The sequence below is a fragment of the Dipteris shenzhenensis genome, chromosome 9 (genome assembly GCF_047967505.1).
Source record: "Dipteris shenzhenensis isolate YYH24624 ecotype China chromosome 9, Dip_SZ_1.0, whole genome shotgun sequence".
In the NCBI taxonomy this organism is placed as follows: Eukaryota; Viridiplantae; Streptophyta; class Polypodiopsida; order Gleicheniales; family Dipteridaceae; genus Dipteris; species Dipteris shenzhenensis.
Genome location: NC_141604.1, coordinates 4,790,982 through 4,935,160, shown reverse-complemented (window position 1 = coordinate 4,935,160; position 144,179 = coordinate 4,790,982). Strand labels below are relative to the sequence as shown.

The window sequence follows — 144,179 nt, the reverse complement described above, 5'->3', positions numbered from 1 at the left end:
TGATACTGCACATCCTATTGTGCAGATTGGTAAAATTCCTTCGTCTATGCAGGATGGGAAAAAGAAATACCTGTCTGATGTATTTCATGTCCCGAACATCACCAAGAACCTGGTTTCTATTGGTCAAATGGTTGAGCAGGGCTTGCAGGTTAGATTTAATCCTCATGGATGCTTTGTTGAGGATATGAAAAATAACGGTCGCTTGATAGCAAAAGGAAAGAAGAAGGGCAAGATATTTATGTTGGATGCAGACATGCCTGAATTGAGTGCAGCAATGTTTGCACATTGGACCGGTGTAGTTGCAGATATAGATATCTGGCATAAACGCATTGGTCATGTTAATATACAGTGACTTAAATCAATGCAAGCCCAAAATATTGTTGCAGAGGATTGCCTAAATTCAAGGTTGTAGAAATGCATAAGGTTTGTGAAGCCTGTCAATTTGGAAAACAGGCAAGGAAACCATTTCCTAGGCATGTTCAAGAGAGTAAAAAGCCATTGGAGTTAATCCACTCTGATGTGTGGACTACTAAAGCTGCATCTATTGGAGGCTGTCACTATTTTGTCACTTTTTTAGATGACTTCAGCAGAAAAGTTTGGGTGTATTTTATGAAAAAGAAAAGTGAAGTGTTTGGGCACTTCAAAGCTTTTAAAGCTATGGTTGAAAAAGAAATAGGCCTGCAAATAAAATGCCTAAGGTCAGATGGAGGGGGAGAGTACCTCTCAAATGAGTTTGCAAGGTTCCTGCAAGAGCATGGCATAAAGCAGCAATATTCATGCAGTCATATCCCACAGCAAAATGGACTTGCAGAAAGGAAAAACAGGCATATTAGAGAGGTATCTTGGGCCATGCTAAATGAAAAAGATCTACAAGATTATTATTGGGATGAAGCAGTTGCTACAGCAGTTTACATAATGAACATGACTCCCACTGCAGCAATACATGGCATGACGCCAGAGAAGATGTATACTGGTAGGAAACCAGACATTTCTCATTTGAAAATTTTTGGTTGCATTGCCTATGTTCATGTGCTAGATGAGTTGAGGTCCAAGTTGGATCCAAAAGCTGAGCTGATAAACTTGGGTTTTGCAATACTAGTTTATAGTAGAGTTTGGTGTTCTTTACTCCAAAATTTGTAAGCATGCTTATCATGTAGTTGTATCAATGGAGTGATTGTAGATATAGGGTTTGATTGATCCAATAGCACACTATTGATAGTCTTTTTTTAACTTAAACATATTGTCACATTGTTTTAAAGTTTGATTCCAGCGTAGGTAAAAAAACCAAAGGATATTCCAAAGATCAAATTAAATCTTTTGAGAATGTCAACAATCAATGTAGGTGATGTTGAAGAGTTCTCTAGTAATTTTTGTAGTATGTCAATTGTCAACATTGGTTCTTTTGATATTGTTGTAAAGATGTGCCATGGGGTGGGATTAGTTCTACAAGTACAAACAATATTCTCAAATAATGTACTTAACAGTTGCTCATAAGTTAGTGTTGGGAAGAATTGTAGCACGCACAAGAGCACATTTGTGTTAAGAGGATTAAAATCAACAAAATTGTAGTTTCTCACCAAGTGCTTCTTTTGTAGAAGTTCTTCTATCTCCATATTGTTATCTATCAAGTGCAAATTGAGAACTATGTACATGATTTAACAAGCGAGCAAAGAATAATTGGACATGAGAGATGTAGAATTCTTAAGAAACTATTTTGCATCAAAAGATAGTCTTTTATGCATTAGGTTCAAATGCTATTACAAATCCAAGCTATTAATTGTGAAGCTTCCACTAGGTTTGCAAGTCTTAAGCTTACTACGAGCCATCATGAGATTGTCTTCATACATTTGAAGGAAAGGCACATTTAAAGACTATTCACTATGTCCACATATGGATCTTTGATGTGTACTGCGACTTGTTTGCCATTGCGCTGGATGAAATCTCCTATTAAATTGGTGACTTGAACAATACTCGAGGGCAACTGACAGGAATAGAAAAAGGGTCGATGTGGGTCCCTGCTTATACGAAAGCCTCTGCGTGACTCATAAATGTGTTCGACAAGATTAGCATTCACATTGGTGAAGTACAATATTTCAAATACCTGCAGTTGTGAAAAAGTTTTATGTGAGAATTTTCGTCGCTTCCAACACATTGGCACAAGCGTGATACTTGGCTTGTGAAAGCCAAGTCATCCTTGATCGAACCATTAGGCACGTCCATCAAAATGATGAAGTCAAAGACACAAATTGTATTCTTTGCTTTCAAGAATGAAACATTCTTTAGGATGTACATAACCACACCTTCATCATTAAATTCTTGGACTAGTTGAGTCAACGTCAGTTTCCTCTCATTGACAAATGAAAGCTACAAACAAATGTAACATTTGTGTAAGTGAAGCACACAACATTTTCAAGATGTCAACTAAACGAGGCAATAATAGCTAAAACTTACTACAGCTCTGACTTCATCTTGTGGTCCATCTGCAACAATAACTTGGTCTGCCATTTCCTTCTCGTTTGCCACTTTGATGACTACAATTGCAATAGTTTTCATGACATTTGATATGCTTAACTTGCCAAAGTTTACCATCTCACCCAACACACATATGTGCAAAGCGAATGGTCGGGCAATAAACGAAGATTTCCTTCAAAGGGTTCTCCTCTAATGATACATGTATTTGCATTAACAAGTAGAGAATTTTGAAGTTCCACCTTCTGTTGGTCCTTTTATCACAACACTAGCTCCTTCAACTCTATAAAACTCCCTAATTTGCAAGAAACCAACAAATTGGTGAATGAAGGTGGAAGGAATGAGCAATGTCATTGTGTGAGAGCAAAATCTATTAGTGAAGTCTCCTTTCAAGAAAGTATGATACTTTGGATTTGTTAATTTGTAAGTATCGTACTTGTAAATCAATTTTCCCTAAAAAACAAACCTTTGTGGAGTACAATTAGATAGGGATGGGACGTTGTGGAGTGATCATGCAAATGCTTAGCATGGATAGGCACATTGTGAGAATTCACTTCGTCATTTTCTTCCTTGCAAATCAATTGTTTGCTTGCTGCAAATGAAAAATGTTCAAAAACAATGAAATTAATTAATCAACTGAGGATACTTAGAAAACATTACAATGGTAACTATACTAATATTGCAACATATTTGTCTTTTACTGTTGACTTTATTTTGAAATATTAATTACCAATTGTTGTAACTAAAATTATCCACATTGCATGTGCCTAGAATATTATCTTATGCATTATTTAAACTTTAACTAAAACAATTCTAAAGTAGAGCATGCTCTTGATTTTTTATTTGGTCACAAAACTTACAACAACATATTCAATGTTTTGCAAACTTGTCAACAAGACAATATTGCCAAAACAATACATAAGAAGATCCAACTCCAATGTGATCTATAGTCAATCAATCACAATAACATTCTTCGGTTGTGTCTTTAAAGTAGACGGCTTTTTTTCTTCGTACTTTCGGTGTTTAGAACAACTTTTACATTGCACTTCAGAGGTTATGGTGGATTTAAAGCGCACACACTTCGGGTTCTCGCGAATGAGCCTCTTCAATGGGATACAAATGACGAAAGAAGATAATCAAAAACCATTTCATGCAAATTAATCCATAATAGACAAAGTAAATCTATTACCTTGAGCATAGGCTTCTTGCTCCACTTCTTGGAAATAATTTTTCAAGGAGCGCCGTGGGGTTTTCTTGATTGGCGAATTTTTTAGAAGATTCTCTTTAGGGGGTCCACTTGGATTGCCAACCAACAATGGACTTGACCTTGGACTCGGTGGAGAGGAGCTTTTCTCAACGTACAAACAAGTGGACAAAGGTCCAACAACTACACAATTTTTAAAAGGAAAAAAAGTTAAAAAGTAGTGAAACTGAATGCTCTATTTGCTAAGAATTTGCTAAGCAATGTCTAATCAAATTAAATAATCTAACCTTACCCTAAATGATCATTGGAAAAGCAAAGGTTAAAGAAGGTTACGAAAAGTAAAATTTTAAGAACGTTTACGAAGGTTAGGAGACTTTTGCAAATCGTTTACGAAGGTTACGAGACATTACGAAGTTTTGCAAATCTGTGCGACAAACAAAGACAAACTGTGTGTGGCATGAAGACCAAAGATAGTCCGAACCATTCAATCTTGGGACAAGACTAGGAGAGCAAAGGTGGTAGAACCAGAGAGAGCAGAGCCAAAGAAAGCACAGACAAAGAGAGAGAGTAGAGGTGGCAACGAATTTTGGTAAAGGAGAGTGGAAACGACTCCAGTGAAATAAATCCAACAACAACGAGGTCTCTTTTCTGAACGTGCATTCATTCCGATTGTCATTAAATATTCCTCTCTTTCCTCTTCCATTTCTCTCTCTCTCTCTCTCACGTTGGGAACTTGGAAGGCCCATTGAATACTATTCACATTGTTCTTGGAACACTAGCTTCTTTTTTCAATAAGCTTCTTATAAGATATTTGGATTGTTGGTGACAAGATAAAATTTATTGATGAGTCACTATTTGATAAGCGATGAGTGATAATTCTTGCTAGAGAATACGCACAAGGAAAATGACTGTTTGTTGGTCGTGAGCTTTACTCTCCATTTCCTCTCGCTCTTTTTCTCTATAAAGACGAAGCTTTCCCTGAATTTCTTACGATTCCCTCAGCTCTAGTCTGTTAACTCTCTCAGCTCATTTCTTCGAACATGGTGCCCCCCATTGCCATCGTCGCTGGGGTTGCCGTGGCTACAGCCGTCGTAGCCCCCTATGCTGTTCCTGCCGTGGTACATGCGGTAGGTTTTGGTTCCGGAGGAATCACCGCAGGTTCATGGGCTGCAGGGTTCATGAGTAGCTACGGTGGAGCTGTTGGTGCTGGTAGTATGTGCGCTACGTTGCAAAGCATTGGTGCCGCAGGGATAGCGAAAGCTACTGCCGCTTATGCGAGTGGCGCTGTGTTTGCTGCGGGTGTGGCTGCACGTGCAGCAATGCGTTGATGAGTTTGATCAGACCAAACAGCATAAAGCCCTTCAGCGTTTCTGTCAAGTTATGAACATGGGCTTGGATCACATGGCCTCTGCGGGGTTCTGCTTTTAGAGGACAGATGGTTTTGGAATAATGGATCTTCCGTAAGGTTTCAAGCTTTGTGCTAAAACTGCCTGGTGAACCTGGTCAATCTGTTTTAGTTAGTGTCTTAGCCCTTTGTGCACGTTTGGCTGCTCGCAGTGCGAACTCTTATTGTATCTTCAATTCATATACTGGATATATATATTGAGTCTAATCACTTTTAGTTTATATTAATTGAGGCTAATCACTTTTAGTTTATATTAGTTTTGGCTTTGAGTTTCAGATATATTAATCCTAGATGATGGTTATAGGTTTTAAATTTTTATACAGTTGTGCACTCTTGTTTTGTTTACTACTCCTAGTTTCTTTTGGGGGTTAATTCAGTAAGTAGGGCATTTTTATACAGTTGTGCACACTCTTGTTTAATTTTTATACAGTTGTGCACTCTTGTTTTGTTTACTACTCCTAGTTTCTTTTGGGGGTTAATTTAGTAAGTAGGGCATTTTTATACAGTTGTGCACACTCTTGTTTTGTTTACTACTCCTAGTTTCTTTTGGGGGTTAATTTAGTAAGTAGGGCCTTAACACATGGGTACAAAGTTGTGTTTGAATAAGTTCACATGTTTGCTTAGCGGACTATCGGAGAGATAACCAAGACCTTTGGATATGTCCTCGGAGCTTTCGCACTACATATAGGAGTCTCTTGAGAGCTCTAAGAGCGCTTCTGAGTATTTGAGATCATTTAAAGCCTAGCTAGCACTCATCAAGGGCCTTAGCGAGCCCTTTGCTTCAGCCCATGGCGGCTTGTATGAGCTATTCTATTGATTGTAGTCTCTTGAGAGCTCTAAGAGTGTGCTTCTGAGTTTTTGAGATCATTTAAAGCCTAGCTAGCACTCATCAAGGGCCTTAGCGAGCCCTTTGCTTCAGCCCATTGTAGTCTCTTGAGAGCTCTAAGAGTGTGCTTCTGAGTTTTTGAGATCATTTAAAGCCTAGCTAGCACTCATCAAGGGCCTTAGCGAGCCCTTTGCTTCAGCCCATTGTAGTCTCTTGAGAGCTCTAAGAGTGTGCTTCTGAGTTTTTGAGATCATTTAAAGCCTAGCTAGCACTCATCAAGGGCCTTAGCGAGCCCTTTGCTTCAGCCCATGGCAGCTTGTATGAGCTATTCTGCCCTTTGCTTCAGCCCATGGCGGCTTGTATGAGCTATTCTATTGATTGTAGTCTCTTGAGAGCTCTAAGAGTGTGCTTCTGAGTTTTTGAGATCATTTAAAGCCTAGCTAGCACTCATCAAGGGCCTTAGCGAGCCCTTTGCTTCAGCTTATGGCAGCTTTTATTAGCTATTCTATTGATTGTACTTTCTCTCGTAGGCTCGTGAAGCCTCCCAAAGATGTTAATATAACTTTCTTTCTTTCTTTCTATCTATCTCTTCTTGATGTGGAGCTCAAGGTGTCGAGTAGATTTGCTCTAGATGTGAATAATTTGGTGAGTAGATTTGCTCTGGATGTGAATAATTTGGACATTGACTCCAATTCATCATGCTATGATCCTAGGTACAATTTGTATTAGTTTCAAGTTTGTATCTCGGATATGATTGTGTTATTTAATTTTAGGGTTTAGTTTTGGATACATAAATCTAGATAACGAGTCTATGTCTAATATTTTTTTAGTAATTTTAGGGTTTAGTTTTGGATATAGAAATCTAGATAACGAGTCTGTCTAATATATTTCAATCCTTTGATTTAGAAATAGTTGTTTGAAGTTCTTTGAAGTTTTGGAGCTGGAACCTCCAAACAGTACGTAGAAAGCGCTACGGTGGGACCCCCATCAAGGTCCAGGGGACCGGGCTTGATCTTGATGGATTTCGTTATGCTATTTTGTGTGTGTTATGGGAGTTACGCACATTCGATAGCCAGTTCATTGCTCGCAAAACTTGAATAGTATCGCTCCGTAGCCACCTTTATACTATGGGGAAGTTTCGATAGCAATAATTTTCTAGAAGTGTCTTGTTCTAATACAAGGCTCTCTAATACAAGGCTCCCTAGCCATACATGTGTCCAGGCAATCGACACTTTCTTTTTCTTAGAAGGGAGAGCGCTACGGTGGGACCCCCATCAAGGTCCAGGGGACCGGGCTTGATCTTGATGGATTTCGTTATGCTATTTTGTGTGTGTTATGGGAGTTACGCACATTCGATAGCCAGTTCATTGCTCGCAAAACTTGAATAGTATCGCTCCGTAGCCACCTTTATACTATGGGGAAGTTTCGATAGCAATAATTTTCTAGAAGTGTCTTGTTCTAATACAAGGCTCTCTAATACAAGGCTCCCTAGCCATACATGTGTCCAGGCAATCGACACTTTCTTTTTCTTAGAAGGGAGTCCCTCATATTCTCATAGCCCTTTATAGAAATCTAGATAACGAGTCTATGTCTAATATATTTTTAGTAGTAATTTTAGGGTTTAGTTTTGGATATAGAAATCTAGATAACGAGTCTTGTCTAATATATTTTTAATAGTAATTTTAGGGTTTAGTTTTGGATATAGAAATCTAGATAACGAGTCTTGTCTAATATATTTCAATCCTTTGATTTAGAAATAGTTGTTTTATTTCAATCCTTTGATTTAGAAATAGTTGTTTAGTTGTTTGAAGTTCTTTGAAGCTTTGGACGTACTTTTTGAATTTCATCAACATTTTCTTAAGATATGGCGTACTCCAAAGTTATAATTATCAAGTTCTGCAAATTAGAAATAGTTGTTTAGTTGTTTGAAGTTCTTTGAAGCTTCGGACGTACTTTTTGAATTTCATCAACATTTTCTTAACATTTTCTTAAGATATGGCGTACTCCAAAGTTATTATCAAGTTCTTTTTGCAGTATATGTGGTCCTTAGACATCCTTAAACGAGATCATGATCCTTAGTTCAAGGACTTGGGTCATTCTAGTTTTATGGTAATACCCATTTCAAGTTTCAAAATAGTTCACCTTGCAAACTAGGTTATGGATAATTCCTAGGATTATGGGTGCCTATGAATTACTCTAAATTTAAAATATATAATATTTTGAGTTGAGATGATATGGGTTCACTTGATTTAGATTCTACAACTATGATTCTGGCCAAGTAACTTGGGTCCTTGGTTTCTTGTTCCAGGTCTAAGGAAGTTTATGTTTTTAGATTCAGGGTTGTTGATTTTGGGTTTTCTTGTTGTAGCTTCTAGGCTTGCATGTTTTGGAGTTAAATGTCCAGGTTGGCTTGCATGTTTTGGAGTTAAATTGGAGTTAAATGTCCAGGTTGGCTTGCATGTTTTGGAGTTAAATGTCCAAGGTTAAATGTCAAGTTTTGGGTATCAAGATCTAGATATTGTAGCCTCTAGGCTTGCATGTTTTGGAGTTAAATGTCCAGGTTTTGGGTATCAAGATCTAATATCTAGAATCTTAATATTGAATTCCATGTTCATTTCTTGTTAGAATTTGAAAGGTCCATAGTTTGGGCTCCAAATTATTATTTTCGTGTTCATTATTCTTGATGAATATTATTGGAGATGTTGCCTTTAATGCCTTTAATGGTTGGTAGTTGGCCTTGAATAACTATAATAATTAAAGGAGAAGGACAACTAATTATAATAATTAAAGGAGAGAGGCATCGCTATCTTTACGGGTTTTAATAATTAAAAAGGGATTTTAATAAAAGTAAGAGCCATATAAGAGGATAGAACATCTAGATGCTATCAAGAACTAAGTAGCTACCAATCTAGCTCATCCATCAATTATACACTATGAAAGCAAGGAGTGGAGATGCATTAAAGTAGTGAGAACATGATGGAGGGACAGTGGACCTTTCAAATTCCATGTTCATTTCTTGTTAGAATTTGAAAGGTCCATAGTTTGGGCTCCAAATTATTATTTTTGTGTCCATTATTCTCGATGAATATTATTGGAGATGTTGCCTTTAATGCCTTTAATGGTTGGCAGTTGGCCTTGAATAACTATAATAATTAAAGGAGAAGGACAACTAATTATAATAATTAAAGGAGAGAGTTATCGCTATCTTTAGGGGTTTTAATAATTAAAAAGGGGTTTTAATAAAAGTAAGGAGCCATATAAGAGGATAGAACGTCTAGATGCTATCAAGAACTAAGTAGCTACCAATCTAGCTCATCCATCAATTATACACTACGAAAGTAAGGAGTGGAGATGCATTAAAGTAGTGAGAACAGGATGGAGGGACAGTGTCCCTCATATGCAACAGGAGAGAGGCATCGCTATCTTTAGGGGTTTTAATAATTAAAAAGGGGTTTTAATAAAAGTAAGGAGCCATATAAGAGGATAGAACGTCTAGATGCTATCAAGAACTAAGTAGCTACCAATCTAGCTCATCCATCAATTATACACTACGAAAGTAAGGAGTGGAGATGCATTAAAGTAGTGAGAACAGGATGGAGGGACAGTGTCCCTCATGCAACAGAGGCCCATTATGGTGGAAGATTTGGCTCATATTTTGCAACTTTATCTTTCTCTACCATAGTTAAATGATTGTTTGATCTATGAAACACTTGAGGAGGATGAATTGCTATCTAGGAAAAGGAGAAACTAGAACAAAGCTATTGGAAAGGGTAGCCCATTTTGCTTGTCCATACAATAAGACTTTGTTTGATCTATGAAACACTTGAGGAGGATGAATTGCTATCTAGGAAAAGGAGAAACTAGAACAAAGCCCTTGGAAAGGGTAGCCCATTTTGCTTGTCCATACAATAAGACTTGCATACACTTGTGGAAGTCCCTATACCACATTTGTCCTTCAAAGATACAAGACTTTTGAAGCTTGATCTATGAAACACTTGAGGAGGATGAATTGCTATCTAGGAAAAGGAGAAACTAGAACAAAGCCCTTGGAAAGGGTAGCCCATTTTGCTTGTCCATACAACAAGACTTGCATACACCTGTGGAAGTCCCTATACCACATTTGTCCTTCAAAGATACAAGACTTTTGAAGCTAATATATCCAATGTGGCCGTTCACAATGTGGCCGTTCACCCAAGTGGGGTTAGCCCATTTTGCTTGTCCATACAATAAGACTTGCATACACATGTGGAAGTCCCTATACCACATTTGTCCTTCAAAGATACAAGACTTTTGAAGCTAACATATCCATTTCTCTTATATGTCACAATGTATTCAAGCTGGCACCTTGACTTTGGCTTGAACATATTGTTGATTTTGATGCCTTAAGTAATCATGGAGTTGGGACTCTTTAGTTTCCTAACTATACATCCAAACTTTTAAGCCAGGACCTCTCATTCCAATTGGATTATTTGTTTGTCAACTCTTGAAGCTGATAGGGCAGAGGGGAGTTTTCAAACTTATAGGTGGAGGCTAAGGTCTGTTTTTTATTTTGAGTGTGATCATGTCCCATAAACTCTTGGGCTGAAAGAGTTGACTATCTTGAACTTCCATTTTCCATAATTGTTAACATCTTACTTGCTATTGTGGTATATCAAAATGACCTAATCATGAGATCTATCCATAATGATCAAGCTATGTGCACAAGATCAAAACTTAGATATAATATATAGCAGCAAAATGCCGGTGATAGCCAAAGGCTTTACAAGTTTGATATGTTAAAGTGCAAGAACCAATGAACCAATGTCAACATACTTAAGTACTCTGACTTTATAATAGTGGCATGTGAGTGCAACTATGTGCAAATGTACTTTAGTTTCCTAACTATACATCCAAACTTTTAAGCTAGGACCTCTCATTCCAATTGGATTATTTGTTTGTCAACTCTTGAAGCTAATAGGGGAGAGGGGAGTTTTCAAACTTATGGGTGGAGGCTAAGGTCTCTTTTTTATTTGAGTGTGATCATGTCCCATAAACTCTTGGGCTGAAAGAGTTGACTATCTTGAACTTCCATTTTCCATAATTGTTAACATCTTACTTGCTATTGTGGTATAGCAAAATGACCTAATCATGAGATCTATCCATAATCATCAAGCTATGTGCACAAGATCAAAACTTAGATATAATATATAGCAGCAGCAAAGTGCCGCTGATAGCCAAAGGCTTTACAAATTTGATATGTTAAAAGTGCAAGAACCAATTAACCAATGTCAACATACTTAAGTACTGACTTTATAATAGTGGCATGTGAGTGCAACTATGTAAATGTACTCAAGTCACTAATCCAATCACCAAATGAATCACAAAGTGTAACTACTTCATGTTAACCCTATAGCAATAAGGGCCAGAAGTGCAATCTAGCACAACAACGAATGAGAGCATTGTGTGTGTAGCTTCGCTTGTAATATCTTGAGCTTGAAATATTGTATGATGAATCTTAAAGGATGAGGATAGCCAAAATCCTCTCTAGAAAAGATCCAATCATATTGCAAAATCAAGATCTAGAGAGAAATACGAAATCTAGAGAGAGAGAGAGACTAAATCCTGAGAGAAAGACCAAAAGCCTACACTTTTGAGGTCCTCCCACTTTATGTAGAGACTCAAAAGGTCCCCTCACTTTGTGTAGAGACCCAAAATTTCCCTCCCAAAAGTGGAGGGACTCTTGTCCAAAGAGTCTCCTACAAAAAATGTCCCACCACAGAGGTACCTAAAGATTGTGTAGAGACCAACATGTATAAACCTCTCTCAATCTGACTCTTTGGGGTTAAGTATTCAAGATCACTATTGTGTTCATGTGATTGATCTACATTTTATCCATGCTCTCTTACACTATCGTGTTCTAGCATGCCCTTTGTGAAAAGAGTGGGAGAGAAGAAAGGAGTCTCACTTGTAGCTTTCTCACATACACAATGGGGGAATATACACAAAGGTGGAGGCTGAAAACAATTTTCCTCTTCTTAGTTGTGAAAGCCAAAAGAACTCTAATTACAAAAGAATAGGTGAACCCTATATGTGGGTCTCAAACCAAACTCAGCTCACTATTGTGTTCATGTGATTGATCTACATTTTATCCATGCTCTCTTACACTATCGTGTTCTAGCATGCCCTTTGTGAAGAGAGTGGGAGAGAAGGAAGGAGTCTCACTTGCAGCTTTCTCACATACACAATGGGGGAATATACACAAAGGCGGAGGCTGAAAACAGTTTTCCTCTTCTTAGTTGTGAAAGCCAAAAGAACTCTAACTACAAAAGAATAGGTGAACCCTATATGTGGGTCTCAAACCAAACTCAGCTAACTAAGGTGGCATACTAACTGAGCCACTAACTGGAGTACATAAAGAGTACATAAAGACTGGAGTACATAAAGATAGCTGTCATCTATGTGCACAAGATCAAAACTTAGATATAATATATAGCAGCAGCAAAGTGCCGCTGATAGCCAAAGGCTTTACAAGTTTGATATGTTAAAAGTGCAAGAACCAATGAACCAATGTCAACATACTTAAGTACTGACTTTATAATAGTGGCATGTGAGTGAAACTATGCAAATGTACTCAAGTCACTAATCCAATCACCAAATGAATCACAAAGTGTAACTACTTCATGTTAACCCTATAGCAATAAGGGCTAGAAGTGTAGTTTAGCACAACAACGAATGAGAGCATTGTGTGTGTAGCTCCGCTTGTAATATCTTGAGCTTGAAATATTGTATGATGAATCTTAAAGGATGAGGATAGCCAAAATCCTCTCTAGAAAAGATCCAATCATATTGCAAAATCAAGATCTAGAGAAAAAAACGAAATCTAGAGAGAGAGAGACTAAATCTAGAGAGAAAGACCAAAAGCCTACACTTTTGAGGTCCTCCCACTTTATGTAGAGACTCAAAAGGTCTCCTCACTTTGTGTAGAGACCCAAAAGTTCCCTCCCAAAAGTGGAGGGACTCTTGTCCAAAGAGTCTCCTACAAAAAATGTCCCACCACAGAGGTACCTAAAGATTGTGTAGAGACCAACATGTATAAACCTCTCTCAATCCGACTCTTCGGGGTTAAGTGTTCAAGATCACTATTGTGTTCATGTGATTGATCTACATTTTATCCATGCTCTCTTACACTATCGTGTTCTAGCATGCCCTTTGTGAAGAGAGTGGGAGAGAAGAAAGGAGTCTCACTTGTAGCTTTCTCACATACACAATGGGGGAATATACACAAAGGTGGAGGCTGAAAACAGTTTTCCTCTTCTTAGTTGTGAAAGCCAAAAGAACTCTAATTACAAAAGAATAGGTGAACCCTATATGTGGGTCTCAAACCAAACTCAGCTCACTATTGTGTTCATGTGATTGATCTACATTTTATCCATGCTCTCTTACACTATCGTGTTCTAGCATGCCCTTTGTGAAGAGAGTGGGAGAGAAGGAAGGAGTCTCACTTGCAGCTTTCTCACATACACAATGGGGGAATATACACAAAGGTGGAGGCTGAAAACAGTTTTCCTCTTCTTAGTTATGAAAGCCAAAAGAACTCTAATTACAAAAGAATAGATGAACCCTATATGTGGGTCTCAAACCAAACTCAGCTAACTAAGGTGGCATACTAACTGAGCCACTAACTGGAGTACATAAAGACTGGAGTACATAAAGATAGCTGTCATTCAGGTATTATTCATAGGCGTTATACCAACCATATATGTAGCTAACAAGTCGATGACATAAATGCACAATGGTCACCTTGGCATATCACGAGTGGAGCTCGATATCTCAACACTCCCCCTCGAGCTCAATCCCAATTCCTGCATACCAAGCAGGTCTTTGAACTTGTGCAGCTTCTCTGCAGCCAGTGCCTTCGTGAATATGTTAGCTACCTGATTCTCTGTGCTGACATAAACTAGATCAATAAAACCTACTAGAACCTTCTCCCACGCATAGTGATAATGCACCTCAATGTGCTTTGTTCTAGCATGATAGACTGGGTTATTTGCCAAGTGTATACTGCTCATGTTGTCACAATAAATGACAACTGGCCCATCTGATGCATAGCATAAAGTAGCTTATGCAACCAAGCTATCTCACATGCAGCCATTGCTGCACCCTTGTACTCAGCCTCTGTGCTTGACAAGGCAACTGTAGGCTGTTTCTTGCTGCTCCAAGTGATTGTAGCACTCCCAAGAGAGAACACATATCCACTGGTAGATCGTCTATTAGAAATACTATTGAGAGTTCATGCTCAACATCATGTGATCATGTGTGCATAGCACCATCACGTGATCATATGTGCATAGCAATAACCTTATAGAGTGCTATAAAGAAAAGGGTTAGATCCCCTAACCCTAACCCTAAAAGGGTTTGTATATATTCTATTTTTTTAACTAAATCTAGTGTAAAGTTAGTCATTTGTGGTGTGCTCTCTAGCTATGCCCTCTCTCCTCATCTCCACTCTTCTCCTCTCCCCTCTTCATATTTTGTCATGGTATCAGAGCTCCCTTGCCTTCCGCTAAGGCATTGTGATTCTTGAGAGTGTGAGAGTGATTGAGAGAAATTGAGTGTTCTTTCACTTCCATTGAGTGATAGAGAAATTTTCGTCCATAAAAGATTTTCGTTAATCTCCTTCCATTTGATTCATTGTTTCATTGAGAGATTCATTGTTTGTGAGAGATTTGAGAGAGTGATCTTCTTTGAGAGACTTAGTGAGTTCTTTGAGAGCTTCTTGCGAGAGAGGGAGAGTTCCTGAAATTTCTCGAAAATCTATCTTTAAGAGCCTCTTGGGAGTGTAAGTGAGAGAAGTGAGATCTGTAGCTACTCAGCCAGCTCTAGCTCCCTAGCTCAAGCATAATGAGCTACCAAGGGCCAAGGTAACAAATCTACAGATCCTCAACTACTCAAGGGCTCGGCTCTATCTAAGGCGTTCCAATCCAAGAAAGTGACTTGAACCTCACACAGATCTAGCAGCCCTGCAGCAGCTTCAGTGCAACAACACCAAGTCTTCATCAACGACATCTGAGGGGATGCATCTATAGCTGCAGCAAAGCCTTCGAGGCTCTAGTGAATGACCTAAACTCTTGCAAAATGAAGCTCTGACGACAACTTCTTTGATGACTTTCTAGCTAGACACAATGACCTTGAGGCTCACGAATGACCAACTCGGTAGCCCCTCTATGCATGGGCCATCCAACGAGTCTCCTAGCCTCCAAACGTCATTCAACCTCCATCAGCCTGCTACAAAATGCCCAAGCACAACGGAATAGCCAGCAAATGGCCAAGCCTCTAAGGCTCACAGCCACCATGAGACAATAGCCGACATGGACTCAACAATGACTGCTTTGATGCCTTCCTAGACTCTGAGCAACTGAAACTGCACACCTCACGGCACCTCTTATAACCAGCTTTGCTCCAACCGGCTCTCTAATGCTCAGCGCCTCCTAGACGGGAGGTCAAGTCTTACAAGCTCTTCACTATACCAGCACCGATGCCATCTCGGATGAGCATAGCCTTCTAGACCGTCTCTTCATGGATCAGCTCTATCATAGTGCTCCACTGCCTTGCACATGGCTCCAAGCGTGAGCCAAGAGCTTCTATCTCCCGCTCTATGATTAGCACCTAGCACCAACCGGATAGCACGATGGAATTCAAGTCGGTCGATGAAATCAACAGATTCCGTTGGATATCTCAAAGCTTCTGGTCGCCCTCCTAGTGCCACATGGTAGAGAGGGAGGATATCCCTTATCCTCAACCTCACCACACACTGAGGTGTGGTCATCATCTTATCCACACTACCATGTCATCACCCACGTCACCTGTGCCACATCAGCACAGACACATCATTAGGCCATGTCATCAACCATGTCATCAACCATGTCAGTAGTCCATGTCATCCTACCACGTCAGCACTACCACATCACCTTGCTGACATCATCTGTGCCACCTCAGCTGTCCAGTCAGCACTGACCTCTGCAGGCACACACAGTGCTTCACAGTCACTGCATGTGACCACTTCTGCCACCTCAACACAGGGCTTCACATGCACACCTCTTGCTAGGCACAGTGCCACATCATCACTGCATGTGATCCACAGTGACACATCATCATTGAGGACATTTGCACTCCTTTTTCCCCTCCACCTCGATCAAGTCATATCTCTTGATATAGGAAGAATTTGAGGGTGCTCTAAAAAGGAAAGTCGCTCGTTTTTTTGTGCTCTACGCACTCGTCACATCATGTGCACATTTAGATGCAAGTTACCCTCACGTTTGGGCCTCGCTGAAAAACCACTTCTTTCACGCACATTTGCCTCTACATTGACGCATCTGACCCAGCACTTAAAAAGAACAAAAGAAAAGGAATTATTTGATGTTCTTTCATCGATCGACGGTTGGTATAGATCTAGATCAAAGTAGACTAGATCGCCATAGAGGGGACGCTTTGAATTTCCCCAAGTTGCCAATCTAAGCCATGCTCGAAAGTACGCTCACATACGGTCTCACATCATTACATTACCTGAAACCTTACATTCATCAGTCCAGTGAGCAGACTCCAGAGTTCAGAGGCATTGCAGATTGATTCAGTGGGTAGATAGCATTTTATTTCACACACACATGCCACCATTGTAAAGCCTTTTCGGCTATCTCATAGCATCGTGCACATCATTTCAGCCTTGTAAAGCCTCTTGGCTATTCCCAGCATCATTGCCACCAGCCTCGTAATACAGATTAGATTTTATATACTACAGTTCTATCTTCATCGACACTTCAAATATTTCACTTGGCATATTCAGTGTATTTGTAGTTGATTCATACAGATATCTTCACGACACTTTTGAGTGCATTTCTTGCACCATGCCGACTAGCAACCTCAATCTGGAGGCATCTGTTAAGTTAGACAACTCCAATTATGGTACATGGAAATACCGAATGGAGACCATTCTTGTACTTCAGGACAAATGGGAGTATGTCAAAGGGTCTACACCTAGACCATTGGACAATCCAACCACAAGTAGCTCTACTCCATCTATTGTCACAGCACCAGCAACGAGATCTACATCTACACAAATAGTTTCTGCACCAGTAGCAGATCCTGCCATTGCCCGAGCTCAGGCAGAATGGGATAAGAAAGACAAGTATGCCTATCACCTAATCAAGCAGAATTGCAAGATGTCATGCTAGGATAGCTCAACACAGTCAAGACATCAAAAGAAGCATGGGATATGTTCGTAGCTCTCTACGAGTCCAAGAACACATCCAGGATTCTCACCTTGAGAAACTAGATCAATGAGAGTTTCCGCAACAGTAGTGAAACCGGTCATGCTTATGTACTTTGCATAAAAGACTACAACAATCAACTTGCAGCAACAGGAGAGACTATGGACCTCGCAGAAATGGTTCAAGTAATCTTGAATGGACTAGGAGAGGGATACGAGAATCCAGTCTAGAGTATTGCCATCCAATGGCAAATTTCGACACTGGAATAACTTCAGTCAGTCCTACTTGGTGAAGAACTCAGGACTCAGACTGATACAGTGTACCTACTCAGAGTCAGTCCATACGCTCACATATGGTTTCACATCATTACATTACCTGAAACCTTATGTTCATCAGTCCAGTGAGCAGACTTCAGAGTTCAGAGGCATTGCAGATTGATTCAGTGGGTAGATAGCATTTTATTTCACACACACATGCCACCATTGTAAAGCCTATTCGGCTATCTCACGGCATCGTGCACATCATTTCAGCCTTGTAAAGCCTCTTGGCTATTCCCAGCATCATTGCCACTAGCCTTGTAATACAGATTAGATTTTATATACTGCAGTTCTATCTTCACCGACACTTCGAATATTTCACTTGGCATATTCAGTGTATTTGTAGTTGATTCATACAGATATCTTCATGACACTTTTGAGTACATTTCTTGCACCATGTCAAGTAGAAACCTCAATCTGGAGGCATCTGCTAAGTTAGACAACTCCAATTACGGTACATGGAAATACCGAATGGAGACCATTCTTGTACTTCAGGACAAATGGGAGTATGTCAAAGGGTCTACACCTAGACCATTGGACAATCCAACCACAAGTAGCTCTACTCCATCTATTGTCACAGCACCAGCAACGGGATCTACATCTACACAAATAGTTTCTGCACCAGTAGCAGATCCTGCCATTGCCCGAGCTCAGGCAGAATGGGATAAGAAAGACAAGTATGCCTATCACCTGATCAAGCAGAATTGCAAGATGTCATGCTACGACAGCTCAACACAATCAAAACATCAAAAGAAGCATGAGATATGTTCGCAGCTCTCTATGAGTCCAAGAACACATCCAGAATTCTCACCCTGAGAAACCAGATCAATGAGAGTTTCCGCAACAGTAGTGAAACCGGTCATGCTTATGTACTTTGCATAAAAGACTACAACAATCAACTTGCAGCAGCAGGAGAGACTATGGACCTCATAGAAATGGTTCAAGTAATCTTGAATGGACTAGGAGAGGGATACGAGAATCTCGTCTAGAGTATTGCCATCCAACAGCAAATTTCGACACTGGAATAACTTCAGTCAGTCCTACTTGGTGAAAAACTCAGGACTTAGGCCATCAAGCACGTAAAGGTCATTCTAACGATCAGGCATTCATAGCTTCAGACAGAGGCAGAGACAGGCAAAGGCAGAGGTAGATCATATAAAAAAAGTGGTCATCATCAGCAACAAAATCAAAATCAACATCAACATTAGAATCAGTAAAGAGGAAATCATTCCAACTGAGGAAGATTTCAAGGACGAGGGAATGCATATCCACCAATGTGTCAAACATTCAATGCAACTACTGTCACAAGTTTGGACACTATGAAAGAGATTGCCACAAGAAGCAGTACGACCAAGGTGATCAATCCAGTAGTAATCGAGGGAATTCCTGAGGCAGAGGAAATCATCATGGTGGACATTCTAGTCACAGTCATTTTGCAAATGAACATGGAAATATGTTTCTTGCAAGTGAGGAATTGCATCAGACTGATACAGTGTACCTAGACACTGATTTCAATCCCAAAGAGGATTACAGCTATCAAGTCAACCAAGTGGAACAAGATCCTTGGTACATCGACAGTGGTGCATCATCTCACATGACAAATCATCAGGAATGGTTCACAGAGATGAAACCATTAGAAGGTCAGAGAAATATCATCTAGACAGTAGATAATACACCGAATCCAGTTCAACACCAACCCAATCAACACTAGTGTATCCATGCAACTGAATCTGAACCCCAGTCTCATAAAATAGTCCATACTGCAATGTGGACTTCACATACCTTAGTATGCATCTAGCCGCATCCAAATGCGGTTTCCTTGGAGCCTGCATAAACTGACCTACCAACCCAACAGCATAGCTCAAATCTGGCCTGGTAATAGTCATATAAATCAAACTTCCTACTATGCGTTTGTACATAGTAGGGTCTTCCAGAAGCTCACCTACATCTGTGCTCAACTTCACATTTTGTTTCAAAGGAACTGAAATAGGCTTACAGCCTGTCATCCCATATTTGGACAGCATGTCCAATCCATAATGCCTTTGTAAGAGCCATATCCCACTTGTGGATCTAATCACATCAATGCCCAAGAAGTAATGCAGCTCTCCCAAATCCGTCATCTCAAACTTCTGCTTCAATAGCATTTTCACATGAAGGATATCTTCATCATTATCACCTGTGATGATCAAATCATAAACATAAATGACAAGCAGCATAATGCCTTTCTTTGTTTTTCTCACATAAAGTGAGAAATCTGCCTTGGAAATCTAAAAGCCAATAGGGACAAGATACTATCCTATCTTGTCAGACCATGCTCTCGGTGTTTGCTTCAAGCCATACAAGGCTTTCTTCAACCTGCAAACAAACTCAGGATGAACAACATGAATATAACCTGGTGGCTACTCCATAAAGACCTCTTCTTGCAAATCACCATGCAAGAAAGCATTCTTTACATCCATCTGATGTAAAGACCATCCCTTTGATGCAGCCATAGCAATGACTGCTCTTACGATTTCCATCCTTGTAACCGGATTGAATGTTTCTTCATAATCAATGCCATATGTCTGTGCATACCCCTTGACAACTAATCTTGCCTTCTATTTGTTCACAAAACCATCTGCATTGTGCTTCACCTTATAAACCCACTTGCAGCCAATTGCATTCTCATCTTTAGGCAAAGGCACCATTTCCCATGTAGCATTTGCTTCCAAGGCATCCATTTATTCATCCATGGCTTTCTCCCATTTTTCTTTTCCCATGGCTTGCTCAAAAGAAGTGGGTTTTGGTTCATGTATCACTTTGACCATATAGGCATAGTGAATGGCTGTAAATCCATCATATTCCAGCCTATCCACAGGATACCTAGCTCTGGTAGACCTACGCAAAATAGGCTCACTACCAAGTGCTCTCAAAACATCCCTTGTCTTCCTTACTCCAGGTGTAACAATAGAAGGAATACCCAACTCATCATCAAGGCTCTGTTCTGAGCCACTAGATTCACCATCTACATAAAAGTGACTTGCATTCACATCAACCATGGGTTGATCTACTTTCTCTTTTCCTTTTCGTGATACTTGCATACCACTATCTGCATTGCTTTGAGGAGATCCTCCTAATCTCAATCTGCCTGTCCATGGCAAAGTATGTGAACCACTGCTAGAGGACACTACAGGTCCACTAATATTTTGTGATTGTTGCTGTGAATTTTGTATAGCATTACCATTTTGTGCATCTACATCATCAATTATATTTACTGGTTTATACCAGCTGCTCATCTCATAAAAAATAACCTCTCTGCTCACTGTAAACTTAGAGCAGAAGGGTTATAGCATCTATACCCTTTCTGCTGCAGAGAATAACCAATAAAGATGCACTTCTCATCTTTTGGATCCAACTTGGATCTCAACTCATCTGGCACATGAACATAGGAAATGCAACAAAAAACTTTCAAATGAGAAATATCTGGTTTCCTACCAGTATACCTCTCCTCTAGCGTCATGCCATGTATTGCTGCAATGGGAGTCCTGTTCATTATGTAGACTACTGTAGCAACTGCTTCAGCCCAATAATAATCTAGTAGGTCTTTTTTGTTGAGCATAGCACGAGATACCTCTCCAATATGCCTGCTTTTCCTTTCTGCAAGTCCCTTTTGCTGTGGGGTATGACTGCATGAATATTGCTACTTTATGCCATGCTCCTACAGGAAACTTGCAAACTCATTTGAGAGGTACTCTCCCCCTCCATCTGACCTTAGAAATTTTATTTGCAAGCCTGTTTCTTTTTCAACCATAGCTTTAAAAGCTTTGGAATGCCCAAACACTTCACTTTTCTTTTTCATAAAATACACCCAAACTTTTCTGCTATAGCCATCAATGAAAGTGACAAAATAATGATAGCCTCCAATAGATGCAAGTTTAGTAGTCCACACATTAGAGTGGATTAATTGGCCTCTTACTCTATTGAACATGTCTAGGAAATGGTTTCCTTGCTTGTTTTCCAAATTGACAGGCTTCACATACCTTATGCATTTCTGCAACCTTGAACTTAGGCAATCCTGCAACAATATTTTGGGCCTACATTAATTTAAGTCACTGTACATTAACATGACCAATGCGTTTATGCCAGATATCAATATGTGCAACTACACCGGTCCCATGTGCAAACATTGTTGCACTCAATTCAGGCATGTCTGCATCCAACGTAAACATCCTGCCCTTCTTCTTCCCTTTTGGTATCAAGCGACCTTTATTTTTCATATCCTCAACAAAGCATCCATGAGGATTAAATCTGACCTTTAAGCCTTGCTCAACCATTTGACCAATAGAAACTAGGTTCCTGGTGATATTTGAGACATGAAATACAACAGACAAGTATTTCTTTTTCCCATCCTCCATAGACAAAGGAATTTTACTAATCTGCACAATAGGATGTGCAGTATCATCACCAAACTCCACAAATCTTGGTCTTTTCATTTTCCTTGCATCTTGCATCCATTCTGCATGACATGTCATGTGGTTTGATGCACCTGAGTCAACATACCACACATCATTGCTTTCTTTTGCACTTGTCACAGAATTGATCATGTGCTGCACCATAAACAGATTCTCATTTCTGTCATCACCCTGTCTACTAGAGGATGCATAATTGCCTTGCTACAATTTTCCAATCATGATGTCATTCTACTTTTTATAGCAGTCTTTAACCATATGACCCATTTTACCATAGGAGTGGCATTCAACATTGTTGTTTGCATTTTGGCCTCTCTGCCATCCACCACGACCTCTTTGGCTTCCCCTGCCTCTAAAGTTACCACGTCCTCCTCCATAGGATTGGTTTTCTTGAATTTGCTGCATATTCTGATTTTTGCCATGGCCTCCAAATCAGCCTTCTCTACCTCTGCCTCTACCTCTTCCAGCATTTGAGTAGAAGACAGCTTCTTTTGACGCTCCTCCGGAAGAAGATGCACCACCATTCTCCACTTCTCAGAAATTAGAAGAGCAATCAACTCCTCAAAATCTAAAAAATTCTCACAGACGGCAATGGATGTCCGAAATTGTGCATAATTTTTTCCTAGACCATTCAAGGTCACAGAAACTAAATCATCATCTTCCACTGGCGACCCAATAGAAGCAAGTGCATCTGCAATCTTCTTCACCTTCATATGGTAGTCATTGATGCTCATAATTTCTCTCTGTACATTATGCAACTCCTGCTTCAGCTGCATTTTCCTAGCTTGCGTATATGTGCTATACATTTTTGTCAAAGTATCCCATGCCTCCTTCGGTGTGGTTGCATCCTAAATATGCACAATCATATAATCTGAAATAATGATAGACAACCAGTACATAACTTTTATGGCTCTCTTATGCCAGCCTTTCAATGCTTGCAACTCTTGCTGATTGGGAACATTAGGAATAACTGGTTCTTGTTCAGTTCCAGTAATGAACTCCCAATAGCCTTTTTCCTTAAGGAAATTCATCATTCTAAACTTCCATGCTTGCAAGTTGTTCTTGTCAAGCTTTTCAGTGACAATCTACGAAAGAGCATTAAGTAGATGCCATTATAGAACACTGCAAAATATTCTCACTGCAAAAAAAACACAACTTTTGCCTCACAAGGGCAAATCTGTAAAACTAACGCGAGTGATTTGACCACACAGTCACTTCTTAGTGACGATTATGCATCAACAGGGAATAAGAATGATTCTGTCACTCCCAATATCTCTGCGCACAGACATATACTGTCCTTTCGCCACACCGCAAAGGGCGTCCCAATCTGAGACAGTGCACTCTTGCACTTTTTAGTTGTGCTACCTGTAGAGATTCGCTCCCAAACTCGAAAAAAAAGGAAAACAACACTGATCCTCTTACTAGGACACCGCAAACTTGGTTTGCTTTCTTGAGCTCCTTACCACGAACCGAGCTCTGATACCATGTGAAGAGAGTGGGAGAGAAGGAAGGAGTTGTTGCCACGGTGACTGTTGTGCATTTATGTCACCAACTTGTTAGCTACAGATGCGGTTGGTACACTGCCCATGAATAATAGCTAGATGACAGCTATCTGTATGTACTCTAGTTAGTGGCTCAGTTAGTATGCCACTTGGGTTAGCTGAGTTTGGTTCGAGACCCACATATAGGGTTCCTCTATTTCTTTTGTACTTAGAGAGTTCTTTTGGCTTTCACAACTAAGAACAGGAAAACTGTTTTCAGCCTCCACCTTTGTGTTATTCCCCCATTGTGTATGTGAGACTCCTTACTTCTCTCCCACTCTCTTCACATGGTATCAGAGCGCTCGGTTCGTGGTAAGGAGCTCAAGGAAGCAAACCAAGTTCATGGTGTCTTGGTAAGAGGATCAGTGTTGCTTTCCTTTTTCGAGTTTGGGAGCAAATCTCGGCAGATAGCACATTATTTTTTTGATTCGAGGCCATTTCGAGGCCCGTTTTGGTGGTAGTAGTTTTCCGCAGGCACTCAGAATAGTGCCTTGTTTTTGTTGTGCGACCACTGTTCCGCACGTCAATGAAAAGTTGCCATAGAAATTACATCGTATGCCTATGCATAGAGATATTGGGAGTGACTGAATCATTTTTATTGCATGTTGATGGAAAATCATCCCTAGGAAGTGACTGTGTGGTCAAATACCACTTTCGTCAGTTTTGTAGATTTGCCCTTGTGAGGCAAAAGTATTTTTGCAGTGTTTTGTAATGGCGTTTGATGCTCTTTCACAAATAGTCACTGAAAAGCTTGACAAGAACAACTTCCAAGCATGGAAGTTTAGAATGACGAATTTCCTTAAGGGAAAAGGCTATTGGGAGTTCATTACTAGAGCTGAACAAGAACCAGTTATTCCTAATGTTCCCAATCAACAGGAGTTGCAGGCATTTAAAGGCTAGCATGAGAGAGCCAAAAAAGTTATGTATTGGATGTCTATCAGTATTTCAGATTCTATGATTGTGCATATTTAGGATGCAAGCATGCCGAAGGAGGTGTGGGATACTTTGACAAAAATGTATAGCACAAATACGCAAGCCAAGAAAATGTAGCTCAAGCAGGAGTTGCATAATGTGTAGAGAGAAACTATGAGCATCAATGACTACCACATGAAGGTGAAGAAGATTGTAGATGCACTTGCTTCCATTGGGTCGCTAGTGGAAGATGATGATTGAGTTTCTGTGACCTTGAATGGTCTAGGATAAGATTATGCAAAATTCTAGACATCCATTGCCGTCCGTGAAAAATTTCCTGATTTTGAGGAGTTGATTGCTCTTCTAATTTTTGAAGAGCAGAGAAATGGTGGTGCATCTTCTTCAGGAGGAAATTCAAAAGAAACTAGAGGTAGAGGTAGAGGCAGAGGTAGAGTAGGCCCCGATCTAGAGGCCCTAGTAGAAATCAGAATATGCAGCAAATTCAAGAAAACCAGTCCTATGGAGGAGGACGTGGTAACCTTAGAGGCAAGGGGAGCCAAAGAGGTCATGGTGGATGGCAGAGAGGCCAAAATGCAAACAACAATGTTGAATGCTACTACTATGGTAAAATGGGTCATATGGCTAAAGACTGCTATAAAAAGCAGAATGACATCATGATTGGAAAATTGCAGCAAGGCAATTATGCATCGTCTAATAGACAGGGTGATGACAGAAATGAGCATTTGTTTATGGTGCAGCACATGACCAATTCTATGACAAGTGCAGAAGAAAGCAAGGATGTGTGGTATGTTGACTTAGGTGCGTCAAACCACATGACAGCTCATGCAGAATGCATGCAGGGATGCAAGGAAAATGGAAAGACCAAGATGCTTTGTTGAGGATATGAAAAATAAAAATCGCTTGATAGCAAAAGGGAAGAAGAAGGGCAGGATGTTTACGTTGGATGCAGACATGCCTGAATTGAGTGCAACAATGTTTGCACATGGGACCGGTGTAGTTGCAGATATTGATATCTGGAATAAACGCATTGGTCATGTTAATGTACAGTGACTTAAATTAATGCAGGCCCAAAATATTGTTGCAAGATTGTCTAAGTTCAAGGATGCAGAAATGCATAAGGTATGTGAAACTTGTCAATTTTGAAAACAGGCAAGGAAACCATTTCCTAGACATGTTCAAGAGAGTAAGAGGCCATTGGAATTAATCCACTCTGATGTGTCGACTACTAAAGCTGCATCTATTGGAGGCTGCCATTATTTTGTCACTTTTATTAATAACTACATCAGAAAAGTTTGGGTGTATTTTATGAAAAAGAAAAGTGAAGTGGTTGGCCATTCCAAAGCTTTTAAAGCTATGGTTGAAAAAGAAACAGGCTTGCAAATAAAATACCTAAGGTCAGATGGAGGGGGAGAGTACCTCTCACATGAGTTTGCAAGGTTCCTGCAGGAGCATGGCATAAAACAGCAATATTCATGCAGTCATACCCCATAGCAAAGTGGACTTGCAGAAAGGAAAAATAGGCATATTGGAGAGGTATCTCATGCCATGCTCAACAAAAAAGACCTGCCAGATTATTATTGGGCTGAAGCAATTGCTACAACAGTCTACATAATGAATAGGACTCCCATTGCAGCAATACATGGCATGATGCTAGAGGAGAGGTATACTGGTAGGAAACCGGATATTTCTCATTTGAAAGTTTTTGGTTGCATTGCCTATGTTCATGTGCGAGATGAGTTGAGATCCAAGTTGGATCCAAAAGCTGAGACGTGCATCTTTATTGGTTATTCTCTATAGCAAAAAGGGTATAGATGCTATAACCATTCTACTCGTAAGTTTATAGTAAGTGGAGATGTTGTTTTTTATGAGATGAGAAGCTGGTATAAACTAATAAATGTGATTGATGATGTAGATGCAGAAAATGGTAATGATGCATAGAATTGACAATAGCAATCACAAAATATTAGTGGACCTGTAGTGTCCTATAGCAGTGGTTCACATACTTTGCCCTAGATAGGCAGATTGAGATCAGCAGGATCTCCTCAAAGCAATGCAGACAGTGGTATGCAAGTATCGCAAAAAGGAAAAGAGAAAGTAGATCAGCCCATGTTTGATGTGAATGCAGGTCACTCTTATGTGGATGGTGAACCCAGTGGCTCAGAACAGAGCCTTGATGATTAGTTGGGTATTCCTTTTGTTATTACACCTAGAGTAAGGAAGACAAGGGATGTTTTGAGAGCATCTATTAGTGAGCCTATTTTGCATAGGTCTACCAGAGTAAAGTATCCTGTGGATAGGTTGAAATATGATGGATTTATAGCCATTCACTATGCCTATATGGTCAAAGTGATACATGAACCATAACCCAGTTCTTTTGAGTAAGCCATGGGAAAAGAAAAATGGGAGAAGGCCATGGATGAAGAAATGGATGCCTTGGAAGCAAATGCTACATGGGAATTGGTGCCTTTGCCTAAAGACAAGAATGCAATTGGCTGCAAGTGGGTTTATAAGGTGAAGCATAATGCAAATGGTCCTGTGAATAGATACAAGGCGTGATTAGTTGTTAGGGGGTATGCACAGACATATGGCATTGATTATGAAGAAACATTGAGTCCAGTTGCAAGGATGGCAACCGTAAGAGCATTCATTGCTATGGCTGCATCAAAGGGATGGCCTTTACATCAGATGGATGTAAAGAATGCTTTCTTGCATGGTGATTTGCAAGAAGAGGTCGATATGGAGCAGCCACTAGGTCATGTTCATGTTGTTCATCCTGAGTTTGTTTGTAGGTTGAAGAAAGCCTTGTATGGCTTGAAGCAAGCACCTAGAGCATGGTCTAACAAGATAGGACAGTATCTTGTCACTATTGGCTTTTAGATTTCCAAGGCATATTTCTCACTTTATGTGAGAAAAACAGAGAAAGGAATTATGCTGCTTGTGATTTATGTTGATGATTTGATCATCACAGGTGATAATGATGAAGATATCCTTCATGTGAAAATGCTATTGAAGCAAAAGTTTGAGAGGAAGGATTTGGGAGAGCTGCGTTACTTCTTGGGCATTGAGGTGATTAGATCCACAAGTGGGATATGGCTCTTACAGAGGTTGTATGGATTGGACATGCTATCCAAATATGGGATGACAGGCTGTAAGCCTATTTCAGCTCCTTTGGAGCAGAATGTGAAGTTGAGTGCAGATGCAAGTGAGCTTTTAGAAGACCCTACTATGTATAAACACGTAGTAGGAAGTTTGATTTATATGACTATTACCAGGCCAGATTTGAGCTATGCTATTGGGTTGGTAGGTCAGTTTACGCAGGCTCCAAGGAAATCGCATTTGGATGCGGCTAGATGCATACTGATGTATGTGAAGTCCACATTGTAGTATGGACTATTTTATGAGACTGGGGTTCAGATACAATTGCATGGATACAGTGATGTTGATTGGGCTGGTAGTATTTCTGATAGAGGATCTACCATTGGATATGTGTTCTCTTTTGGGAGTGCTACAGTCACTTGGAGCAGCAAGAAATAGTCTACAATTGCCTTGTCGAGCACAGAGGCTGAGTACAGGGGTGTAGCAATGGCTGCATGTGAGGTAGCTTGGTTGCCTAAGCTACTTTATGATATCCATCAGTCTACAGATGGGCCAGTTGTCATTTATTGTGACAACATGAGGAGTATACACTTGGCAAATACTTTAAGGTCGGACAACAAGTCATAGGTTCCAATGCCTTGTCCTAAAGGAAAGTCTGGCTGGCTAGTTCTCCTTCTAGATGCCTTCTTTTTCTTACTACGATGTTCCTCGTCCTAATGTTTCTCATCTACTTCTTCCTTGATTTCTTCTTTTTCTTTTGTTTTACCACGCCTTAGTTTAGCCATCATTACCTCTCTTTCCTCATCCTTTAAAGAAGCTTCTAACAAGGATACTTGTTTTTCTTCTTTCTTTCTCAATCTAGGACACTCGGGGCGATAGTGGCCATTTTCATTACATTCATAGCAAGTGACCCCACTCTTATCTCGAGGCCTATCCTCACTCTTTGGTGCTCTAGGTTGTCATGCATTAACCAAATGCAATTTCAAATCAACAAACTCTACCATCAATTGGGAGATATTATGATCTAACTCAAAGGACTTTGGTACCTGAGGAGTTCCCATTACCTCCATATTAGAAGTTAAAGCTATTGAAGACACAAAAGAGGATTCGATCTGTAGAGAAGCTTCTTTCTTGGTCGCAATGTGAAGTGCCTCCATGTATGTTGTTGGATGTTTACTCATTACTTTCGAGCGAAGACGAGGCTCCAAAGCCATAACAAATTTGCTCATCTTTAAGTGTTCCATCCCTATGAGACTTTGAGGGGCCGATGATGCAGATGTCATAGCTCGCAAAGCTACCCTTCCATACTTTGTCCATAAAGTTTCATATCGGATTGCCAACGTAGAGACCATCTCACCCTCTCCTTGATAGAACCGGTCCAACTGCAACATCAAAGCATTTGGCAACTGCACTATCCCAAATCTCTGCTTCATTGTAGCCACCACTTGGTCCCAGTCCTCGTTGGTAGAGTCTAGTAAGGCCTCATGCCAACTCAAGGCTGCACCTTCAAGAAAATCAGGAAAGATCATTCATGGACCATCTAGAAAGCTGGCATCCTCGAACATAATCTTAAAGATAAGACTCCGGGTCTTCCCCTTGGGTCCCTTGAAACACTAGAATCTTCACCATGATGAAACACAAAAAGGAAACACCAAGATCCAAATAATATCCCAAACAAGATCCAAACAAATCCCACAGAGCCTTATACCAAGACCAACTTATTATTCAAAACCACTTGTTGAGAACCCTCCACAATGTGATCCTCAACAAAATCTTCAAAAATAAGTGACCCCAACCAGCACCATGATAACATTGTGTATACATGCATTCAAGAATCACCCTGGTCACAATTGGAAGTGCACATAACAGCTTCAAGATATTGTACTCTTCATCATTTGCATAGCAAAAGAAGTTGAAAGCATTGAGAATCACCACTCCATTGTTATAGTCAAAAACCACCCAAAGACTCAACTCTTCTTCACACCAAGCTGCCAGTGCATGAAACAATCCCCAATCTATCATTGTGTCTACTATCGGCATTGTCTATTCACCAACATATTCAAAGTGAAAACATAAAGGATATGATCATGATGACCGTGCGAATAGCTTGAGCATCACCTTCACAATCTTCTAGTTCTCTTAAACGGGCTACATTCTCTTCTAATGGAGTTCTACTAGGCATTTTCTTTATCACATCAGAAAACACATGCCTATACTAGGCATAACATGCAACCGAGACCGTTTAGTAAGGTGGGATGAATCGAATATCAAACATACCCGGTGTCTCCACCAAAAGATGTGACATGAAGTTGGGGGTAATAAACTTCATGCACCTCTTCACTTCCTACTGCTTTCGAAGTGAGTGATAGAGATATTTATCACTAGGAAAAGGACATTAAAAAGAAGCTTTTATACCAAGAGACTACATCATACTTTCCTCCCTTAGATGCGAATGAAGATGCTAACATCACAAAAAATGTTGTACTCAAGCATAGGGAGAAGGAAAGGATCAGCAGAGGCCATAATCTCAACAAGCCGGTCTGTGCAAAAGAGAAGAGCGATATGTTGATGAAAGAAGATCTTGCAGCTCAACATGACATGAATTGATATATATCTAGGAGTTTGAAGGGGCTGATTGGATCATATGGGTAGGTTCCGAGGAAACATTTCACCTTCTTCATAGATACCTTTACAATCAGCTCAAAACATTCTGCAAACTGTCATTAGACACAGAGGCCTATAAGTTTCAGTAGACACATGATATCAAATACGCAAACACATATAGAGATGCTCCTTGAGATGGGCTTCCTCCTATAGGTTTTGCAATACTTGGTCCTCTTGGAACATTCACTACATCAGATCTAGAGCCTTGGACTTACAAAAGCTAAAATGTTCCTCTTCTTCTACCCTTTCTGGCTCCCTGAACGCCTTTTGTCCCTCGGTGGTTAGTTAGGTGGGCTTGTCCAACCCTCTGCTTGCCTTGAGTCTATGCTTGAACTTTTCTTGGTAGTCCCGTACCAAGTTTTGAGCCTCTATTACATATTGTTTTTCTAGGACTAGGTCTGGATAGGTTTGCTTATATGGAGGTGGAGCTGCAAGGCCTTGGGTGTGCACTGTCTTGTTTACATCTAGGCATGGAGGTACACCCGAGTCATCTTGGGTGGAAGTAACTTTAGAGGTAAAGGAGGTGGTGAGGGTGGCTATCTCCTCATGAAAATAGTCTTGAATGAGCACCTGGTTGGCCCCATCACCTACCCGTATGGCTTTCTTGGATCGAGTTTGCAAGGGTTGAGAAACCTCAAGGCTTTGCGACAAGGGCCATTTATCCTTCCTTGCATGTTTCTTCATTGCCCTACCTATGGCTTTGGCCTGCATCCTGTGATGACTTTCAAGGGTACCATGGCACCTAGCCTTGTTCGATATTGAGCAAGTTAAGGCTAGTGCTCTTAGGCGGGGTGATTGGGGTTTCTGGTCTTCTCATAGTCTTCTCAAGGGACAATCTTTGAATAGATGCTTGATTCCGCACCCCACACACAAGGGTGTAGGGCCTGTGGTGGGGGGAGAAACTGGAGTAAGATCCCTATAGGGGCAGTCCTTTAATAAATGCAGCCCCTAGCACCTGAAGCATGACACCAGAGGGTTCAAAGTACCCTTCTAGGGGAAACTCTCTCACCCTATGCGGGCCCAGGCAGGTATAGCATTAGTTCGGGGGCCTTTGAGCAACAAAGTTTGTCTCTGGCCCTTGCAGCGATTAAGGGGGCAGTCTAGAATTGGGACTTGTTGATCATCTTGCAAGAGGTATTGACTTAGGGTGCCACTTCCTTCCTCATAAGGGTAGAAGTCGAGGTGTCCATGTTTCAAATCTGTCTCCTCCCAATCATTGGGCACTTCCTCTACCAATACTTGATTGACGAGAACTATACGGGGTAGGGGAGGTTGAGGACCCAGTATGGGAAGCGGTAACAGAGCGTGTTGTGCTATGTACTAGTTTGGATTAGCCAAAGGGACACCTTGTGCATTTTTAGGATTAGGCAGAGTCGTCAGGGTTAATGGGAGTCTCACTTGATACATAGGTTGGGGCAAGAACCTTGGAAATTGGCATTGGGAGGTATCATGGTTCCCCCATCTATGATAGTGTGCACAGTAGAGGGTTGGCCTTTCCCTAAGGCAGTGACACTCATTGGAGGGATGATTGCCATTACATACCCTGCACCACACGTTCTCTCCATGGAAACAAGTGGGGTTTGCTTGGATCCTCCTTGGAGGTCCATGACCTTAACTGTTGGCCCAGCTGATTCAGCAAATTTGAGTCCAACTCACTCATATCCAAGCCCTTGGGCTCGTTGTTCTCCTTCTTGGTCATTTTCGCATTGGAAGACCTGACCGATGGTGATACTTTTGATAGGCTTGGGGTTTTTGAGTTAGCCTTGTCCATCATATTATCACTTATATGGATAGCTACCTTACTGCATAGTTCAAAGGATGCAAGATTCATAACCATCAGGTGGTCATGCAGCTTCGGGTCTACCATGTCATCTAGACTGAGACCAAATGCATTAGCCATTTCTAGATCTCCATCAAGAGCTCCAAAGGCTTCACATATCTGTGCGAATCGCTCCATGTGGGATGACAGATATCCTTCCCAAAGAATTTGGTCATCAATTTGGAGATGGATATGGGTCAACTCCTTGAGGCATTTGTGATCCCTGCTGGAAACACTAGTATAGGGAGGGGTGGTGTGGCCCCCCTTCCTAGAGCATTCACCAGGATGCGCATCGCCTCATCTGATAGCACCATTGGGGATGCAAGTGGAGGTGGTGCCATTGTGGACCTAATGAGACATTAGGGTGGCCTTAAGCCTGGCCTTGGTGGTGGCATCCGTTAAGTCCCTAGTACCTGCATTGGGGCGGACTCACCAAGGCCTCCATTGATTGGAGAAAAAACTACAAGTGGGAATGGTCAGACTCCTAGAGGGGTTGGGTCTCGAGGCATTGGCATGAGGGTTCCTTGCATTGGGCGATTGGGTGGAACTTGTGGTGCCACATAGCTGACGAAGGTCGGTGGCATCGGGAGGATTGGGAGTTCATAAGATGCCCCTCCTTGGGAGCCTCTTGCATCTCCTTGGCTAGGGCCTTATCCCATAAATTCCCTCATCCAGGGGTCTTCATCCTCTATGCCTTCCCATTGAGGGTGCCTTGTAAAAGTTGTGACCCAGTCTATCATGCTAGAACAAAGCACATTGAGGTGCATTATCACTATGTGTGGGAGAAGGTTCTAGTAGGTTTTATTGATCTAGTTTATGAGAGTGCTCTCAACAGAAGCGAGAACGGAAGAGGAGAGAGAGAAACAGAGAGCCAGACAAGTTTTGGTGGGTGCAAAACACCCTAATCTTCTTTTTCATTCATTTATATATGTGTTTGAGTATTGTACATAACCGGGGTAAAGGCACAGTGACCTTTAACCCCCACAATAACCTCCCACTTAAAGGACAATGTGCCTTTAAGGGAGAACAACCAGTGAGTATACTATCCAATGCCCATTAATACACGACAATACTCAAACCACTGACTAGGTAGACTCTTCGTCAGCATATCTGCAGGGTTATCATCTGTATGAACCTTGACAAGCTCTATGCGCTTGTCCTCAAGTACCTCCCTGCTGAAATGGTACGTGACCTCAATGTGTTTGGTCTTTGCATGAAAGATCGGATTCCATGCTAGCTGAATAGCACTCATGGAATCACTATGCAATGTCGGTACACCTGTATGAATCCCCAAATCTCCCACTAGCTGATCAAGCCATATAGCCTCCTTGCAACCCTCTGTGGCTGCAACATACTCAGCCTCTGTGGTAGACAAAGTAACGCACTTCTGTGCATGAGACATCCACAACACTGCACCACCTGCAAAGGTGAACACATAACCAAAAGTGGATCTCCTACTATCCACATGACCCTCTGTGGCTGCAACATACTCAGCCTCTGTGGTAGACAAAGCAACGCACTTCTGTGCATGAGACATCCACAACACTGCACCACCTGCAAAGATGAACACATAACCAGAAGTGGATCTCCTACTATCTACATGCCTTGCATAGTCTGAATCTGTGTACCCAAGTACATGCATGTCTCCTCTACCAAAGCAGATTCACATGTCCTTGGTACCCTTCACATGTAGTACCTCATGATGCACTTAACTGCCTCCCAATGCCTCTTTCCTAGATTAGCCATATACCGGCTAACAACTCCCACTGCAAATGCAATGTCTGGTCTAGTAGCTATCATAGCATACATAAGACTCCCAACTGTTGATGCATAAGGAACCTTGGCCATCATGGCCCTTTCCTCATCTGATTTGGGACTATCTGTATGACTTAGTTTCACATATGGAGGCAATGGAGTACTCACTGCCTTCCCCCCCTCCATATTGAAACGCTGCAATACTTTTGTAACATACTCTTTTTGTGAAAGCTAAAGGAGTTTCCTACTCCGATCACGCGTGATGCGCATACCAAGAATATGACCTGCAAGTCCCAAATCCTTCATATCAAAGGCCTCATGTGGCTTTAATGCATCTAGCTCATAAGTATTCTTGCTAGCCAATAGCATATCATCCACATATAGTGCCAAGATTATCAAGCTATTATCCTTAGCCCTTTTCGTGTAGAGGCAGTGATCAATTTTACTCCTTAAAAAACCCTGGGACCGAATGAAAGCATCAAACTTCTGATACCATTCTCTAGGCGCTTGCTTAAGACCATAGAGACTCTTCTTCAGCTTGCAAACTAAATGCTCTTTGCCCTTTTCTTCAAAGCCTTTCGGCTGCACCATGTAAATTTCCTCATGCAAATACCCATGCAAGAAAGCTATCTTGACATCCATCTGCATATGCTCCATATCCTCTGATACCACTAGACCAAGCACGCATCTAAGTGTGGTCATCTTCACAACCGGAGAGAATATCTCATCAAAGTCCACAACCTTCTCTTGCTTGAACCCTTTAGTGACCAAACGGGCCTTGTACCTAGGCACATCATCACCTGTGACCTTCATTTTGTAGACCCATTTACATGGCAATGCTTTCTTTCCATGTGGCAAAGAAACCAAGTCCCAAGTCTTATTCTTCATAAGTGAACTCATCTCTGATTGCATAGCATACTCCCACTTGCATTGATCCTCGTGCATCATAGCCTCTCTGTAGCAAGAAGGCTCCTCGCAATCAGTAAGCATCACATAGTCTACCCCTGGAACAAACCTATCAGGTGGCCTAGACACTCTAGATGATCTTCTCAAGGGCATTTCAGCTTGCTGTCCCACCTGCATATCAGCCACATTTGGCTCATCATTTCCACCAATAAATGATCCATCATCTACCCTTGATTGTATACTTGTGGGAGTAAGAAATCATAGTCCTACGGTAATGACCACTACTAAAAATAGAACTTGAGATGCCTCAAAACATGGGCGCCATTGCATAATTAGACTCAACAAGAAAATTTGCAAATATCTCTCTTCTGTCGGAACTCCAAAATCCCAACCGATGAGTGAGAAATGGGAGTCAACACTTATCCACTACCATGTGGCATAAATCTAAGGTTTCAAAACCTTAGAATGAAAAATGCATAATAGAGAGACGAAATCGAATACACAGAGATCTATAACTCTGAAAATCCTCCACCGAATCGTGTAAGAACTGACAGCTAGGGGTTTTTGGGCGTCCGAAACGCAATGGGACAGACAGTTTTGTAAACCGTGGTCTCAATCAGTGAGTCCAACACACGGACTGAAAAACGTTTTTGGAAATAGAGCTGTTTGTAAACTCCACCAGAGTGCGAATGATGAGCAACATAGAAGTTTTAGGACCTCCTGAGTCCACTGGAACTGACAGATCTGCAAATGGTTGCTCCAAACTTGAGTTCCAACACCCGGGCAGAAAAACGCAAAAACTGACACAGTGATCAGAAATCCAATGAAATGATACCAAATTCAAGAATGAAGGTGTTTCCAAGCTCCTGAAGTGAAGTGGACACCAAAATCAAGCAATAGTTGCCTCTACAAGTTAATACAGAGTCTCTGTCATCGAACGAAATAGGAAAAAGCTCAAAAAATGACTTTTTCTTTGAAAACACTTAATAGGCTCTCAAAACCACTTCGCAAAACCAAAGTGACTTTTCCAAAGGTTCCTCCAAGGTCTCTACACACTCGGATGCAAGTAAAGTCACCCACAAAGCTTCCCACAAAGCTTCTCCTTCCTCCCACAAAGCTGCTGAGCTTCAAGCATTCATGCACGCTCAGCTAGATCACCTGGGCTCTGATACCAGTTGAGAGTGCTCTCAACGGAAGCAAGAACGGAAGAGGGAGAGAGAGAAACAGAGAGCCACACAAGTTTTGGTGGGTGCAGAACACCCTAATCTTCTTTTTCATTCATTTATATATGTGTTTGAGTATTGTACATAACCGAGGTAAAGGCACAGTGACCTTTAACCCCCACAATAGTTTATATTAGCACAGAGGATTAGGTAGCTGACATATTCATGAAGGCATTGGGTGCAGAGAAGCGGTGCAAGTTCAGAGACCTGCTTGGTGTGCAAGAATTGAGATTGAGCTCACGAGGGAGTGTTGAGATATCGAGCTACACTTGTGATATGGCAGGGTGACCGTTGTGCATTTATGTCACCGACTTGTTATAGCTGCAGATGCGGTTGGTACGCCACCCATGAATAATAGCTAGATGACAGCTATCTTTATGTACTCTAGTTAGTGGCTCAGTTAGTATGCCACCTAGGTTAGTTGAGTTTGGTTTGAGACCCACATATAGGGTTCATCTATTCGTTTTGTACTTACAGAGTTCTTTTGGCTTTCACAACTAAGAAGAGGAAAAGTGTTTTCAGCCTCCACCTTTGTGTGTATTCCCCTTGTGTATGTGAGAAAGTTGCAAGTGAGACTCCTTACTTATCTCCCACTCTCTTCACAGGAGCAGCTTTCTCACATACACAATGGGGGAATATACACAAAGGTGGAGGCTGAAAATAGTTTTCCTCTTCTTAGTTGTGAAAACCAAAAGAACTCTAAGTACAAAAGAATAGGTGAACCCTATGTGGGTCTCAAACCAAACTCAGCTAAGTTCTAAGTTGGCATACTAACCGAGCCACTAACTGCAGTACATAAAGATAGTTGTCATCCAGCTATTATTCATGGGCGGTGTACCAACCACATCTGCAGCTAACAAGTCGGTGACACAAATGCACAACAGTCACCCTGGCATATCACGAGTGGAGCTCGATATCTCAACACCCTTACCCTTGTACTCCCTCCTCCCTTCTTCCTCTCTCCTCATCCTTCTCCTCCCTCCTCCTCCTCCCTCCTCCTCCTCCCTCCTCCCTTCTTTCTCCCTCTTTGTCCTTCTCCTCCTCCTCCTCCTCCTCGTCCTCCTCCTCTTCCTCTTCCTCCTTCCTCCCTCCTCCCTCGTCCTCCATTGTCCCTCCTCCTAAACCCTTACCCCTTGAATACACTCTCCACTCCTCAACCTTAGACTCCTCCTAAACCTTGAAACCCTCTCCGAACCTTGGAACTCCTAGATAGCTCTCCCAACCCTATCCCCTTTTGGAACCCTACAATCCCTTTCTAAACCCTTAAACTCCTGTGGATACTAGAGCCTCCATCAATCATTGTGATCAAGCCCTCTTTCTCACCCATGCACGCATGAGATTTGCTTTCGATGCTTTAGCCTACACCTCTCATTGGAATACGACTTGAGGAGCTATGCTACAGTTGTCAACACCTATGCTACAATGAGCAACAACATGACTGTAGGTGATCAATACCCTCACCGGGGAGAACTAGTGACAACATTTTGGTGCCCTTGCTAGGAAGTTTAGTGCCTGAAGCAAAAGTGGAGCACGTGTTTGCATGTGTGAAAAAGAGCCCCCTTCAAAAAACTATTCAAGACACATCCCTCAAGGGAAAGGAAAGAAAAAATGGTTCCAAGTGGTGCCTCAACTCCTATGCAGTGAGCCTTCAGAACAAGCACATCACCGATGCTATCTGTAATAAAGTCTACAAACTGAGGTCAAAAGCTCTTGGTGGTAATAACAATGACAACACAGAAGGATTAGTGCAAAACCAAGTTGCAGCAGCGTGCAATCTGCCTTGTGCCCAGCGCATGGAACCGCCACCGCGCAACTACGCGGATCACATCACATGTAAACGAAAAAGGGGAGGGCGATCCGCAAAGTCAAAGTACATTGCCAAAGTATAAGATAAACCAAAGTTTCCATGCTCCTGCTGCGGGTGCCTCTAACCTTCAAATCAAAATTAAGGAAAACAGCAACAAAAAAAAAACAAATGAAATAAGCAATGTTCTTTGCTGAAGCTTTCTATTATTCCATATATCGTTATTCCGTCGCTTGTCTCTTTCCATGCTCTGACGTCGTTATCTACTAGTCTACATTCTGACTCACGACTGCTCTCGACAAGTGTTTTGATACATTTGGGTTAACGTAAGTGAACAACGTTAAGAATGGAAGCCCCGTCCCTTGAATGGAAGCCCCGTCCCTTGACTGGCCCAAGCATATCTAGAGTGTTAAAGCCCTTGCTAAAAGCAAGCCATTACATACAGCCCAAGTCCGAGGAACCCTCTTTTGTGGCTTCCATGATGATCATATGCTTGAGACACCATGCAACGACTACAATTATAAAACCTTTGTGTTTTCCTACCCAAGCCCTTGCTCCTCTCTTCACCCCGAGTAGTGAGCAAAGACTTTATAGGCATATCTAAAAAATTAAATCTTTTCTCCATCCTTGACCAAATGGACCTGGCAGCTTCTTTGATTCTCTTCGTGAAGGTTTTAGCCGATGGGGTGGCATGGAGGGCCCCACCTTCCACACTACCAATGACTTCATGATGATCTTCCTGTGGGTCAGGAGGAATTTATTATGGTTGGAATCGGTAATATCTTGATCACCATGCAAGATGATCTGTGGAGTGTCTGGGACTTGAGGAGAACTTGAGAGACCAATCTGGCTGAATCCAACACCAATATTTACTTATCATGACTGTGAAGGCTATTCAGCAAATTAAAACTTTGAGCTACCCATCAACAAATTGTGAATGCTCTTACACATCATCCTAGATGAAAGAATATTTAAAAAATAACTTTGAATTTGGATATGAGAATAAACACACCCTACCTATTAAATTTAAAATAGTGTATAAAATTACCCATGCTATAAATATATTTCTGTAAGTCTCGAGAATTAAAATAGCCCTCATTTTGAACTCTCATAGTATATATACATTTCCTAGATGGACCCCCCGAGTTCTTTGCATTGTGATAAATTTCTAAACATATAAATGCATAGAAGTACATGATGAAATTAAAGTTAGATTTTCACACACATACACACAACTAAATATAAATGCATAGAAGCACATGATAAAATTAAAGTTAGATTTTCACACACACACACACACAACTACATATGTGACTTATTGCATATTCACTACTCTAGCTCTATTCATTAATTTAGTTGAATTTTTACCTACTTTTTGCGATCATAAACTGTGACTAAAGAAATACTTAAAATATCTAACAAGACACCTTCTACGAGGCCATGATAGAAAATTTCATTCTATAATTTTGTGTCATTTTAATCATTTGATTATTCTTGCTAAGGATCTACTTGTTGTTTCTGTTTACCTATGTATGTAGGGTCCTTCCATGTTCTTATTGAAGATAGAAGCATGAAGAGATATATCCCTACTATATGACTTGATGAGGGGTAGACATATTGCTAATGATGGGCCTACCATAGGCTTAAGTTAGCCGAATGTACGCTGGATATAAGGGCACAAGTCTTCTTGATTACACAAGTCTTCTTTTGGTGCTTAATTCTATAGATCTAGCCAAAATTTTAAATTGTATATATAATATGTTGGCAAAAGTTTCCAAATATATTTATTTATTATATAAAGCTTTGGCGAATTTTCATGGACTTTATTTATAATTTTATAATCTTAAAGGCTAAACCTAGCTCTTTTTTTTATTTTGGTTTCAAATTGTGGCGAATATACTAAGCTTTTATTTTTATAAAAGCATATAAACTTTCACAAGCCATATAAAACTTTCGCTTATCAACAAAACTAATGCGAAAAAATCATCCATGATTTCATGTGAACAAGAGCTCCATCAACAACAAAGAAAATCTTGGTGAAGGAAACACTCCATCAACAAATGAAGAATCAAACTTTGTGGTAGAAGACAAGGACAATGCCTTTTGAGCACTTTATCTTTTGAATTTTATTTATCATCACTTGGTCATGTAGTTAATTTTGAGGTTCTCTGCCTGGATTAGTACTCCAAAAAGAATGTTATGGTTTTTTTATAGTCCATATAGTCTTTGTAAATCATCTCTGGTCACTGTATGATGTAGGCCATGTGATGTGTGTTTGCTCGCATGGTACCTCTTGGAGAAATGAGAAACTAGGTCCACACAAAGGCCTATGATTAATCCTTGTACATGCAAGAGAGAGAACCATTTGGGGGGGTCTATCCCATTTCTGTAAACCTTGACCCTTGGGCACCTTTGTCAGCATGAGATCCTAGACATAGATTTATCCTTGACCACCATGAGATGGCATGAGAAACTATGAGACTAGATATATCCTTAACATTGCAAGAGGCAAACCCTTGAGGGGGGGTATGTTGGGATATGTGTGATCAAGGGCTTGCTAGGTGCATGTGTGCATCCACTACCAGTCATATGGTTGTGTGTGTGTGTAGAAGAGGCATAGTTAGTGCCATAGACCATGACATAGGTGATGATGTAATACGAAGGCCCCCAAATGGAGTGGTGCCTATGATTGTGGAGTTCCTATGATTTAGGAGCTACCTCCTTTGATGTAGGAGAGGTGCCATTGATTTAGGCCACCCTCTCTCCATTTCTATAAAAGAGGGACTTCCCTCTCACAATGAATAGAACACCCATTGCTATATCTCATGTGTTCTCACTCACCTCCATGATGAAGCTCTCCTCTCTCCCCAATTTCCAACATGTACACCATTTTGTCATCCCTAACACTCCTCAATTTGTGCCCCCATGTGGGCCCCTTTTCGCACTAATTCACTCATAAGTTTTTGTGACCTCTGATTGATGATTCGTCTACACTGGCACGTTCCCACACTCACGTGGGACAATCCTAGGCACATTCTTAACATGATGGTCCCTACTACACTAATGCATCTTTAACCCCCCTAACATTTTTGCCCCTTCTTTGGGGGCTCGTATCTTGGTAGTTTGAAGGCCAAATCGCACTCGGTCTGAATGAAAATTTCATGCATGCAAAGACTTATATCAAACAAAAATTATCAAGACTTTTTACTATTGTTTTTGAGTCTCGAGAGTCGACATTATGTACACACTGATTTCGACCCATCTATTGCATATGTTTTACCATTTTTGAGCTACAAAGGTCGAAATCAATTGCAGATTTCAAAGTCAAATGCACTCACTTGAAAGATACAATTAAGCATTGCGTATGCACTTCAGATTTGGATGATGACTAGCACCTCCATAATTTCACAAACTTTCTTCTGCCCTCGACACTCTCCAAAAATTCAGCCTCTCACCATCGACAAGTAGCATGGAGGACCTAAGGGTTGAAGAAGAAATCGATAATGATGATTTGCATCCCATAGATTACTTTGGTCAACGACGCAACCACAACAACAAAAACAATGGCAGAAGACACTTTGGCAAATTGGAAATGCCAAAGTATAATGGATGAGGGTATCCCGCCAGATTCCTTCAACTCTTTGACGTGGCATGTTGTGCTGGGGGTGATCAATCAAAATGAAGCCAAACCTGCCTGGTTTCTGATGGCCCTAACTGATGATGCCTTGGAATGGTACCTCGACCTTCTTGTAGAAGAAAGAGCCACATGGGCACTGCTATATCCAAGTAGTCTAGAAGAAGGTTCTAAACAGAAAGGCTGCAAGATGTCCCCGCATTGCCACTAGGAAATATAGCAATTCACAAGAAATAACAAGTTAGAACAGACTTAGGAAGAATGAAAAGATTAATAGCAAAGTGTGTTCCCTATCTGAATGCGACAAGTACCTCATAGCATGGTTTATCTCTAGACTCAAAAAATCCATTCGCAAGTCAGTAGCTATGCACATAATGCTCATGAAGCTGCAATGGACATTGAGGATGGTATGGCCGATTCTGACAACAATAGTGATGACTATAAATCAAGTCATCGCGACAAGAAATACTTGAAGAAGGGAAGCACTTCCGACAAGGATTGCACCACCGAGGATAGAGTGGAAGCCATGGCCCTAAGAGTAAAAGATGAAATAACGCAGGCCATCAAGCAAAATTTGCGAGTCTCTCAGCCGCCGCAGTAGCCATGGAGAGAGAATATTTGGTGCCCACACTGTATGGCCAACCATATAGCCAATGAATGCCCAATCTTGAGGAACCAACTAAACCCACTAGAAGTGGATCAACCCCCTGTTGAGATATCGAGCTCCACTCGTGATATGCCAGGGTGACTGTTGTGAATTTATGTCACCGACTTATTAGCTTCAGATGCGGTTGGTACACCGCCCATGAATAATAGCTAGATGACAGCTATCCTTATCTACTCTAGTTCGTGGCTCAGTTAGTATGCCACCTTAGTTAGTTGAGTTTGGTTTGAGACCCACATATAGGGTTCTTCTATTTCTTTGTACTTGAGTTCTTTTGTCTTTCACAACTAAGAAGAGGAAAACTGTTTTCAGCCTCCACCTGTGTGTGTATTCCCCCATTGTGTATGTGAGAAAGCCACAAGTGAGACTCCTTCCCTCTCTCCCACTATCTTCACATGGTATCAGAGCCTTGTTCATGCTAAGGTGCTCAAGAAAGCAAACCAAGTTCGTGGTGTCCTGGTAAGAGGACTAGTGTTGCTTTCCTATTTCGAGTTTGGGAGCAAATCTCTGCAGGTAGCACAGCCAGAAGTGCAAGAGTGCACTGTCTCAGATTGAGATGCCCTTCGCGGTGTGGCGAGAGGGCCACACCATTTGGCTGATTCAAGGCCATTTTGGGGCCCATTTTGAAGGCGGAAGTTCTTCACAGGCACTCAGAAAAAGGCCTTGTTTTTGCTGTGCGATCACTGCTCGGCTAGTCGGTGAAAAGTTGCCGCAAAAATTGCATCGTATGCCTGTGTGTAGAGATATTGGGAGTTGCAGAATCATGCTTGTTGCATGTTGATGCAAAATCGTCACTAGGAAGTGACTGTATGGTCAAATACCACTTTCGTCAGTTTTGCAGATATGCCCGTGTGAGGCAAAAGCTGTGTTTTTCGCAGTGACAGAATATTTGCAGTGTTCTGTAATGGCGTCTAATTCTCTTTCACAGATTGTCACAGAAAAGCTTGACAAGAACAACTTCTAGGCATGGAAGTTTAGAATGACGAATTTCCTTATGGGAAAAGGCTATTGGGAGTTCATTACAAGAAATGAAGAAAAACCAGTTCTTCCTAATGTTCCCAATCAACAGGAAATGCAGGCATTTAAAGGATGGCATGAGCGAGCCAGAAAAGTTATGTACTGGCTATCTATCAGTATTTCGGATTCTATGATTGTGCATATTCAGGATGCAAGTATGCCAAAGGAGGCATGGGATACTTTGGCAAAAATGTACAGCACAAATATACAAGCCAAGAAAATGCAGCTCAAACAGGAGTTGCACAATGTGCAGAGAGAAAATTTGAGCATAAATGACTACCACATGAATGTGAAGAAAATTGCAGATGCACTTACTTCCATTGGGTCGCCAGTGGAAGATGATGATCTAGTTTCTGTGACCTTGAATGGTCTAGGAAAGGATTGTGCACAGTTCCGGACATCCATTGCCGTCCGTGAAAAATTTCCTGATTTTGAAGAGTTGTTTGCTCTTCTAATTTCTGAAGAGCAGAGAAATGGGTGTGCATCTTCTTCAGGAGGAACTTTAAAAGAAACTGTCTTCTAGTCAAATGCTGGAAGAGGTAGAGGCAGAGGTAGAGGAGGCCGATCTGCAGGCCGTGGTAGAAATCAGAATAAGCAGCAAACTCAAGAAAACCAGTCCTATGGAGGAGGACGTGGTTACTCTAGAGGCAGGGGGAGCCAAAGAGGCCGTGGTGGATGGCAGAGAGGCCAAAATGCAAACAACAATGTTGAATGCTACTACTGTGGTAAAATGGGTCATATGGCAAAGGACTGCTACAAAAAGCAGAATGACATTATGAATGGAAAATTGCGGCAAGGTAATTATGCATCTTCTAGTAGACAGGGTGATGACAGAAATGAGCATCTATTTATGGTGCAGCACATGACCAATTCTGTGACAAGTGCAGAAGAATGAAATGATGTGTGGTATGTTGACTCAGGTGCATCAAACCACATGACAGGTCATGCAGAATGGATGCAGGATGCAACAAAAACTAGGATTTGTGGAGACTGGTGATGATACTGCACATCCTATTGTGCAGATTGATAAAATTCCTTTGTCTATGCAGGATGGGAAAAAGAAATACCTGTCTGATGTATTTCATGTCCCGAACATCACCAAGAACCTGGTTTCTATTGGTCAAATGGTTGAGCAGGGCTTGCAGGTCAGATTTAATCCTCATGGATGCTTTGTTGAGGATATGAAAAATAATGGTCACTTGATAGCAAAAGGAAAGAAGAAGGGTAGGATGTTTACGTTGGATGCGGACATGCCTGAATTGAGTGCAGCAATGTTTGCACATGGGACCGGTGTAGTTGCAGATATTGATATTTGGCATAAACGCATTGGTCATGTTAATATACAGCAACTTAAATCAATGCAAGCCCAAAATATTGTTGCAAGATTGCCTAAATTCAAGGTTGCAGAAATGCATAAGGTTTGTGAAGCCTGTCAATTTGGAAAACAGGTAAGGAAACCATTTCCTAGGCATGTTCAAGAGAGTAAAAAGCCATTGGAATTAATCCACTCTGATGTGTGGACTACTAAAGCTACATCTATTGGAGGCTGTCACTATTTTGTCACTTTTATTGATGACTTTAGCAAAAAAGTTTGGGTGTATTTTATGAAAAAGAAAAGTTAAGTGTTTGGGCACTTCAAAGCTTTTAAAGCTATGGTTGAAAAAGAAACAGGCCTACAAATAAAATGCCTAAGGTCAGATGGAGGGGGAGAGTACCTCTCAAATGAGTTTGCAAGGTTCCTGCAGGAGCATGGCATAAAGCAGCAATATTCATGCAGTCATACCCCACAGCAAAATGGACTTGCAGAAAGGAAAAACAGGCATATTGGAGAGGTATCTCGGGCCATGCTAAATGAGAAAGATCTACCAGATTATTATTGGGCTGAAGCAGTTGCTATAGCAGTTTACATAATGAACAGGACTCCCACTGCAGCAATACATGGCATGACGCCAGAGGAGATGTATACTGGTAGGAAACCAGACATTTCTCATTTGAAAATTTTTGGTTGCATTGCCTATGTTCATGTGCCAGATGAGTTGAGGTCCAAGTTGGATCCAAAAGCTGAGAAGTGCGTCTTTATTGGTTATTCTCTGTAGTAGAAAGGGTATAGATGCTATAACCCTTCTACTCGTAAGTTTACAGTGAGCAGAGATGTTGTTTTTTATGAGATGAGCAGCTGGTATAAACCAGTAAATGTGATGATTGATGTAGATGCACAAAATGGTAATACTGCACAGAATTCACAGCAGCAATCAAAAAATATCAGTGGACCTGCAGTGTCCTCTAGCAGTGGTTCACATTCTTCACCATGGACAGGCAGATTGAGATCAGGAGATTCTCCTCAAAGCAATGCAGATAGTGGCATGCAAGTATCACAAAAAGGAAAAGAGAAGGTAGATCAGCCCATGTTTGATGTGAATGCAAGTCACTCTTATGTGGATGGTGAATCCAGTGGCTCAGAACAGAGCATTGATGATGAGTTGGGTATTCCTTCTATTGTTACACCTAGAGTAAGGAAGACCAGGGATGTTTTGAGAGCACCTGGAAGTGAGCCTATTTTGCGCAGGTCTACCAGAGCTAGGTATCCTATGGATAGGCTGAAATATGATGGATTTATAGCCATTCACTATGCCTATATGTTCAAAGTGATACAGGAACCAGAACCCACTTCTTTTGAGCAAGCCATGGGAAATGAAAAATGGGAGAAAGCCATGGATGAAGAAATGGATGCCTTGGAAGCGAATGCTACATGGGAATTGGTGCCTTTGCCTAAAAACAAGAATGCAATTGGCTGTAAGTGGTTTATAAGATCAAGCACAATGCAGATGGTTCTATGAATAGATACAAGGCAAGATTAGTTGTCAAGGGGTATGCACAGACATATGGCATTGATTATGAAGAAACATTCAATCCGGTTGCAAGGATGGCAACTATAAGAGCAGTCATTGCCATGGCTGCATCAAAGGGATGGTCTTTACATCAGATGGATGTAAAGAATGCCTTCTTGCATGGTGATTTGCAAGAAGAGGTCTTTATGGAGCAGCCTACAGGTTATGTTCATGCTATTCATCCTGAGTTTGTTTGCAGGTTGAAGAAAGCCTTGTATGGCTTGAAGCAAGCACCTAGAGCATGGTCTGACAAGATAGGACAATATCTTGTCACTATTGGCTTTCAGATTTCCAAGGCAGATTTCTCACTCTATGTGAGAAAAACAGAGAAAGGGATTATGCTGCTTGTCATTTATGTTGATGATTTGATCATCACAGGTGATAGTGATGAAGATATCCTTCATGTGAAAATGCTATTGAAGCTGAAGTTTGAGATGAAGGATTTGGGAGAGCTACGTTATTTCTTGGGCATTGAGGTGATTAGATCACCAAGTGGGATACAGCTCTTGCAGAGGCAGTATGGATTGGACATGGTATCCAAATATGGGATGACAGGCTATAAGCCTATTTCAGTTCCTTTGGAGCAGAATGTGAAGCTGAGCACAGATGCAGGTGAGCTTCTGGAAGACCCTACTATGTATAGACGCATAGTAGGAAGTTTGATTTATATGACTATTACCAGGCCAAATTTAAGCTATGTTATTGGATTGGTAAGTCAGTTTATGCAGGCTCCAAGGAAATCGCATTTGGATGCAGCTAGATGCATACTCAGGTATGTGAAGTCCACATTGCAGTATGGACTATTTTATGAGGCTGGGGTTCATATACAGTTGCATGGATACACTGTGATGCTGATTGGGCTGGTAGTACTTCTGATAGATGATCTACCAGTGGATATGTGCTCTCTTTTGGGAGTGCTACAATCACCTAGAGCAGCAAGAAATAGCCTACAGTTGCCTTGTCAAGCACAGAGGCTGAGTACAGGGGTGCAACAATGGCTGCATGTGAGGTAGCTTGGTTGCATAAGCTACTTTATGATATGCATCAGTCTATAGATGGGCCAGTTGTCATTTATTGTGACAACATGAGCAATATACACTTGGCAAATAACCCAGTCTATCATGCTAGAACAAAGCACATTGAGATGCATTATCACTATGTGCGGGAGAAGGTTTTACTAGGTCTTATTGATCTAGTTTATGTCAGCATAGAAGATCAGGTAGCTGACATATTCACGAAGGCATTGGGTGCAGAGAAGCTGCGCAAGTTCAGAGACCTACTTGGTGTGCAAGAATTGGGATTGAGCTCGAGGGGGAGTGTTGAGATATCGAACTCCACTCGTGATATGCCAGGGTGACTGTTGTGAATTTATGTCACCGACTTATTAGCTGCAGATGCGGTTGGTACATTGCCCATGAATAATACCTGGATGACAGCTATCCTTATCTACTCTAGTTCGTGGCTTAGTTAGTATGCCACCTTAGTTAGTTGAGTTTGGTTTGAGACCCACATATAGGGTTCTTCTATTTCTTTGTACTTGAGTTCTTTTGGCTTTCACAACTAAGAAGAGGAAAAGTGTTTTCAGCCTCCACCTGTGTGTGTATTCCCCCATTATGTATGTGGGAAAGCCGCAAGTGAGACTCCTTCCCTCTCTCCCACTATCTTCACACCCCCATGATTATGGTGTTCCATTTGCAATGTTGCAGGGCATGATGTAATACATGCTTCTATAATATGAGGGTAGCACAATCCTGGCCCCAACAGTGCCAATAGCCACCAATCCCAGTATACAGGCAACCAGCACTAGCACCTATTACAAAAATGCCACGTCTCAACCCCCTTCTGGTGAGGACACAAATGCCCCAACTATTGAGGAATCCCAATCCTCCTCAATATCCTTGAGCTCCCAATCTTGCTCTAGTAGTTTTGGTGCAACAGCAAGATCTAGAACCTCACTATGAGTATGAAACAAAATACCCTATGTACGACATGGATGGTGCCAAAGGACTTATTCCAGTGTATGCTAATCAAGTAAGGACCACCACATATCAAACATCCATCAAGTGTTTTGGTTGTGGAGAAAACTATGGCATAGTGGAATGCCCACACAAGAGTAACCCCATTACATTCCAACCTATGTGCAAGGATGCAGACTTGGGCATGCCTACATGGACTGCCCACTAAGAGTAAAGACTCAACCAACCAAGGAAGTAGAACCTGATGTACCCCTGGAAATGATATGTGAAGAGTCACACTATGGCAACACAATGTGGGCTATCACAACAAGTCTTAATCATAACAAGACAACAAAAAGAAGTGGCACTGGAAAAACTCCTTTCCACTCAAAAAGCAAAGATCCCTCTAGCAAAACAAGCCACACCAATCCCACTATGGGGTCTACTATATATAAGGTTAACTCTATGTTGTATCTTCAATTTAGTTACTGGATATATATATATTTTGAGTCTGATCACTTTTAGTTTATATTAGCTTTGGGTTTAAGTTTTGGATGTACAAATTCTAGATGATGGTTGTAGGTTTTACATTTTTTGACTATGTGATATATTAGTTTTGGGTTTGAGTTTTCGATGTACAAATTCTAGATGATGGTTATAGGTTTTGAATTTTTTGTCTCCATGATCCAAAACAAGGTGTTCTAGGTTCCAAATGTAGCAACCTTTTTGAATTTTGTTGAGATTTGCTCTGGATGTGAAGATTCTAGACATTGACTCCAATTTATCATGTTATGATCCTAGGTACAATTTGTATTAGTTTTAAGTTCGTATCCTGGATATGTTTGTGTCATTTTTAGTAGTAGTTTTAGGGTTTAGTTTTGGATACAGAATTCTAGATAACGAGTGTACGTCTTTAATATTTCAGTCCTATGATTTAGAAACAGTTGTTCCAAGTTTTGGATGTTCTTTTTGAATTTCATCGACATTTGCTCCAGATATGGCTTACTCCAAAGTTATAATTATCAAGTTTTTTTTGGGGTATATGTGGTCATTAAATGAGATCATGATCCTCAGTTCAATGACTTGGGTCATTCCAGTTTTGTGGTAATACCCATTCCAAGTTCCAACATAGTTCACCTTGCAATCTAGGTTATGGATACTTCCAAGGATTATGGGTGCCTATGAATTACTCTAGATTCAAAATATATAACATTTTGAGTCGAGATGATCTGGGTTCAGTTGATTTAGATTCTACAACTATAGCCAAGTAACTTGGGTCCTTGGTTTCTTGTTCTAGGTCCAAGGAAGTTGTTCATGTTTCTAGATTCAGGGTTGTTGATTTTGGGTTTTCTTGTTGTAGCTTCTAGGCTTGCATGTTTTGGAGTTAAATGTCCAAGGTTTTGGGTATCAAGATCTGATATCTAGAATCTTGGTATTGAATTCCATGTTCATTTATTGTTAGAATTTGAAAGGTCCATAGTTTGGGCTCCAAGTTATTATTTCCATGTCCATTATTCTCGATGAATATTATTGGACATGTTTCCTTTAATGGTTGGCTGTTGACCTTGAATAATTATAATAATTAAAGGACAAAAGCATGGCTACCTTTAGGGGTTTTAATAAAAGTAAGGAGCCATATAAGAGGATAGAATGGCTAGATGCTATCAAGGACTAATTAGCTACCAATCTAGGCCATCCATCAATTATATACATTATGAAAGTAAGGAGTAGCGATGAATTAAAGTAGTGAGAATAGGATGGAGGGACAGGGTCCCTCATATGCAACAGAGGCCCATTATGGTGGAGACTTGGCTCATATTTTGCATCTTTATCTTTGTCTACCATAGTTCAATGATTGTTCGATCTATGAAACACTCGAGGAGGATCAACCTTTGATCCATTTAACCATTGGGGAAAGGATATCAATGAAAAATGATTGCAAATTGGTATGTAGGAAAAGGAGAAACTAGAACAAAGATGTTGGAAAGGGTAGCCCATTTTGCTGCCCATACAATAAGACTTACATACACCTCTAGAAGTCCCTGTACCACATTTGTCCTCTTCAAAGATACAAGACTTTTGAAGTTAACATATTCATTTCTCTTATGTCACAATGTAATCAAGCCAGCACCTTGACTTTGGATTGAACATATTGTTGATTTTGATCCCTTAAGTAATCATGGAAGTGAGACTCTTTAGTTTCCTAACTATACATCATCCAAACTTGCTGAGGACAAAATCCATGTCACACCCGAACACCTATCCAATTTAAAAAAGGTCTAGTGCCATTGTGGGGACATAGAATGCATCTCTTATTCTCTATCTATGGCACTTGCATCACTATGCAAGGGTATGTTCTTGATCTCCCTTTAGTTTTGTGAGGTGTATCATCACCCATCAAAATGCTTACTCTAGGATTCTATTAAGACAAAGGTAAAAAATCATTACCTCTTCAAAGTATGTGGCTTCTTACACTCGATTCAAACCATAATCTATCTTCATCCTTGTGACTTTGAGTCACTAGCTTCCTAGAAAGAGCATAGTGTGAGATGAGGAGCTCTCCTCATCAAGGCATTGTGTTAACTATCTGTATGGATTGCATTAACATTGATGAGATTTTCTAGATCACCAAGACTGACCACTTGCTACATGTCTTTTCTTTTTCTTTCATATTTAGTGTTTTATGGATTGGGATGCCACAATAGTCATAGTTTCCTATCCTCTTATGGGAGTATAGATCAACTTCCTCCTGCTCCAAAGTTTCGTCTACTTCTAGGATTCCATACCCCCCAAGCTAATTGGAAGGACCATGGTTTTGATTATGATGTCCATATGAATATTGAGACTATCTACGTGGCTACCTCACCTATCTATGCAAAAGCATTTCTGATATGACTTGGAAGGAGCGACGTGCATCTCTTATGACTTTTGTAGTCACAAACTATTCATATTCCTTTGCTAGTTTATTGATGGGAACTGAGATTCTTTGCTCTGCATCTAATCAAACCTAATTTACCTTTGTACCAAGTAGTCTAGACTTGATTCAATTAGTAGCATGGGAGTGTTGTTCAGATAATTTTCCAGTAAGATAACCTTGGACATGTTGTTGGCATTAAAATGGATCTCAAGGCCTTCCATGCAACCATGACTAATTTTTGGACATAAAGGATGAGCTAGGAGCTCTCATTCCAATTGCATTATTTGTTTGTCAACTCTTGAAGTTGATAGGGGTGAGGGTAGTTTTCAAACTTATAGGTGGAGGCTGAGGTCTCTTTTTTATTTTACTGTGATCATGTCCCATAAACTTTTTGGCTAAAAGAGTTGACTATCTTGAACTTCCATTTTCCATAATTGTTATAATCTCACTTGCTATTATGGTATATAAAAATGACCTAATCATGAAATCTATCCATAATGATCAAGCTCTGTGCACAAGATAAAAAATTAGATATAAGATATAGCAGAAAAGTGTCAGTGATAGCCAAAGGCTTTACAAGTTTGATATGATAAAGTGTAAGAACCAATGCCAACATAGTTAAGTACTGACTTTATAATAGTGGCATGTGAGTGCAAGTATGTGAAAATGTACTCAATTTACTGATCCAATCACCAAATGAATCACAAAGTGTAGCTACCTCATGTTAACCCTATGGCAATAAGGGCTAGAAGTGCAATCTAGGACAACAAGGAATGGCAATAAGGTCTCTCAATGGAATGAAGCTCCTACTGTTTGGGGTTTAGTGTTCAAGCTCACTATTGTGTTCATGTGATTGATCTCCATTGCTTCCATGCTCTCTTACACTATCATGTTCTAGCATGCCCTTACCCTTGCACTCCCTACACTTGTACTCCCTCCTCATCCTCCCTCCTCCTCCTCCTTCCTCCATCTTCCTCCCTCCTCCCTCCTTCCTCCCTCCTCCTCCTCTTTCCTCCCTCCTCCCTCCTTCCTCCCTCCTCGTCCCTCCTCCTCCTTCTCCCTCCTCCTCTCTCCTCCTCCTCCTCCTCCTCCCTCCTCCTCCCTTGTCCCTCCTCCTCACAACCCTTACCCCTTGAATCTATGAAGGAGGCTAGCTCTCCACTCCTCAACCCTGGACTCCTCCTTAACCCTGCAACCCTCTCTGAACACTGGACTCCTAGATAGCTCTCTCAACCTTGTCCCCTTTTCAAACCCTGCAATCCCCTTCTAAACCCTTGAACTCTTGTGGATGCGAGAGCCTCCATCAATCATTGTGATCAAGCCCTCTTTCTCACCACACGTGCATGAGATCTACTTTCCATGCTTTAGCCTAACACCTCTCACCAAAATATGACTCGAGGACCTATGCTACACTTGTGAACACCTAAGCTACAATGAGCAATGGCGCGACTCTAGGTGACCAACAACCTTGAAACCTGCACTAGGAGAACTACTGACAACATTCTGGTGCCATTGCTGGGGAGGCTAGCGCCTGAAGCAAAAGTAGAGCACGTGTTTGCATACATGAAAAAGAACCCCCTTCGAAAAACGATTCAAGACACATCTGTCAAATAAAGGAAGTGAAAAAATGCTTCCAAGCGGTGCAAAAGGATAATGTTGCTTTACATAATCACATTAATATAGTAAACACCCAAAATTAACCTTTAATCCTTCCACATCTTATAAAAGCAACACCAATACCCCCTCACTTCTTTCCCCACACTTTTCCAAGCCACTTCCATCTCCAAATTCCATTAAGCCTCCATATTTTCCGTCTACCTTTATTTTTTGTCCTCCAAATTCTGTCCACCATTTCCACTACCACCACCACCACTTTTTTTGTCAAACCCTTGTTGTCTCTATGCCAACATGAACTTAGGTAGTACAGAATGTGTGTGTAGAGTAGCGGCAAAGCTCCGCTTGTACTTGCATAAGGCTACGAATAACCTCTCTCAGGAATCCTCAACATGCAAGTTCTACTTGCGATTCCTACATATGAGTTCTACATGAAACTCCTACATGCAATCCCGACATGCATGTTCTACTTGCAACTTCTACTTGCAACTTCTACTTGCAACTCCTACATGCAACCCCTACATGTGATTCCTACATGCATGTTCTACATGCGAGTTCTACATGCAACTCCTACATGCAACATGCAACATGCAAGTTCTACATGCAACTCCTACATGCAACTTCTATATGCAAGTTCTACATGTAGAGAGAGAATGTCTTACAATTCCTACATACAGAGAGAGAAGCTCTCCAACTTGTATAAATACCCCATAATGGAATGAAGCCCGCACTCTTTGGGGCATTGTGTTGAGTTCTACTTTGGTATTCCAGGCAATTTTCTCAAGTGTCCATGCTTCCTTGCACTCCACGTCCAAAAGCATGTTCTAACCTTGCAACTCCTCCTCCCCTCTCCTCCAACCTTGCAACCCATCCTCTCCCTCTCCTCCTCCCTCCACCTCCTCCCTTCTCCTCCTCCTCCCTTCTCCTCCTCCTCCCTTCTCATCCTCCCTCATCCTCCTCCTCCTCCCTCCTCCTCCCTTCTCCTCCTCCTCCTCCTCCTCCCTCCTCCTCCTCCCTCCTCTCTCTTCCTTCCCCCATGCCCTTGCACCTTCTTCCTCTCCCACTCCTATGCTCCCCCTTAACCCTTAGTTCCTCAACCCTTAACCTCCATGATCTACAAGAGACGAGTTCTCCACCATGTACTCTACCTTGAACCTTGGATCCTCCCTCTAACCCTTGAACCTCTTCTAAACTCTGGAACCTCTCTTTAAACCTTGGAACCTCCTTCTAACCCTTGAACCTCTTTTAAACCCTGGAACCTCTTTCTAAACCTTGGAACCTCCTTCTAAACCCTGAACTTCCCTTTAACCCTTAAACTCCTCCTAAACCCCTCAACCCCTAATGAAGGCGAAAGCCTTCATTACCTCAACCATGATGATGCACGTTCCTTTCACACATGCATGCACTATGTTTGCTTACTACATTTAAGCCTACGTCTCTCACTGGATTATGACTCGAGGTCCTAAGCTACATGTATACTACAAACGACAACCCCCGATATATCTGTAGGTGACAAAAAACCTCGGAACCTTGCATACTAAGAAAACCCTGCTCTTCTTTTGGAAACCGTGGGAAAGAGCCAACATTTGGTGCCATTGCCAGGGAGACTCTCAAGAAATGAGTAAACATACGCAGGTATGTGTAACAAAACAAACTACTACAAATTTTCATAAACATAACACTCAAGGGCAAGGAGATTAAAATTTTTTCCAACTCTAGCCAAACATATCAACCGCAAGCATCAACCCTGGGTTACTACCTTAAGAAATTTTCTTTATTTCGTAAAAAGAAGTCACTTGATAAACAAATCAGGCTAGGTAGTGGATATAAATGCGTAGTGCTTGTAATTTTGATCATTTCACCTTTTTGCAGAAGAGCAAACCGAGCTAACCATGAAAAGTTATGACTTGGGAAGAGTTTAGGGTTTAACCCTAAACCTACAGCCATTTCCTATAAAAACCCACTCCACCCCCTCATTCTTCATCTTTCACATCTTTCCTCCATCCTCTTCCCCATTCCGAGCCCTACGTAAGACACTCCTCCCTTTCCATCAACCACCACCCTACTCCCATCCTCACATGGTGAGCTACTTTGAGCCCATCTCGCAACGATAACCTAGCCATCCACCCACCGTCCATTCATCCTCAACAATCCCGTTACATCGAGAAAGACTTTGAGAGTGTTCAGGTGACCATCTCTTCCTCCTTTTGTATCTTCATCAAAGTTTTTTGTCCGTCAAGTTTTTTTTTTACCCCTCCCCCTCCACCATTCCCCCCTCACCCCACCCACCCCCTCCACCCCTCCCCTGTTGAGATATCGAGTTCCACTCGTGATATGCAAGGGTCACTGTTGTGCATTTATGTCACCGACTTGTTAGCTATAGATGTGATTGGTACACCACCCATGAATAATAGCTGGAGGATAGCTATCTTTATGTACTCTAGTTAGTGGCTCAGTTAGTATGCCACCTTAGTTAGCTGAGTTTGGTTTGAGACCCACATATAGGGTTCACCTATTCCTTTTGTACTAAGAGAGTTATTTTGGCTTTCACAACTAAGAAGAGGAAAACGGTTTTTAGCCTCCACCTTTGTGTGTATTCCCCCATTGTGTATGTGGGAAAGCTACAAGTGAGCTCCTTACTTCTCTCCCACTCTCTTCACATGGTATCAGAGCTCGGTTCATGGTAAGGAGCTCAAGAAAGCAAACCAAGTTCGCGGTGTCTTGGTAAGAAGATCAATGTTGCTTTCCTTTTTCGAGTTTGGAAGAAATCTCTATAGGTAGCACAGCCGAAAAGTGTAAGTCTAGTGCACTGTGTCAGATTGGGACACCCTTTGCAGTGCAGCGAGAGGGCAATATATGCTGCAGGGCCTGTTTTAGTGGCAAAAGTTTTTTGCAGGAACTCAAAAAAAGTGCCATGTTTTTGCTATGCAACCACTGTTCTATAGGTCAGTGAAAAGTTGCCGCAGAAATTGCATCGTATCCTATGCGCAGAGATATTGGGAGTGGCAGAATCATTCTTATTGCATGTTGATGCAAAATCGTCACTATGAAGTGATTGTGTGGTCAAATACCACTTTCGTCAGTTTTGTAAATTTGCCCTTGTGAGGCAAAAGTTGTGTCCTTTGCAGTGACAAAATATTTTTACAGTGTTCTGTAATGGCATCTGATGCTCTTTCACAGATAGTCACTAAATCTTGAGATATTGAGCTCCACTCGTGATATGCCAGGGTGACCGTTGTGCATTTATGTCACCGACTTGTTAGCTGTAGATGCGGTTGGTACACCGCCCATGAATAATGGCTGGATGATAGCTATCTTTATGTACTCTAGTTAGTGGCTCGGTTAGTATGCCACCTTAGTTAGCTAAGTTTGGTTTCAGACCCACATATAGGGTTCACCTATTCCTTTTGTACTTAGAGAGAGTTCTTTTGGCTTTCACAACTAAGAAGAGAAAAACTATTTTCAGCCTCCACCTTTGTGTGTATTCCCCCATTGTGTATGTGAGAAAGCCACAAGTCAGACTCCTTACTTCTCTATCTCTCTCTTCACATGGTATCAAAGCTCGGTTCATGGTAAGGAGCTCAAGAAAGCAAACCAAGTTTGCGGTGTCTTGGTAAGAGGATCAGTGTTGCTTTCCTTTTTCGAGTTTGGGACCAAATCTCTACAGGTAGCACAGCTAAAAAGTGCAAGAGTGCACTATCTCAGATTGGGATGCCCTTTGCGGTGTGGCAAGAGGGCAGTATATGCTACGGGCCATTTTGGGTCCCATTTTGGTGGCGGAAATTTTCCACAGGCACTCAGAAAAGTGCCCTATTTTTACTGTGCAACCACTGTTCTGTAGGTTGGTGAAAAGTTGCCGCACAAAGGGCATCGTATGCCTGTGCGTAGAGATATTGGGAGTGACAGAATCATTCTTATTGCTTGTTGATGCAAAATGGTCACTAGGAAGTGATTGTTTGGTCAAATACCACTTTTGTCAGTTTTGCAGATTTGCCCTTGTGAGGCAGAAGTTGTGTTTTTATAGTGACAGAATATTTTTGCAGTGTTCTGTAATGGCATCTGATGTTGTTTCACAGATAGTCACTGAACAGCTTGACAAGAACAACTTCCAATCATGGAAGTTTAGAATGACGAATTTCCTTAATGGAAAAGGCTATTGGGAGTTCATTACTAGAGCTAAATAAGAACCAGTTATTCCTAATGTTCCCAATCAACAGGAGTTGCAGGCATTTAAAGGCTGGCATGAGAGAGCCAGAAAAGTTATGCACTGGCTGTCTATCAGTATTTCAAATTCTATGATTGTGCATATTCAGGATGCAACCACGCCGAAGGAGGCATGGGATACTTAGACAAAAATGTATAGCACAAATACGCAAGCTAGGAAAATGCAACACATGCAGGAGTTGCATAATGTGCAAAGAGAAAATATGAGCATCAATGACTACCACATGAAGGTGAAGAAGATTACAGATGCACTTGCTTCCATTGGCTTGCCAGTGGAAGATGATGATTGACTCTCTGTGACCTTGAATGGTCTAGGAAAGGATTATGCACAATTCTGGACATCCATTGCCGTCTGTGAAAAATTTCTTGATTTTGAGGAGTTGATTGCTCTTCTAATTTCTAAGAGCAGACAAATGGTGGTGCATCTTCTTTAGGAGGAACTTCAAAAGAAGCTATCTTCTACTCAAATGCTGGAAGAGGTAGAGGCAAAGGTAGAGCAGGCCGATCTAGAGGCCATTGTAGAAATCAAAATATGTAGCAAATTCAAGAAAACTAGTCCTATGGACGAGGACGTGGTAACTTTAGAGGCAGGGGGAGCCAAAGAGGTCGTGGTGGATGGTAGGGAGGCCGAAATGCAAACAACAATGTTGAATGCTATTACTATGGTAAAATGGGTCATATGGTTAAAGACTCCTATAAGAAGCAGAATGACATCATGACTGGAAAATTGCAGCAAGGATATTATGCATCCTCTAGTAGATAGGGTGATGACATAAATGAGCATCTGTTTATGGTGCAGCACATGACCAATTATGTGACAAGTATAGAAGAAACCAATGATGTGTGGTATGTTGACCTAGGTGCGTCAAACCACATGACAGGTCATGTAGAATAGATGCAGGATGTAAGAAAAATGGAAAGTCTAGGATTTGTGGAGACTGGTGATGATATTGCACATCCTATTGTGCAGATTGGTAAAATTCCTTTGTCTATGAAGGATTGGAAAAAGAAATACCTATCTGATGTATTTCATGTCTCGAACATCACCAAGAACCTGGTTTTTGTTGGTCAAATGGTTGAGCAGGGCTTGCAGGTCAGATTTAATCCCCATGGATGCTTTGTTGAGGATATGAAAAATAAAGGTCGCTTGATAGCAAAAGGGAAGAAGAAGGGTAGGATGTTTACATTGGATGTGGATATGCTTGAATTGAGTGCAGCAATGCTTGCACATGGGACCGGTGTCGTTGCAGATATTGATATTTGGCATAAACACATTGGTCACGACTTAAATTAATGCAGACCCAAAATATTGTTGCAGGATTGCCTAAGTTCAAGGTTGCAAAAATGCATAAGGTATGTGAAGCCTATTAATTTGGAAAACAGGCAAGGAAATCATTTCCTCGACATGTTTAAGAGAATAAGAGGCCATTGGAATTAATCCACTCTGACGTGTGGACTACTAAAGCTGCATCTATTGGAGGCTGTCATTATTTTGTCCCTTTTATTGATGATTACAGCAGAAAAGTTTGGGTGTATTTTATGAAAAAGAAAAGTGAAGTGTTTGGGCATTTCAAAGCTTTTAAAGCTATGGTTGAAAAAGAAATAGGCTTGCAAATCAAGGGATGTTTTGAGAGCACCTGGTAGTGAGCCTACTTTGTGCAGGTCTACTGTGCAGGTCTACACTAGAGCTAGGTATCCTAAGGATAGGCTGAAATATGATGGATTTATAGCCATTCACTATACCTATATGGTCAAAGTGATACATGAACCAGAACCCACTTCTTTTGAGCAAGCGATGGGAAAAGAAAAATGGGAGAAAGCCATGGACGAATAAATGGATGCCTTGGAAGCAAATGCTACATGGGAATTTGTGGTTTGCCTAAAGACGAGAATGCAATTGGATGCAAGTGGGTTTATAAGGTGAAGCACAATGTAGATGGTTCTGTGAAGAGATGTACGGCAAGATTAGTTGTCAAGGGGTATGCATAGACATATGGCATTGATTATGAAGAGACATTCAGTCCGATTACAAGGATGGCAACCGTAAGAGCAGTCATTGCTATGGCTGCATCAAAGGGATGGTCTTTACATCAGATGAATGTAAAGAATGCTCTCTTGCATGGTGATTTGCAAGAAGAGGTCTATATGGAGCAGCCACCAGGACCTTATGTTCATGATGTTCATCCTGAGTTTGTTTGCAGGTTGAAGAAAGCCTTGTATGGCTTGTAGCAAGCACCCAAAGCATGGTTTAACAAGATAGGACAGTATCTTGTCACTATTTGCTTTCAGATTTCCAAGGTAGATTTCTCACTTTATGTGAGAAAAATAGAGAAAGGCATTAAGCTGCTTGTCATTTATGTTGATAATTTAATCATCACAGGTGATAGTGATGAAGATATCCTTCATGTGAAAATGCTATTGAAGCAGATTTTTGAGATGAAGGATTTGGGAGAGCTACGTTACTTCTTGGGCATTGAGGTGATTAGATCCACAAGTGGGATATGGCTCTTGCATAGGCAATATGGATTGGACATGCTGTCCAAATATGGGATGATAGGCTGTAAGCCTATTTCAGTTCCTTTGGAGTAGAATGTGAAGTTGAGCGCAGATGCCGGTGAGCTTCTGGGAGACCCTACTATGTACAGATGCGTAGTAGGAAGTTTGATTTATATGACTATTACCAGGCTAGATTGGAGCTATGCTATTGGGTTGGTAATTCAGTTTATGCAGGCTCCAAGGAAACCACATTGTAGTATGGACTATTTTATGAGACTAGGGTTCAAATACAGTTGCATGGATACACTGATGCTGATTGGGCTGGTAATATTTCAGATAGATGATCTACCAGTGGATATGTGTTCTCTTTTGGGAGTCCTACAGTCACTTGGAGTAGTAAGAAACAGCCTACAATTGCCTTGTCGAGCATAGAGGCTGAGTACACGGGTGCAGCAATGGCTGCATGTGAGGTAGCTTGGTTGCATAAGCTACTTTATGATATGCATCAGTCTACAGATGGGCCAGTTGTCATTTATTGTGACAACATAGGAATTGCAATTGAGCTCGAGGGGGAGTGTTGAGATATCAAGCTCCACTCATGATGTGGTAGGGTGACCATTGTGCATTTATGTCAGTGACTTGTTAGCTATAGATACGATTGGTACACTGCCCATGAATAATAGCTGGATGATAGCTATCTTTATGTACTCTAGTTAGTGGCTCAGTTAGTATGCCACCTTAGTTATCTGAGTTTAGTTTGAGACCCACATATAGGGCTCACCTATTCCTTTTGTACTTAGAGAGAGTTCTTTTGGCTTTCACAACTAAGAAGAGAAAAAGTGTTTTCAACCTCCACCTTTGTGTGTATTCCCGCATTGTGTATGTGAGTAAGCCGCAAGTGAGACTCCTTACTTCTCTTCCACTCTCTTCACAACTCAAAAGCTTGACAAGAACAACTTCCAAGCATGGAAGTTTAGAATGACGAATTTCCTTAAGGGAAAAGGCTATTGGGAGTTCATTACTAGAGCTAAATAAAAACCAGTTATTCCTAATGTTCCCAATCAACAGGAGTTACAGGCATTTAAAGGATGGCATGAGAGAGCCAGAAAAGTTATGTACTGGCTGTCTATCAATATTTCAGATTCTATGATTGTGCATATTCAGGATGCAAGCATGCCAAAGGAGGTGTGGGATACTTTGACAAAAATGTATAGCACAAATACACAAGCCAAGAAAATGCAGCTCAAGTAGGAGCTGCATAATGTGCAGAGAGAAAATATGAGCATCAATGACTACCACATGTGTAAGAAAACAATACAATGTCTGTGCTCAACATATAACAGGATCTTGTATGCAAGAGATAAAAGCGGATAGTATGGAGAAACAAAAATTTTATTACTATAAAATTGATACAATAGATGGTGCTACCTCCTAATCGTGCGCTCTTGTGTGAGGAGCTTCGATGGCATGCTGGAAACAGTAGAGGATGGAGGTTGGATGCTAAGGAATCAGGGTTGCTATAAACAGTGATGATAATGGGCTTCACGGGTTTGCTCTTATATAGCCACCAGTCGTAGTCGGTTAGGCCCAATTGGGAGACCAACCCAGTCTGCCCAAACAAGCTGACTGGAGGCCGACTGGAGGTCTCGGTCCCAAAATAGGCCACTGACCACATGATAGAATCGTGGTGCATAATAGAGCAACTGATCTAGGGTCACCGTTCGGCCCACAGCCATCGAGGATCATCTGGGGCTCCAAACGGGCCCCGCAACCCAAGAGTGGGCTGCCCCGAGAAATGCTCCATCTACCCTTCATGCAGTCAGTCATGGGATGCCTTCTGGCACTTGCATGTAGCCTAGTTGGTAGTGTGCCAACTCTATCTAAAGCCGTCCAGCCATCAAGCCACACATGGCTCCCATCTGGTGTCCAAACCAGGACCTACCAGATAACCAAGCTACTCAAATTCCCTCTCCTCATATGGGAGGCTTACAAGTAGAGTTCGTTGGTTCCCGTGTAGTTACATGAGAGTGGTGCATTGATATCTAACACACCTCAGTGTCCACCTGCAAGTGAAATTACTTTTTTGGCCCAATGCCAAGTCGATGAAGATGCCTCCCTAGCAAGTCTCTTCCAAGAGCCTTCGTGAAGATGTCCATAGCATTCTTTGTAGTCGGACAGTCCACCAAGTTGACCTCTCCATCCATGATGAGCTCACGTACAAAGTGATATTGAATCTCAATGTGTTTTGTGCGAGTGTTGAACACAGGGTTCTTTACAATCGCCATGCAACTCTGATTGTCACTTCCTAGCAAATGCTTTGTCTGCGAGATCTTCTCTTCATGGTTTCCTATTATGACAAGGTCATCCACGTAAAGGATCACGATCATGTTGAGATATCAAGCTCTACCCCCGATATATCTCCTGGATGACTATCATTTATGTCATCGCCTATGTTAGTTGTACTCGTGGTGTAGTTAGACTACCACATATGTTTTTGGTTTGGGTTCACATATGAACCACGTATTCTAGGTTTTGACATATAGGGTATTTCCCTCTTCTATTGTATTGTTGTTGTGTGCCAAAGTGAAGAAAGGCTTCACCCTCCAACCTTGTGTCCTCTCTCTCTTTTGTGTGTTGTGAAGAAAGCTGAACTTGAGTCTCCTATCTCTCTCCCTCTTTCTTTACATGGTATCAGAGCCTTGTTCGAGGTAAGGAGCTCAAGAAAGCAAGCCAAGTTTGTGGTGTCCTGGTAAGAGGACCAGTGTTGCTTTCCTATTTCGAGTTTGGGAGCAAATCTCTGCAGGTAGCACAGCCAGAAGTGCGGGAGTGCACTGTTTCAGATTGAGAGGCCCTTCGCGGTGTGACTTTATTTTTTGGATTTGAGGCCGTTTCGGGGCCCGTTTTGAAGGCGCAAGTTCTTCGCAGGCACTCAGAAAAAGGCCCTGTTTTTGCTGTGCGACCACTACGTGGCTAGTCAGTGGAAAGGTGCCACTGAAATTGCATCGTATGCCTGTGTGCAGAGATATTGGGAGTTGCAGATTCATGCCTGTTGCCTGTTGATGCAAAATCGTCACTAGGAAGTGACTGTGTGGAGAAATACCACTTTCGTCAGTGTTGCGGATCTGCCCCTGTGAAGCTGTTTGCAGAAGTTTTGCTATCTGCCCTTGTGAGGCATTTGCTGTGTTTACAGGTTGCTGTTGCAATTCGTGATTTGTAAAATGTCTGAGAATCTGTCTACCATTGTCAGTGAGAAGCTTGACAAGAACAACTTCCAAGCATGGAAGTTCAGGATGACAAACTTCCTTATGGGAAAGGGAGTTTGGGATTACATCAGTGGTGAAACTACAGAACCAGTATTGGGTGCTGCTCCTACTCCTGCTGAATTGAAGGCCTTTAAAGAATGGCATGAAAAAGCCAGAAAATGCCTGTATTGGCTGTCTGTTAGCATTTCAGATTCTATGATTGTGCATATACAGGATGTAGAGACGCCTAAGGAGGCATGGGACACATTGGTGAAGCTGTATAGCACAAATACCAAAGCACGAAAGATGCAGCTAAAGCAGGAGTTGCACAATGTGCAAAGGAAAAATCTGAATATAAATGAGTATTCCTTGAAGGTGAAAGGCCTTGCAGATTCTCTTGCCTCCATTGGAGCACCTGTTGATGATGAGGACTTAGTGTCCGTGACCTTGAATGGTCTTGGGAAAGATTATGCACAGTTTCGGACATCCATTGGAGTCCGTGAAACATTTCCTGATTTTCAGGAACTTATTGCTCTCTTGCTGAGTGAAGAGCAAAGGAATGGTGGTTCAGCCACCTCAACTTCTCAAGAGACTGCTTTCTACTCGAATACAGGTAGAGGCAGGGGTAGAGGAAGAGGCCGTTTTGGTGGCCGTGCAGGAAATCAGAATCAGCAGCAACAACAGGAAAACCAGTCCTATGGCGGAGGACGTGGTAGTTCTAGAGGCAGGGGGAGCCAAAGAGGCCGTGGTTCATGGCAAAGGAACCAGCAAGTAAATAGCAGCACAGAATGCTATTATTGTGGAAAGCCTGGACACAAGGAGAATACATGCTATAAAAAGCAGAATGACATCAAAAGTGGGAAGTTGCAGCAAAGCAACTATGCATCATCAAGTGGGCATGGTGACGACAGAAATGAGCACCTTTTTGTGATGCAGCATATGGTTAACTCCATGTCAGGAGATGCTGCAGCTTGCAATGATGTTTGGTATGTTGATTCAGGTGCCTCTAACCACATGACCAGTCATGGTGAGTGGTTTCATGATGTTAGAAATTTGGATAAGCCAGGTTATGTTGAAACAGGTGATGATACTGTGCACCCAATTACGCAGGTTGGTAAAGTGCCATTGGCTATGCAGGATGGCAAAACGAAGTACTTGGCAGATGTACTTCATGTTCCAAAAATCACTAAGAACCTGGTTTCAGTTGGCCAGATGGTTGAGCAAGATCTGCAGGTTAGATTTAATCCTGATGGATGTTTTGTTGAGGACTTGAAAAATAAGTGCCGCTTGGTTGCGAAAGGCAATAAAAATGGCAGAATGTTCACCTTGGATGTTGATATGCCTGAGGTAAAAGCTGCTATGTTTGCGCATGGGAGAGGTGTCATTGCAGATATTGAGATATGGCACAAGCGCATTGGGCATGTGAATATACAAAGGCTGAAATCTATGCAAACGAAAAACATTGTTGCAGGTTTGCCTAAATTCAGAGTTGAGGGAATGCAAAAGGTATGTGAAGCATGCCAAATGGGTAAGCAGGCCAGACATGCATTTCCCAAAAATGCTAAGGTGAGCAGAAGACCTTTGGAAGTGATCCATTCAGATGTTTGGACAACCAAAGCTGCTTCTATTGGTGGATGCCATTATTATGTGACGTTTATTGATGACTACACTAGGAAGGTGTGGATTTATTTTATGAAGCACAAAAGTGAAGTGTTCAGCCATTTCAAGGCTTTTAAGGCCATGGTTGAAAAAGAGAAAGGTGTGCATATTAAAGTGCTAAGATCTGATGGAGGGGGAGAGTACTTCTCAGAAGAATTTAGTGAATATCTGAAAGAACAGGGAATTCAAAGGAAGTACTCATGCAGGTCTACCCCTCAGCAGAATGGGGTTGCAGAAAGGAAGAACAGGCATATTGCAGAAGTAGGACGGGCGATCCTAAATGAGAAAAACATGCCTGATTATTTTTGGGCTGAAGCAGTAGCAACTGCTGTTTATATTATGAACAGAACCCCCACTACAGCTGTCCATGGCATGACGCCTGAAGAAATGTATACAGGCCAAAAACCAGATATTTCTCACTTGAAGGTATTTGGTTGCATAGCTTATGTTCATGTTCCTGATGAGAAGAGAACAAACCTGGATCCAAAGGCAGAAAAATGCATCTTTATTGGATATGCTCAGCACCAGAAAGGGTATCGCTGTTATAACCCTTCCACCCGCAAAATGCAAGTGAGCAGAGATGTTGTTTTTTATGAAATGAGCAGCTGGTATGCACCAACTGTTATGGTAGGAGATGCAGATGCAGGAAATGGGAATGCTGCAATAAATGCAGAGCAGCAATCTCAAGCCTTGAGTGGACCCAGAGAGTCCTCTACTAGTGGATCTAATGCATGGACAGGGAGATTGAGATCTAGTGAATCGTCACATAGCAGTCCTGATAGTGTTGTGCAGGTATCACATAAGGGAAAAGAAAAAGTGGACCATGCTCCAGTGTTTGATGTGTCTGCTGGTAGCTCTCATGTTGATGGAGAGTCAAGTGGCTCTGAAATGAGCCTTGATGAGGAACTTGGGATTCCTTCTGTTGTTACACCTGGTGCAAGGAAAAGCAGGCATGATTTAAAGACTCCTGCAACTGATCCAGTTGTACGGAGGTCCACTCGTATTAAGTATCCAGTTGACAGGCTGAGATATGATGGGTATACAGCACATCACTATGCTTATATGGTCAAGGTTCTAGAGGAGCCAGAGCCCACATGTTTTGAGGATGCAGCAGGGCATAAAAATTGGGAAGCAGCTATGGATGAAGAGATGGCTGCCTTGGATGCAAACCACACTTGGGATTTGATGCCTTTGCCTCATGATAAGAAGGCTATTGGCTGCAAGTGGGTTTACAAAGTAAAGCACAATGCTGATGGGTCTGTTAGCAGGTACAAGGCAAGATTGGTTGCCAAAGGTTTTGCACAGACATATGGAATTGACTATGAGGAAACTTTCAGCCCAGTTGCAAGGATGGCAACCGTGAGAGCAGTAATTGCTATGGCTGCTGCAAAGGGATGGTCTTTGCATCAGATGGATGTGAAAAATGCCTTCTTGCATGGTGATTTGTAGGAAGAGGTTTATATGATGCAGCCGGAAGGTTATGAGGATAATTCACATCCCGATTTTGTATGCAGGTTGCGCAAAGCCTTGTATGGCTTAAAACAGGCGCCGAGGGCATGGTCAGACAAGATAGGGCAATATCTTGTCACTATTGGATTTCAGATTTCCAATTCAGATTTTTCACTTTATGTGAAAAGGACAAACAGAGGGATTGTGCTTATAGTCATCTATGTTGATGACTTGATTATTACAGGTGATAGTGATGTAGACATTAATGAAGTGAAGCTGCTGTTGAAGCAGAAATTTGAGATGAAGGATTTGGGAGAGCTGCGTTACTTCTTGGGCATTGAGGTTATTAGATCCCCGAGTGGGATATGGCTATTGCAAAGGCAATACAGTTTGGACATGCTGTCCAAATATGGGATGACAGGCTGTAAGCCTATTTCTGTTCCATTGGAGCAGAATGTGAAGCTCAATGCAGAGACAGGTGAGCTTCTTGAAGATATTACTATGTACAGGCGCATAGTAGGTAGCTTGATTTACATGACTATAACCAGACCAGATTTGAGCTATGCTGTGGGGCTGGTGAGTCAGTTTATGCAGGCACCGAGGAAGCCACATTTGGATGCGGCTAGGTGCATACTGCGGTATGTGAAGTCCACATTGTATTATGGACTGTTTTATGAAGCTGGGTGTGCATTACAGGTACATGGATACACAGATGCTGACTGGGCTGGTAGTGTCTCAGGCAGGAGATCTACTAGTGGTTTTATGTTTTCCCTTGGGAGTGGTGCCATCAGTTGGAGCAGCAAGAAGCAGCCAACAGTTGCCTTGTCGAGCACAGAGGCTGAGTACAGGGGTGCAGCAATGGCTGCATGTGAGGTAGCTTGGTTACGGAAGCTACTTGGAGATATGGGACAGTCAGTTCATGCAGCAGTTGTCATTCATTGTGACAACATTAGCAGCATCATGCTTGCTAATAACCCAGTTTATCATGCTAGAACGAAGCACATTGAGGTGCATTATCACTTTGTGAGAGAGAAGGTTCTAGCTGGTGAGATTGATCTTGTCTATGTCAGCACTGAGGAGCAGGTGGCTGATATTTTTACGAAGGCATTGGGTACCGAGAAGCTTCGCAGATTTAGAAGCTTGCTTGGTGTACGTGAGATGGATTTGAGCTTGAGGGGGAGTGTTGAGATATCAAGCTCTACCCCCGATATATCTCCTGGATGACTATCATTTATGTCATCGCCTATGTTAGTTGTACTCGTGGTGTAGTTAGACTACCACGTATGTTTTTGGTTTGGGTTCACATATGAACCACGTATTCTAGGTTTTGACATATAGGGTATTTCCCTCTTCTATTGTATTGTTGTTGTGTGCCAAAGTGAAGAAAGGCTTCACCCTCCAACCTTGTGTCCTCTCTCTCTTTTGTGTGTTGTGAAGAAAGCTGAACTTGAGTCTCCTATCTCTCTCCCTCTTTCTTTACAGATCATACACCTGCCTCCTTCTCTATAGTTATACAAATTTGCATTAGATGGGCTCCTCCTGAACCCATTTTGTAGAAAGTAGGCATCAATCCCCTAGTACCACGCTCATGGGGCCTATTTCATCCCATAAAGTGCCTTCTTCAATTTAGAAACTTTATCTTCTAAACCGGGGATCACAAAACCTGGTGGTCGTTCCATGTATACCTCCTCCTCAGAAAAGAGGTGTAGAGCAATTATACGGCTTGAAATCTCATCATTCTCACAAGATGATCCAATATCCATGGATTTCATAATGGGTTTTCCTACTACAGTGAATCAAAATGATATGATTTGGACGATAATAGATCTCTTTAGTAAGCAAGCTTATTTCATCCCATGCAAAGAAGACTTTAATAGCTCAGCAAGCTGCACATTTATTCATCAAGCATATCTTTGTCATCATGGCTTGCCAAAGATTATAGTGTCTGATCGAGATGTCTGATCGAGATTCAAAGTTTTGCAGTAATTTCTGGACTGCATTATTTCATAATCTAGGCATTAAATTAGACTTCTCATCAGCTTTTCATCCAGAATCGAATGGACAAATTGAAGTTACAAACAGTACTATTCTGGATATGATAAGAGCTTATGTAGGAAGTCAACCAAAGAATTGGGACAAATACACTCATCTCTTACAGTTTGCTTATAATAATACTCCTCATTCTGCAATTGGAAGAGCACCCTTTGAGATTATCTATGGGAAGGTTTTACCTATTCCTATTACACGATTGACCCATAGAGTGGAAGCAGCAGATGCATTTACCCATGACTATCAAAATATTCTCAAAGACGTTCATGAAGCCATTGCAATCGCTCAAGAGAAGTACACTAAACAAGCTAATAAGAAACGGAAAAACATGCTTTTTAAAGAAGGCGATTATGTACTTCTTCGAATTGAGAAAAGAAGATTGAAGAGTGTTGAGAAATGGCCAGTAATCAAGATGTCACCACGTTTTTATCGACCATTCAAGGTGATTCAGAAAATCAATGATCTAGCTTATAGGCTTGAATTACCTAATAATTGGAAAATACATAATGCTTGCCATATCAGCCTCTTAAAGCCCTTCAAAGGACCTTTACCTATTCATCCTATGTATGAAGAGGCTCCATTGATTGTTGATGAAGAAGAAATTCTAGAAGCCGAATGCATTGTTGATCATCAATAGACCTCGACCCGAAAAGGAAATGTCTATACTAAATACTTGCTCAAATTTAAGAATCATCCAAGAGATGATGCTCAGCGGACGCCTGAGTTGTTCTTTCGCACTTTTCTAGACCTCCTTAGTTCCTATAATCAAACATGCAACTGAGGTCAGTTGCAATCCAAGCAAGAGGGATGTTATGGAAATTATATTTTCTTATATATCTTGCTTTGGATATTATTATTTAGTCAAGTGTGACTATGGCAAAGTACTCCATTGAAGCACATGGAATGCGGCGAGGGTCCTAGTGGATACTTTGTGTGGTTAGTTGGGGATGCCTGACTAGCTTGTGTTTTGCCATGCTAGATGATCGGTATTGTGGGTGATTCCATGTTAATACTGATGTTGCTAGTGTTATTAGTGTTGTGCTTGATTATTGTTCTTTGAGTGCGGTTATGTTGGGATCGATTGATTCGGTGATTTGTTCAATCAATTGTTAATAACTAATGTAATTGGCGGCTTGAGTACAAGTGATGGAACTTATAGCGAGGATTGGAGTTAGTGCGAGGGTACCGATCAAGGTGTCACACAGCGCATTATATATGGCCATGGGCCAATTTTGTATTTGTTTTATTATTGCAAGTTTGAGCAATATATTTTGTTGTGGACATTATTCATTTTGGGCCCTAAGATGGCTATGTAAAGCAAATCCCTCATTATTGGATGGGAGGGATAATTTTTGCTCCTTGGTGCTTTTATGAATTATCATAAATACTCTAGATGAGGGAGCGTGAGCCACTCATCTAGGGGGGGAGATTGTACCCATTCTGCTGTCGCTTTCATGGTGTGATTGTGTTTCTTCTTCTCCAATTGATTATGTGGTGAATTTGTGTGAAAATATTACTTTTTGGTTTCAGCTTTTCAAGTATCTATTGAATAAATATTGAGGATAATAAGAAGTATCAAGTAATCATGGAAATAATAGCAAGGACTAGGTAATCTTGCAAATGATAATAAGGACTAGGTTAATCACATAGTCTGTAACTACTAAAATAGTACTACCCTAATATTAGCATAGCCTAAGGACTCCATGAAAAAGAACTATCATAAAATTATATCTAAAATTTTAGTCATGCAATAATTTTTCTCTAAATTTTAGGCATGTATATGACCTTGGTAAGGTTTATCCATGCATGTTGAGAAGAATTAGACAAGAGAAAGAGAGGCATACAAGAGGTAGCCTTAACATCCCAAGTACTACATAATCACATCACAACATTGTATAGCTTATGGAAAATTTTTCTGATTTGAAGATGCTCTTAGTCAATCCAAGGGCACCTATGGTTCCATGAGTTGAGGATAAGTCTAGAGATAGAAGCAATGCCACATACATTATGAATGCCAAGAATAAGGTCACTATTGCTCCAAGTGTCCAAAATTGAGAAAAAATATGATTAAATTTTAGCACTTCTAGAGGAAACCTGTTGAGAAAAAGAACAAGAGATCTTGATGCCACTAATGAAAAAAATGGGGTCAAAAAGATATAAGTCAAGAAGAAGTGGAAGAACAAGTTAGAGTAAAGAAACATAGGACGAAAGTTTTCTAGAAGTAAAATTGGACAGTTAGATTTTCCTCTTGGACAATGACCTCTTAGTCATCACTCCTTGACAAAACTTAAGGAGAGAGATACACATGTCACATTTGTCCAATTGTTGGCTCTCTCTCCAAAATTTAGGAATGAATAGGGTAATATAGCTAGCACAAGAGAACAAAAAAAGGAGGAGAGGGATAGTGGGACTTGTCTCAGAAAGTGGATGATGTGGTATTTTCCCATCAATGATGACATCAATCACTAGTACATCATCATATCCTATGTGGGAGTTTATGTACTAGTGATTGATTCCATCATTGATGGGCAAACAATTTCTAATGCATACATTAATGGAGGTGCATCCATAAATATCATGAGTGAAAAAACAATGAGAGATGCTGATTAAAATTTTTCTATCAAATCTCCCTATTGTAAACTTACTAATAACACAAGGTTGAAAAATGGAAGAGTAATAAAGGATTTGCCAGTGGAAGCATGTGGAAATTTTGTGCTAGAACTTTCAATGAAATTTTTGTGCTAGAACTTTCAAATATTCCTATAAAGATAGATGCTGAGGAGGCCATAAGTGAAGGAATTTCAAAAGTGGGAGGTTACCTAGGTGATATTATTATTTAGGAAGGTCTACTAGAATGTCAAGAGTCACTGCACAAGAAAGTGGTCAACGATGCATCTTCAATGTCCAAAAATTTTGAGTCAAAGTCATCCAATGATGAGGAGACAAGTAGTAGCTCTAAGGAGTCCATCTTGAAAGGAGGTAGGAAATCATTTGCATTTGCCTATAAGGTGCTGCCAACAACACACTAGCAACTTTTCAATGATTCATGAGTCAAGTATTTGTGCGTTATTGGGGAAAGTTCATAAGATTATTTTTGGATTATTTTTGCATTTATTCAAGTTATGTGGATCACTTGTAAAAGTTTTTAATGGCCCTAAAAAAATTGATGATGTAAAAGGGTGTCTTAATCCAAGAAAATGTTGCTTGGCATGTAAGAAGGTGGTTCTCTTTGGGTATATTATCTCATAAGAAGGCATACATATTTCTCTCATTTCATTCTTTCCCCTTGCACTCCCCCAAACAAAACTACCCATTGTCTTGTCCCCATGAAGCCAAATGTATTTCAACTGCAAGATCAAGTGCCTCTTCAACTCATCCCACTCAACAACCCTTTTTGTCATTTGGTTCCCCAAGAAGAGCATTTGATCGAGTTCATGATGGTTCTAACTCTATCTAGTCTAGCTCCCCATCATTTCCCTTGCTGGCCAACAGAGCATTATTTATTTTTTGGAGGCATCCTCCACCACCTACCAATGTAAGGGAGGTAAGGAAATTTTGGGTAAAAGGACTAAGCATGCTGTGGTGTACATAAATAGCACTCTTTTTGGTGAAAATGGGTAGAGTTCTAAGAATACAAGGGTACTAAATAGTATAGTAGTATTGCATAAAATTCAAAATCCTTCCCTAAACATTGAGGATTTTGCAATATTGACTCCTAATCAATGGGACTTGACCCAAGTAGTAGGTAACTATGCACAATACTCGCCCCAATAAGCAACCAATTGATGAGCTTCTCCAATTGGTATCATACAAGGATTTATTTTTTGCAATTAGCAGTGAATTCCATGAGGTAGGATACAAAATAGTTGTATGGGGCTATGTGTGATTGCTTATGCAAGGTTTGTAGGCCACTAGGAGAAGAAACATGTTTTGTCAACACTAGCAACTACTCTTTTGAGTCTAAAATGTGGAATTCAGTAGTATGTCCAAAGAAATATGATGTTAAATAACATAATCTTGATTGCTTACATCATAAATATCAATAATTTCCAAAACCTATCTTTTGTCCACATGAGTCAAATGATGCAAATGACGTATTGATAAGGTGGAAGACCTATGAGTATGTCATTGAGAATCAAAAGAAGAGAAAAAAACTTGTATACAAGGAATTAGTTCCACCCACCAACTCTTGCATCACTTACAAGTTTTTATCACCCACAACTTTCGTAATTACTAGAGAAAACCTCAATTTAAAGAAGACATCAAAATTTTCCAAAGGATGTGGTGGTGTTAGTTGTTGCTTTTGCATAGAAATATACTTTTAAAGTGAAAAATGAAATCAATCAATGCATTGGCATAATGACCAATGTACCATCATGGTTGATATTTGCTATTATTGGGGATGGGAGAGGTAAAAGCCCAATCCGTCCTTTATATTTTAGATGACAAGCAGTAATTGATGCATTCGCAAATGACCGATGTACCATCATGGTTCATATTTGCTATTATTGGGATGAGAGAGATATAAAAGTAATCCATCTTTTCTGTTTCAGATAGCATCATGAAACACTATTCATGCAAGATGGGATAGCATCTTACTTCAAGGCATCTCAATTCAAGGCAGCGCACCCATTTTACTTCATTGCAAGGTAAGGCATTTGCTACTAGTCCTTATTCTTTCTACATCATTGTGAAGATGTTACATATTTTAAAATGCTATATAACAACATTTTTTCTCTTTTGGCTATGATAGATACTACTCTTTGACAAGGATTTGGATGATGTGGAGTTTTTTTTGGTAGTGGTCATGGCAAGGGAGATCATGACAGTGTTGGTGCAGTGATAAAGCATGCACTAACCACCAATTGGATGCAAATGGTATGAAACTAGGAAATGCTCACAAGATTGTGGACTAGATGACTTGGAAGATGGGATATGATGTGAAGAAAATAATCTTCATGTAAGTAAAGGTGAGTGATGTTGACAGGAATATGCATGGGATTGCCAAACCATCGAAAGAACTTGGTCAAGAGACTGCATATTGGATTTAGTAACAAAGCTCCTACACAAGCCTTGCTCAGAGTTTTATCATGTTGTTTTTCCATTCTACATGGATGAGACATGGGACAAGTGCACTAATTTATCTCATGTAGGTATGTGTACCTTGCATAGGCTAGAATGCAATGAGCAATAAAAACCAAATGATCATGCATACCACATCAACAGAAGGTAGACATCCACTCAAGAATCAATCAAATCAATAGACGATGAGTGTTTAACATTTTTTGTCTCAATATCTAGTAACTCTTTAGTAATTTTGGTTTAGCACCATAGCACTTCCATTTAAGTACCACAACACTTTCGTTTTACTACTTCTTTAGTGTTGGTTTGGTACTAATTTAATGGTTTTTCCTTGTGATAAAAAGAGGGATATTTTATGGTTGAATCAAATATTTTAGAAGAAAAACAAAACTTGATGAGCCAATATAGCCACAGTAGTAGTAACCATGAGACGACGAGTAATTTCCAAGGTTGTTAATAGCATTGGTTAACACCACCACATTTTGCACCTTCCTATGTAATCTTAGCAATAGTATTTTTCCCTAGAGACAGATGGGCCCAAGATGATTGTAAAGAATGAAGAAAGACTGCATTAATGAACCATTGATGTTGCGGGTCTAGGCATAACCCCATACATCTATATGAATCAAATCAAGAATACCTCGTGCACGAGAGGTACTTTTGACAAAGTTGGTTCGCTTTTGTTTGCCGAAGCAGCATGCTTCGCAAACCTTTCCAAGAAACTGTAGCTTCGGAAACCCAATTGCCATATTTTGATTCCTGAGATCTAACAAGTACTTGAAGTTGACATGACCATATCTCTTGTGCCATTTTGCAAATAGTGGCATCTGTTGCATTTGAGCTGAGGCATCGAGATTATTGTGAGAGAGATTGAGAGATCGAGAGAGATTGAGTGTTCTCTTCCGTGAGAGACTTTCGTTCATGTGATAGAAAATTTCCGTCATTTGTTTCCGTCCATACATTTCATGAGAGACTCGTGAGTGATTTCTATGTGAGGACTTGAGAGTTCTTTGAGAGAGTTTTCGTCAAATTCTACTCATGTTCCATTCTGTTACGAGAGTTCATGCTTTGAGAAGTTTCCATTTCGAGAGAGAGAGACCTTGAGTGTTTTCTGAGTTTGTAAGGTTCTTTGTGATTCAATCTCCTATGTGAGAGAGGTTCCTGCACCTTCTACTACTCTAGTTGCAAGGCTCCTAAGCACTCCAATTCTTTATACTATAGTTGAAAGCTTCTGTCAAGTGAGCCTCTCGAACGGCGGTTCCCTCATCAACCAGTGCCAACAGTCCACCTCCCAAGCCTCACAACCAATTCTTACCTGCAACAGCGAAGCCCAAGCTTCATCGACCCTCCATGACGGCCAATGTGCAGCTACTATAAGCCATCGACTCCAAGCCTCCTACGAGCCTCCAACGAATGCCCGTGACCTCTCTAGCATGCTTCACAAGCAAGGAATCAACTAAAGCGCACTATAATGAAAAGCTCTTGGCCATTGACAGCCAAGAGTTGTAGCTAGCTTCAATGCTTCCACCAAGCAACTGCATCAAATTCCTGCTCGGCAGGGATGTTTTTATCGAACCAATGCTTATATATTAATATAAAATCTTGGCGAAAGTTTTCAAGCTCATTTTGTTAGTTTCACAATCTTGGTAGAATGTAGTACTTTTTTATATTTTTTCTTTTGAATTTTAAAGGAAAGAATGGAAATCCTAGCGAAACTTTAAATTTTTTTGCATAAAATTTTCAAATCCTCGCGAATGTTTCAAACATTTATTTTTATTATGGCATACAAACTTTCGACACTAATATAAAAGTTTAGCTTCTTAACGAAACTAACTTGAAAAAATCATCCATGCTGCTCGGCCAAGCGACTGCACGTAGCAAGAGCCATCGCTCTAGCAGCCACGGGCTGCATGTCCTACAGCAAAGCCTCTCCATACGGGCTACCTCACAGGATCAAAAGGCATTCTTCTCCAACAAAGCCTTGAAGGCTCCAAAAGAACTCTGCCTCCACGCATTCTCGCTCCAAGCCTCGCACGTCAAAACAACACAGAGACAGAGGTGAGCCCTCCGTCTTGGTCTTTTTTGAAGCGGGGCTGCCTCTCCGTTGTCCCGCGCCAATACCAAACAATCTTAGCCAACGACCAAGAGCCACTCCAGCCACCGCCATCAGCTCCAAAGCCTTCTCGAAGCATGCAGCGCATGGTTGACTGACTTCCAATGGCTCAAAACGACCTTTTACAAGCTTCTTTGACAGATGACTTGCAAGCACATGGGTTGTAGCACCAGCTCCAAGGAGTCCATGATGCCTATCCAAGCAGCAACAAACAAAGCGTTGCTTCCAACACACAGCTGCGACACCTGACTCCATAGCCTCAGTCGACGGAGAAGAACGAAATCTCTGAAGATTCCGACGCATCTTTTTAAGATTCCATCGGCTCCCACATGGAGTCTTATCCAACTACCACATCAGCAAGCCCTACCTAATGCCATGTCATCCCTATCCATCTGCCATGTGTCACACCCTATCCTTTGTCCACATCAGCACCTTATTTGCCACATCAGCAGTCCATGTCACCCCTGCCAACTTAGCAGACACGTCAACACCGATTGCCACATCATCACCGACTACCACATCACCATTGCCACATCATCAAGAACGTCATCCTACCATGTCATCAACCACATCAGTATTGCCATGTCACCTTGCTGACATCATCAATAATGCCACCTCAACAGTCCAGTCAGTGTCCAGTCAGTACTGACCCTTTGCAGGCACACACAGTGCTTCACAGTCATTGCATGTGACCACTCCTGCCACCTCAGCATAGGCTTCATTGGCACACCTCTTTCACTGCATGTGACTCACAGTGACACATCATCATTGAGCACCATTTGCACTCCTTTTGCCCCTCCACCTAGATCAAGTCATATCTCTTGATCCAGGAAGAATTTGAGGGTGCTCCAAAAAGGAAAGTCGCTCATTTTATTGTGCTCTACGCACTCGTCACATCATGTACACATTTCGGTGCAAGTTACACTCACATTTGAGCCTCACCGACAAAACCACTTCCTTCATGCACATTTGCCTCTACATCGACGCATTTGACCCAGCACTTAAAAAGAACAAAAGAAAAGGAATTATTTGCTGTTCTTTCATCAATTGACGGTTGGTTTAGATCTAGATCAGAGTAGACCAGATCACCATAGAGGGGATGCTTTCAATTTCCCCAAGTTGCCAATCTAAGCCATGCCCAAAATTCCCGACTAGTACCTACTTGGAGTCAGTCCATACGCTCACATATGGTTTCACATCATTACAGTACCTGAAACCTTGCAGACTTCAGAGTATAGAGGCATTGCAGATTGTTTTGGTGGGCAGATAGCATTTGATATCACACACACATGCCACCATTGTAAAGCCTATTCGGCTATCTCACGGCATCGTGCACATCATTTCAGCCTTGTAAAGCCTCTTGGCTATTCCCGGCATTGATACCTGGAAGCTCTTGTCCTCTTGCCCATACCTCTTGACCTTCAGGATTCATCAAGACTATCCCCCCGGCTCCTTGTTGGCATGCAGGACTAAAAGCCCCATCAAAATACAAAACAAAAGCTGTTGGTGGTGTATCCCTTTCATCTTTAATGTTCTCCTTACATTTCTTTTCTTCTCCTAGATCCTCCCGTCCTGTGAGCAAATCTGCCATAGTGGACCTAGTGGTATTTTCAGTGACAAAAGAGAAAGAGAACTCTTGAAGCTCTGACAACCATTTTGTAAATCTCCCCCCAGGATTAGGCTTGCGAACTAGATATGCTAATATAGACTGAAAGGTAAGGAAGAAAAATGGTCGAGGTAATAAATAGGAGCGAAACTTTCTGACGGAAAACAGCAAAGAGAGAGCTTGCTGCTCCATTTCTTCATGCCTTGTTTCCACATTTGTAAGCTGTCGGCTGGCATAATAGATGGGTTGCATTCTATCTGCCTCTCATTTTTGTTGCAATACAGCACCAACTGAATGCAAAGATACACTTGGATTTACATAAAAGTCTTGAGACCAATCAGGGGGCTTCAATATTGGGCCCTTACTCATGGCCTCCTTAAGTAGCTGGAAAGACTCTTGTTGCTCCACACCCCATTGGAAAGAAACTCCTTTTCTTGTCAACAAGTTCATGGGATGCACTATCTCTGTGAAATCATCACAAAAGCGTTGATAATACTTGCTCTTTCCTAGAATTCTGTGAACACCAGTGACACTATCAGGACTTGGCAATGCCATGATTACTTGAACCTTGTCCGGATCCATTTACAGGCCTTCTTGAGACAAAATATGCCCCAACAAGGCTACTTTTATTTGAGCCAAATGTCACTTGCTAGGATTTAGACACCCTTTTGCTTCATCAATCCTAGCTACGGCCATCTTTAACTTCTCCATGTGATCTATGTGCCGAGAATAAATGCAAAAATCATCCAAAAACACCCGTATGAACTTTCCCAAGTAAGGCTCCAGGACTTGACTCATGAACCTTTGAAATGTAGCTGGTGCATTGGTCAACCCAAAAGGCATCACTTTGTAAGCAAAAACTCCCCAAGGTGTGACAAATGATGTTTTCTTTTGATCTTCCTCCCGAATACGAATTGGAAAGTACCTAGAATACCCATCACATACAGAATACATCTCATGCCCTGCTACTTGGTCTAGTATTTCAGCTTGAAATGGCAAAGGAAAATGATCCCTTTTAGTGCATGCATTCAAAGGACGAAAGTCCACACAAACTCGCCACTTATTTCCTTTCTTTGGTGTGACAACTATAGGAGATATCCATTCTGAATCATCAACAGGAAAGATGAATCCCACCTGAATCCCGCCTCAAGTAGTTGTGTTACCTCTTTCTTTAGTGCCTCAGCTTGGATCACCCCCAATCGCCTTAAGCGTTGCACAACTGCCTTGCTTTCTGGCTTCAACTCGATCTTGTGCTCCACAAGAGAGACTGGTCGAACCTGTAAATAGCTTGTTGCAAAGAGACATGGAAAATCATCTAGCATATCTAGGTACTAGAGCTTCTCACTACCTGATAGAGAATCACCAAGAAGCTCTTCATTGCGTTGCCGTCGTTTAGTGTGCTCCACATCCTCCACATGAAGTGTCTCTACAGGATCTTCTTCCACCACGACCTTGTTCCTTCCTGACTCATCCCGATCAGCACTAAGACAAAGACTAAAGGCCACTACTTCCACCTCACCCTTTGAGTTGGTGGACTCCTCGGAGCTACACCCTATCTCTTCTTCTTCATTGGTTAGCTCGAACTCTCTGATGTTGAAGACTCCTCCTTAACAACTTCCTTTTTGTGGCTTCTGATGTTGTAGTGCACCTTCTTATCATTTCCCAGCAAAATCAATTCTCCAGTATCCCACTTTTGAACAGCCTTCACCTTGCGTAGCCAAGGCCTTCCCAAAATCAATGGATAGGCACATGCATCTGGCTTGGTAGGGATCACCTAAAAAGTAGTCGGCATAGAAATTCCACATACATCCACTTCTAGATTCTTCACAACTCCCAAGGTCTTAACCCTAGTGTTGTCAACCAATTTGATGTGATAAGAAAAGGTAGTACTAGAGTATTTTAAATCAGCATCTATCATGGTCTTCTCACTCATGACATTAATTGATGCACCTCCATCAATGTACACATTAGAAATCACTTGACCATCAATGATCACATCAACCATAGGTACATCATCACCAACATCTATATCTACCTTTTGAACAACAGGAACGGCACTTTTCTTCTTTTTCTTCTTTGACACTCTTGTGCTTGCTAGTTTTCCCCATTCCTTCCATAGTTTTGGAGACAAAGCAAGTAATTGACCAAAGGTGATATGAGCTTCCTTTTCTTTAAGGTCGGACAACAAGTCATAGCTTCCAATTCCTTGTCCTAAAGGAAAGTTTGACTGGCTAATTCTTCTTTTAAATGCCTTCTTTTTCTTACTACGGTGTTCCTCTTCCTGATGTTCCTCATCTACTTCTTCCTTGATTTCTTCTTCTTCTTTTGCTTTAGCACGCCCTCGTTTAGCCATCATTACCTCTTTTTCCTCATCCCCTGAAGAAGCTTCTAACAAGGATACTTGTTTTTCTTCTTTCTTTCTCAATCTAGGACACTCGGGGCGATAGTGACCTTCTTCATTACATTCATAGCAAGCGGCCCCACTCCTATCTCGAGGCCTATCTTCACTCTTTGGTGCTCTAGGTTGTCGTGCATTAACCAAATGCAATTTCAAATCAGCAAACTCTGCCATCAATTGGGAGATATTATGATCTAACTCAGAGGACTTTGGTACCTGAGGAGTGCCCATTACCTCCACCTTAGAAGTTGAAGCTATTAAAGACACAAAAGAGGATTCGATCTTTAGAGAAGCTTCTTTCTTGGTTGCAATGCGAAGTGCCTCCACGTATGTTGTTGGATCTTTACTCATTACTTTTGAGCGAAGACGAGGCTCCAAAGCCATACCAAATTTGCTCATCTTTAAGTGCTCCATCCCTGAGAGACTTTGAGGGGCCAATGATGCAGCCACAGCTCGCAAAGCTACCCTTTCATACTTTGTCCATAAAGTTTCATATCAGATTGCCAACGTAGAGACCAACTCACCCTCTCCTTGATAGAACCGGTCCAACTGCAACATCAAAGCATTTGGTAACTCCACTGCCCCAAATCTCTGCTTCATTGCTACCACCACTTGGTCCCAGTCCTCCTTGGTAGAGTCTGGCAAGGTCTCATGCCAACTCAAGGCTACACCTTCAAGAAAATCAGGAAAAATCTCTACCCGATCCTTCATGGACCATCCAGAAAGCTGGCATCCTTGAACAAAATCCCAAAGATAAGACTCTGGGTCTTCCCCTTGGGTCCCTCGAAACACTGGAATCTTCACCATGATGAAACACAAAAAGGAAACACCAAGATCCAAATAATATCCCAAATAAGATCCGAACAAGATCCCACAGAGCCTTAGTATACCAAGACCAACTTATTATGCATAACCACTTATTGAAAACCCTCCACAATGTGATCCTCAACAAAATCTTCAAAAATAAGTAACCAACCAGCACCATGAAAACATTTGTATACATGCATTCTAGAATCACCCTTCTCACAATAGGAAGTGCACATAAAAGCTTCAAGATATTGTACTCTTCATCATTTGCATAGCAAAAGAATTTGAAAGCATTAAGAATCACCACTCCATTGTTATAGTCGAAAACTACCCAAAGACTCAACTCTTCTTCACACCAAGCTGCCAGTGCATGGAACAATCCCCAATCTATCATTGTGCCTGCTACCGGCATTGTCGATTCACCAACATATTCAACAGTGCAAACATAAATGATATGATCATGGTGACTGTGCGAATAGCTTGAGCATCACCTTCACAATCTTTAAGTTCTCTTAAACGGGTTGCAATCTCTTCTAACGGAGTTCTTCCAGGCATCTTCTTTATCTCATCAAAACACATGCCTCTTCTAGGCATAACATGCAATCAAGTACACCCGAGACCGTTTAGTAAGGTGGGATGAATCCAATACCAAACGTACCCGGCGTCTCCACCAAAAGATGTGACATGAAGTTGGGGGTAATAAACTTCACGCACCTCTTCACTTCCTACTGCTTTTGAACTGACTGACAAAGATATTTATCATTGAGAATGGGATGTTAGAAAGAAGCTTTTATGCCAAGATACCACAGCATACTTTCCTCTCTTAGATGAGAATGAAGATGGTAACATCCCAAGTGATGTTGTAATCAAGCATAGGGAGAAGGAAAGGATCAGCAAAGGCCATAATCTCAGTGAGCCGGTCTGCACCAAAGAGAAGAGCGATACGTTGTTGAAAGAAGATCTTGCGGCTCAACATGACATGAACTGATATATATCGAGGAGTTTGAAGGGGCTAATTGGGTTGGATGGGTAGATTCTGAGGAAACATTGCACCTCCTTCATAGACACCTTTATACTTAGCTCAAAACACTCTACAAACTGTCATTAGACACAGAGGCCTATAACTTTTAATAGAGACATGATATCAGAGATTCAATCAACATAGAGATGTGCCTTGAGATGGGCTTCACACTGATATAAGTTTCATTGAAAACAAATAGACGGTTGAAGAGATATGGATAGTTTACTGGAAGGGCATAAAAACTATCATGAAAATAGACTGTCAGACACAGAGACTCATAACATTTTGCAGCAATATTTGATTCAAGATCTAAGCACTTAAATACCTGCCCTTAAAGAGAGCTTCTTGTTAATATAAGATTCATAAGAAACAGAGAAGTGGCCAAAAAGTTGTGGATAGTTTACTAGATGGGGGTAAAAACTATCATGAAAATAGACTGTCAAACACAAAGAATTATAACTTTCTACAGTAGTATTTGATTCTAGATCTGATCACATACAAACATGCGTCTTAAAGAGAGCTTTGTGTTGATATAAATTTCATTACAATCGGACTACCGAGCAGAAAGTTATGAGCAAAACACTAACAGGAGGTCAAACTGTCACGAAAACTGCTCTCCACCCAGGCTAATTTCAACTGAGCAGGATGCTCCCTCAGGACTTCACCTTCATTAACGATCCACCCCTCATGGATTTTACCTAGAAGAGGGTAAGAAGCTTGCATGGTGGCTCGGGAAATATATGGACCATGTGTGCACAGTGAGCAGCCGAATAGAAAGAACTTTTAAGGCTTTGAAAGAAAGAAAAGGGAAGAGACACTCAAGAGAGAGAGAACCTGAAGTGACCTTCGTTACAAATAGAGTGAGAATCCACTCCAACACTACAAACACAAGGGAGAAGAAGAGGTTTCATACATACAAAAGGGAGCAGAAGCTCCAAGACTACTCATAGAGAGAGAGAATAAACTAGAGAGAGATGGACTCAAGAGTCTACATAAGAGAATATCTACAAGAGGGAGAGAAGGCTCATGGAAGAGGCTTGGGGAGACTAGAGCTACAGCAACATGAGGCCTAATGGTGGAAGAGATTCATGAACAAGGAAGAGGAGGGCTCCTTTTATAGAGATTTTGTTACCCTCCTTCACCCATTTACAATTGCTGCCTGTAGATTCCTTTCCCCATCAATCACATAAGCACGTATGTCACCATCCATGTCCTTTTTGGCTACTCTTGCCATGTGTCCCATCAAAAGATGCTCAAGACTCTTAAAATATTGAGAAAGTCAAGAATCTCCTCACATGGATCCCATAGGGACCCTCTCTTTTCCACATGTCCACATCCTCCTTATTCCACATAGGAGTTCTAGAAGGATTCCTCTTGACTTCACACTCCTCCACATGCTTGGCATGTGGCCTCTCTTATATTATTGGAACACATGGACATGAGCCCACCTCTTTATATGACTCACTCTTCCTATTTTCTAAAAAACTCATAATATCCCATACACAAATAGCTCTCACCCCATACCAAGGTATTTATAATTCATACCTATGGAATTTACAATGAGCCATTCCACTCATCCTCTCAATCCCATACAATATCATAGAAAATAGAAATAAGTGAGAGCCGCTAGGCTATCACTTGATACTTAAACTCTTATCAAACATAGAGAAAAACAATATCAATGCCAAGTTAAAAATATCAATTTTTGGCATCACAGTGCTATGCACACATGATCACATGATGTTGAGTGTGAACTCTCAACATTCCCTTCTCCTTACCCCCTCCCCCTTCATCTTTCCCCTTTCCCTCTTCCCCCTTTTGACCAACACACACTGCAAATCGACCTTGGGTCGATTTGAGATGCATGTTAATCACAATACCAAGCTTATCAAATTGACCTTCGGTCAATTTGAACATAGAGATACTTAGATGATCACTTAGATACACAAAAACATGTTGAGAGTTTATCATAATGGCCAGGCTTTTCAAATCAACCTTGGGTCAATTTGATGATCACTCACCCACACAAACATGAATGGCACACCTACACATACTACTATGTCTATTTGTTCACTTCATGCATGTTTTTTATCATTCAAACATACACATAATACATTATAATTCATTACACAAACACACAAGCTTGCTCAAATATACCCATGCACATTGCAAATCGACCTTGGGTCGATTTGAGAAGCTTGTTTATCAAAATAGCCAGGCTCATCCAATTGACCTTGGGTTGATTCAATGAGCACTCATGCACATGTACTTAGATGATCACTCAGGCACACACACCTACACACACATGTTCTAAGACATACTAAAACATTCTTCAAATTGACCTTAGGTCAATTTGAGAAGTGCTAGATTATGGTATTGAACACAATGCAAATCAACCCTAGGTCGGTTTGATGATGAGTCAAACGTCCAAAAACATGTTAAGAGCTTTTCAAATTGTCCTTGGGTCAATTTGATGATCATACACAATCACAAGTGGTGCACCCATATGCAATGCTAATCAACCTAAGGTTGATTTGCACTTCATGAATGTTGGTGATCGTTTGCATACATATACATTCTAAGAAAAATATATTCTAAAACATTCTCCACACATACCTATGTAGATGATCACTCATACACACACACAGACATATTCCAAATAACACCCATGCACACTTCTAATGGATATTGGGTCTATTTAAGAAGGGATAGCTTAAAGTGTTCAGCACAATTGCCATAGGTTGATTGGATGACCAAAGAAATTTAGAACATTCTTGGGTCAATTAAAGAAGTGATATAAAGAATGCACTCACACAAATGTTATAGAACATATACAAACACACAAACATTGTAACATACACAAACACACATTCCCAGTCATTATGTATGTGCATAGTTGTAACAATATATGGATTACATGACTTTGATTGATTGAAGGTCACTCATGATTACTTGGACATTGTTGTACATATATAAAGATGACCGTCAAAATGACCAGTGCAATCACATGTGTGTCAAGTCAGTGACCAACAAAGTCACATTGGATGGAGTAAAACAGTAGAGCAATACATGCCTTCATAACTCTCTATATCCACATTCCAAGCCACAAAAAACCAAAAACACATACAAAATGTGCACTTTATTCAAAGTTTTTCAAAATCTTCGTCTGTACACAAGCCAATAGAATACAGCTCATCAGGCAAATCCTCTTCATCAAGGAAAAATCACTTCAGCCCACCTCATCCTGTACATGCAATTTCAAGTGCCACATGACACTTGCCCTCATAGAAAAAGTTACATCATACTAGAAACTCCAGTTAAACACTACCTGTATGTATATTTTCAGATATTGCAGTCAATTTTCTTCTTTGTTATGCTCTATATTAATAATATGCATGGGTTGATGTATCAGGTATCTATGCTTGATGTAATTAAACTTTAGTAGCACTAATATTGTATTAATGTGTAGGAATTCAATGGATACCCAAAAGGAGATGACAAACCCAAAAAATAAGACACCAAACCTATTAAACGAGAAAGGAAAAACAACAAATGAGAAAACAAACAAGATGGGAGGCTCAAATAAAAATGTTGGCACATCAAAGGAGACAAAGGTATTAAAAGTCATTGATATAGCTGAATGGTATGTGGATTCTTATGGAATGGATTCTGATAAATGTTTTGAGGGGATATTACCATGTTCACTAAAGGAGGGATAGGAAAGGGATGGCATAGTCTTGGCAAGGTAGTTGATATGCAAGAGGGTGTGGATAGTAAATTAAATCCATGCATTGCTACTACGATAAAGATAAAGAAAGGTGAAGAGGTAATGGTCAGGGCAACACTTGATAAATTTGAGGTTACAAGGATGGTAGCAAGTTTCAATAATAAGCCAGATTCAATGAAAAATCTTGGTTGGGAGGTGCAACTTGTAGGTGCATTGAGTGATTGTGGAATCAATTGCATGGTAGACATAATAACAAGGTTTAAATCTATGCAAGAAAATATGAAGAAGAAAAAAGGAACCAAAATGTCAAAAACAGATAAAACTACTCAAAGGCAAAAGAAGAGTAAAATAGATAAAGAGGACTTGCCTCTTGGCTCACCATTGATAGACCCTCTTGACAAGATGCTACCTAGTACCAAGAGATTAGAAAAAGATGAGATGGAATTTATGGCAGGTGCAAAGTCCTTAATGTGATGGAAATCTTACTATCCATTTGGATATGGGACAACTTTTGAAATTGATGTCAAAAGGTGTTATGAGGTAGGAGTTAATTATGTGTATATGCCATGTAATGAAAATGTGGTGTTATGACTGGTTATGGACTTTTGTAAGGCACGACATCTAGTGGACACAACCATAGACTTAGTACCCTTTGACAAAAAGAATAAATGCCCATTAAAGACTTTGAAAAAAGATTACATTCATTGTATGGACTACATTGTTATTTCTGGGCAACACTCAATTGAAGCTACAAAAAGACTTCAAGATATCAAGGAAGCCTCTGAACCTACAAAAGCCTTGTACAGGTAAAATAACAATATTTCATTTTATTGAATATTATATCCTTGGTTGAAATGTTCGATATGTACCTTTGAAATGAGTTATTGATTTTTTGTCCAATGTTAATAGGTTTTGATGAGCTAGAATAATCATGAATTGTCCAAATATGGAGCTAGTTGAGTGCTCAAGGATAGCAAACATTGTACGTGATAAAACTATGAGTAGGTCCTGATACTTGGACTAGCTCGCACATGCTAGGCAACAATGGGAAGGTTTTAGAAAACTAGACTGGCCAACAAAAGGACATGATCATAGTGATCTATGCGATGTGCATATTCATAATTTGTTAAGATATATATGTTTATTTTTTGCTTTAATCTTACATATTCTAATGCATCAATAATTCTCAAGAACTTTCTCATGTGATAATGACAAAAATTCATCAAGATGACAAAGATGGACCTTGACAAGCTCACATTTAAACATGGCATCCACATGATCACATCCTCAGAAAATATTTTTGAAAAGTGGATGACAATAGCAAAAATGTACATAACTAGTCAGCTGCCTAAGACATTGGGAAAGATTGAGCCACTAAAATAAGAAAAAAAATCAAAATATGTGATCAAAGAGGGAGAGGACTTCGCAAAGGTCACCACATGCAACTCCTCTTGTGGCACATTGTTTCGCTGTTTGGAGGGACTATCTAAGGGCAACATTTGAGAATTACAAGACAAGATAATGAAGCATAGTGTTGTCTTAAGAAAGCAAAGAAGGTAGAGCAGTTGATAGATATGGAAGATGCTTCAAGGAAGATGAAAGCAGACCTAGTTCTCTAAGGAGTAGTGGTAGCACATTTCAGTACACTTGTTGGAGGTAATAAGAAGCAAAATTGGAATGTTGTAGTATCTACTTGTGCAATTATAGATGAAGACTATAACTAAATAAGTAGATGGTCTGAGGAGTGGATTAAAATTGCATTGAGCTGGATGAAGAGACATGCACCATTGCATGTTCTTGTGATAGATATGATCACCTCATGCTATAAGGGACACATTTGATTTAAAGGACCACTTGATAAAAAGATGCCATGGATAGTGTCTACAGTAGGAGCACATTTTGAATGCATGGATGTTTTTAATAAGCTGCCATGTGCTAGTTTTTTGGGCCTTGTTATCCTCGACACGGTGTCTGAAGAAGAATCACATTGATGGAGTCAAGAGGAATTTTCTCGCTTATTCACACTTAGACCTTGTTGCATTTATCAAGGACTGAGAAGTCATCAGGATGTTAACTGAATGTGCTTTTGAACAAAATTGGAATAGCATCTTAGCATGGGGTTCATATGGTAGAAATTCCAAATGAATATCTCACTAACACATGGTGCTTCACATCTTCTTTTACAAAGGAGATGATTATAATCGTGGCCAACTCATGCCATCAAATAGCGAACCTAATCTCTCCTAGGTAGAAATAGAGAATGTAGAAGAAAGAAGAATTTGAAATATGTTGATTGTTTAATTGATTCATGCTATCATGAGGAACACCATGTTGTAGACGTATTCACAGGTGGGGTTGACACTCGAGTAGCTCTGTTAAAAAAAAGAATATGTCTAGCCCTCACAAAATCAAAAGGTGATGTGGGAGATTTGGAAGCAACGTGTGCACACATTATTGAGGTTGATGAGTCTCTGAAGGTGTGGATGGGACTAGACATTCCTAAAGACAGGTCATCCATCGAGGCAACTCCAATAACAAGTGTTGAGCTTCTGAAACAAATACAACGAAGCAAAGAAACCTCATCCAACATCTCCTAGCAATTTATATGATGGACACAGAGGTAATGATACAAAAGACAAAGAGGACTCAGACAATGATGATAGATGAAATATTTGACATTTATTTTTGGTACATATGATGATTTCTATTTTTTCTTAATTATATTGATATTAGTTGTTGTTATTGCTTTATGTTTGATTTTCATATGTTAGCATAGTCTTTTTAAATCAAATGTTAAACTTTTCTTATGTGTTCACAATCTATGTAAATGTAATTTTGCAATGATATGAAGAGCACTGAGGAAGGCACATAATCCTTCCACCCCTAAATTGATTTATTTTAAATGAAAATATATTTGATAGTTTTTTCCTCACATGAGTCATTAAACTATGTTGTTGATCACGGAAATGCTCTACAAGAGGACCTTGAGATGGACGTTTCTAAACAAGATTCAAGAGAAACTATAAAATGGTCCTCTAAAACAAATTAATCAATGCGAGAATCCATACTGGGTTCATCGCATACAAAGGAATTCATAAATGGGCCATCATTTTAGACTTAAATGGATTATTGCTACACAAGGTTGATAATAAGTTCTCTTATAATAGATGCTACAAAATTAGGAGAGAGAAGATATTGATATGGAATGGATGCAAAGAGTTTCTAAAAAGCCTCATTAAAATCTTATTCAATTTTCTGGTACAAATTTTACTTCCAGCTGCTATTCTATGAATCAAATTGGGTTGAAATTGGTTGGAACCATAAGGTGCCCAAATCAATTATAGAGACAAATTTCTTTAGTAATTATTTTAGTAGTGGAATGCATTCCAATAAGGAGTATGAATTAGGAAATTATCAAATGAACTTTCTTGAAATGATCAAATCATGAAATACAAAATTCATCAATCTCTGGAAAGTGCTAGGTGTTGTATTCAATCCATATTAAACCTGCACACTAGGAGATGATGGTCTAAATAAAGTATTTTGTTTGTTTGATTCTTGCAATCAAAGTAGCACAAGAACATTTCTTTTAATCAAGTTCCCATTTGGTTAAACCCTTTCTTCTTAGTAGCTTGCCATGTTGTAGTGTAATTCATAGATGCATTGCAAAAAGTAAAAATACGCCTATTAATTTTTTAATAGTTGTGCCCTTTTTATGCTAATTTTTTTACAATAACTTTTTGAGAATGTTAAGCATTGAAATCAGCATCAAAAGGATGCTAAAAAGATCATCGGTATTTCTATTAATATTTGTGTTGACTAAATCTTTTATAGTTTGGCCAACACCTTCTTTAATTTCAAGCTTCACCTCAATAGTAGGCTACACTTGTACAAACATTTCATGCAATATTTTAGTATGGTTTTGAGTAGCAACATGGTAAAGAAAGCTTCCTAATGAATTAGAGAGGAGAGGGATGTATTTCCACAGTGAAAGCAACATTTATTTGGAATTACAAATTGACAAGATTGATGATGAAGGCAGAGGAGAATATGGTGATGGAGATGAGGGACTAGATGTTGGGATAGAAACATTAATAGTAGTTGTCCATTGCTATCCAATAGCCAAATCAAGACTAGTATAACATATTGCATATTGTCTAGACAAGACAATGTCCACATTGTGAAGTAGAATTCAAGCATGGACTATCTTGGTCTACTCTCTCTCTCTCTCTCTCTCATCCATATTTCATTATAATTTAATAAGTCCTTAGCTAAGCTTGTTTTCTTTGAATCATAGTTTTATCCCTTCTTCCTAATTCTTAATTGAATCTTTGTGGTTCTTTGATTCTTGCAAGAAACCAATAAAGGGGGGAAACAATCAAGACAATGTTATTTTATAGGTTATGCACAGTACAAAGCATGCACAAAAAAATGTTAAATTGTTGATCTTCAAATTTCCTATCTACTCGCTCTCTCTAGTCTATGGTTTCATTCTCTATCTTTCTTTTGTTCCAATTCTAGTAGCATTATGTCAAGTAACAGTCCCTGTGTGGCACCAATTGAATGATTTAGGAGCTTGATTATGCCTATAAAGCACATTAAAGATCTTATAAAAAATAAATTTCACATTACAAATCATTGAGTAAAATTACCTAAGCATAAGAAAACATTAGGAAAATACATGTCATTAAAAAGGCCACCAATATGGTCACTTATTTAAATGGGCTGATTGGGTCCATTAGATCATGTGGCCCTATGAATTGGTGGAAATGGGCTTGCATGATCCAATCATGCTTGCAAGTGAAGCTCCAAGGACTCGTCCACAACACTCCTACAGAGGATAGTCTCTCAAGTTTCTTGATTAAACCTTTTGTTTTGAGGTATTTCTTTTCTCCCTCCTTCTCTCCTTCCCTCTTTAATGCTTTGGGATATTTCTTTTCTCCTTCTCTCTCCTCTCCTCTTTCTCTTCTTAAATTCGGTCAATTATTAGAAGACAATATTCAATATCAAGGTAATATAGAAGCCTTTTGTCTATATTGGGGATGAAACTATCATCCATAGAATAAGAACTTAAGATAAATCTAAGAACTATTGAAATGTGAAGTCATGAGTGGAAAAATAGGAGAGGGCTAAATAGAACCTTTTAGAGATGACACGTGGCAAATGTGTCAAGGATTTAATCCCATAAGAAAAAAGGGTCCCAAATATCAAGGCATAAGAAGCGTTGATGGAGAGGATCTCCAATACCCTAGATCCATTTTGAGGAGTAGAGTTCCTTGGAGTGGATAGGCAGATAAGGTGTGAGGCACCCTTAGTACACAGCTCTACCTTGATGCCACATGTCAAAATTCTTAACAAGAATTTAATAACTTGAAACAATATATTGACTACCATATGCTTTGATGTTTCACATTTTCATCATCCTAAAAAGGACCTCTCTCATAGGGATTTAGTGAATTTAAGTTCAAAAGATTCATTTTAAACATGCAAAACATTGATGATGATGGATGTGCATAGTTTGCAAGCCAAAACCTATGAGCAAAAAAGTGAAAATTTCTAACACCAGCCATGCTAGTATATTTCTCTATACAATTCTTTCTTAATTTCTCATTTATGGAACCATATACTTACTTATTTATCATTATAACCTTCATTTTAAGAACATCTATATATGAACAAATAGTGAACACTATAAACTTTTATAAATCCCTCCCTACCATATCTCTTTTGAGAATTATGGTAATTCATTAGATTTAGAAGAGTTTCCCTAAGTAGCGTTAGCAATCCCATATTTGAAGTATCGAGAAACTCTCATTCTTAGGGGTTCCACTACATGTAAATCATGTATATGACGTGCATTCAAGGCCTAATCTAAAAGTCCCTTATCTATAAAATTTTCATGAATAAAACACACCCTTTCTCTATTCAATTTGTAAATACCTCCTTTAAGTGGTACTTTTGTCTGTAAAAAATGTGCAAAAAAAGGAGTTAAAAAATCCCTTCTGTTTAACCCACATGCTATGCTTACATATTTGTCAGTGACCCCCCCCTCCCCCCCCTAAGCTCTCATGTAACAATGTATACCATATTCCTTGGATGAGTAGGAAAGAGATATTGAAAACCCTCATACCTGAAGCTATTATAATTGATCATAAATCGATCTCTACTGTGGAAGGAAAGGGAGGGATTTTCAAAATATTCCCAATTTTCCAAACCTAAGTACTCATGCTTAAGATCTCATTATATAGAGGCTAAGAGAAAAGTGGCGTATAAATATCCTTCTCAGACTTGGAGATATTTGGAATATTTAGGTTTTTGTATGAAGAGCCAAAGCTTCTTACCTTGATCATGGTTATAGAAAGCCCATGACATGAATCATTGAAAGACAATGCACTCATTTTAAAAAAAATGAATTTATCACATGTTAAGGGATGAGTGCCATTGATAATGAACTTTATTTTAGCATATTGACTTTAGTTGTGATTATAAAGGACACAAATTAAACAAGAATACCATGAAGTGTTTTTTGGCCAAAATGGAGAACTATTAAGTGTGGTCAAATACATAGAATTGTGATAAAATCCAGTGAAATCCGCATAGAAAATCATGATACATAGAGCCATGATAAAATCCAATGAAATCATCATGCGGGAAAGAAATACGGAGGTCCTAACCAATTTGGATATTGGAGTTCAATGTGGGTATATATATGTGAAGATGTATCATGATCCAACTCTCTCCTAAAAACATCTCTCTTGGTAATTGCAGCATGTGACAAGCCTTGAATCCTAAATGTGGGTATCTATTTGAAGAACATATCATGATCCCACTCTCTCCTTAACCTGCCTTGAGTCCTATTTCAAGTGGCCATGAGCATGTGTACAATATTATGTCACATCATTATGTGACTGAAAGGAAATAGTATGAGTACCATCGAAGAAATCATACCAGCGATGATCTCTCAAGTTGAGTCTATAGAAGGAGATCATGGCCAAGAAGTTAATAACCATGTGCCTTTTTTAATGTGATTTACATACATCATCATTTTGATGCAATGGCAAGTGCAATCACACATAAACCCATCCGGCAACACCAACTTGTAAACCAATAGACTACCATTGGGATTATGCCCAGTACTATTCATGTAAAAGGAAAAATATCATTAGCATACTAGTACATACTGCCAATAGTGCTATAGCCTAGTAGTATATGGACAAGTATCGTTTATTAATAGGGTGATAATTGTACTAGAACTATTGATTCCTCATGAAAGGCCTTTTACCACTACTTATACTATGCAAATTGAGGAAAGGCCTTTTACCACTACTTATACTATGCAAATATTGAACTAATGTTAGTAGTGCCTTATAATCTAACAAAAATGATGTATTTCCTACTAGTAGTAGTGCTATCCACCTCAAGAATTGTTCTTGAGCCCACAACTTAAGGGGCTAGATGGCACCATGACCTAGGTGCAAGTGCCTTGAAACCTTTTAAGAGGGTATTTTGTTTAGCTTTATTTCATATGCACATCTATATTTTAAATTTTTATACATACATCCAAAATATAGATTGTACATGTTGTTGAGTTTGTAAATTGCACTATATGTGGATTACAAGTCCCACCAAACTTGTTAGATTTATGGTTCCTAACCCCTTATCCTATTCCATAGGTCACTCTGTACAATACATAGTAGGATCATTGAAAGAAAGGGGAATTTTTAATTTTGGAGGACTTATAAGCCATTCAGGGAGATGGGGAGTTTGAAAATACCCATCTAATGTAATTATAGTATTTACATGTACACAGGGGACTTTTAAAATCAAAATTTCAACATCTATATCTATGGAAGAGGGGGGAATTTTTTATTTAAAAATGTTAAATATTATATTTATGGGTATTTTAAATATGTGCTTGTGTGTTACATGGTTTTCTTTAGACCTTGATAGACCTTGGTCCTTCTTATACATGTAGAGGCTCCCAACTTCAAGTCATGTATCGAGTTGACGTAGGACGATGTAGCATAAGGAACGAATAGTTTTAGTGGCTTGCTCAACTCAAGTGTACTTTCAACCATTCATTACACTACCTAAATAAACTTTTGTACATCTCATCTATGATGTTCTAAAGCTCTTACCCTTATTGACCTTTGACATCGACATGAGGAAATCAATGACTTTTAGTTGGAGGACTTTATCACATTTCATCCATTAGCAACTTTCCTCCATTGTTATGAGCTTTGATGGTTTGGATGCTACCAAAAGGACCTTTCTCTCCAAGATCTCATCATGCACCATGGAGTCTTTCATACCCAGTAGACATCAAAACATAGTAAGCCCCAACTTTTTTGTGCCCTTTGCTTGAGCAATTTCTCCCACTATTCCATAGCTTGGGATTTTTTTTGTTCCCATTTCCTTGCCCAAAACCCCACCCTTTGCAGTAGAAAAATTGGCTTTGCCATATCTATACATGATGTCTAGCCATCCTAAAAAGACTTTATCCAAACTGATAACCATATGGACATTGTATTTTGCTCCAAAAGATACTTGCACTGTGTTAAGGAACTCTAGTACAAAAATAAGATAGTAAGATTAGATAGTGCAAAAACTAAGCTTATATAAACAAGATAAAAAAAAGAGAGTATATCAACACATTAATGCTCAATGTAGCCTTAGCAATATATTTCAATATATGAACAAAGTGAAATCCACAAAAGTAGCATCAAAGAAATACTTACATGCCATTGTTATTGCAATGTATGTCCTTTACAAACTTTGGATTTGGGCTTTTTAGGTCTGCCATATGCAATCCATTGACTCCAAAGTTGCTTTAGTTGTTTTTCATATGGAACATCCTCATGATTTGCTATAATTCCTAGTTTTTCTTTTGTGAAGTAAGATGAAAATCATTCTTTGAACAATTAATATTAATTCTTTTTTGCATAAGCAGTTTGATATGCTTCACCACTTTAGATGGACTATCTTGCAAAATCTTTGCTACTTTGATAGAGTGTTGCCCAAAAGCACCAAATAAGAATAAGTATATATATTTGAAATGACAAATTGGAGAGTGGTGAATTTTGGCTGAGTGGCATCAAGTCTTTCTTCTTGGAGAAATCCCTTGGATCAACATAAAATTGTATGAATAGCTTTCATACTTGCTAATCCACAAGACGTCAGTACACATAATCACCTGTGCTTGGAAGGAATTCTAAATAGGTATGGAGAATCCTTCCATTTTAAAAGGAAAGTACTTTGATAAATGATCTCTCCCCCCTCCATGCTCCTTGTTCCAACAAATAATTTCTTCTGGTGATGTACATACCTAGAATGGAAAAGCATTATCTTTGACCCTCACTAAGACTTTACTATGTGCTACATCACCCCCACTTTCTGTATAAGCTACAATTTCCTCATTTGATTTCCTTGGCATATTGAGCATGTGAATCAATGCATTGAATGCCTCAATAAACATGTTGGGGTTAGTATTATCGTTAAGCACAACATTCCACCCCAATTTGTCCATCGGATTCTTTTTGTCCTTTTTGTGTTCTAATTCATCATATCAATGAGGTGATAGATAATAGAGTTTGAAGCCCACTTTGACAAAGATGGCTTCATCACCTTCCATATTCCCTAGACCCCTTGCTACCAATCATCACCCCTATGTCTTTGTAGTGTGGAGATATTTAAAGATTTGTAAACTAATGATGGATGTGGATCTTTTAATGAATTTTTTGAATGCATAAATCTTTCCCCTTGGGTGTTGTAAACTATTACCAAAATATATATTCAGGGATTTTTTGATCATTTGATAATGAGAAGCCCAATCATGCTATTTGTAGAGTTCTTTGCCTTTTACAATGGTGATTGATAAAGAATTGTAATTGCCAAAGTCACACTTCAAGAACCAAAATGATTTATAAATATTAATCTATAACATTTCAAAACATGGAAATAATTTGGAGCACATAACAAAAGATTGCAAAATAAGAAGTAAATACAATACCTAATCCATACCTCATACCAAGTCTCGGTTCCTAGCACATTCTTTTACAAGAAACATCATATCCTCATTACAATACAATGGGAGAACCCTCAAATCCCTAGGTGGTAGGATGGGTAGTGGAAGAATGCACTATCATGACTAAAGTTGACCACAACCTTTCCTATTGGTTTAAATCTAGTACCAATAGTGGATCCCATTCTCAAGGAGGAACTCTATACCAAAGGATAAGGAAGGTCTCATGCCTCTCAACCTTTAACTCCAAACATATCCTTCAGAATATGTGCCATCACCTCTGCATTATGGACTATCTCTAGGGTACAGTTGTAGGCAATTAAGGAAAACAAAGATTACTAACACTTGCAAGATCTTAGAAATGGACTGGCTATCTGAGCTATTTGACAGTTCTGCACTACACCCATGTCCCTTAAAATCCTACTCAACCACACTGCCTCACAAGAAGCAAAACATGCTGATTTGTACTTAGCCCCGGTAGAAGAAAGAGCAACTATGGGTTGCTTCTTGCTGACCCATGACACAGCTCAAGATCCAAGTGAGAAATAGTAACCTGTCACTGATCTCCTGCTGTCCACATCTCCTGCCCAATCCGAGTCACACAATCTGGTCAAGATGTGGCCCTTGGTATAGGTGATGCCATAATTGATGTCTTTCAGCACCCGCATCCCTGCCCTCCAATGGTTCTCCCAGGGCTTATTGGAAACACTGCTTAGTACACAAGTCGCAAAGTTGATGTCCGGCTGTGTGTTGCACAAGTAAATCAAGCTACCCACAAGCCTTCTGTACTTTGCTTCATCCACCAGTGGTGATGAATCCTCGTTTGAGAGCTTCACGTCAACCTCCATAGGGGTGCCAACTGTCTTGCACTGAGCCATGCCAAATGCCTTCAGTATCTCTCCAGCAGCATACTTCAACTGTGAGATGAAGATATGTTTTGGCTCTTGCCAAACTTCAATCCCCAAACAGAACTGCATCAGTCCGAGGTCTGTCATTTCAAACTCTCTTCCTAGCAAATGCTTTGTCTGCGAGATCTTCTCTTCATGGTTCCCTGTTATGACAAGGTCGTCCATATAAAGGACCACGATCTTACACCTGCCTCCTTCTCTATAGATATACAAATTTACATCAGATGGGCTCCTCCTGAACCATTTTGCAGAAAGTAGGCATCAATCTACTGGTACCATGCTCGTGGGGCCTGTTTCAACCTGTAAAGTGCCTTCTTCAGTTTAAAGACTTTACCTTCTGAACCGGGGATCTCAAAACCTAGTGGTTGTTCCACGTATACCTCCTCCTTGAGATCTCCATTCAGAAAGGTGGATTTTACATCCATCTGAAATACAGGCCAACTTCCCTGGGCAGCTAAAGCCAAAAGACTACGAATTGTGGTTAGTCGAGTTGTGGGAGCAAAAGTATCATGATAATCAAAACCATGTACCTATGCGAATCCTTTTGTAATGAGCTGAGCCCTGTACTTATCCAACGTGCCGTTGGACTTGTATTTGGTCTTGTACACCCACTTGGTGCTGATTACCTTGCATTTTGGTGGTCGATCCACAAGGTCCCAAGTGTTTTTCTTCATTATGGAGCCATACTCTGACTGCATAGCCTCCATCCACCTATCATCACCCTGTGCCTCTTCAAGACACTTGGGTTCATCAGCATGGATCACCTCTATCATCAAAGCGTAGTTAACCAAGTGTTCGTGCGCCCTTCTTTGCTCTTCTAATCTCTTGGACCGGTGGTGTTCAGATGGTTCCTCCTTAATGGCTGGAGGTTTTGTGCCATCCAAAAGCTACTCTACCCACTTTGGGAATGGCAGTTGCCATTGTGGTTCCGTAGGCTCTTCTTCCTCTTCTTTATCTTGAATCCTTCCAAGCACCGTTGGGGAGTTCGGTCTACTGTTGGTGGTTGTATTGGGTGGATATCCTGGTCCTAGTTGTCCGGCAAGGAAGCATCCTCCTCCGATTGATGCAAATGTTCTGAGAAGACCACATCATGACTTACTATTACCTTCTTGGTAACAGGATTATAGAGACAGTAACCCTTCACCTCTTCACTGTAGCCCAAGAAAATACACTTTCGGCTCTTCGGTTCCCATTTGGTCCTGTTAGCATCAGGGACATACAAAAACTCTGAAATGTGTAGCTGAAGGTTTGATAACTGTAAAACTGATACAATAGATGGTACTGCCTCCTAGCCATGCGCTCTTGTGAGAGAAGCTTCGATGGCGTGCTGGAACTAGTAGAAGATGGAGGCTGGATGCTAAGGAATCAGGGTTGCTGTAGCCAGTGATGATGATGGGCTTCATGGGCTTGCTCTTATATTGCCACCACTTGTAGTTGGTTAGACCCAATTGGGTGAACGACCCAGTCCACCCAAAACGGTCGACTGGGGGTCGGTCCCGAAATAGGCAACCGACAACACGGTAGAACCGATGCGCAAAATAGAGCAACTGACCAATAGAACCATTTGGCCTAGAGCCATCTGAGATCATCTGGGGCTCCAAACAGGCCCTGTAACCCAAGAGTGGGCTGCCTCGAGAAATGCCCCGTCGACCCTCAATGCAGTCAGTCATGGGATGCCTTCCTGCACTTGCATGTAGCCTAGTTGGAAGTGTGCCAACTCTGTCCAGCCATCAGGCCACACATGGCCCCCATCTGGTGTCCAAACCAGGACCTACCGGGGATAACCGAGCTACTCAAATGCCTTCTCCTCATATGGGGGGGTTACAAGTAGAGTTAGCTGGTTCCCATGTAGTTACATGAGAGTGGAGCATTGATATCTAACATCCCCCCTCAATGTCCACCCGCAAGTGAACTTACTTTTTCAGCCCAATGCCAAGTCGATGAAGATGCCTCTCCAGCAAGTCTCTTCCAAGAGCCTTCATGAAGATGTCCACAGCATTCTCTGTAGTCGGACAGTACACCAACTCGACCTCTCCATCCATGATGAGCTTGTGTACAAAGTGATATTGAATCTCAATGTGTTTTGTGCGAGCGTGGAACACAGGGTGCTTTGCAATTGCCATGCAACTCTAATTGTCACATGATAACTGCATAGGCTTGTTCTGCACTGCACCCATGTCCCCTAAAATCCTCCTCAACCACACTGCCTCACAAGAAGCAAAACATGCTAATTTGTACTCAGCCTCAGTAGAAGAAAGAGCAATTGTGGGTTGCTTCTTGCTGACCCATGACACAGCTCCAGATCCAAGTGAGAAACAGTAACCTATCACTGATCTCCTACAGTCCACGTCTCCTGCCCAATCCGAGTCATAGAATCCGGTTAAGATGTTCCCTTGGTATAGGTGATGCCATAATCAAGTGTGCCTTTGATGTATTTCAGCACCCGCATCCCTACCCTCCAATGGTTCTCCCAAGGCTTATTGGAAAACTTGCTTAGTACACGAGTCACAAAGCTAATGTTCGACCACGTGTTGCACAAGTAAATCAAGCTACACACAATCCTTCTGTACTTCGCTTCGTCCACCATGAGAGTGCTCTCAACGGAAGCAAGAACGGAAGAAGGAGAGAGAGAGAGACAGAGAGCCACACAAGTTTTGGTGGGTGCAGAACCACCCTAATCTTCTTTTTCATTCATTTATATATGTGTTTGAGTATTGTACATAATTGGGGTTAAGGCACAGTGACCTTTAACCCCCACAACCTCCCACTTAAAGGACAATGTGCCTTTAAGGGAGAACAACCAGTGAGCATACTATCCAATGCCCATCAATACACGACAATACTCAAACCGCTGACTAGGTAGACTCTTCGTCAGCATATCTGCAGGGTTATCATCTTTATGAACCTTGACAAGCTCTATGCGCTTGTCCTCAAGTACCTCCCTGATAAAATGATACCTAACCTCAATGTGTTTGGTCTTTGCATGAAAGACCGGATTCCGTGCTAGCTGAATAGCACTCATAGAATCACTATGCAATGTCGGTACACCTGTATGAATCCCCAAATCTCCCACTAGCCAATCAAGCCATATAGCCTCCTTGCAACCCTCTGTGGCTACAACATACTCAGCCTCTGTGGTAGACAAAGCAATGCACTTCTGTGCGCGAGACATCCACGACACTGCACCACCTGCAAAGGTGAACACATAACCAGAAGTGGATCTCCTACTATCCACATGCCCTGCATAGTCTGAATCTGTGTACCCAAGTACACGCATGTCTCCTTTACCAAAGCAAATGCACATCTCCTTGGTACCCTTCATGTACCCCATGATGCACTTAACTGCCTCCCAATGCCTCTTTCCTGGATTAGCCATATACCGGCTAACAACTCCCACTGCAAATGCAATGTCTGGTCTAGTAGCTATCATAGCATACATAAGACTCCCAACTGCTGATGCATAAGGAACCTTGGCCATCATGGCCCTCTCCTCATCTGATTTGGGACTATCTGTATGACTCAGTTTCACATATGGAGGCAATGGAGTACTCACTGCCTTCCCCCCCTCCATATTGAAACGTTGCAATACTTTTGTAACATACTCTTTTTGTGAAAGCCAAAGGAGTTTCCTACTCCGATCACGCGTGATGCGCATACCAAGAATATGACCTGCAAGTCCCAAATCCTTCATATCAAAGGCCTCATGCAACTTGGCCTTTAATGCATCTAGCTCATAAGTATTCTTGCTAGCCAATAGCATATCATCCACATATAGTGCCAGGATTATTAGGCTATTATCCTTAGCCCTTTTAGTGTAGAGGCAGTGATCAATTTCACTCCTTCTGAAACCCTGGGACCGAATGAAAGCATCAAACTTCTGATACCATTCTCTAGGCGCTTGCTTAAGACCATAGAGACTCTTCTTCAGCTTGCAAACTAAATGCTCTTTGCCCTTTTCTTCAAAGCCTTCCGGCTGCACCATGTAAATTTCCTCATGCAAATCCCCATGCAAGAAAGCTGTCTTGACATCCATTTGCATAAGCTCCATATCCTCTACTGCCACTAGTCCAAGCATGCATCTAAGTGTGGTCATCTTCACAACCGGAGAGAATATCTCATCAAAGTCCACGCCCTTCTCTTGCTTGAACCCTTTAGCAACCAATCGGGCCTTGTACCTAGGCACATCATCACCTGTGACCTTCATTTTGTAGACCCATTTACATGGCAATGCTTTCTTTCCATGTGGCAAAGAAACCAAGTCCCAAGTCTTATTCTTCATAAGTGAACTCATCTCTGATTGCATAGCATACTCCCACTTGCGTTGATCCTCACGCATCATAGCCTCTTTGTAGCAAGAAGGCTCCCCGCAATCAGTAAGCATCACATAGTCTACCCCTGGAACAAACCTATCAGGCAATCTAGACACTCTAGATGATCTTCTCAAGGGCATTTCAGCTTGCTGTCCCACTTGCATATCAGCCACATTTGGCTCATCATTTCCACCAATAGATGATCCATCATCTACCCTTGATTGTATACCTGTGGGAGTACTTGGTTGTACCATTTCTTGCACATTTGGTGCATGGACAGCTTGCTGCCTATCAACATATGCAGGTGGATTCACATCCTGGAAAGTGATTCTCCTCATTTCCACATCCCTCATGGGTGCCTTATGCATCTTCTTCTCATTGAAGACCACATCATGGCTGCGTATGATCTTCTTTCCTTCTGGATCCCAGAGACGATAGCCCATCTCTCCACTTTCACCATAACCTAGAAAGATGCATTTCCTAGACTTAGGATCTAGCTTCTTTCGAAGCTCTTTTGGCACATGTGCATATGCCTCACACCCAAATATACGCAAATGAGAGTAAGAGGGCTTCTTGCCACTCCATGCCTCTTCAGGAATACCACCATCCAAACTCTTACTAGGTGATCTATTGATCACATGCACTGCAGTCTTCATTGCCTCAGCCCAAAAACCACCAGAAAGACTTGCATTGGAAAGCATGCATTGCAACCTTTCTTGAATGGTACGGTTCATCTTTTCTGCAACTGGATTTTGCTTTGGAGTACGAGGGGATGTGAGCTCCCTCTTAATCCCACGTGTATCACAGAAATGCTGAAAGTCATGAGAGAGATACTCTCCACCATTATCAGTCCGTAGGCATTTAAGCGTTCTACCTGACTGATTCTCAACCAAGGCCAGCCATTTCTGAAATACCTGGAACACATCACTCTTCCGAGCTATAGCATAAGCCCACACTTTCCTAGTTGCATCATCAATGAATGTCACATAGTATTCAGCCCCACCTAATGACCGTGTAGGCATGGGACCACATACATCTGAATGCACCAAATCAAGCATTTCAAACTCTTTCTTTCCTTTTCTTTTATGGGCTGATTTAGTCTGCTTCCCATAGAGACAGTGCTCACAAAATTCAAAATCAGAGAAACTCAAATGCGGTACATAACCCAAACGGCATAAGAGTTTCATTCCATTCTGGCTCATGTGCCCCAACCTGCAATGCCATAGAGAAGTGCTTGGCTGCTTGGTTATTGCAACAACATGATCAAATACCCCTGATACATGTAAGGGATACAAAGTCCCACACTTGGCACCCCTGGCCAAAAGCATAGAGCCCTTTTGAATTTTCCAACTCTGAAAGCCAAAAGTGGTGTGAAAACCAGCATCATCTAGCTGACCCACTGAAATAAGACTCTTGGTCAGCTTAGGCACATGTCTCACATGTTTCAAAACAAATGCAGACCCATTTGCAAAAGAAAACTTTATGTCACCTGCTCCCACTATGTCACATGCATAGTCATTTCCAAGATGCACACAACCTATCTTTCCACTATCATAAGTGGAGAACCATTCCCTATGGGGAGTAACATGGAATGAAGCACCAGAATCCAAAATCCAATCCTGGGAATATGCATCATCTGAAGTGGCAAGCAACTCTGCAGATAAACTAGACATGAAGAGAACGTCATTGTCACTATCATGTGTGACTGCATTGATCTCCTCGATCTTCACTTTTCCTTTGTCCTCCCTTGGACTCTCTTCCTTTTGATTTGCACCCCAATGTGCATTCTTTTTCTTATCCTTTTGCTCTCTTTTCAGCTTGTAGCAATCCTTTTTCATATGGCCCTTCTTGCCATAGTGGTAACACTCAATGTTCCGTGCCCTGGATTTGCTACGTGACTTCCCTCTTTCTTGGGACTTCCCCCTGAACTGTGATCTACCCCTTTGCACATTTAAGGCTGCATCCTGCTTGTTGCCATCCATAGACTTCCGTCTAATCTCCTCGACCAACAAGCTACCCACAACATCATCAAATTTCAGTACTCCACCAGGTGCAGAGTTACTGACAGCTGTACGGAAGGTATCCCATGAGGATGGCAATGAACATAAGAGAAATATTGCCTTAGTCTCCGCATCAAAATTCATTTTCTGAGCCTGAAGCTGGCTGAAAATAATATTGAATTCATTCAAATGAGAAGCAATGGAGACCCCTTCCTTCATCTGCAGCTCAAACAACCTCTTCATGAGGTAAACTTTATTAGAGGCAGTTTCCTTTTCATAAGTGGCACACAGTTTCTTCCACAAATCTTCCGTAGTCTGCTCATTTACTACTGTGAAATAAACTGACTCTGCAAGATGAAGTCTAATAGTAGACTTTGCTAATGCATCCAACTCATTCCAATCATCCTTAGACATATTTGCAGGCTTAGCTTCAATCCCTGCCAAGGGTTTAATCTGCTTCTTTTGAATAAGCACATCCCTTATTTGTTCTTTCCACAAAGAAAAGTTTGTCCCATCAAACTTTTTAATGCTGAAAAACTCCTTTTCAGATGTGGAAGAGGATGCCATGATGCAAATGAAACAAAATCCCAAATGCTAGTGCCTGCAAGAGAGAATCACACCAAATACTAGGTGCACCCAAATGTGTATGCCACAATAGTGTGAAATATCACCAAAACTCAAAGCTCAAAGCATCAAAAGATGCATCTGACTCATGTGCATATACTATGCATCCATATGAGCAAATCTGGCCCAAAAGAAAATGCCAATAAGTGCCAAATGACTCAAGCATAAACACTGTCCACTGGCATATGCATCAATAATGTCTCATCCAAGAGAGCATAGCACTATCAGTGCATCACCTGCAATGTTTCAAAGCTGTCCCTCAGCATAAAATAGCATCCATGTGCAAAGCGTCCATAAAAAATAGCATCCCACAAGGCAATTTGGGCCTATCAGCGCATCCAACAAGGACCGCAATGCATCCAAATGGCCTATAAATCATCCACTGCAACCCAATGCATACCACGAATGAGCGCACACTGCAACCAGAGTGATCTGCATAAGGTATGCTCAAGAAATCATAGTCCCACGGTAATGAGCGCTACTGAAAATAGAACCTGAGATGCCTCAAAACATGGGCGCCATTGCATAATCGGAACCAACAAGAAAATCTGCAAATATCTCTCTTCTGCCAGAACTCCAAAATCCCAACCGATGAGTGAGAAATGGGAGTCAACACTTATCCACTGCCATGTGGCATAAATCTAAGGTTTCAAAACCTTAGTATGAAAAATGCATAACAGAGAGACGAAATCGAATACACAGAGATTTATAACTCTGAAAATTCTCCACCGAATCACGCAAGAACTGATAGGTAGGGGTTTTTGGGCATCCGGAACGCAATGGGACAGACGGTTTTGGAAACCGTGGCCTCAGTCACTGGGTCCAACACACGGACTGAAAAACGTTTTTGGAAACAGAGCTATCTGTAAACTCCACCGGAGTGCGAATGATGAGCAACATAGAAGTTTTAGGACCTCCTGAGTCCACCGGAACTGACAGATCTGCAAATGGTTACTCCAAACTTGAGTTCCAACACCCGGGCAAAAAACGCAGGAATTGACACAGTGAGTCAGAAATCCACTGAAATGATCTCAGATTCAAGAATGAAGGTGTTTCCAAGCTCCTGAAGTAATGTGGACACCAAAAGCAAGCAATAGTTGCCTCCACAAGTCAATACGGAGTCTCTGTCATCGAACGGAACAGGGAAAAGCTCAAAAAACGACTTTTTCTTTGAAAGCTCTTAACAGGCTCTCAAAACCACTTCGTAAAGCCAAAGTGACTTTTCCAAAGGTTCCTCCAAGGTCTCTGCACACTCGGATGCAAGTAAAGTCACCCACAAAGCTTCTCCTTCCTCCCATAGAGCTGCTGAGCTTCCAAGCATTCACGCACGCTCAGCTAGATCACCCGGGCTCTGATACCAGTTGAGAGTGCTCTCAACGGAAGCAAGAACGGAAGAAGGAGAGAGAGAGAGACAGAGAGCCACACAAGTTTTGGTGGGTGCAGAACCACCCTAATCTTCTTTTTCATTCATTTATATATGTGTTTGAGTATTGTACATAACTGGGGTTAAGGCACAGTGACCTTTAACCCCCACACACCAGTGGTGATGAATCCCGTTTGAGAGCTTCACGTCAACCTCCATAGGGGTGCCAACTGTCTTGCACTCAGCCATGCATAATGCCTTCAGTATCTCTCCAATATACTTCAGCTGTGAGATGAAGATATGTTTTGGCTCTTGCCAAACTTCAATCCCCAAACAAAAATGCATCAGTCCGAGGTCTGTCATTTCAAACTCTCTTCCTAGCAAATGCTTTGTCTACGAGATCTTCTCTTCATGGTTCCCTGTTATGACAAGGTTGTCCACATAAAGGACCACGATCATACACCTGCCTCCTTCTCTATAGATATAAAAATTTGCATCAGATGGGCTCCTCCTGAACCTGTTTTGTAGAAACTAGGCATCAATCCACTGGTGCCACGCTCATGGGGCTTGTTTCAGCCTGTAAAGTGCCTTCTTCAGTCTACAGACTTTACCTTCTGAACTGGGGATCTCAAAACCTGGTGGTTGTTCCACGTATACCTCCTCCTTGAGATCTCCATTCAGAAAGGCAGATTTTACATCCATCTGGAACCATTCGGCCCATCCGGGATCATTTGGGGCTCCAAACGAGCCCTGCAACCTGAGAGTGGGCTGCCCCAGGAAATGCTCCATCTACCCTCAGTGCGGTCAGTCATGGGATGCCTTCCCGCACTTGCATGTAGCCTAGTTAGCTACTCAAATGCCTTCTCCTCATATGGGGGGCTTACAAGTAGAGTTAGCTCGTTCCCCCGTAGTTGCATGAGAGTGGAGCATTGATATCTAACACTTCAATCACCAAATCCCATGGGCGGGTTGGCCAAATGGTTGGCAGTTTTACAAGAATATGATTTTTCTTTCAAAATTGTAAAAGGGGGTTGTTCCAACTTGAAGAATGCTTTGATTGATTTAAAGGAGTGCCTCGACGTAACCCTTGTAGTGGCCATAGAAGTTGGGGATCCATGGTATGGTGGAATCTACAGGTTTCTGACAAAAGAAAGTACTATCTATGAGAGAGAAAATCCGTAGAGATACTAGGTGCTACACTCTCTTCCATGGGGTGTTATATTGTTAAGGCCTGGATGGGGTACTACGATGGGCCATTGATGCAAATGAAGTACCTAAGGTATTGAAGCATCATCATGATGGATTTTGTGGAGGCCACTATGCCGGTGACTATACAGCTAAGTGTTAGCCCTCTCTACTCTGAAGACTAACTCGAAACGCACTACTGCGACAGATTTACATGCGTAATCGTACTTCAGAACTGCGTATGAAAATTCATAGAGTAGAACAGTGATCGACAGAATCATTCATGATAAAACAATAAGGTAGATGCAATAGAATCTCTGTATTACATTTCTCCGAGCAGTACAACACCGTACTCTCTGATACATAACAATGTTCCTCTTCTGATCACACTGATCCTTGCTCCGATCCTCATCAATGAGCCCCCTGAATGATCGCTCTCTTCTCTTTTATCTAACCGGCACACATAACTCCTTCACGGTTGCCGTGCCTATTCAGTTCTCCGCCTGCCCCTAGAACTTCCGTCTTTTCATATCTCACTATAAACTAGATACAACGTATTAATGATAATAATCTAAGGACTAATGATCTAAGGACTCCCCCCCTAGTTCCTCTTTGCTGTTGCTGCTTTTGCCCTTAACACTTGGCACTCCCGGTGAATCGGATTCCGGATCCGCATCCGAACCCACCGGTTCTCCGCTACGGTTCATCCTCGACATCGCCACCGTCATCGTCCGCCGCCGCCGCTGCTGCCGCTGCCGCCGGAACTGCTGCTGCTGCCGCCGGAACTGCTGGAGCCGCCGGCGCCGGTACTTGTACTGCCGGAGCCGCTTGCGCCGGTCGAAGTAAAGGTAGTTGCTGCGGGTTGAGAGCATGGGCATCCACAAAAATTTGGAGCTGTGCATAGAAAGGTGGTGCCGCCGCCCCCGCCTGCTGAGCTACTGCCGCCATCCGATGAATATAGCGGCATGCTGTCCGCAGGTCGACCAACATAGCTGCTCTCTCAACATGACTCGTTCTCCGCAGCTGTTGTAGCTCCTCTTCATGCAGTTGGGTCTTCTCAGATAAAGCGAGTTCGAGATCGGTTACCCGCATAGTGCGATCTGCTTTCTTCGCCACACTATCCAGTCGTTTCATTACCCGCCCCAATTCCTTGGATTGGGCACCTGTTGATTGTTCTGCCGTAGTAGCTCGGAGCTGCAGCAAATCGGCCATGAGGCTCTTCATCTCAACTTCATGTTGCTGGTGCTCTTCTTTCCGGGCGAGCTTGAGTGCCAACAGCTGAGATCTGGCATCGTCACACTGCTGTTGCACCACCGCGACGTGTTCTTTCAGCTGCAAAAAGTGCCTTGCGTCCAAGGATTCCCCGTCCGCTGGCTCCGGAAAAGCTGCCACAAAAGCGGCTGCTGCGTCTGCTTGGGGTCGTGGCTTCATTGCGATCTCGGGTCTTTTTCCTCTGGCCTTCGCTCGTCGGAGGGCTTCTTCCAGTTCGGCGATCCGTTTGACATAGCCTTCGGCAGAATCCACCGGTCCCGCCGCTGTCTGCTTCCCGAGAGTATTTGCCGATGTAGAACTTCCACCCTCCGGTTGTGCCGCAGTTTCTGTCACCGGTACTGGTGGTAAAAAGGCTGTTCCTGCGCCCCCTCCCGCCGGATCATCCTCATCCCTCCGGGCCAACCGTCGGTCGAGAGGCCTGCAAGCCCGCTCCAGCTCTACTCGCAATTGATGTTGATGATCAAGAAAAATACCCTGCATCTCTGCGACGAAGGCTTCCGATAAATCCAACAAAAGTGCCTCGTCCAGCATGCGTGTAGAGCTAGAGGGTTGCCGGTACGCCATCACTTCCGCTTCCAACAACTGCACCCTGGCGGTCGCAGCTGTAGCCTTCTCCGTCAATTGTTCCGTCAGCCGCAGGTGTTCTTGAGTTTGGGCGACAATCGCCGTCCTTGCTTCCTCCATATCCTGCTGTCGCCGTGCATCCACCTGTTGGAGTCGTACCAACTGCTCCTGCAGCTGTTGATTGCGTTCGAGCAGCCTGGCATTTTCCTGGCGCAACCTCGCCTCATTCTCCTCCAGCTGCCCCTTCTGAAAACATTGGAGCAAGCGCTCCGCCAACCGTCGTGCCGTGACCAGATCATCATAGGTCTCCACCGGCGGAGAGAGCTGCAGCTCACCACTCCCCCTTGGGATGACACGGGTTTCCTCCTGACATGCCTGTCTCCCCGAACTGTCCTCCCGAGTGTGGACTGAGCTTTCCCCTTGCAAGGCCTCCGCTTCCGGGCGGGTTTTCTTCAACATTGCGCCTTTCGGCACGAGAGCCAACTTTCTTTTCAATAAACTGGCCATGCGGCTCGATGTTGCTGAGACCGCTGGCCTACTCCTCTGGCTGCCCTGTGGAACTTCTGCCGGAACCACCACCGCAGGTACTACCGGAGTCACCTGGTTGCTTGGCATCAGCATCAGAGCTCCCTCCGTTGTTGATCTCGCTGGTTCCACCTCCTTGGACTCCTTGTCCGAACCATCGTCGGTGGACTCCTCCACCTCCACATACGACCCTGGGACTACCGGTTCCGCATCTGGTCCGAACAAAAGAAATAAGACTTGCCCCATCCGAGATGTTGCCGTTGGCTTCAAGAGCTTCTTGGCCACCTCCAGAATTCTGTCCGCCAGCAGCTTCGCCCAGGGAACCGGTTTCCCTTGCTCCGCCCTCTGGAAATAGGTAAACTGGGTCTGTCCCAGTAGCTCTGCTTTCACCTTCTGCCAGAGTGCCTCCGCAATAAACTTGTAGCATGTCTTCTTCGAAGCATCCAGCTTCTTCATGTTGTACTCCCCCTTGCAACCTGCGCCGAGAGCTGCCTCCATGGCACTGCTGGTAAGCTTCGTGACTTTGCATGGACCATCCACCGGCAAGTGCAACCGGGCCGCTACCAGCTCCTTGCACAAGGTGAAAGTCTTTCCATACACCACGACCTTGCGCCCGCGTGCAAGCTGCGCCAAGATATCTTGCGCCAATGGATGAACTGGTGTCGTAGCCCATGGCAAACCTGCGAACTCCACCAGACGAGCTCGTGTCAGCCAAGACTGCACAGCCTCATCCCCAACAGGTAACGGATTGATCAGATGGAAGACCACCATAGCGGCGAGAAGCTGGGATGCGAGGGAGAAGAGTTCTGGAAAACAAAGAATTGGAAATAAGCCCCTTTTTGCTTCCAAATTGCCTTTTGGATGCCTTGGTGAACTCCTTGTTTGCATGCAACGATCAAGTGTCCCATCATCCTGATAAAAGCCCCACTTCGAAGATTCAGTAGATTGCATGGCGGCGTCCTCGCTCCGCAACCCGAAGCTTTGCTCCCACCGTTTCTCGGAATGAAGTGAGTGATACCACACGTGTGTACTAATAGCCCCCATCATCGGTTTCTCCACCGAAATGGCTATAAATGCAGTTGAAATGATCTTCACAGGTGGTTTCTCCGGAAATGGGTAAGGTGGCATGGGCCCTGTATATGGTCGGAGACGAAATCCATTTACCGGCTTCTGCAACAGCTCCCCCTGTAGTGTTCCTAATCGGAACGTGCCGTCACCATAACGCTCCACCACCCAATACGGACCTCCCCACCGTAACTTCAGCTTACCCGGATGCGGACCCATCCGAGTGTTAAACAATATCACGGCATCTCTCCGTTTGAAGGTCTTTTTCTTTGAATGACGGTCCACCCAGACCTTCCGTCTGTCCTGGACTACCTGTGCAAGATACGCACTGTTGAACCGCTCCTCACCCAGCCGATCCAGCTGTTCAATCCTCCGGTCTACGGACTCGTCCCAGCCCAATTTCTCTGCCGCTGCAATCCGCAGACTCGGTACTAGGAATTCCATGGGGACCAGTGCTTCAACTCCGTAAACCAACTTGAATGGCGTGAACCCCGTCGCAACCTTATAGGAAGTCCGGAACGCCCATAATGCGGAGTAAAGTTTTTCATCCCAATCTGTCCGATTTTCATTGACCAGCTTTTTCAGAATGACTAGCAACACCTTATTCGAGGACTCTGCCTGTCCGTTTGCCTGAGGGTAATACACTGTGGACTTCTTATGAATGATTAGGTGCCGGGTAACCAGTTCCCGTAACACCGCATTAAGGAAATGCCCACCTTGATCCGTGACGAGCTCAACCGGACATCCGTACCGTGTCATAATGGCTTCATAAAGGAATCTGGCCACAGCCTTTGCCGAATTATCCTTCAGTGCTCTGGCCTCCACCCATTTGGTACAGTAATCCGTCGCCACCAGGATATACCGGTTACCTGTCCTCCGCGCCGGCGGCGAAAACGGACCTACAAAGTCCAGCCCCCACTTCATGAACGGTTCGAGGGCCAGTATGGGATTATGCGGCATCCGGTCCCGACCTGATGGCTGGCCCAACCTCTGGCACACATCGCATCTTTTGACGAACCTATGCGCATCCCCCATTAATGTTGGCCACCACAGACCTCCTTGGAGTACCTTCCGTCCGGTTACTTCTCCTGCGAAGTGTCCACCGCTGATTCCTTGGTGAGCCTCTTCCAGGATGACCTCCTGCTCATGTGGGTACACACACCGTCGCAACACACCATCCAGCCCCTGCTTATACAATTGGTCAGCAATGATCCGGAAGTCTCTGCTCTTGAGCGCGAGCCGTTTCCGCTGGTCTCGCGACATTCCGTCGCGCATCTGGCCCGTGTCGACAAAGTGAAACATGTCGTCGTACCACGTCTTTGGAGCTGCCGGTACCACCGCCTCCAGTTCGAACAGCTGGGCATCCGGAAAATCGTCTTCCACACCCATCGGGTCTTCGCCAGATTCCAACCGCGAAAGGTAATCCGCTATGGCATGTGTACTTCCTGGTCGATGGACTACCGTGAAGTCGAACTCCTGTAAAAGCAGCATCCACCGGGCCAACTTTCCAGTGAGCTCGGGCTTGTGTACCAAATACAACAAGGCGGAATGATCCACATGAAACGTGAACCGATTCCCCAACAGGTAGTGACGAAACTTTGTTACGGAATAAATCATCCCCAATGCTTCCCGCTCCGTCGTAGAGTAATTCTGTTCGGCTTTTGACAACCTGCGACTTGCATAATACACCGGGCGGAACCACTTGCTTGTCGCTTCCTGCATGAGGACACTACCAATAGCCACATCCGAGGCATCCACGAAGACATGAAACATCTTCGTCCAATCTGGCGGCTGAACCACCGGTGCTGTTGCCAACATCAGTTTGAGCCGTCGAAAAGCTAAGTCACAAGCAGGAGACCAGACTACCGGTACTTTGTTGAGTTGGTCATACAGTGGTGTCGCCACATCCGCCAGATACTGCAGCATTCGGCTGTGCCATTTAACCTGCCCTAGGAATCTCCCGAGCTGCTTACCGTTGCCAGGAACCTTTGCCTGCCGAATCGCTTCGACCTTCGCCGGATCTACCGCAATGCCTTCCGCCGAGACAATGCAACCCAGCAGCATACCGCTGCCCACAGCGAATGCACATTTCATAGGGTTCAGACACAACCGTGCCTCCCTACACCGGGTTAAGCATTTCTGCAGATGCTCAAGGTGCTGCTCGCGACTCCCAAAAACACTGAAATCGTCCAGAAATACCTGCATAAAGATTAGTAAATAATCATGAAATATTTCTTGGACCATGCGTTGAAATGTTGCCGGAGCATTCTTTAGCCCAAATGCCATCACCAGGAAAACAAATGCTCCCCACTCCGTGATGAAGGCTGTTTTCTCTCGATCTTCTGGTGCCATCTGCACCTGGTTATACCCACTGAAGCCATCCAGAAAAGAACACATCTCGTGACCTGCCATTGTATCCAGCATAGTATCATTAAACGGCAAGGGAAACGGATCCGTGATTGTCGCCGCGTTAAGCTTTCTGTAGTCAACACAGACCCGCAACTTCAAATTCTTTTTCGGAACAATCACTATTGGCGAAAGCCACGTTGCACGATCAACCGGATAGATAAACCCGACCTTTAGCAGCCTGTCCAGCTCCTCCTTCACCCTCTGGGCATAGTTCGGGTTCATTCGATACCGTTGTTGCCGAACCGGTATCGCATCCTTCTGCAGATTGATCCTGTGCTGATAGAATTTGGGATCGATGCCGAGCAAATCTGTGTAGTCCCAGGCGAACACGTCTTTGAAGGATTTCAGCAATGTCTCCAATTTTCCCCGAAACCCTTTATCGAGCTTCGCACTGACACGGACGTTCTTTGGCTCCTCCTCCGTCCCGAGGTTAAGATCCAGCAGCTCGTCTTCTTTGACCCTCCGCGAGCGACGGAGTTCCTGCTCGAAAACTCTTTCCGCCTCCGCCACTCCCGCTTCGTCCGGCATGTCTCCTGTGCCTTCCGGTAGACTCCCTTCGACTGGTTCTTTAGTGGAACTGGATGACTCCTGCGTAGCCGAGGGAATCTGATGCTGATATTGCTTTAAAACGGCAACCACATCGACCTCGAACAAGCTTACCAGCTCCGTATTCCTACTGAAGTAGTCATCCTCCTCTTCGACCCCCATTCCGTCCATCATATGGATACCTTCCGCCATCGTCGGTCGGAATGGTGTCCTCAGCCCTTGTTTGGTATGTACCGAGAGCTTCAGCTTCTTTTTTCCTTTCCGAATGGTGATGCGGTTGGATTGCCAGTCTTGTTTCACACGGGCCTGCCGCAACCACGGTCTTCCGAGCAATAACGGGTATGACCCGCTAATATCCTCCATCCGGAGAATCACCGCAGCGATTTCGAACTTCACGCCGCAAACCTCCATTTTCAATCCACGGAGCAATCCTAACGGCTGCACTCTCCGTTGGTCTGCCATCCGAACGGCGAAGGGTGCGGATTCCCATTTTGTGATACCCAATGGCACCAGCATTTGTTCGGACAGGATGTTGACCCCAGACCCTCCGTCCAGCAACACCCCTCCCACACGGCTGTTCTCCAGTGTTACGGAAATTACCGGGACCGCTTCGTCAAAAACAGGAGGCTGTTCTTCCGCTTCAGGCTTTGCAGATCCGTCTGACGACACTTCCATTGTTACCGCTTCCATCTCCGACTCCATCGCCCTGACTGGTTCCGTCAATTGTTTGATGAGAGAACTCCGAAAATTGGGTACCAATGCCAACAATTGCTCCATTGTCATGTGTATTTGCTGTTTCCGCAAATCCTGCCATAAATCATATGGTTCAACACCCTCCTCGCCGGTCATCAGGCTGTCCTTCTGACTGGTAGGTAGACAAGTCGCTTCTGGCTGCTCTCCTTGCAGGCGCCTTGCCACCTTCGCACCATTCTCCGTCACCGAGACTGCCTTTTCCGCGCTTGGCCTAGGTAACACCGTTGGGGTTTTCTGGACCCAGTCACCGACCGTCGACCGCACCTTTTGTTGTGCCTGCCAATCCAACGCCGGAGGTCTCCCCTTCTCTTGCGGGGCCTTGTAGTCCCGCACCTTTTCCTGGGATCGTGTGACCACGAGCACATCTCCGCTCGCACTTCCTCCCACTTTGCCTTCAACAGGGACACCCGCCGGTACTGCCGGTACTTCTTCGGACTGCGGACTAGGCTCCTTGCTATCCTGTTGCGGACTGTCATCATCGCATTCGATAATCAGAACCGCATTCACTGCTGGTGCGGACTTGCCTTCTCCGGATCCCCGGGTTGCTTCCCTTTCCGCCTTGTGGCGCTTGAATAATTCGCAATCTACCTTTCGATGTCCGGGTTGATTGCAATAAAAACATAGGAACGTCCGTTCCCCTGCTGGTTCATCTGCACCTGTTCCAGCCGTTCTCGGCCGCCAAGGTCTTTTCGCCGGTGCGGCTGGTACCGTGGCTGGTGCTGCGGCTGGTGCCGCAACTACCGCCGCCACCGCTGGTGTCGGGGCTATTCGTGCGTTATAGCGGCAGATCTCCGTGGTATGCGTCGCTGTTTGGCAAATCGCACACCACCGCTCATTCAAACCGCATTCCTCTGCTAAATGTCCTGCATTCCGGCACCGATTACACCAAGTATCCTTGCGAACTTTTGAAGAGGACCCTATTCCACTATCCCGGCTTTTGGCTCCGGCAGCAGATCCTTCCGGAAATGACTTCCCTGCCGCTTTTCCAGCCTTCCGCCTCATGGAACGTTTGTCCTCCTCCTCATCCGACTGATCCGACTCCTCCTCAGTATCGGTATCGGAGTCTCCCTCAGCCTCCTCATACTTCACTTTTCCTTTCCTTCCCTTGGAAGTAAACAGGACTTGTTCCGCCCTCACCGCTGCTTGGACGACTTCTTCCAATGAAAGAGCTTCCAGATCCAACGATGCCAGGGACCTTTTCAATCCTTTATTCAGCCCCTCCATGAAGTAAGCATTTTGGATAGGGACTGCCGGGGTAGTTGCTGTATCGAGGCGGCGGATCAACGACCGAAACCTGGCCGCATACGCCTCCACTTCTTGGTTCTTCTGTTCCAGTTTCCCCAGTTTGGCCAGGACATGAACACGGGTCTTGTCCTCCCGAAACCGGAGCAAAAAGGCATCCCGCAGTAGATCAAACGTGGCGAAATGGGTAGCTCCATATTGCGCGATCCATACTGCCGCCTGCTTCTGCAGTGTCGGGATGAAAGTCGCCATCTTCATAAGATCTGTCGCCTGCACTGGTGGAGCCGTATTCACCATCCATGCCATCTCAAATGACAGTATATGTGCATCCGCATCCTCCTTATCCCGTCCCGAAAACTTGGGGTACTTCACCGTCATCCTGGGTACCAGTGGTGGAATAGCCGCGCTACTTACCGCCGGAACTCCACCCCCGCCTCCGCCTCCACCGCCTCCACCTCCCCTACCGGGATCTGGTGACGGACCTGGGGCTCCGCTTCCTGCAGGCACACCACCCCCCCGTCTCCTGGGACTCGGTGGTGGGGAATTCCGCAACGGTGACGCTTCGTCTTCCGGAGGAGTACTTGTTAAATCGAACGGGCTACTGCGTCCGGAGGATTCGCCTTCCTCCTGAACACCGGAAACAACTGGACCTTCCTCTCCTGGGATCAGCGGAGGTGTGTCAGAGCGACTACTACTCTCACTATCCGTGAAGAAGCCGAAGAGAAGATCACGTTGAGCCACATATCGGTCATGCCGTTCCTCGCGGGTTGTACGTGCCGATACTGGAGTTGCAGGCTCCCGAGGCCGTTCCGGAGAGCGCGATGTTCCCCCTGGCGCACCCCCAGCGTCATTCATGCGCTAGTCCACGCACCGAGGAATCAGAGTATTACAGATGGGGAGCAGCCAACCTCTCCGGGGTATCCACCGCGACAAACATGGAAATCTTCCGTGGTCGCCAAAGTGTTAGCCCTCTCTACTCTGAAGACTAACTCGAAACGCACTACTGCGACAGATTTACATGCGTAATCGTACTTCAGAACTGCGTATGAAAATTCATAGAGTAGAACAGTGATCGACAGAATCATTCATGATAAAACAATAAGGTAGATGCAATAGAATCTCTGTATTACATTTCTCCGAGCAGTACAACACCGTACTCTCTGATACATAACAATGTTCCTCTTCTGATCACACTGATCCTTGCTCCGATCCTCATCAATGAGCCCCCTGAATGATCGCTCTCTTCTCTTTTATCTAACCGGCACACATAACTCCTTCACGGTTGCCGTGCCTATTCAGTTCTCCGCCTGCCCCTAGAACTTCCGTCTTTTCATATCTCACTATAAACTAGATACAACGTATTAATGATAATAATCTAAGGACTAATGATCTAAGGACTCCCCCCCTAGTTCCTCTTTGCTGTTGCTGCTTTTGCCCTTAACACTAAGAAGATTTTACATGCTGGGTACTATTGGCCGATCTTGTTCAAGGATGTCACTATGTATTGCAAAACTTGTGAACCATGCCAATTCTTTGGTAGGAAGGATTTGTGTCCTGGGCAACATCACCCAGTGATGTCCGTCCATCCGTTTCAGAAGTGGGGAATAGATTTTGTTGGGCCCCTACCCATGACTGCCCGCAAAAAGAAGTATCTTTTGGTAGCCACTCAGTATGTCGCTAAGTGGGCTGAAGCTATTGCCTTCCCCACTGCAAATGGAAAGGCAGTTTCAAATTTCATATGTGAACGTATCTGCACAAGGTTTGGGACACCCATGGAAATAGTATCTGACCATGAGAGTCCATTATTAAATGAAGCAGTGGAGTTGCTCATGGATCGCATGGGTATTGTCACTGCACTTCTAGCATCTATAATCCAGCGTCCATGGGACAAACGGAGCGGACCAATGGCCTCCTTTGTAAATCCATGGGAAAAATGGCCACAGGGAACAGGAGCCGTTGGGATTAGAAGGTCACTGAAGCTATGTGGGCTTACAACATCACTCATAAAACGTCTACAGGTCACACCCCTTTTGAGTTGGTGTATGGTATTGAGGCAGTTTTACCACTAGAGATAGAGATTCTAGCCTTGAGATTCGCACGAGAACAGAGGATGATAGAAGATGAATAGGTAGAGGCCAGGTTGGTACAACTTGAGCAGTTAGATGAAACCCGACGCCTTGCCCTACATCAAACAGAGATCCAAAAGAATCAACAAAAGGCCCGCTTGGATGCTAAAATTCGCAAGGGATGGGAAAGACACTTTGCTGAGGGGGATGTTGTGCTATGCTTTGATAACATATTGGACCACCAAATGGATAAGAAGTTCCTGCCACTATGGACTGGTCCATACAAAGTCATCAAGAATGTAGCAATGGGTCTATATAAGTTCAGGAGCTGCATGAGCCATATGGCAAGAAGGTGATCAACAAGCATTGTCTCAAGCCCTTCTTTGTGCATGATGGTCCCAGGCATGGAAATGCTGTGCATTCCCTGCCTTGGGGGGGACCTATTATGGACAAATTTGACCAAAGTAAAGGCATCATAAATATGTGTGTGTGCTTGTATGTGTGGCAATAGTATAATAAAATATGGTGTGCATAAGGCCCAGGGTTGAGGTGGCAGGGCATGACCATGTGCCACCCTTCCATGTAAGAGGACCATAAGGTGTGTTGTACATAATCCATGGTAGTAATAATATAAAATGATAAGGTGGCATGGGTCCTCCATGCACCACCCCTCAACCTAGGCAGTCTCATGCCTGCATAGTTAGATATGGCCCAAGTACCATGGGAGAAGTAATATAAAATAGGTGGAGATGGATATTATATTGGATTATTCCCTCCATGTAGGATAGGCCCATGTGGGGGGGGTGTAGAAAGTCCAAGAATGCAAGTTAAATAATGGGAAAGTATGATGACGTGGCAAGATTCCTTGTGCCAAACCTCCACTTGTCCTCTTAGATGTTTGAACGTATTATAAAATTGGGAAGAGACCAAGGGAGTATCTTAGACTTGGGATATGGGGATTGATGTATGTGGAAAAATGATGCAAAGGGTTGTCGCACACAATTGAGAGTGTGTAACCACCTAGCCCACATGTGACACTCTTCCACACACGCCATGCATGTGGGAGGATGCATTTATTGGGAGACCCCCTCTCTTGGCTCTAAAAGGAGGGGGCTATTCTTGTAAAGCCACCTAGCTAGTACTCTTGGTTGAGCCTCAATCAACTTTCTTTTGCTTCCCGTTCAGTCATTGGTCTTGGTCGTCTTATCACAATGCTTGTATGCTTGATTGTGTCTACTAAGCTGACAAGAGAAATTGTGATTGTTGTCAAAGCAATAACATGCATATAGTGCACCTGTTTGTCGTTGTTTCATCTACAGCTCTCGAAATCCTATTGCTTTCTTTTTGGGATGACTTGAATCTACTAAGAATGAGTGAATGGAAGCTACAAAATGAATTAATACTACAATAGGTTGTTCATCTATGTATGCCTCTATTACAAATGCAAACACTGATGCCGAAGGAGACCTTTGAGCTAGAGTTCTCTCATCAGTTCTACAACTCCTCTTGTCCTGACACTAGGTTATAAGAAGTAGAGGAGTTTCCCATTTCAACATTCTGAATGGCACGTGGTGCACAACAATATTTCTTTACTTGTTACTAATTAAATAGCGTGGACGGCCTCAAGAATCCCTATTAGGTAACTTATGCTTATCTTGAAAGTTCATATCTAGCAACAAACTATGAATGTGGTCAATCTCCATGGGAATAGGATTTTCCATAGTAGGGAAGCAATAGAAAAATTTCCCCTAGATGAGTTGAATGCGATGCTTTGAGCAATATCATTTGGAGTGACCATCGTTGATCAAAATGTCAAAGTATTCTCAAATTCATATAGCAAGGAAACAAAGTAAATGAAATTTCCTTCTATAGGAGGCGTTCACTCTTAGGAGTCTGATCTTGAAGAAGGAAAAGAGACAAAACGAGCTCGAACAACTCTGTGACATGGAGAAATGAAGAAAATAATGACCATTGTTGATCAAAAAGCCAAAGTATTCTCAATTTCATATGGCAAGGAAATAAAGTAAGGCTGTTTACACATTGCTATCTTGCCCACCCATCAAAAAAAAATGCAGGGGCATTTAGCCACATGGGGAGACCCAATCGGCCCTTAAAATCATGTAGCTTGCCTAAACTTAGGTAGCCTAGACCCCCTACCCAAGGGCTTGGGCAGCAGTTTTTTCTTCAAAACATTAAATGCACTTTGCGGTGGTGGGGAACCTAAGATTCACCATGGTAGTGTGAGCACCCCTCCCGCTAAGAGCCATATTATTCAGGCTTGGGCGAGCGAGGCTTTGGTGTGTAAACACCCTAAATGAAAGTTCCTTCTATAGGGGGCATTCGTCGTAAGGAGTAGAAGACAAAGTGACAAAATGACCTCAAAAAACTCTGTGACTTGGAGAAATTATGAAAATGGTGAAGTGCATCAGCATCTCCACCATGAAAAAAGTATGTAGTTTAGAGGGCTCATCATGATACATGAACTACACCTCAACACATTATATTTATTTGTTTTTAATCAAGTATTGTAGATTCCCAAGAGGACTCAGCTTGAAGAACTAAAAAGAGGTCTCCCATACCTGAAATCCAAGTGATATTATGGTTGGAAATATGACAAATTATTCGCTCTTGATTTCTTTGGATACACTAGTGTCAATTGGGTAGGTAGTGCCGAGAATACAATAAGCACTAGTGATTACGGAATGTTCAATCTAGGATCGATGGCTTTGCCATGTCTGATGCAAACAAAACTAGAATACAAAGGATCCACCGATATTGCATGAAAGGAAATCTCCAAAATCTTTTAAAATTTGTAACTCTCATGTATAAATCAGAAGCAAGCATCATTTGTCAGAATAGAGAGATAGAATCCCAAAGGAAATTCATGTGAAAAAAGATTTGAAATGCACGCTGCCTATTAATCACAATAAGGAATTTTTTATTTTCAAAATTTCACGATTAGTTGGCAACAATGGAAGCCTTATACTACTTCACAAAATGTGAGTTGCAACACATGAAATGCTTTTTAGGAGCATCACCAGCATCCATAAATTCTTACTTCAATTCTACCCTAAGCCCACTATCTAAGACATCATCGACGCAATTCAACTCAATAAAACTTGACAAATCGTAAGTCATTATGGTAGGAAGCCTAAGGGGAAGTTTAGGATTTCAGAGCTCTCCTTGAGCCACATCAACCCTTGATCTTGGATTGATTGTAAGGGCTAGCTGTTTTCCTTAAAAAACTCCTTCCAAATCTCTAAAATTGTAGTAATTCATGCTTTTCATTCCTAGCCTGTATATCAAGCTATGATGTCCACTTGGTCATCGATGGGCGAAAGTGTCGGGAGCTTTCTAATACCATCCTCCTTGGTTTTGCTATCGATTGCCATGAAACCATTGGTGCCATGCTTTGGTGTTTTATACTCACGAGTCACTATCACTTGCATGGTAACTTAGGCTTGTTGTGATGGAACTTCAAAGTGATCTTTGGGAAGCAACTCATTTCCACCTTCACAAGGTATGAGATGCCGAGCAGCTTCTTCCATGAGAGTCGATTGACTAAAATCATTGGCTTCTTTGTTTGGGGTTCCCATTACCGTTAGCCTACATAATGAGAGTGGTGATTAATGTAGGCAATTTTGTGTTGCTACTGAGGCATATTAACAGAAATCCAACCTGTTGGCCTAACTAAACAATCAATTTTATGGCTACATGATTTTTCTTCTGCAAAGTTTGAATTTAATCATTGATTCATGAATGAAGCTACATTGGATCAATGGTGTCCTCATGTGGCTGCAAATATTGCACTAACCTTGCAAATAGGTTTTCTTACTTCTCGATCAATGGTGTCCTCATGTGGCTGCAGATAGTGCACTGACCTTATAAATAGATTTTCTTATGTGAGACGGCTGTTGATATAGAATGGATAGCATTTTCTCTGCGAAACAATCCACTTCGAGAAGCTGCGCATCCTGCAGCATTTCCTTGAGGCAAGGCAGATGGGCTGAGTTCGGAATGACTTTGTAACCGTGCTGGTCGCAGGTCTGTTCCATTAAGGCCAACATTCCTTGCACCACCCGAAGAGGGTGCTAGCGTAAAACCTTGTCTCACTACAAGGCATAGGCCATTTTCCGACGGAAATACCGACGCTTTTTACATTAAAAATTTTTTTTTTCACGGGCGCAAAGGTCGCTATAAAAGTCGTTATAATCGTCGGAAAAGGAGCGTCGCTATAAACCGTCGCTATATAGCGACGCTGTTAATCTCGTCGCTATATAGCGACGATGTAAACGTCGCTATATAGCGACGATATAAACGTCGCTATATAGCGACTCTGTTAATCGTCGCTATATAGTGACACTGGTAAACGTCGCTATATAGCGACGATTAACAGAAGGTAAAAAAAATGGTTAGTGGGGCTAAACAGGGCCAAAAGGAAGCCCTGTTTAGCCCCACTAACCATTTTTTTTTTTTGTAATTACAAAAGAAAGTTTTTTATAACAAAATTTCCCTTGCTTGCAGGGTGATACAAAATTGTTCTTGTGAACGATGAGGAAGAAATGCATATACATATACAACTGTGTTTGAAACAAAATTACCCTGTGAAAGGGCGATACAAAATGGCTCTAACGAGCGGATATGAAAAATGCTACTACCACTACTAATCCGAATCCGAATCCGAATCGTCTTGTTGGGCTGTTCCCTGGTCCTCGGCACCTGCATCTTCTCCCTCGTCCCCGACACCTGCGTCTTCTCCTTCGTCATCGGCACCTGCGTCCGATCCTTGCCCCTGTTGATCGCTCGTCTCTGATGATGGGACGCTTGAGCTTTGACCCTGAGACTGAACCAAATAAATCAAAAATTAGATTGGAACTTAAATTAAAAAGTGAGATTACAAGCAGGAGTAAACTTATACCGTGCGAGCAGCCACCTCAGCCCAATCGACTGTCGCTCCCATTGCCTCTTGCTCAATGAACCACGGCTTGGTTCCTATCCGAAATGCGCGCCGCGTCTCTGCATCCGTAGGAAGACGACCCATCGCAGCTTGCTGTGGATCCAATTTACGAGAGTTAGAGTTAGCTAAAGTGCATGTAATATGTAAGTAAAACAAATAGAACAATACATTAAATGGAAAGAAGTAAACTTACCACGGTTGCCTCGAACGCATACCGTCCACCTGCACCAAAGTGCGAAGTACCTACGACATCCAGCCGTCTCTTCGCAGCCCTCCTCTGACCCTCGAACATTTCAGGATGGTCCCTATTCTGCTTCTTCAAGAACTTCCAATCAGCTTTATCTGCCCAGCTGGGTTTAGACAACCCCTTTGTAATGGAAGTACGCATGGTTGATCTGCGATGCTTTAGGACCAAACCCATGCGCTCGAGCATATAACTGTTATTAAACTCCACATTTGGCGGATTAGGAAATCTGAGTTTTAACTCATCGATCACCGCCTGCTTCTTTTGGCCATCTTGATACCGCCAATCGATATTTATGCCGCTCTTGAAGTGATGACTCATCAACCGCCTCATGGCGGCCATCACTGCTTTGCCCTTTTTGTCTTCTATTATCTCTCCGGCAGATGTGATTTGATAGGAGAGATCCCCTGATGAGTAAGGGGGACTGACGGTAGCAGAGTCTGAAGGAGTGGAAGCTGCGCGACCGCTTCCGGATCGAGGAGTAGCTGTGGGAGTAGGAGAGGGAAAGGGACCCGACTGATACTGTGTCTCCGGACCAAGTGGAGACCTAAAGGAGCGTGAGTGTGCTGACTCGTCTACATCTCCTGAGTCAGCACAACATGAGCCGCCCATCCTACTCTTCCTTCCCTTGCGGGAGGCATGCGCAGGTGATGATCCCGCGGTCGAAGGGGCGCGAGGGGATGGCTGGGCTGTACGTCCACCCGTCGGTGTAGGGGAAGGAATTGCGGAGGTCCTCTGAGAGAGCAGAGAGAAGAATCTCGCTGCCTCCTCATCGCTCATCTGCGCTACAAACTCGTCGGGAGTCCCAACAAATCCATGCGCGGCTAGCAAAGGAGTCCCCTGAGGGGTAGTGGCAGTGCTACGTGGAAGAGGGGTCGGACCAGGGGTAGTCACAGTGCTAGGACCGAGAGGAGTCGGACCAGGGGTAGTCCTCGGGGTAGTCGCCTGAGAGGAATCAAAGTCCTCTGGAGCATATAGATCGTGAGCTCTCCTCCTGCGAGGCTGTCCGTACTCGTCGGATGAGCGACGTGATCCCATGTCTAACATAGACACAAACACGAAAACAGAAAACAAATAAACAAACATGAGCATTCTCATAGGCATAGGCATAGGCAAGAAGAAAGAAGAGGGAAAGGAAAGAAGAGGGAAAGGAAAGAGGGAAAGAAGAGGGAAAGATAAGAGGGAAAGAAGATGTAAAGGAAAGAAAAGAATGAGAACGAGGAAATAGAGAATGAGAGAAAGGGAAAGAGATGAGGGAAAATAGAGAATGAGAGAAGGGGGAAATGAGAGAAGGGGGAAATAGAGTGGGAAATAGAGAATGAGCTTATGCAAAAATAGAGAATGAGCTTATGCTTCTCTCATTCTCTATTTCCGCATAAGCTCACGCATGTGCATGAGCTTATGCGGAAACTTAAGCATAAGCTCATGCACATGCATGAGCATAAGCATGAGAAGGATGAGTTTCCGCATGCTTATGCTCATGTGGAAAAAGAGAAGGAGCTTATGCAGAAAAAGAGAAGGAGAGAAGCATCTCTCATTCTCTATTTCCGCATAAGCTCCTTCTCTTTTTCCGCATGAGCTTATGCTTATGCTCATGGGTGAGCATGAGCTTATGCTCATGTTTCCGCATATGCGAAAATAGAGGAGGAGAGAAGCATAAGCTTCTCTCATTCTCTATTTCCGCATATGCTCACGCAAAAGAGAAAGAGAAAGAGCTTATGCGGAAAGAGAGAAAGAGCTTATGCGGAAAAAGAGAATGAGATCCGCATATGCTTCTCTCATTCTCTATTTCCGCATAAGCTCCTGCGGGAACTTCCGCATAAGCTCATGCTCATGAATAAGCATAAGCACGAAGTTATTGCTCATGCGGAAACTTGCGGAAAATTGCATGCGGAATAAGAGAAGGAGCTTATGCGAAAAAAGAGAATGAGAGAAGCATAAGCATAAGCATGAATGAGCATAAGCATGAGCTTATGCTTATGCTTATGCATAAGCATAAGCATGAGAGAAGGAGCTTATGCGGAATGAGAGAAGGAGCTTGTCATGAGCTTATGCGCAAGTTTCCGCAAGAGCTTATGCGCAAGCTCATGACAAGCTCCTTCTCTCATTCCGCATAAGCTCCTTCTCTCATGCTTATGCTTATGCATAAGCATAAGCATAAGCTCATGCTTATGCTCATGCGGAAATAGAGAAGGGGCTTATGCGGAATGAGAGAAGGAGCTTATGCGGAATGAGAGAAGGAGCTTATGCGGAAAAAGAGAATGAGAGAAGCATATGCTTCTCTCATTCTCTATTTCCGCATAAGCTCTTGCGGAAACTTACGCATAAGCTCATGCGGAAGAATGAGCATAAGCATGAGCTTATGCTTATGCTTATGCATAAGCATAAGCATAAGCTCATGCTTATGCTCATGCGGAAAAAGAGAGGGAGCTTATGCGGAAAAAGAGAAGGAGCACTTGCGGAAACTTGCGGATAAGCTCATGCTCATGAATGAGCATAAGCATGAGCTTATGCTTATGCTTATGCATAAGCATAAGCATAAGCATAAGCTCATGCATAAGCTCATGCTTATGCTCATGCGGAAACTTGCGAAGGAGCTTATGCGGAATGAGAGAAGGAGCTTATGCGCAAAAAGAGAAGGAGCTTATGCGAAAAAAGAGAAGGAGCACTTGCGGAAACTTGCGCATAAGCTCTTGCGGAAACTTGCGCATAAGCTCATGACAAGCTCCTTCTCTCATTCCGCATAAGCCCCTTCTCTATTTCCGCATGAGCATAAGCATGAGCTTATGCTTATGCTTATGCATAAGCATAAGCATGAGCTTAAGCATAAGCTCATGCTTATGCTTATGCATAAGCATAAGCATAAGCTCATGCTTATGCTCATGCGGAAATAGAGAAGGGGCTTATGCGGAATGAGAGAAGGAGCTTATGCGGAATGAGAGAAGGAGCTTATGCGGAAATAGAGAATGAGAGAAGCATATTCTCTATTTCCGCATAAGCTCTTGCGGAAACTTACGCATAAGCTCATGCGGAAGAATGAGCATAAGCATGAGCTTATGCTTATGCTTATGCGGAAACTTGCGGAAACTCATGCTTATGCTCATGCGGAAATAGAGAAGGAGCATAAGCATGAGCATAAGCATAAGCATAAGCATAAGCATGAATGAGCATAAGCATGAGCTTATGCTTATGCTTATGCATAAGCATAAGCATAAGCTCATGCATAAGCTCATGCTCATGCATAAGCTCATGCATAAGCTCATGCGCATAAGCTCTTGCGGAAACTTGCGCATAAGCTCATGACAAGCTCCTTCTCTCATTCTGCATAAGCTCCTTCTCTATTTCCGCATGAGCATAAGCATGAGCTTATGCTTATGCTTATGCATAAGCATAAGCATGAGCTTATGCTTATGCTTATGCATAAGCATAAGCATAAGCATAAGCTCATGCTTATGCTCATGCGGAAATAGAGAAGGAGCTTATGCGGAATGAGAGAAGGAGCTTATGCGGAAAAAGAGAATGAGAGAAGCATATGCTTCTCTCATTCTCTATTTCCGCATAAGCTCTTGCGGAAACTTACGCATAAGCTCATGCGGAAGAATGAGCATAAGCATGAGCTTATGCTTATGCTTATGCATAAGCATAAGCATAAGCTCATGCTTATGCTCATGCGGAAAAAGAGAGGGAGCTTATGCGGAAAAAGAGAAGGAGCACTTGCGGAAACTTGCGGATAAGCTCTTGCGAAAACTTGCGCATAAGCTCATGCTCATGAATGAGCATAAGCATGAGCTTATGCTTATGCTTATGCATAAGCATAAGCATAAGCTCATGCTTATGCTCATGCGGAAATAGAGAAGGAGCTTATGCGGAATGAGAGAAGGAGCTTATGCGGAAAAAGAGAATGAGAGAAGCATATGCTTCTCTCATTCTCTATTTCCGCATAAGCTCTTGCGGAAACTTACGCATAAGCTCATGCGGAAGAATGAGCATAAGCATGAGCTTATGCTTATGCTTATGCATAAGCATAAGCATAAGCTCATGCTTATGCTCATGCGGAAAAAGAGAGGGAGCTTATGCGGAAAAAGAGAAGGAGCACTTGCGGAAACTTGCGGATAAGCTCTTGCGGAAACTTGCGCATAAGCTCATGCTCATGAATGAGCATAAGCATGAGCTTATGCTTATGCTTATGCATAAGCATAAGCATAAGCTCATGCTTATGCTCATGCGGAAATAGAGAAGGAGCTTATGCGGAATGAGAGAAGGAGCTTATGCGGAAAAAGAGAATGAGAGAAGCATATGCTTCTCTCATTCTCTATTTCCGCATAAGCTCTTGCGGAAACTTACGCATAAGCTCATGCGGAAGAATGAGCATAAGCATGAGCTTATGCTTATGCTTATGCATAAGCATAAGCATAAGCTCATGCTTATGCTCATGCGGAAAAAGAGAGGGAGCTTATGCGGAAAAAGAGAAGGAGCACTTGCGGAAACTTGCGGATAAGCTCTTGCGGAAACTTACGCATAAGCTCATGCTCATGAATGAGCATAAGCATGAGCTTATGCTTATGCCGCATAAGCTCCTTCTCTATTTCCGCATGAGCATAAGCATGAGCTTATGCTTATGCTTATGCATAAGCATAAGCATAAGCTCATGCTTATGCTCATGCGGAAATAGAGAAGGAGCTTATGCGGAATGAGAGAAAGAGCTTATGCGGAAAAAGAGAAGGAGCACTTGCGGAAACTTGCGCATAAGCTCTTGCGGAAACTTGCGCATAAGCTCATGACAAGCTCCTTCTCTCATTCCGCATAAGCTCTTTCTCTATTTCCGCATGAGCATAAGCATGAGCTTATGCTTATGCATATAAGCATAAGCATAAGCATAAGCTCATGCTTATGCTCATGCGGAAATAGAGAAGGAGCTTATGCAGAATGAGAGAAGGAGCTTATGCGGAAAAAGAGAATGAGAGAAGCATATGCTTCTCTCATTCTCTATTTCCGCATAAGCTCTTGCGGAAACTTACGCATAAGCTCATGCTCATGAATGAGCATAAGCATGAGCTTATGCTTATGCTTATGCTTATGCATAAGCATAAGCATAAGCTCATGCTTATGCTCATGCGGAAATAGAGGAGGAGCTTATGCGGAATGAGAGAAGCATAAGCATAAGAGAATAAGAGGGATGCGGAAATAGAGAATAAGGGGGAAAGGAAAGAGAGAAGGGAAAAGAGAGAGGGGGAAAGAGAGAATAAGAGAAGAGGGAAAAAAGAGAAGGGGGAAAATGAGAAAAAGAGAAGGGGGAAGAGAGGGTTCCTACGCCCATCACTGCAGCTAGCGCTTAAGGCACTAGCTGCAGGCAAATGCAAATAACAAAAAGCTTAAATGGAAAGAAGAGGAAGCACTTACCTGTAAAAGTATGTCCCGCTCGGTGTAGTGGACTGGGCCCACAAAAGAGAGACTATGTCCCGCTCGGTGTAGTGGACTGGCCCTACAAAAGAGAGAAAACAACCCATTTTTTCAAATAAGATGTTAGTGGAAAGAGGAGATCACAAAAGCAACTTCTTGAAAGGAGACAAGGAAAGAGAAGATTGAGGAGACAAGGAAAGGAGGAGATTGAGGAGAAGAGAAGGAAGAGAAGGAAGAGAAATACAGAAAGAAGAGGTGAGTTTCTTTCTTTCTTTCTTGAAATTTTGTTTTTTGTTTGAATCCTTTCTAATCAAGCATGAAAACTAGTTTAAAACTTTAGCAATACAAGTAGAAACACTCAGAAAACCAAAGCTAACAAACAAACAACCTACATTGTTGAAAAAAACTCACCTTTTGAAGAACTTTCTTTCTGGAAACCAAAGAGGGAAAGAGGAGAGAGAGGGTGCACAAGAGGTAGGAGGAGGGTGAGGAGTGGGAAATAGGGTAGGAGGTTGCTTGGAATAGATGGGAGGTCAGTGAAAATAGGTGGGAGGAGATTTTGGAGAGCTTAGTTTAGAGATTAGGAAAGCTTTGAGCAAAACGCCGCGGGTTTCGGCGTTTCGGGTTTTAACCCACAGCGTCGCTATATAGCGACGCTTATTCGTCGCTATATAGCGACGTTTTTAATTGAAAACGTCGCTATATAGCGACGCTTTCAATTAAAATCGTCGCTATATAGCGACGAAACAGAGCGTCGCTATATAGCGACGCTTACTGTTTGTTTTTTAATGAAGCCTCTTGTGACTCAAACATGCTATGCCTATAATTGTCAATATCTCCTCTTACTACACAGCCTTACTATATAGGATTTTTTGTTTCAATCCTTACTATATAGCGATGTCATTCTTTTTATATAGCCTCAAGAGAAGCTCAAATTAAACATGCTATGCTCATAATTGTGTACATCTCCTCTTCATGCTTATGTTTTGGTTTTATAAGTGTAGATGGAAGGGACGAGTGGAAGCTCATCCGATGATGCGCCAACGCCCGGGAGCACGAAGTGGCTTACGGAGAGGTTATATTGTCATTGCACTCATTGCAAGCGAGAAGTACGACATCAACGTCGTATTATCATGCGCCACTTGCGGATGTATGGGGAGGAGCCGGAACCAGTACCCCCCGTTGGTGTTGCACATGTTGATGGATCATCGGTAAGTCAAAGCTATTTAAGTTCGCAATCTTATTGTATACCCGGAATTAGAAGATCTTCTATTTACACGAATGAGCTTATGACAGGATGACGAGGGTGACGAGGGTACGCATATACCTTCTCACTTTCAACAAGACTATAGTCTCCCAGATGACGACGAGGGTATGGTCGACATGATGGATTCCATTTTTAGGGGCACTACATCCCACGTACACGTGATGTCAGAGTCTGAGGTGAAAATGCGAGAGTTGCAATCAACACAATTGTACGAGGGTGCCAGGATGTCTAAACTACGTGCTTGTCTCTCAATCTTGAATCTACAAGTACAGTATGGGTGGTCGGATACAAGTGTCTCGGCCTTAATGAGGTTAGCCCTTGCATTAATTTGATTGACTCATTATTTGGATATTGTTTGTTTTGAGAATCATCATTTGGATAGTGTCTTTGTCATAGGTTGCTCCAAAAGATGTTGCCTGCACCAAATACCATGCCCGCATCAAGAGATGAAGCGAAAAAGATGCTAACAATGGTGGGTATGGATTATGATACCATCCATGCTTGCCGTAATGATTGTATTCTCTTTCGTCGTGAGCATGGAGATTTGGCTAGTTGTCCAAAGTGTGGGGAACAACGATATAGAGATGACTTGCAGGGTGAGAGGATACCGGTAAAGGTCTTAAGACACTTTCCCATCATTGCAAGAATACAACACATGTTTCGATGCAAATCCATAGCGGAGTTGATGACATGGCATGCATCTCATCGGTCCACTGATCACACATTGAGGATTCCCGCAGATTGTGCGGCTTGGAAGCACATAGATAATCAGTGGCCGGACTTTGCGAGAGAGCCACGCAACTTACATCTTGGGCTAGCCATGGACGGCGTGAATCCTTTCGGGTTACGCTCGACATCTTGGTCGACATGGCCCATAGTCGTGGTGAATTACAATATCCCACCATGGCTAACAATAAAAAAGGGACACCTCATGCTTGCACTACTTGTGCCAGGAAAGTACAAGGCAAGAAACATGGACGTGTACATGGCACCTTTGATAGAGGAGTTACAGATATTATGGAGAGGAGTGCAGGTCTTTGATATTTCCAGAGCTCCTAGGCATACCAATGATATTTCCGTCAGGGGTATCTTGATGTGGACCATGCATGACTACCCAGGATATGGAGAGTGCGCAGGTACGTGGTTATGTCTTTACATGTACAATGAGGGATTATGCTTTTTTTACTCTCTTTTGCACGCATGTCTTGTACTAACATATTCATGCACGCGTGCAGGGCTTGCTACAAGTGGGTACCATGCTTGTCCTGTTTGTGGACCCGCTCTGAAATCGCTTGCACGCTACTCCAAACACATGAGGAAAAATGTTTATGAAGGTCATGCTCGATACCTTCCGCTCGACCATCTCGCACGTGGAGGTCAGCTTGATCCACCACCATCATATTTAAAAGCAAGTGATTGGATTCAAGCTTGGAGGGAGAATGGAGAGGAACCTCCTCCTGGTATGAAGAGGCTATCGATCTTTCACGAGCTTCCTTATTGGGGTCAGTTACAAATCAATCATCTCTTGGATCCCATGCATATCTTTAAGAATGTGGGGGCTACCATTTGGGCACACTTGGTTGGTTCCAAGGACTCGAGAGGAGTGCGAGAAGACTTGCGTGCTATGAATAGGATGTCTCGTTTGTGGCCCCAAGTGCATGCTTCAGGAAAAGTTGTCCTCCCGAAAGCAACGTGGATCCTCTCTACGAGGGAGGAGGCAGCGATCAAGGCAGACATTGCCTCTTTTCAAACACCGATAGGGTACATGCGTTGCTTGAAAGGAGCATTTTCAAAGGACAATAAGCTTAGTGGCCTCAAGTCCCATGATTGGCACAAGGTCTTACAGGTATTCTAAGTAGAATTAGTGTACCGATAATAGTGATGCATTAGCGTAATTATTATTATGTTATATTGTTGACATGATTTCATTGTTGCTTTGATAGTTCATCCTTCCAATTACAATAAAAGGGTGCTTACAAGAAGATGTTAGAAATGCTATATTCAAGATCTGTGGTATTGTGAGGTATGCTTACTATCAATTCGCATTATCTATTTTCTTCATGGACATGTGAAATAGGTGGATATCTCAAATATCTTACATATGCATGGACATGTGAAATAGGTGGATATCTCAAAAAGAGATCTCTATATCGAGCATCGAGAAGGCTAGGGTGGAATCCATCGAAGCCGTATGCTTGCTTGAGAAGCACTTTCCCTCAAGCATTATGACAACTCAAGTCCACTTGCTTGTGCACATAGTTGATGAGGTGGCTATAGCAGGTACCGTTCATAATCGATGGATGTTTTTTCTCGAGCGGTTTATGAAAACTTTAAAGGGGTTTGTAAGACAAAGAGCAAGACCAGAAGCAAGCATGGCAGAGGGATGGCTTGTGCAAGAGTCATTAGTATATATCACAGAGTTTCTTGCATCCACGGATCCTAATATGCCGCAAGCTTGGCACAACAAGGATGATGATCGCATCATTGGCGAGGTCCCCCAAGGAAAAGGGATTGAAAGAAAGATGAGCGAAGAGCAAATGGAGAAATTCAATAAGTTTTGTATCCTCAATAGCCCTGAGATGCAGAAGTGGATTGAGAGATATGAAGTGGCCAAAGCAGAAAGAATAAATGCAAGGACGAGATTCAGAGTAATGTACAGGCGATCACAACCATATCCACGAGATCTGGCTCTTCTCCCTACTCACATGTCACTTGATTGGCTACAACTAGCTATACGTAAAGCCGAACGTGATGGAGAGACAATAAACGAGCGCGAGCGGGAGTTATCATCTGGATGTATGGTGCATGTAAGTTTCTTATCTCTTGATGTAATTAAGTAATTATTTGTGGCAATATATGCTATAAAATAGGTGCATCTTCATTGTTTTAATGATGCTCTTTTACAGTACAAAAAGTACAGTGCATTATGGTCATATGGACGACATTTTCGCATAGAACGCATCGATTCAAAGAGAGTCACGTATGATTGTGGAGTCATGGCTAACTTCACACAAGATAGCCGAGCAAGTGCTTCGGATACCAATCTTCTCTCCTCACAGTTGGATTATTGTGGAACCATACGCGACATCTATGAAATTGATTTCAGACGATTTACTATTTTCATTCTTGATGTAAAATGGTTTAGAACTACTTACAACGGTCCCCATGCAACTGTGAGAAAAGATGGTAGCGGTCTCTTTGCAATAGACTCCACCAAACATTGGACCGATGAAAGTGATACTTTTGTTCTTCCCGAGCACTGTGAGCAGGTGCATACTAATGATTTAATTAGTCGAAGCTTTCGTTTTTTAAGTCCATTGATATATATATAATTGACGACATTTGGCACGTGATTTTTCATCTTCAATATAGGTGGTTTTTCATCCGGATCGTTCTGATCCAAGATGGTGGTACGTGATCCAAGTTGCGCCACGAAGTAAGCAGATTTTTGAAGATCGAGATGTGGATATGGAGATGCCGCTACCAAATCCGGATCCAATTGATGAATCTAGCGAAGAAGATGTAGATCACCATATGAGGCAAGAGGAAGATGCGCATAATGACATCGCACGGGAGGAGGATGGAGATCACGATATTGACGAGGAAGACAACAATCGTCAAGATCGATCACCACACTTAAGCTTAATTGAAGAAGATGATCAAATACTTTTAGGTGAACGTACGATGCTAGAGTACGATGATGATATAGGAGATCAACTCGGTATAGAGTTGGAGATAGACTTACTTGGCGCCTTAGACTTGGCTCAAGATGAAACAGTTGATGTAAATGCTCTTATTTAATTTGATTTTTCTCATCTCCAACTTGGACATGAATATATGAGCTTCAAAGGCTTGATGTACATGCTCTCATTTTTTATTTCTCTATGAGCTCAAACATGTATGAAAATTTAAAAAATTTTGTCATTGGAAGAAAATAAATTTTAAGACTTTAAAAAAAAAAAAAACCTCTCTGTAAAACGTCGCTATAATATAGTCTCAGTGTCGCTATATAGCGACCTTTAAAAGTCGCTATATAGCGACTTTAATAGAAGTCGCTATATAGCGACCTTTCATAGTCGCTATATAGCGACTATTACTAACGTCGCTATATAGCGACGATTCTTAAAAGTCGCTATATAGCGACGATTTACGACACCCGATTTTTATACCGACGATTAACGCTAAGCGGGCGCTAATCGTCGGTACGTAAACGTCGCAATAGGATGCGTGTGTAGTAGTGTCTTTGGAACATCTAAGCAAAGATATGATGATCAATTTATTTTAATGAGTGCAGTTTTCTCTATTGTCGAGAAGTGGATATCTCAACAGGTCAATATTCGAATCAAGGGATACCAAGAAAGATCACACCAAATAATGACTGGAACTCCCATCGCCGAGCTGGCTTCTGTTATTCGCTTCTTTGCGAGAGGGTTTTCTCAGGATTGAACAATTGAAACTAGAGATGCGAAGAGACAACGAGCGTTTGCGAGCTGAAATGGAGCTCAACGCACTGGAATGCTTTCGGATTCGCAAAAACAGATAGCAGAGATGTTTAGCAAGGCCTTGGGTCGTAGCACATTCCAGAGATATGAATATTATGTCTTCATTCCGAAAGATCACGTCAAGTCCTTGGAGGTGCTAAGCTGGCTTTCGAGTTCATTGTGAGGTTTTGTTATGGAGTGACCGTAGAGTTAACACCAGCCAGTGTGGCCTCTCTACGGTGCATCGTTTGCCGTTCGAGTCTTTCGGAATAAAGATACGGAGACCCATATCGTGGGTTGAGAGGGAGTGAGAGGGAGAGTGCTTGGTGCAGCGAGACAGAGAGAGCTTCTGGAAGGGAGGGAACGGGTGTGTTCGCTCCTGCTGCCTCCCTCTACGTTGGCAAATTGGCCCTATCGCTTCCATCGTGTCTGTTGGGACTCACACTCACGTCGCTCCCTTGGCTATGCTTATAAAATCATCATTGGATTGATTTCTCTTTTCAGGCCACCAAGCTATTAGTGAATTTATTTTTGAACACATGCTACGTGACCCAAGGAAAACACCTAATATGTTGCATGCCCACCAGCTTTCATGTTTGTGATAGGCTAGGCCATCTCATTAGGGATACGAAAATCGACTTTGGTAAACACAAGGGAGAGGTTCTAGGATCATTGCCTAGGATTTGGAATGAGGAAACCTCATATCCAAGATAAAAGCTTTCATGAGCTTTGTTGTGTTGGCATTATGGAAGGACTCGATCTCCATATTGCAAAGCTATGAGCAGCTTTTACTGTGGGTGGAAAACTTGCAGATTGCTCAAAGATGCAATGAGTCCATTTCTAAGAAGCCTTGCACCGATCCCAAAGGCATATGTTGGTCGTACGCTTTGCTTTTTTGGATCATATCATGTTGTTGATAGGTTAATGTGCTGGATGGCTTTCCATAAAGGCTTGTTTATGCTTTACTTTTCCCTGATTGTCTGAATGTTACAACTATGTTACTATCACATCATCAAGGCTAAAATTTGATTATGCAGCATTTCTAATGGCTATTTTTCTTTCTTGCAAAAGCCACTCTACCACTCCCTCTCTCATGGAACGATGATCTTGTTCCTATGAACTTTAGGGCTTGCCCTTTATGCGATTCTATATGATTTTTAATTGACCATACATTTCATTTATAGTCTTAGCACCAATGAACTTCATGAGTATGGTCTCTTGATTGACTATACTCCAACCTCTTTCCTGCAACAATTAAAATATAAATCAATCCAAATCAAATACACCTAATCAAATTCAAATGTATCAAATAGCATAATGGATCTTTTTTAAACTCTATAAAAATATGTGTCACCTTGTTCGGATGTGTGAAGTAACATGGAGCTTTCAAGCTAATTTAAATCCTATTATAGTAGAAAAAACCAATGATTAACACATTTGAAAACAGATTATTTCCAAAAAGTTGTAGCAAATTTAGAAGCAAATAATTACCTTGAACTTTCTTTTTTCTTTGATAGGTCCAATGTTAAAATCCTTGTCATGGCAAACTCTCTTTTCATGCTCAATCTATTTGAAAGTTAAAATGTTATGAGTATTTATACACATAATGATAGACGCTTTATTGATTCACATAAATTGGATTGTGTAAAGAACACATTTGTATGTATATAATATACATACTTTTGAGATGTAGGAATCATTTTGCTTGGAATCTTTTTTTATCCTGTCACTTATTATTCTTTTCAATTTCATGCTTACCTAGCAATGCAAAATATAGCTCAATAAATATAACACCCCTCTCTTGTTTTTTAAAAATCATTTGAAAATTTCCTCATACCTTTAGAGGATGTGCACTCTTCTTAATGACATCACTAGTAGCAATCTCGGCATGCTTTGCTTTTCCTGCATCATTTTGAGAAAAAACATAGCATATGTTAGAATGAAACTTTGATATTGAACAATACAACTTTCATTTAGTAATAAGTAACTAAACATGACTTGTATAAAAATATTAGTCAAGGCAACAATACTTGGCATGGTCCTTGGCTCTTTTGACTACTATTAAAAATCTGAAGCGTAGTTATTTGTTTCTAAAACAAATGACAACAAATAATACAGTAACAAATCATTATGTCAATTATTTACAAATTTTTGTGTACTTAATGTAGAAAGACGAAATCTTTACTTGCATATATGGCACATCTCGTAAAGTTGTGCCATCACTACGGACACCTTGTAGAAGCTGCAAAAAAGAAATTGTGTCCCATTTTCCACGCTTAAGCAATAATCATCCTACAATTAACAAGGTTGCAAATTTTTAAATATATGAATATTGTTTGACTCCATCTAAAATATATTAAAAAAGCATACTTATACCTGAAACTGAAATGAGAATTCCATGGTACTCATATTTACTTGATACATACTTGATTCTTTCTCCTACACAATTTAAGTATTTCAAAATTAAACTAGTATTAATCATGAGACATCTTGACATAAAATATTGAGCTTTCATACCTTCCATCCACCTATCTCTCCATCTTGTTCATCAAGGTCATCATCCCCATCAACACTCTCATGATCCTACAAAAATTCATTTGAGAAAGTAAAAGGTATATTTCATCACTAAATTAAACTACCAAAAGTCAAGAATTTAGCATGTTTGAAGTCACAAAGTACCTGATGCAGAAAGGTGTCCATAACAACACTCTCATGACCCGTATGAATTTGTGTATCATTGTCCTACAATATGAAAAGGCAATCTAAATTAATATAACTGAAAGTGTTATAGAAATTAGGATGCACATATTTCTTAAGAAACTGACATCGAATAAGTAAGAGTTTTAGTGGCACACCAAATATCTAATTCAAAAAAGTACCAGATGTTTAAAAAGACTTCAAACTCTTTTCATGTGAGAAACTAATATGAAATCAAGATGAAGATCTAAAAAGTACTATGATTCTAATTTATACCTCAGACAAAGGCAAATTACACATGTCTTCTTTGCTTGAGTTATGCAAGTTAACAACTTGCTTTTCTTACAAAATGTCCTTCAAGAAAGTTTAAGATATATCTCATGACTAAATTAAACTTTGAAAGGTCAAGGATTTAACATGATTATCAATATGAAAATCAAGAAACTAATTCAAAAGCAACATAAAAGTCTAAATAGTACTATGACTCCAATTGGTATACCCCTATACCTCATCTAAAGGTGAATTACACATGTCTTCTTTGCTTGTGTTGTGCAAGGTAACAACTTCCTTGTCTTGCAAAATTCCTTTCAAGAAAGTTTAAATTATATCTCATGACTAAATTAAACATAGATAAATATAATTAAACTCAAACACGTGAAGTTTTTATAGAAAGTCAATAGCATGTATTTCATAAGAAACCAATTTAGAATAAATACGAGCTCCAGTGAAACTACCAAGTATCTGATTTGAGAAAGTACCATCCATATTGCTATTGTGACTCACATTTGTAAGTGCATTACTATCCTGTACATGTCCAATGAGAAATTAAATCTAATATATGCATGAAGTGCATGGCTAATATCTCATGGAGCTTTTGAGAGATTGTCTTTGATTTGCTCTTTTTCCTTTTGAATTGTGGCACAATTTTAGATTGGTGTTGTCAAACCAACTATTAACACGACGTCGGTTGACACATAATACTGAATGTTGCTCTTTAAAGTGCTTCAAGAGAAGCTATTTCCCATACACCTTGCTAGCATCACAATCTTGTTTTCTTGGAACATGAAATATTTGCTTGTATGTGGGTGTCTCTACCAAAGGTTCAATGCTAGATCTACATCTACCGCTCATCTTCTCCTTGACCTCTATCGTATTAGAAGGAATATCATTTTGTGTGGTTGGGTTAGAGACACTAGCAAGCATGTCTTGTACCAAAGGACTCAGCTCTTTGGACTTTAAAATATGTTCAAGGAAGTAAGCAACATCACCTTGACTAAGTTGTGCATCCATGAAGAAAGCAAAAGAAAGAATCATGTCACAAATACAAAGTTCATCACCTTCATCAAGAAAAAATCTAAAAAACTATATAAAAGAATTCAATAAAAAAGTACAAATGTTAAAATTTTGATTTAATGCATAAGTGTCTAAAAACTTGAATAAAAATACAATAAAGGAGATACTAGATATAAGTTTAGGATTACCTTCAAAGAATTCGCCTACACATTTACCAAAAATATACAAGAAACATAAATAGCTCCATCAAAATCATTAGTTACACAATCGATTTCCAAGCCATTAGAAAGCTTCTCACTTTTCCATCAACCTCTACTCTCTTCCTTGCAATAATGATCCATTTACACAACATAATACAATAACTCCAACTCCTCCATGCTTCCGCTTCAATATCTACTTTCCACTTCTGTCGTCCTATCCTCTGGTCTTCTTTGACTTAACACATAAGCTTCTACATACTTAAATAAAAGAAAGAATAAAGCAAAAGGAGAAGATAAATTTAAGTTTAGCATTACCTTTAAAGGATTCGCATTATGCATTTTCCCCTAGGAAAGCTACCACTCTTGAATCTCAAAGAATAAGTCAAAATTTGCATGTAATTTTTCAAAAAAGAAACTCCAATGGTTGTTTATCTTGATGTATGTATAAATACCAAAAAATTCCAAGAAAAAAAGATAGTTCCATCGAAATCAATAGTTGCAAACTACATTGCCAAGCCATTGGAAGGCTTCTCACAAGTCCATCAACCTCCACTCTCTTCCTTGCACCAGTGATCCATTCACACAACATAACACAACAACTCCAACTCCTCCATTCTTCCTCTTCAATATCTACTTTCCACTTCTGTCCTATCCTTTAGTCTTCTTTTAACAATGCTAGTTGTACTTTCTTATTCTAAATGTCCACTTGCCTAATCACAGCATATCATGAATCTTGAGAACCTGGCATATCCTCATTTACTTTTACTAGCATCACAACACTCTCTACTATGGGTATACCTTGTACTTCACTAAGAATATAGGACAAGCACCATTGAACAAACTTTTGATTTTCCTCTGCCTTGAAGCTATCGTGGTACTTACTAGGGTTTTGAGGCCATCATCCAAAATGGATTGAGTTTGGAGAGACCTTGTAAACCTCTTCAACAGCTCCATCGATTGCTTTTTTTAGATCATTTGATGATCCCTTGATGAGATATGAGATGTAATGTTTGAACAAGTTCAATGAAAGTATATGCATGACATCGTAAACAAGATCCAAGGATATATCAAAGCCATACAAGTCATGTAACCTCCAAAGAACTGACTCTCCTGACAAGCCTGCATCTAAATAGCCTCAAGATGCCTCTCCTGGAGCCAACACATAGATCCATGGTTATGAATTCTCTACTCAGCTCACTTCTACCCTTGCTGATCTCACCCAGGTGCTCCCTATGTCAAGACAAGATCTTCCCTCTATGTCCATTAACCCTCTCCAGGGCCTTGTTGCTGCTCAGGGACATTCTATAGATACTACTGCTACTCAGGGACACGCTACAGACACTTCTAATGGTGCTGCCTCAGATTCCAAGGAAAAAATTTCTACCTTTTCATTTCATCTTTAAAAAGTCACTCTGGACATTTTAGGGATTTTATACTTTTGTTGTTCTTCAGAATGTAAGGGCTCTTTTAGCCACAACAGATAGCTCTGGTTCTATCCTTTTGATGTATTACATGATATAAAGCAATAAAGACACATTACTTTTTTACCCAAAAAAAAAAAAAAAACATTCACAAGACAATAGAATTGTATTAGAAGAAGCCCAATTATGAGATCTTGGAAAGAGTACAGATATAGCACATAGAGATAGAATTACATTTGAGAGAATAAACAAAGCATAAGCTACAAAGGGCACCCAATGCATGGATGCTCTCCCACATATGTCAATTAAACAATAGCATTACACACATATACAGGATCAAATCCATCCTTGATTTGCATAAGCTTGACATTCAATATAGGTTTACATTAATCAAATTCATTTGCATTTCCTTGCCATGCAATATTTATAATGATACAAAACCGTCAAACAAAGTTCATTTGCAGATAATGATTGATAATCTGCTCAATTATAGGTCTACGATGGACCTGCATCAACAACAATGAAATGAGCCAATGAGCCAAACAAACTTAACTAGCCTTAGTATCTCTAAGATCAAAGATCTAGAATAGAAGCAAGATCGAGTAGAGATCTATTTTAATAGAATGCACAACACTAGTACATTTCCTTGCCATGCATTAGTGATACAAAACCATCAAACAAAGTTCATTTGTGGATATTGATTAACAATCTTAATTATCGGTCAAGAGTTATTGGATGTCATCAACAAGGGGTTTTATATGTTTATATATAAAGCCATTCTTGTGTTTCTATATACATGTTTATATGTGGTCATGTATGTAATATGAGCATATGAGAATACAAGCATCAAACATGTGACCATTCAAGCATAGGATCATATGATCACATGAGCATATGATCATACAAACATTTGAGCATATGAGCATAAGATCATATGAGCATATGAATATATGATCTTATGAGAATATAAGTTGAAGAGCGTGTGAGCATATGAGCATCTGTGGAAAAGAACACATGAGCATACTAGCATATGACCATAAAAACATATGAGCATTTGAGCATACGAGCATAACAACATGTGAGCATAAGAGCATAAACAACATATGGGCATATTTGCATAAAAACAAGTGAGCATATGGGGTTAAGAGCATGCAGTCACAATAGTAAATGAGCATGTGACCATGCACTTATGTTTTATATGCTTGTGAAGTTATATACTTATATATTTATATTGCTATATAAATAATTACTTATTTGCTTGTATGTTTTAGTTATATGCCTAGATGTATATACTTATATTCTTAGCATGTAAGTATGCTTATGAACTTATATACTTACATTGTCTTATGCCCACATGTTTAGGATCTTAAGCACATAAACATTTTAAACCTTATGCATACAACCATTAGGACCACCCTAGTATGAACATGAGGTGACCAACATATAAACATACACCATCAGATCAGCACCAAAATTTGCACATCTTAAAAATAATTTGTTTTTATGTCCTTGTAGAGTCTCAAGTGGATTGGATGCTAGATGTTCCAGCAAGAAACAAGAATGCCCCTATTTGCATGTGGATGCTACGTATGTGGCTGAAAAATGTGCAATGCAAAAAATTTGCAAGGTCTTAAAAAAAGTGATTTAAATGTCATATTGGCACTAAAATTTATTGTATGTGATGCAAAGAAGGCCGAATGCCCCAATCCAGATGTGGCTCATACGTATGTTAAGGGAAAATACACATCAGACAAGGACATCTCTATGTCCCACCATTGGATTGCAACCAAAATTTTCACAAGTATTAAAATAATTGGTTTTGATATCCTCACAAAGTCTCCAGTGCATTGGATGCCAGATGTGCACTAGGGAGCAAGAATGCCCATGGATGCTATATATGTGAAGAAAAAATGTGCAACGGACATCGACATCCTTATATCCCACCGTCAGATTGACACCAAACTTTGCACAAGCCTTAAAGCAAGTGGTTTGGATGTCCTTGCAAAGACTCAAGTGCATCAGGTGCCGTAGGTGCTGCTAAGAGGGCAAAGTGCCCCAATCCACATGTGGATCATATGTCTGTGATGGAAAAATACACATTGGACAAGGACGTCCATATGTCCCACCATCCGATCAACACTATAATTTGTATTGGTCTAAAAGTAATTGTTTTGATGTTTGTGCAAAGTATCAGGTGCATTGGATCCCAAATGTGCCACTTAGAATGCAAAATGTCCATATTTGCATGTGGATGCTATGTATGTGAAGGGAAAAAGTGCAACAAGCACTTCCATCCATATGTCCCACCATTGGATTCACACCTAAGTTTGCAAGGCACTTAAGCTATGTGTTTTTTATGTCCTAGCAAAGCTGAACGTGCATCGAACACCAAATTGCCACCAGGAAGGTAGAAGGCCCCAATTCGCAGGTGCATCGATCCTATTAAGGAAATATATGCATTGGACGATGACATCCATGTGTCCCATTGTTGGGTCGGTTCCAAACTTTATGTGACTCTTAAAACAAGTTGTCTTAATGTCCTTGCAAAGTCTTGGGTGTATCGGATGCCGATGGTTGATGTGTTATTGAGAAAGGAAAAATATGTGTCGGACCATGCCATCTAGATGTCCCACCTCAGATTGGGCACCAAACTTTGAAAGGGTTTTAAAAATTTCCTTCACAATATCTGACCAGGGTGTTGGCCAGGAGAACAACCGTGCCAGCAGCTTACCAACCAATGACAGGTTTCTGGTTTTGACATCTGGGAGGGCTACACCCTCCTTCAGTTTGGGCGCCTTCAGTAGCTCCCACGGTATGTAGTGCATTTGCCTCTTTCCCTAGTGTTTGGCCCAAAGGAAGGCTCGGAAGAGTGCCTCGACTTCTAGCCAATACGTTTTCTTGAAGTGCCATAGTGAGGCTACGTACATGATAGAAGCTGCCAAAACATGCTGAATTACCATACATCTAGCATTCCAACCTAGTAGACCCCATTCCAAGCTCTGAGCTTCGCTTTCACTTTATCTTTGAACCAGAGAAAACGTTGTTTGAGCATGACGTCCACTCCCAAGGGGTCCCCAGGTACCTCACAATTTGGCCTTTGGGCACAATCTTCGCTCCGATCTCCTCCAGCCAATCGGGCGCTAGATTTGGGCTCATCCGGAATAGGAATGACTTGGGGCGGCTACACTTCAACCTTGAAGCTCTACAGAAGGTTGAGATAGCCTCCATGAGATTAGCCACACTCGTCCAATCCTCCTACACCACTGTGATCATGTCATCTGCAAAGAGTTGGTGCAAGAGGTGGTTGCTCGTCGGAAGCGTAAGACTTCTTGAGGGACATTAAGGGTACTATCGCGATCACATATAGCAGGGCTAGTGGGCACCCTTGGCGAATGGATTTTCTTAACTTGAAGTTACCCAACTGCTCCCTCGTTAATGCAGAGGACCGCTGATGCATTCCCAAATAGGCAGCGCACCTTTTGCAAGTAGCTCTACCCAAAACCCAACCTGTCCATCACCGCTAGAATGTAGTCCCACCAGATTCTATCATAGGCTTTATCCATGTCCAAGCCAAACACTAGCATTTTTTGACCTGACACTGCTGCGTGATCCAAAGTGAAGGAAACATTGAAGATGTTGTTGTAGATGTGTCGCCCTTTTACGAACCCATTTTGCTCCTCATCCACCACTTTCCCACATAGATCTATGATCCTGTGGGCCATTGCCTTGGCTATCACTTTGTACGAAGTGTTAGCATCGTTATTGGTCTCCATTCCCCTACTCTTAGCCTGCTTTGTCTTTTTGGGAAGAGTTTTAGGATTCTAGCATTGACATCCTCTGATAGAGTACCACCTCATTCGCCATCTCAGTGAGGTCGAAGCCGAAGATATCCCAAAACTACTTGAAGAACTCAGCTGTCAACCCATCTGGGGTCCCGAGGATTTATCATCTGCCATCGCATTTAAGGTGTCCTCCAGCTCTTCACGATCAAAATGCCTATCGAGGCGGCTTTGAAAGTACTCCGAAACCCTGCTCTCCACTCCAGCAAGTGCCAAATTAATTGCACTCCACCACTTGTCATCTTGGGTCTCGCCCTCCCCCACGATAGCACTTAGCTCATGCTGGAACATCACCGCTATGTGCCAGAATTCTGTCTGTGTATTGCCTTGAGCGTCCTCCACTTTGTCGATCAAATCCCTCTGTTGATTCTTTTTGAGGGCCTAGAAGAAGGATTTTGATGGGAAGTCACCTTGAGCTAGCCAAAGTTGCATGCTTCTGATGCGTACTTGGTCTGCTTCCTATAGCTCCCATTCTTGCCAGCCACGTCTGCTTCCACTATCAGAGTGCTTAGGACTAGGTCCTTAAGATTAAATGTAAGGGCGGCACTGAGTGCATCTCGAGCCACAGAAAGCGACTGCCCCATGTTTCTTCTCCTTGCCTTGGCCTCACAGTCAACTTCTTTAATGTAGCTCACAATCCTTCTGACCACCGCATCCCACTTGAGGCACGGGTCTCTCACACCCGCCATCATCTGCCGCCATAGCTTCCAGAACATCCTGCAAAACGGCTTAGATGCTAAATGACGTTTGTCAAATTTAAAAGGGATATCTTTCAATCTCTCGATCTTGGAGGGGATATGAACTTTTAGGAAGAGGGGGGAATGGTCCAAGAGGGCTGTAATAGTAAGCAACTTGCCTACAAATGGCCCTCTGATCCACCACACTTCATTGGATATGTAGAACCTATCTAGTCTCTCTACCTTGAATTCTTCCCCCCTACATCTGTTGTTTCACGTAAATTCTGACAGGTCTTCTGAAACTACTTCCTTGGCATCGATTAGGCCCAATTGGAGGCATAGTTCCTCCCAGGTCTCCCGTTCCCCATCGGAGATCACAGCCCCGCCATGAGATCTGTCAGCCGGATCCTCTGTCGCATTCCAGTCACCTCCTAGAAGCCAATTGTCTCCATTGAGGTCCCTGCACAAATTTCGCCAACACTCCATCCTCTCTGGCCCACTGTTAGGGGCATACACACTCACGACCCCACACTCGAGCCCCCCCACAAAAGTGAAGTGCACACCTATGTACCATCCCTCCTCACTCCTACAGACTTCCTTAGGTGCGAGCTAACTGGATACTAAAATGGCAACCCCCCCCTTCCCTCTCTTTGGGCAGTTAACAAACACCTCAAATCCTAACTTTCTAAGCGCAAACCACAAAGTATCCTCACATCCGCACTTAATTTCTTGCAATAAAATAGCATGCGGCAAAACTCTCCTAATTAACAACACGCACCCTTTCTACTTCAGGCTATTGTAGCATCCTCTCACATTCCATGGCATGAATGAAATCCCTGTCTTTCTATCGTCTTCCTTACCCTTCTCAATTGGTGACTGCCTTGTATGCATCTTAAATATGTTGTCCTGCACCCTCTCGACCCTCTCACCACGTCTTTGATGCATTTTGAGATGCTCTTTTACTGGGGGGTTGCCACCTTGTCGATGTTTCCTGCCTGGCTTTGCCTGTTTTCCCCACCACCTTCCATTGATCATGTCGTTCTTGTGATGGCACACGGTCCTTCGAGGAATCTTCACACATTGCAATCTTTTCACCCGAATTAGCCTCACAAGATGGCTCATGCATGCCAGTCCGTTGGGAATCAATCGAAGGCTCATGCAATCCGATATGATCGGGTTCGGTGGTGTTTCCTATTAAATTACGCGGCGCAGCGGAACAAAAATTGAACAAAGGATAGAAAGTATACAGCAAACTAGAGAGGAACAAATTTTTCCTTCAATACTGATGTAGTATAGATGATGGCTCCGTCCACCCGTGCACTCCCACAATGGAGCTTAGATGGCGATTTAGACAGATACTAAGTGAAGAGCTACTAGCTGGAAGATCTGATCTGATCTGAACTGATCTGATACAATGGACTGGGGAGATCGCCTCTTTATAGCTATGAGGGCGGTAGTTGGATCAACGTAGTCGGTGGAGTCGATCAGTCGACCTAGTCAGTGGAACCGACTAGTTGTCCATGAAATATTCAGAGAATATTTCCTATACCGTCACCGGGGGCTAGTTGGTAGGCTGCCAGGATGCCGGAAGAATTTGCAGGACCCTTCCCAATGAAGCTGCGAGGCTGCCAATCTTGCTACCCAGCCAGGATGGGAGTCCCAGGAACTCGATCCAGACGGGACAGTCGTGTAGGAGAAAACCATCAATGCTGAACTTCGGTGACCATGGAATGATGAGGACTCGAGCCCCCGAAAACTGGAATGCACGTCCCACCAGTTCCTCCCTAATCTGCTCTGAGACGCATCGGACCAGAAAGAATCCTCTCCCAAGAAATCGCGTCGGCCGTGTAGCAGCTCGCTGGCAGTTCACTTTCAAAGAGCATGAATTCCTTGAACTCTTCAAACGAGGGGATGCGGCCTGTGAAAAAGAAATATAGGCCTCCCCTCGCCAATCTCTCCAACTCCAGGTGGACCTCCTCCACGTCCAATTTGCATACCACGCCATGCGCCTTGCCAGACTCGAACCAAGGCCTATGTTCCACCTTCTTGGCCCATCTATTAGCCTCCGCATGCAGAATACGTTGGATATCTTCTTCGGGTAGCGGGGTAAAGCCCTCTTGCATCTTTTTGGTGAGTACGTCCACGTACAATGGATTAGAGTCTGTTGTCCCATCCGGTGCTTTTTGAGCTCTATCAACCGACGGGGGTGGCTCGTCACTCTCGCATTCCGTGGGAGGCAAGACCTCGGGCTCTTCATCACCACTTTCTCTGCTCATAGCCTTCCCTCCAAGAACCTCGCATCTCGGGGATTCGCTCCTCAGTCTCTTCACAGAGACCTTTGCCCCATGCGAGTTCCGTGTGTCAACTATGCACCACTCGGAGTAGAACGCATGCGCCCAAGAGCCTTATGGGGCGCCTAGCCCTGCGCACCACCCCATTAAAAAAAACAAGGTGAATGATAACAAATCATTCATAAGGCCTGCCCGAGATCCAAATAACTAAAGAGGGCGGAGATGATGAATTGATAGCGATGAGGGAGACAAAGAAAGAGAGAGAGAGAGGGGGGGGAGGCTAAAATAGCATGTGGATAATAAAAATTAGAGAATTTTTTAAAATAAAAATTGGCTATTTTTGC

At 41.9% G+C, this 144,179-nt stretch overlaps 1 protein-coding gene across 1 annotated transcript; it reads left to right on the top strand.

Annotated features, from left to right (window-relative positions):
- Positions 1-4,631: 4,631 nt before the first annotated feature.
- On the top strand, positions 4,632-5,252 carry LOC147898111 (uncharacterized). The gene has a single exon (XM_087379770.1). The coding sequence runs from the start codon at positions 4,714-4,716 to the stop codon at positions 4,999-5,001; it is 288 nt and encodes a 95-aa protein (XP_087235896.1). The 5' UTR covers positions 4,632-4,713; the 3' UTR covers positions 5,002-5,252.
- The last annotated feature ends 138,927 nt before the right edge of the window (positions 5,253-144,179 follow it).

Bases quoted from the DNA above. Each gene is read 5' to 3' on its own strand.
- LOC147898111 (XM_087379770.1), top strand. From the start codon at position 4,714: ATGGTGCCCCCCATTGCCATCGTCGCTGGGGTTGCCGTGGCTACAGCC.